Below are 144,179 nucleotides of genomic sequence, written 5' to 3'. Positions count from 1 at the left end.
CATCTATTGAAATGATCATATAGTGCTTCTCTTTCATTCTATTAATATGATGAATTAAGGCGATTGATATTTTTGAATTTTGAATCACCTTTCTAATCCTGGTATAAACCTCACTTCATGATATATATTGTCATTTTTATATATTGTTAGACTAGATGGGTTAAAAGTTTGTCAGGGATTTTTGCACCCAAGTTCATGGAGCATATTGATCTGTAATTTTTTTTGCACTAGTAAGTTTGTCAGGTTTTGATATCAGGCTTATGATGGTCTCATGAAATGAATTAGGATGTGCTTCTTCAATTTTCTGAAAGAGCTTTGTAATATTGGTATTATTTTGTTTTTCTTCTTTATTAACTAATAGATTTCATCAACTAAGGCACAGGGCCTGAAATTTTCTTTGTGGGAAGGTTTGTGGTTATGAATTCAACTTATTTAATAACTAGAGAACTAAAGTTCCTATTTCTTCTTGAGTGAGCTTTGGTAGTTTGTGCTTTTCAAGGAATTGGTTCATGATAAGTATTAAATTTACTGGCATAAAATTTTTCTTAATATGTCCTTATTATTTAATCCAAATATCTATAGGATCTGTAGTGATTTCCCCTCTTTCATTCTTAATATTGTCAGTTTGTGTTCCTTCTCTCTTTTCTGTATAAGTCTTGATTAGAGTTTATTAAGTTTATTAATATTTTCAAATAACTGATTTTGACTTGTCAATTTTCTCTATTTCTGTTTTGTTTTGGCTTCTGGAAACATTTGGTTTTAGATCTTTCTTCTTTCTTATACAGGCCTCTAAAGCTACAAATTTCACTCCAATTGCTGCTTTAAATGCATCACATGAATTTTGCTATGTGTGTTTTCATTATCATTTAACTGAAAATATTTTTCTAATTTCCATTGTGACTTCTCTTTTACCCATGAATTATTTAAAAATGTGTTGTTTATTTTCCAAACAATTTTCAAAGTTGGGTGATTTTCTAGGTATCTTATTGCTATTGCCTTTTAATTTAATCTGTTGTAGTCAGAAAATGTTCTCTACAATATTTCAATATTTTAAGACATTTTATACTCTGCATATGCATATTCTTGGTGAATATACTATGTTCACTTGAAAAAATTTGTGCATTTTGCGATTATTGCTTATAGTATTCTGTAAATGAAAATTGGGTCAAGTCAATTGATATTGCTTTCAGAACTTTTAATTTCCCACTGATTTTTTCTTTCTTTTTTTTTACTTTCAGAAAGTGGTGTTAAACTCTCCAGTTATGATTATGGATATATCTATATCTTCCTTTATTTATGTCAATTTTCTTCATATATTTTGAAACTTTGTTATTAGGTACCTACACATTTAGGATTTTTGTGATTTCCTATTGAATTTACCCTTTAATTGTTTAAAATAGCTCTCTTTTTCTTTGGTAACACTCCTTGTCTTAAGTTCTTCCTTGTCTGATAGCCACATCAGTTTTCTTAAGTCTGTTTGCACAGTATATTTTTTCTTATTCTTTTAGTTAATCTGTCTTTACATTTAAAATATCTATGGACAGCATATAATTGGGTCTTTGTCATAGGTTAGGTTCTCCAAAAACAGATGCTCAGCTGGAGTTTTCTGTGCAGAGTATTTATTGGAATCAGCAACTGTGGAACGGAGCAGGAGTGAGCAGAATGGGGAAGAAGGAAAAGTCAAACTGCCCTGAAGTCTTGATAGAGCCTCACCTCACCCGATAGGGAGCTCTGCGGCATATATGGCTTCTCAGAGTTCCCACACTGGGCTGAAGGCCAGGTCTTTATGTCTTTGCTTCAGTCTGTAATTGGATGTAGGTCACATTGGGAACGGCATGCTCTGAGTGAAGCAGTTCTCTGAGTAAGTGACAAATATGAAGGCTCACTTCTGACAGCCTGGGCAAGTCCTTTGAAGAAGGTCTGGTAGAGCATCTCCATGTTCACCATAGTTTTGACTTTCATCCAGTCTCATTAAGTGGAATGTTTGGTCTATTTAATCTATCGCCTTTTATTTGTTTTCTATTAGTTCATATGATTTTGTTGTTTCTGTTCCTCTTTTCCTGCTTTCGTTTGGGTTAATCAATAATTTTTAATATTCCATTTTATTTCCTATACTGGCTTTTTAGCTATGCTTTTTATTTTCTTAGTAGGTGCACCTTTAATTCATTACAGACCACTGTCAGGCTTCCACTTCTAACCATACTGGGGTAACGTGGACTGGATTTATCATCCCACATGGAACAACTGAAAACCAAACAAAATACATGAAACAAGTTTTCAGACATTGGACACCAGGCAGTGCTGCCTATTGTCCTATGCCTGAGATGACTTGCCTTAGAGATTTACTTAGAGATTTACTTGTCTTAGAAATGACTTGTCTTAGAGATTTAGCCTGGGAGATTTACAATTTTAGAGATTTTATAGTGGGAGAGTCAGTCTCTTTATTATTAAATTTTGTCATTGATAATAAGTAATATTGACATAGTACTTTCATAACAGTTTCTGTTACTCAATACTTATTTATTGAGCCGAGCAATTGGATTTGAGTCATCTGATCTGAGCCTTGGATGAAGAATAGTTTCTTCAGGCTTACGAGGAGAGTGTGAACACACTTTACAGCCTAGAAGTACCTACTGTGTTCCAACCATCTTACTTGCAGTATCTTCATCTAATTCCTCATAACAATCCTGTAAGGACTATATTGTTATCCATATCCATTAAATGAGGAACTAGGACTCAGAAAAGTTTGGCAGTTTGTCCCATGTTATCCGGTCATTAAGTGAGGCTTGGTGATCAGACTCCAAGTCCAGCGTTCTCCTCCTGTCACACATTTCCTCTCCAGCTTTATTGTCCCAAAAACCACTTAAGGCAGGTTTTCCAAGGTTTTAGGAGGGTTAACAACCTGACCAAGTACCCAGGCAGTTAAGTGTTGGATCCAGGTCTTTTTGTCTTCAGATTTGGATGATAGCAAAGAGAATGATTATTAAATGGAGCCTATTTCTACTATATACCCTTTGGTCAAGAGAATTATTTTGTTATCATTCAATTCATAAAAACATATCCACATCTGTGACTTTGATTTCAGAAATTCTTTGCAGTTATTGCCACTGATACATTAAGGCAAAATGCATTCCAGGTATATTTTGCTAAACCACATTGTTAATACTGTAGATGGATAAAATAATGCATCTGATGTCATTTCAATTTTTTTCTTTGATTGTTTGTGATCATCCTGATGGTTTAGTAATAGAGATGGCAACTGCAACACACACACACACACTCACACACACACACACACATACTCACACACAGACATACAAACCCCTGCATGCAGGGCTTGATTGAGGAAGTAGTCAATGTTCATCAGCGTTCATCATCCACTTATCACTGTGACATATTCTAGGAAGGGAGGAATTATATATCCTGTTCTCTCCATATCCATTTTTCCAGAGTCTTTTCACTAAGCACACCAACTGAAGAAATATTACAGTAGTGTGGAAGGTCATGCCCTATTTACTAATAGCATCAGGCTAGAGGATTCCCTGATGGGGGGTTAGAGAAAAATAAATAAAGATGAGAGGTTTATGAATTGTCTCTCTTCTGGAATGTGAGTACAACTGTCACTTGGTGATGAATTTGACTTCTCAGCTGCTGGGATGCTCCAAACAAAAAATGATTACTGGATGTCACTTGGCACTAAGTTTAAGGCAGACAGTAAACCTTGATTAAGCAGAAACCTAAACCCATCCAAATTTTTTATAGCTTATGACTTTGGGGAGGAAAGCATGGGTCGTAAGGACACGAGATTATTTTAAGATTTATTCAAAAAATTACTCTGCCAGTCATGCCTTGGGGTTAGTGAAGACTTGGCTGTATTTCCTGTGCATTTTCCAGAAGAAACCAGGGCAGGGGTCTTGATGCTATGATGACTGCAAGGCATTACAATAGTTTCAACCTTTAAAGAAAGATTCCAGTTTGCTCAGAATATTGCACTTACTAAGCTACTAAGACAGAGAGGCCAAAACACACATTTCGGAGAGACTTTACAGCAACAACAAGAGTGTGCAGGCTAACCCATTAAATAATGTTATGCTTTCATCAAAACATCTCAGTTTCTCCACCTTCTTCCTATTATTTTCTAAAGCAGAGAGAAAGAAAATGTCTAGATGGATGAAAGATTAGCAGTCCTAAGTGGCAATGGGCCTTACTTCACGTGGACAGGGCTTCTGTTGAGGAAGGCACTTCTCTCCTCCTCCAGTTATGATGTTGTGTTGGGTTCCGCTGCCATTTCTGATATCGCTTTGGAGGCGCTCTATTTACTCTATATCATGCATGTATTTATTCATTTCCAGCAACCATCTTTGGAGCAGGCACTCTGAGATAACCAAATGAGCAAAATACAGACAAGCTTACAGCCCAAATAAGATTCTAGGTTTACAGTCAGATACACCTCAATTCACTGAGATGGGCAAGGACCAAGATCTGTGCGTGCACAGAGACAAACGGTGCCCTTGGGGCTGGGAATAAGGTGTGATCAAGTAGAATTTCATTGGGACTGGGTCTTGAACAACAGTGGGAATTCTTCAGGCATCTGGAAGTGTAGCACTAGCTTGACCAAGGGCCACTCCCCCAGGCAAAGTGATCCCGTCTCTGTGTCCTTCCTTTTCTTAGCCCAGGCAGGGGGCAACAGGCTGTCCACCTGCACTGTCCCACAGGTACTCATGTTACCTCTTCTTAACGGAAATATCCTCTTGGAGTAGGAAGGATGAAGGATGTGATGAGTGCAGGTGGCAGCCACTATGACCCACAGCCACAGGGGTCCCTTGTAAGCCACAGGCTAAGATCATGGCCATTAGTGCTACGTCTGCTTTTTATCCAGATCCCTGCACCTCAAAAGAATTTGAGAGGTTAGCAACATTTCAGAGATGAAACAAACAAAATAGCAACTCTTCATCTTTGTACAGAACTTACTGTTATTTAAGTAGACCTCACAGAATGTTAGAACAGGCATGTCTTAGAAGTCTGTAAGTTTCACAGAGTTTACTGTTAAAACACAAACCCTGCTCCCATGAAACTGTCTTCTAGAAAAGCTTCATACTTTCAGTTTTCATGGATCCAAATATGCAATTTGTTAAGACCCCTGCCTTCTAGTATTAAGTATGGCTGGCTCTTTGGAACACCCAGACCCTTTTGGCCCAGCCGGGGGTCTACCAGATGGAATCTCTGGTCAGTTTACGTATATGAAAGATGAATGGGAAACAAAGGACCGGGCACTGGAGAAAGGCAGGATGGAGGGGAGGGACATTTGCATTTTTTGGTCCTTAGGGTCCCTGCACCTACCGTTCCTTCTGCCTGTGGGCTCTTCCCCTGGGTCCCTTCAAGGTTCACTCCTTCTCATCCTTGGCTTCATCTGATACCTGCTCCGAACAGCCTCCCCTGACTACCAGCACTGCCCCTATAGCCAGAAATTATTCTTTTCCCATCACCCTGTTGCAATCCTATCATCACTGAATAATGATCTTGATATTTATGGGTTAAGTTACTTTCGTTCTGTGTCTCCCGTTAGATTGTCTGTCTTCTTCACCGCTAACCATGCAGAAAGCATCTGGCACAAAGAGGGCTCCAGTTGATCCTCCATACACGGCACCAGTTCAAGGACACAGGGAGGAGCCTGGGGAAGAGGAGCTTCAGTCTCTTGGCAAGCCATGTGGAGAAGTTGGCATTGCAAGCTCAGGACAGAGCCCATAAGTGAATTTCTATCTCAAAGGTAACTCAGTCACTCACTGCTCCTTATGCTCTCACATAAAGTTTCCATAAATATTAACCAAGAAGAGCAATGTGAGACATTGTTTCAACTGATGCTTTGAAGAGGAAGAGAAACGGTTTCTTTCTTTTTTTTTTTTAAGATTTTATTTATTTATTTGACAGAGAGAGAGATAGCAAGAGCAGGAACACAAGCAGGGGGAGTGGGAGAGGGAGAAGCAGGCTTCCCGCTGAGCAGGGAGCCCGATGTGGGACTCGATCCCAGGACCCTGGGATCATGACCTGAGCCAAAGGCAGACGCTTAATGACTGAGCCACCCAGGTGCCCCGAGAAACCGTTTCTTTTGCATTTCATCTCCACAGGGTGGTTACTTCTCTGTGGCCTGATACTTTTATTTTTGTAGAACATTCGAAGATAACCAAGTCGGCCATGTATAATACAAATATGAAATTGCTTCTTACTGACTCTAAGGGTTGGGAGGATTGCTGTAATTTGAGAACCACGATAAAATAAAATGAACATGGTGTTAAAGTAATTGTGACAAGGTATTTTAGAGTGAACACCCCTGGGATTAATGAAGGTTGAACTTTAATTCTGTTAGAAGCACAACTTTTGAAACCACGAGGCATATACTTATCTCCGGATGCACACATTGCCAAAGGGAATGAAATGGGAGTTAAAGGGGCCTTCCTTTAAGAAAATACAAGTTTCACCCTCGCCGTGAAAATAAGAGCTTCTACAGAGCATATTTTTATCAGCCTCCTTTTTGGTATGAGCACAGGACCCCTAGTTAGATCAATGAGAGTAAGATATGTTCATCCAGAGGGTGTATGCGTCTCTGTGCATCGCCATTCTAGACAGCCTGCTTTCAAGTGGCCTTTTGTGAATGTTCACTTGTGGATGTAATCTGGCATGTCGAGGGGAGGGGAAGGCGCTATAATATATTCAGCTGATTCTTCAGCTTGGAAGTGATGAAGTGAACTGAAACTAATTCAGGGCTCTACTTTACATTTTTGGCAAATGAGCAAATATGCAGATTCGTACCAAACAGATGTGTCTGCCAGTTACCCCAGTAGCAGTTCCAGAAGCTGAGGTTCACTGAGCTAGTGCTCCAATTAGTGAGAACATCATAACAAGTATATAATTATTCTGGAACCTGTTGAGCTTTCATCTGCTATCAATTTCCTTTCATTTAAGCCCAATTCAGGCTGAACTTGCAGTGAACTCTATCATTTAAATTGGAGCTCATAGATTGGCACAACTTTTGTGTCTGCCATGGGCTTGGAGGTGGTGGTCAGGAAATTGCCTTTGAAACGGTCACAATTTGTATTCACACGGTCTCTCTGACTGATTATAAAGCTTTATTGGCACCGCAATCATGACTATTTACAGTACTCTCCAATATTACCATAGTAAATTGCTTCCAATGAAAAAATGTGAATTCCGAAGAAGAGAGGGTAAGTAGCTTGATAGATACCTTGTGGTATCAGTCAGTCTACTCATGCGGTGAACTAGCCAGTCACACAGTGCACTCGGGGCTGTGCTGGGGATACAAGGTTGCGAAGATGTGGTTTCTGCGGTTGTGGGACTCAGAACCAGAAAGGAAGTCCAGTAATGCAAACAAATTTCAGTACAGTGCTGGGGGCGGGGCATAAAGTAGAAGAATAAACTAGACATCCTGGGAACACTGAAAATTCGGTACGTGAGCACACCTGGAGAGGTCCAAGAAGGCTTCCCAGAGAAGGGGATATTTGAGAGAGTTTCGAAGGGTTAAAAAAAGTTTTTGCAGGGAGGAGAAGAATGGAGATAAGGGGTGAATTCCAAGTCAAAGAGACATATGCAAGGACAAGAACCCATGAAGGAACAGAATATGCTTTAGAAATACTGAGAGTTCAATGAAGCAAACATGAGAAACTAAGGGAAAAGAGACTGGAACAAAGGGTCCCAAACATCTGGGTTTATTGCAACCTACAGATCTCAGTCATTTTTCATGGCACCCTGAGACAAAAAGAAATATCTAAAAGTTTCATTTATTAAGTAGTCAGATTCAAATAACATTTAAGTGGCAACAAAGAAAAAACAAAACAAAACGTAGGGGAGCCTGGGTGGCTCAGTTGGTTAAGCTGTTAAGCGTCTGCCTCCATCAGCTCAGGTCATGATCACAATTTGTATTCACAAATACAAGTCCCAGGACAGAGCCCATGCTGGGCTCCTTGCTCAGCGGGGAGTCTGCTTCTCCCTCCACCCTTCCCCTTGCTCCTTCTCTCTCTCTCACTCACTGTCTCTCTCTCTCTCAAATAAATAAATAAAATCTTTAAAAAAAAAAAAAACTTAAAAAAAGAAAAAACATTTTTATTTCATTCTTAAATAACAATGACTTATTTGAGGAATGTGTGTCAGGTGGTCACTCTATAGCCTCTCAGATCTTTGAATGAGATTGGACACAGCCACCCTGCTTCCTGTTCCACATTGATTTTCATTGCAGAACTTGGTATTTTATCAGAGCTCCTGCCAAAATCCCAGCTTCACAAAGATATTTCTTCAATGGACTGTGTCACTATCTAATGTTGAAACTGTAGCCTGTCCTTTAACTAGTAGTACCTAATTGGGAGTACCTTGAATCAAAAATTTAAAATATTCCTGCACCACCCCTGTAATTTTTTTGCAGTCCCCAAAGGCACCTCAGTCCTCAGTTTGAGAACCACTGGGCTAGTGAAGTTGAAATCAAACCACAGAAGACTTTATAAATCTGTATCAAGAGACATTTCTGACATACAAATGTGACATGGCCATGACAATGAAGATATAGTCAAGCAGCAACACTTTCGAACGAAATTTGTAAACATGATTTGAAAATATGTAGCTGAGACAGGCAAATAAACATTTTCACATCCTTGATGCATAATAAAGCACAAAGAAGTTGTTATATCTTACTCCCAATCCACCATGGCTTTTGGACTAGCCAGACCTATGTAAGGTCTGGCATCAATGAATCTTGACTAGCCTGTCAGCATTGTTCAACTAAAATAAGCTCTCAATTACATGCACTTTAAAAAAATATCAACTTTTCCACCAATGTTCATAGCAACATTATTTGAGGTAGCCAAAACATGGAAACAACCCAAATGTCCATCAGCTGATGAACAGATGAGCAAATTGTAGTACAGACAGACCATGGAATATTAGTTAGCCATTAAAAAGAACCAAGTAGTGATACGTGCCACAGCATGGAATAACCTTGGGAACGTTACATTGAGTGAAAAATGCCAGTCACAAAAAGTCACATTCAAATAAAAGTCATTTATTTGAAGTGTCCATATTAGACAAAGTAGACAGATCCATAGAGACAGAAATGGTTGCCAGGGGCTGGAGGGAAGAATGGGGAATGACTACTAACGGGCATGAGGTTTCTTTCTGAGGTGATGAAAATGTTCTGGAATTAGACTGTGGTGATGGTCCCACACCAGAAGGTCCCACTCAGAATATACTAAAAACCACTGAACTGCATACTTTAAAAGAGTGAATTTTATGGTATGTGAATTAACATCTCAAAGGGAAAAACCAGAGATGGCATCCATTGCCCAGCCCTTCATTCTCCACTCTAGCCCTCTCGAAGTCAAGGACTCCCTCCTTTCTCAAAGGGGGGGCACTGGATGTGATGCTAACTCTCCCTCTTGGATAGGACAGCTGCTGGCCCCCAAATTTACAGGTGCTCGTGTCCTGGGGTTATCATGAGGGACGTAGATAAGGTCCAGGGCATTGTCTGCGTCCGCAAAACGTGTCCCCACAGCAGTGCCTTCCCTGACGAGGGGCTGCCATTGCTCTCCTCACCTCTCCTGCTCCTGCAGCTCTTCTGTGGCTTCCTCTGTGGCTCTGACATGCTCACCCCACATGAGTTCCAGGAAGTGAAGAAAGGAGCCAACATAATCCATGAAAATATTCCTCTATTTTTGACATATTTGACAGGCCTGGGGGCACTGGGTGAAGGGTACAGGAGATCCGGCAAGGACAAATTTCACCAGGTCTGTTTCAAGAGGCAACTCAAGAAAATGTCAAAAGAAAGAGCTTGTTATTCAGCAGTCTACTTTAACAAGTCACAATAAGCCACCATAATGCTATAATCTTCAAGTTATGTCCCTCACCTCACACCTGCCGCCACAAATTGCAGTCTACTAATCCTCGAATGAGGACTCGAGGTCCCTAACTCCTCTTTCTTCCACTTACTTATAGTATTTCAGAAAACTTCCTTGATATTTTTAGGTCTTTATTTCACCATCTGGGAAGAAGAGATAAGATTGGTTTTATTGGTGAGTATTCGGAAAGCAATTTTTTCAGTGAAGAGTAACTACACTGAAAAAAAAAAAGTAAGTAATAACTCTAAGGTCAGTGTACTCGGAACACCCAATCCCTAGCAATGACTGGTGCAGGAGGATAATCATAAATCATCCTCACCCTGCCTCCCATCCTCTTGCACACGGAAGAAGCGCCCTGCCCACTGAATGATAGCGGGACCCTCCAAAGTGATTTGGGCACATCTGCACTAGAGTCTGTGCAAGATAATCTACTGAGGAACAGCAAGAAAATACTGAAATTTACTTATTTCTTTTTACACTTCGGTTTAACTTATCCTTTGTTGTTGTTTACGTTTTATCCTTCAGCTTGGATTTTCACTCCCCTTCTGCAGTGGGATTTATTCAAATTTTATGTTTGAAAGCCTTATTATGGATGACCATAAAGAAATGAAAGTTAATATCTGAAGTTAGTTGCTTATTTCCTATGAATCTAAAGTTCTAAATTTTAAAAATGTATGAGTTGACTTATGATTAAAGTCAGTAGTAATACAACTCTGAGGAAAATGATCAAATACAGACCCACCTTGGAGACATTGCAGGTTTGGCTAAACCACTGCAGTAAAACACGTATCACAATAAAGTGAGTCTAGTGAAATTGGTGGGGTCCCCGTGCATATAACAGTTGTGTTTACACCAAACTGTAGTCTATTAATACAATAGCACATTAGATAAAATGTGCAATAGCATTGTGTCTTTAAAAGAAATGTACGTACCTTAATTTAAAAATACTTTATTGCTAAATAAAAAGGCGAACTATCATCTGAGCTTTCAGTGAGTCATAGTCACTAATCACAAATGACCATCAAAAATCTAATAATAATGAAAAGTTTAAAACATTGCAAAAATTACCAGAAGGTGACATAGACACATGAAGTGAGCAGATGTTGTTGGAGAAATGGTGACTGTAGACTTGCTTAATGCAGGCTTACCACAAAACTTCAACTTGTAAAAAAAAACACAGTATCTGCAAAAAGCAATAAAGCAAAACAGAATAAAACAGGGTATGCCTGTATGTTACATGAAAAGTAAAAGAAAAATTGGAAATGTTTATTTTAACAGATCTGGCACCGTTCTTTTTCTGAGTTCTTATATCCTTAGATGACTACACTTATTGCCCAAATGACCCAGGACACAGCATTAATCCCACCCTGACTTATCTTTTTTATAGATGAAAATGCTGAAAAAGCCTTACTCACCTAAATAAGTAGATGGTAATGAAGGCATTTTAGTATAACGACATCACTCAACTGCAGGATTCTCCCTGAGTTATATTCCCCAAATTAGCATAGTTATGTATCCTCAAAATGTATTTTTAAATGATCTATCAGCTGACAACTCAATCAAGTTCTCCTTCAATTTGTTGTAAGCCATGAACTGGAAACCACCCGACCTAAAAAGGAATAGCTACCCACTCACTAGAATCTATCACTTTCTTAAACACACATCAATATTTCAAAGGATTCCTTTGTGCAAAGGTTTTAACACTCCAAAGCAATGTACTATAATAAATTTTGGGATGGGGGAGAGGTATGTTATTCCTCTGTAAAGCAAGGAAGGAGGGGGTCATTACGAAAGGGGAAGTGGGAAAGAAGAAACAGGGAAACATCTAGACCACGGTGGCATTTTCAGGCAGATCAACTGGTCTGAGAGTTGATGGTCTTGAAGTGGGCCACCTTAAAGCTCTCCATGCTCACACACCATGGAACGCCTTCCGCACACCCATACCTCCAATTCCAACTGTCTACGCTGGGTAGCCACTGGGTGGGGAGAAGAGAAAGGTGCTGAGCCCCAAGCCTGGCACATGTTGGAGAAGTTGGCCAATGAGCAATCTCCTATGGTAAGGTAGCCAAAGAAAATTAAAGGAGAGGAGTGTCCAATGTTCAATATTAAATGCTTTGGAATTCTGTCTGTAAAAAGTGTTTATCTTGCCAAACCTTCCTAACATCTGCCACACACAAATGTATCACAATAGGGGGCTTGTGGAAACCAGCCAAAGAAACCAAATTCTACTTTGTGTCAGCACAGAGCAGAGAGAAGAGAATAGCTGAAGGGGAAAGACAGGGAGAAGTTCGAGTACCCCATCAAAGCAGGAACTTTAAGCCAGAATTAACTGTGGGAATAAAAGCCTCCAGGAAGCTGTAAAGATTTGGGAGAAGATGTCGGATTTTGTCCAAAAGGTGAAGCAAGAGTTTATATTAATCTTGTCTTGATCTGCGAGAACAGGACAACCTCTTCTAAAATCTAAGTTACTTAGGACAAATGAACACCTGGAACAAAGGGGGCAGAAGCCAACCAAAGCCCACAGCCACTGGGTTCAACCGAAGTCCTGTAGCCACTAAACCAAAGCTTGGCCAGAAGACATACTCAAAACTTCCTGCTCTGCCACTTAGCCTCTGGTGACCTGGGAAGTCATCACCCTGTCTATGGCTCACTGTCCTAATATGTATTAGTTATACCTATTTCATTTATTTCTTGTGACGATTAAGTAAGATGATGTCTATAGCACATAGCTCGCAACTGCTATTGGCTGTTATTACTATTACTAACTATTGGTTTTATTCTAGTATCCTCTGCTAAAATAGCATATGTCCAGATTTTCTTTACATGCCCTCTAGAATTCACCACTCATTCATTTAGCAGATTTATATTAAATGCCTTGTAGGTGCAGAACACAAAACAAAAATTTAAGGGGCGTCTGGGGGCTCAGTTTAGTTAAGCATCCGACTCTTGATTTTGGCTCAAGTCATGATCTCAGAGTCCTGAGATCGAACCCCTCACTCAGCAGGGAGTCTACTAGATATTATTTCCCTCTCCTTCTCCCTCTGCCCCTCCCCCCTTCATGTGTGTGCTTGTGTGCACTCTCTCTCTCTAAATAAATAAATAGGTAAAATCTTTTTTAAAAAAATTAATGTTTTACATATTACAGCAGTCCCCCCCTTATCAGTTACTTGTGGTCAACCGTTGTCTAGAAGCAGATGATCCTCCTTCTAACATATCAGAAGGTCAAGAGTAGCTTAACACTCTGTCCCAATCCCTACGTACAGTTCGTTATTAAAAGCAGCCCACGTGTTTAATGCTGAATTGCCCAGTTACCAAAGCAAAAGCCAAAATCATGAGCGGTTGCAACATTTACTTTGTCCATAAGATAAAACAAATATTATTTACCTAAGAGGTTATAGTTTATGGTAGCAGCAAAACCTAAGGGAAATTATTCCAGGTGACACTGAATGAGGTACTAGGCATTGAGTGACACAGTGGACAGCATGCTGAAGAATATTCCTACAATAACTATGGTAATACGGCATTTCTTTTTTTTTAAGATTTTATTTATTTATTTGACAGAGAGAGCACAAGCAGGGGGAGTGGCAGGCAGACAGAGAGGGAGAAGCAGGCTCCATGCTGAGTGGGGAGCCCGATGTGGGGATCGATCCCAGGACCCTGGGATCATGACCTGAGCTGAAGGCAGACGCCTAACCGACTGAGCCACCCAGGCACCCCTAACATTGCATTTCTATTTTATGATTAAAATAAAAGAGATACTGGAGATTTCTGGGACCAATGGAGAATGCCAAAAAGGGGAGTTAAGATTTCCCAGTGCTCCCACTCCAGGCAGGGGCCCATCACACTGAGGGTGGAGGGCAGAGGGCTTGTACAAGAGCCATGGCTCCTCCAAAAACTGGATGCTTTCTCCACATGACTGCCTCTTCCAGGGTCTCTGAGGGCTTCATGCCGGAACACAATTTAGTAAAAATGCTTCTGTGGTCTGGCTTGGTTCCAGGTAGATTTGGCTGTGGAGCATGTGGGGTCTCAATGCAGAGTGTGATGCTGCTGGTTTACTGCAGGTTTCTTGTCCCATTCCAGAGATTCAGATTTCAGGACCAAGGCCTTGCCAGTTTTAGGAGCTCCTCCGTTATTCCGTTTCACACTTTGTGAAACACAAATCTAACCAGGATGGATGAACTGTGTATCCTTGAGAATCCCTCCTCTGCCTAAAATGGAGCTATAGAGGGAAGTAGGTTATGTTCAAGGTTATATTTGCTAACAAGAGCCCAGAGTACATATTCTTGCTGCAAGCTTTAAGAAGAGCTCTATATTTTTAAAAGATTTGAATCATATAAAAATGAAGAACATAATTAGACTTATGTCAGACTAGCAGATGGACAAGGAGGAACATTCCCCAAGTTAAGGCAAACATTTCTTCAAAACATAGTTCTGTGCCTGCTTCAAGGCTGGGTCCCCAAATTCCACACTGGAGGACGTCACTGATATCATTTTGTCCTAGACAAATATAAGCTTCTCGTCTTCGCTATTAAAAATTTCTCAATGATTCACCCATGAAACAATTAATTTTAAGCAGTGTTTCGATAAATCCTCAGGGCAAAATTAGTTGAAAAATGTACTTCTGGGTATCTAAGCGAGTTATCCAACTACACATAATTGTTGACGATAAGCCAATTAAATTTTGAAAGGCATTTCCTGTAAGTATTGATAGTTGGTTTTAAACCATTCTTTCTGACAGTATTTAGAGAGCAGAACCACTCTTGAGACTATTTCTACTTGTGACTATAAACCCGTATCTTTGGCAAATAGGACTTTAGGGGTAGGATCCTAATGCATCTAAAAGTGGTTCAAATCATGAATGTACATTTTTCATAAGGGATGTAAAAGGAAAGAAAGCATACTCCTCTTTTAAACTACTTATACTGATCTAACTCCTCAGTAGACTCTCCTTCCTGCTAGTTTTGAATTTCACAATAGTGTTAATTTTCAAGTTATGTGTACACATCAGTAACTAAAATATATAGTCAGTTTGTGTGACTTAATACTCATGAGTTCCTGTCCAAACTCAAAGGCAAAGATTATAAATCCAGTCTTTTACCTATTTCTCTACAACAACAATCACAAACGGAGTAAGTTCTCAAAGCTTATTTGTTAGCCTGAGAAATGAAACTAGCAATTTGTTAAGGAAAAATTTAGATGGAATGTGCTGAATGGGTCAGTAGTTTAAGGAAGTAAAGAATTTTCCTGATTAAATATGGATGAGACCAGTGTGTTCCTAAGTGGAATCATAGGAAAGAGGAAGGCCAGAAAGTTGGGGTCCAGCCACAATAGCACTTGTTCAATCTGCTCTCTTTGGCTTTCTGCCATGTGAGATTTATCCAGGAAAAAAGTTGTCTGGTAAAAGGTTTAAATATAACCTCGAAAAATTACCCTGAGTCCAACCAGAGAAGGCACTCCAACAGAGTTATTATGAACAAACAAAATAGTCATCAATTATAATAGACCATAAGGAACTTGGGTTACAGGAAGTATTCATCAGGTGTTTTAATTAACTTTAGGGTCTAATTAATTATATTAATGAGGATGCATTATCAGACCAAATAAAGGAGGTGTGTGTAAAGTTCAGGGCATTTTGTTCCCTGGGTTATAAAACTAGGACAAGGAAGACTTTGGAGTGTCAATAAAAAATTCTATGCTTCTCCAATCTCACCCACAAAATTTATAAACAGGTAACTTTGTCCACCATTTTGCCATCAATGCATTTCAGATGCCCAAACTTAGAGCCTCTCAGATGGAATTTATTATGCTTGGTTTGGGAGAAATGATAGATTTAAATAAAATCAGTGATGACCCTTCCAAATTCTATTTCACATGTAACTCATAACCTGGTCAGTTTAGGGCTTTGTTGTGTCTGTCTCTTGTTTTTTTATTTTCAAGCTAACAGAGTCCATGTCAAACCAAAAATATGGAGGGAAAAATTTACAGTTTTCTCCAGCCACGGAATTGATAAAGCCAGTTTAATTTGTCCATAATATGTTGAATAGAGGAAGAAAAACTTATCAAAGAAATTGAGGCTCAGTTTCAAGATCTTCAAACAGCAAAAGTCAACAATAAAATTGGAAAGCCTCATCGACCTCCTGCATGACCCCTAATCTCACTGGTCACATTTACAGAACAGAGAGCTAGCTGATGGGACAATGTTGACCATTCAGGCCAAGTTATCTATCCAACGATGGGAGTAAGTAGGAAGAGGATAACCATTTTATCTTTAACATGGGTGGAAACCAGATTTATCCTGTGCACTCACACAGATTTATGCTTTTTTCCCGAAGAAAAATTATCAATGTGATTCAAGAAAAATAATCTAGTCATTTATATTTTTGTAATAGAAAGAATAATGATATACTAATAAAACCCTATGACGCATATATTATCTTATATATGAGAAAACTTAAGACCAAAACAATTGCAAATTTTGTTTTTAATTTTAAATGAGAAAGTAGCTTTTAAGTGAGTGAGTCTAACTGTCCACTTAATGGAGAAATTTAATTGACAACCCCTCCAACTAGTGATTAGTCTCCGAATACTTTCTGTGATTCAAGAAAATTCATATTCTACTTTTGAACAATACTAATTAATAGAAAACTCTTCCTCATATAGAGGTAAAATCCACTTCTCCATTAATCTCTCAATGGGTCTTAGCTCTATGCTTTGTATCTACACAGAATAACTCCAACCTTTTTATGTATATAACCCTTGACATTTTGGAGGGGTTTATTTCAGTTGGTGGCCTCTACCCATTATCGTTCTGGTCAGCCTTTTATGGACACATTCCAATTCATGAGATGCTCTCTCAAAAAGTAACGATCACACTGGATATAAACTTTTGATGTGATACATAGTGTATGGTATAGACCTATCAGATCCTTGGACTTGGACACTAACACTGGCTGTCCTGAACCCCATATTTGTATTGTATTTCTTACAGCCACCATGTTACATCCTATGACTTCTGAGTCCTTTTCATATGAACCATATTTAAGGTACGATTAAGCAACTGATTTCTTCATAGAGTTCATCACATTTATTCTGTTCAACTTTCCCTTATTTGCATTAGTGATAAATTTAAAGTGTCAAGATATTTTTAAAACCTGATATTGCCATTGAACATACAGCTATTCCAATCTTTTTCATCCAAAATTTTGATATGCTTTCTACATTTTTTACCCCTTCAATAGTAAAAATATTGACCAGATCAGGGTGAATTATCGCTTCTCGGTCTTTTGGCTAAGATCAAGTGTAGAATCTTCCTAATATGATTATCATTAACAAATAGTTTGGGGGGCAAGTTATGACTCCATTTAAGGGAAAATGAGCTCTCCACATTTCTTTTTTTTTTTAAGATTTTATTTATTTATTTGAGAGAGAGAGAGAGAGAAAGCATGAGAGGGGAGAGGGTCAGAGTGAGAAGCAGACTCCCCGCTGAGCCGGGGGCCCGATGTGGGACTCGATCCTGGGACTCCGGGATCATGACCTGAGCTGAAGGCAGTCACTTAACCAACTGAGCCACCCAGGCACCCTCCCACATTTCTGTTTGAAGTAATCTCTATACAACGTGGAGCTTGAACTCACAACCCTGAGATCAAGAGCTACATGCTCTACTGACTGAGCCAGCCAGGTGCCCTCAGTTTTAAAATGTAGGTTTAATTATTATTCAGGCCAACAGGTCAGAAGGTGAAAAATTTTTTGTTATACACAGTTCCAAAGAGAAGGGAGCAACCAGGGTCAGTCAGGGGGCACAAGTGTTGGGGGAAAATGTGGTCAAAGGCATTTATTATGGGTTTTGCTTGAAGGATTGAATAAGGCAAGGTAAGCCGCTCAGCAGGGTTAGGAGTGCATAGTTTGAATAATTTCAGCAGGCTCTGGGATAGAAATAGGGGTGGTCCCCCTAGTTGTCCAAAACCTGGGCCTCAAGTGATTTAGGGCAGGAGGATAGTGTCCAGTATGAGAGGGGTTTCATAAAAGGAAGTGGGTAGGTGTATAGATCTGGGGTTGGTTGGTATGTATATCACGTAGTTTGCTAGCTCTAGGAATTAGCTAGCCCTGGGAGGGGCAGTCTCTCCATGTGGTCAGCGACACCCAGATGCCAGAACACCAAGAAAACAGAAAATAAGATATGCAGTTAATACAATGTCCCCAGCTGTCTGTAAGGACAGTGCCCTGCTCTGACCTAACTACATCCTACCTATGGCATTCACTTAGCCATCCATCTGACTGTTTTCTGCTTGTTGAAAATGCAGATTTCTAAGACCCTCTCTAGGCCTTCTGAGGCTAAGAACTCAGAGGGAAGCAGGGAGGGGACAGGGTGTGTGCAGGGGCAAGCCAATCTCCTGGAGGAACCCTTAGCATGAAGAACAGCCAGGGAGTAACCTCTTCAACATCAGCCACAGCAACTTCTTTCATGACACGTCTCCAAAGGCAAGGGAAACAAAAGCAAAAAAGAACTTTTGGGACTTCATCAAGATAAAAAGCTTCTGCACAGCAAAGGAAACAGTCAACAAAACAAAGAGGCAACCCACAGAATGGGAGAAGATATTTGCAAATGACACTACAGATAAAGGGCTGGTATCCAAGATCTATAAAGAACTTCTCAAACTCAACACCCAAAAAACAAATAATCCAGTCAAGAAATGGGCAGAAGACATGAACAGACACTTCTCCAAAGAAGACATACAAATGGCTAACAGACACATGAAAAAAATATTCAATATCAGTAGCCATCAGGGAAATTCAAATCAAAACACATTGAGATACCACCTTACACCAGTTAGAATGGCAAAAATTAACAAGGCAGGAAACAACAAATGTTAGAGAGGATGTGGAGAAAGGGAAACCCTCTTACATTGTTCATGGGAATGCAAGCTGGTACAGCCACTCTGGCAAACAGTATGGAGTTTCCTCAAGAAGTTAAAAATAGAGCTACCCTATGACCCAGCAATTGCACTACTGGGTATTTACCCCAAAGATACAGATGTAGTGAAAAGAAGGGGCAACTGCACCCCAGTGTTCATAGCAGCAATGTCTACAATAGCCAAACTGTGGAAGGAGCTGAGATGCCCTTCAACAGATGGAATGGATAAAGAAGATGTGGTCCATATATACAGTGGAATATTACTCAGCTATCAGAAAGGATGAATACCCAAATTTTACATCAACATCATGGGACTGGAGGAGATTATGCTAAGTGAAATAAGTCAAGCAGAGAAAGACAATTTTCATATGGTTTCACTCATATGTGGAACATAAGCAATAGCACGGAGGACCATAGGGGAAGGGAGGGAAATCTGAAGGGGGAGAAATCAGAGGGAAAGGTAGGGCTGGACCATATGCTAGTTGGCACCATAAGGCTCCGTTCCGGGGCAGCCCGCTTGGTGTTCCCTGCCTGACTCTATCACCTCCCACCTAAAATCCTGGTGGTGTTGAGGCTCTAGGGAAATGATGTCAATATTTCTTTTCCTTCCTAAGTTCATAAACAGAGATCTGGGGTGACGAATGCTCACTGGAAAACCTTCATAAGATTTCCCTTCCTTCTCCACTACCCCAAGCCCATAAGCCAAACGGACAGCAGGATGCTTCCAATTGTAAAAGATACCAAAATGCTGTCCAGTGGTTTCCCAGAGGGGCAGGGTGGAGAAGAGAAAAGGTGTAAAGGCATTTAGTAAGTCAATGTCTTTGCCTTTTCAGAGCCCAGGTACCCAGCTGAGCCCAGGTCACACCCAGAAACGACACTACATCTTTGCATAGCAGCCCAGCATAGAGCTTTGCCCTCACACAAGCTGGATTCAAATTCCACTCAACCCACTAATTGTATGACCTCTGGCAAGTTATTCATCTCTTGGTGTCCACATTTCCACATCTGAACAAATAGAGAAACAAATAGAGAAACCACCTCTGAAGCCGACGTGAGGGCCCCATGAAAGCAGGTATATTAAAGCGCTCAGCAATGTGCCTGGCACTCACACGGTCCCCTGGCGTCAGATGGGGCAAAGACCCACATGGCCTGCCCTGCAGGGGAGCCAAGGGGACAGAGCGTCCTCTGCACAGGTACACGTGGGCCTGGAAGCCACAAGGAAGTGATCCCTCCTCTCTTTCAGGCACTGATCCCCAAAAAACTCTTGGGAAAATAGTAGAGATTTTGAGATCTGTAGGAAAAGAAACGCAAGGGATTGGGGTGCTCTGTCAGCCCCATTTGACAAGAGCACGCACGGATCTTGCCGTTTGTGCTCAGCACTGTGGCCCAGTCTTTCAGTGCAGGAGATGCCCACAATGTCATTAGTCAGCAAGCATAACCTTGTGCTGGTGTATCAACCAGGTCCTTTATTTTCTGTTTCTGATGCTTTGGGTCTTGCTGACCCTGGAGGGACTGTCCCTCCCAAGTCTACCCAGTTCTTTGACATTGCTTGCCTTCCGGTGTACTTTTCAAATGCAAACCAACCAATTCAGAGCCCATACTTCAACTGCTTCCTTTATGGGGCTCTCACACTCTGAATATTTCCATGTACCCTAATCTCCCAGAGCCAGTACCCGAGAACTAGGGGCAGCCCCTGTGCCCCAGAGCCCACTGAAATGATTCAAATTAACCAACCCAAAACCCGCTTGCCCTGTCTGCCCTGTTCCTTCCCATAGAAACCACAATAAAGGCTCTTGCCCACAGTCTCCCCCCCCCCCCGCCCCGCTCCTCTGCCTCCTGACCAACTATGGTGCTTCCTCAGGTGGCCCTGCTCAGAACTGTGTGCTCCCCTTTCTTGGGACTTGTGAGTCACAAACTGTCTTTTCAATGTCATCCGATCTGTTGGCCTTACCCTACCTAAATACAAAGACCTATATTAAGGCAGCTGGGCACTGAAGATTTAAATGAGAAAAAGACAGCTCCTTGGGACATTTTTAATCACAGCCACATTAAGCAACTAACCAGTCAGCAACCCCGAGCTCATTTCTAGAGGGCACAGCAGCATCACTAGACTAACTCACAAGTATAGTCTGGGCCGTCCTGGGATCCCTAGATGGCAGAATAGAAACCTGCCCCACTTCCTGCAAGGTGGACAGAACCCTGGAGTAGAGCTGAGAGCGGGTCCATCCTCTCTGAGGCTCAGTGCCATGTGCACATGCTCAGCACTCAGGGCCACCAAGGTCGTGGGGAGGCCCTGAGGCCGACCGACCAGCTAGGAGAGACCAAAAGTCAGCAAAGACCTCGGGAATGCCGTAATCAATCATGTGTGGTCTGGAGCTTCCAACTACAACCAGGGATTTCTTTTTCTTTTCTTTTTTTTTTTTCAAATTTATTTATTTGAGAAAGAGAGAGACCACGAGCGGGGAGAGCGGCAGGCAGAGGGAGAAGCAGACTCCCTGCTGAGCAGGTAGCCCGACACGGGGCTCAACCCCAGGACCCTGAGCTCATGACCTGAGCCGAAGGCAGACACTTAGCTGACTGAGCCACCCAGGCGCCCCTTTTTTTTTATATAAATTTAAATCCTTTCACATTATGATTAAGAAGCCTTCTCATTCAGAAAGACCGAAAAAAGAGGGACAGGAAGGGGAGAAGAAGGAGGAGGAAAAAGAGAAATAGGAGAAGAAGAAGAAAAGGGAGAAGAAGAGAGAGAGGAAGGAAGGCGGTAGGGAGGGAAAATGAAGAAAGGAAGAATAAATGATAAATTAAATCAGGAGGATAGAACATTAAAATTACTTTGAGCAAGATGAATGGGTTAGCTTGGCAGTACTTGCCATAACAAAATACGGTAGATTCGGTGGTTTAAACAACAGAATGTATTTTCCCACATTCTAGAAGCTCCAGGTCCAAGATTACGGTGCCGGCAGAGCTGGTGTCTCTCGAGAACTCCCTCTTGGGCTTATGGATGGCCTCCTTCCCACTGTGTCCTCAGGCCGTCTCTCTGTGTGGGCACAGCCCTGGTGTTTCCCGTACCAGGACCCCAGTCACATTGGGTAAGACCCACTTTAATGGCATCTTAACTCAGTCACGTCTTCCAAGGCCCTGTCTCCAAATATAGTCATTTTCTGAGGTCCCGGGGGTTAGAGGGCAACACACGAATTTTGAGGAGACACAACTTAGCCCATAACAGTTCGTAATTTTAACCAACAGGCAATTCAGCGTATTGGCAGAGGGCCTGGGTTTGATTCTGTCAGCCATTTACGAGGTGAGCTGAGACCAATCTCTTACCCTTGCAGCGCCTCACTTCCTTATCCATAAAAATGAAGAGAACAGTCAATACCTGATTTATGAGAATAAAAAAGGCACATAGAGAGTGACAGGCATTTGTTGAGCTCAGAAAATGTTACCATCACCATAAGTATCATTATTTGAGTGGAACGTACTTCTACTCCCAGTGAGTTGGGTCACTTAGACTGTCCAGCTATGAGCGAAACAGCACAGTGGAAGGAAAGAGAACTCCAAATGAGCTAAAATGTCGGCTTATATCAGAAATTCATTATCTTACTTTGAACATAAAAAAGACACAATTTTGGGCACCTGAGTGGCTCAGTCGGTTAAGTGTCTGCTTTCGACTCAGGTCATGATCCCAGGGTCCTGGAACCGAGCCCCACATTGGGCTCTTCCCTCTGCTTCTCCCTCTACCCCTCCCCGCTGCTAGTGATCTCTCTCTCACACACACACACTCTCTCTCTCTCAAATAAATAAATAAAACCTCTAAATTAAAAAAAAAGACACAATTTTAAGTGATAGAAAACCAGTTTCTCCTGCACCTGGTTAATAAATGTTGGATAAGATGTGAAGAATATCAGCTTGAGGGGAGCAACATTATTATCCTTCACAGGCAAGGCTCATGGTCTCAGCCCAGGGAATGTATGTGCCCATTTTACCCAAGAGTCTTAGGGACACACACTAATCCAACCAAGCAAGGTTTGGGCATAATATGGAGGAGGTTGGACCAGGATGTAAGTGTAAGAGATTAATTATACTAATCATAATCAGGAAAGCAACAGGATATAAAAGAGGGACAGTGAGCATGGAGCCTAGGTAATAAGGGAATTTTAGAATGAGAATTTGCAGGTCTTTATCCAAATGTCCAGACATTGAATCTGTGGAAAGAAATAGCCTTCACTGGAGAGCTGTGCTTTTTCTTCTAGGGCCAAGATGGTTCATCTGATCTCACCCCAGCTGGAAAAGTGGCTTCCATGCTTCCAGGATTTGACCTTAAGAACATTTAAATTCTCTGAGTTTTAGTGTTTTCAAAACTGAAAAATAGAAATTATATTATCTTATTTGTAAGGTTGTGAAAATAATAAAAAAGAATATAAAGCACTCAGCAATGGCAGGTGTTTTCATTGTTACTGTAGTTATTACTCATGTCTCTTTGCCCCATTTCTGTATCAAGAAACAACCTGTGGGTTATTAATTTAGCTTACAGAATCACCCACACTGTGCTGCAGAGCGCCCCGCACATCAGATACGAGTACTCTGGTCTCTGCTGCAGATTAGCAAATTAGCTTCCTGTGTGCATGCTAGACTTCTGTGAGTTTGGTCAGATAAATCAGTCTGATCTGTTCTGGAACACTAGTAAGACTAAACGTAAATGTATGTGAGGTTGAGGGTCGGACTCTGGCACACCATCATACGATCCTGCCATCTGGTGAGGCCTTGCCTAAATGGCTGACCACCAGACCTCCCTGATAATACCGCCCTATCCCAGTCTGCTAATTGCAGCATAAGAAGGATGGGAGGTGAAGGGTTTGAGCTAAAGCCATAATGTCCTCATTCCCCATCTTAAGCAATCATTATAATTGCTTTCATTCTAAAATACTTTTTTTTTTAAAGATTTTTATTTATTTATTTGAGAGAGAGAGAATGAGAGAGAGCACATGAGAGGGGTTAGAGTCAGAGAGAGAAGCAGACTCCCCGCCGAGCAGGGAGCCCGATGCGGGACTCGATCCAGGGACTCCAGGATCATGACCTGAGCCAAAGGCAGTCGCTTAACCAACTGAGCCACCCAGGCGCCCCTAAAATACTTTTAAGTGTAGCATATCACTTAACTATATCAGCTTCGCGGATAGAGAAGACAGTGAATCACAATCTTTCTTTGATAAAAAGAAAAACAAACCTAGAGATGTTAAAAGTCTTGCTCCAACCATGCAGTTGCTATCAGGTGGAATCAGAATCCGCATAGATCAGTCCATCATAAACTCCAGCAAAATAATATAGGATTACATGTATACAAGACTTAGCCAACCTTTTTAGTACTCCTTGTTTAGAGGAAACCTTTCCCTTGCAATCATTTCTGTGATGCACTAAAATGTTCAATGGCCGATGACACTTCATACTGTAAAAAAAATAGAATAAGGAGAGCAACATATATTATGGTAGAAAATTTAGGCTGAACCCTTGACCTTAAAAAGATGTTCTGGCAATGGATGGGTAGTTCCTTCCCACAAATAACAATTATAAACTCTGGATGAAATATTAAAGCAACCACCTAAAGATACTAAAGAACAAACAAAAACAGGAAGATACTAGAAGGAGATGGACACAAGGAAGAAGAGAAGACACTGGGTGAGTTGTCTTTTTTTTTTTTTTTTTTTTAAATGTGATGAGAGGTGGTCCCAGTCTGTACCATGTGGCTAAACCTGGGATTTTTTTTTTTTAAGTCGTATTGGCTTGAAGATTAGGAGAACTGAGATTGGGCAGAACTAGCAGTTGGAAAATGAGGAGGATAGTCTCAGAAATGAGAGGGCCAGAGAACCAAGTTTTATGTATAAACACAGCCCAGACCCATCACCAACCGCTGAATCACATGCACAGCCAAGCTCCAAGCCAGAGTGAAAGAGGGAAGACAGAGTTTGCAGTTTTAGTTCAGCAAGTTATCATCCTGCCCAAACAAAACATCAATGCTTTTTGTGATAACATAGCAGAGTCTAGAGTCTATGTAGTATATCACTCACAATATCCAGGAGACATTCCAAAATTATGTGACATACAAAGAAACAGGGAAACATGACCTGTCTTTACTTTTTTTTAATTCAATTAGCCAAGTTATAGTACATTATTAGTTTTTGATATAATGTTCAATGATTCATTAGTTGAGTATATCACCCAGTGCTCACCATATCACGTGCCCTCTTTAATGCCCATTGCCCAGTTACCACATCACCCCAGCCACCTCCCTTTCTGAAACCTTCAGTTTGTTTCCCAGAGTCAAGAGTCTCATATGGTTTGTCTCCCTCTCTGATTTCTTCCCATTCAGTCCCCCCACCCCCAGTGGCCTCTGCACTATTCCTTATGTTCCACATATGAGTGAAACCATATGAAAATTGTCTTTCTGTGCCTGACTTACTTCACTCAGAATAATCCCCTCCAGTTCCACCCATGTCGATGCAAATGGTAGATACTCATCCTTTCTGATGGCTGAGTAATATTCCATATATCACATCTTCTTTATCCATTCATCCGTGGAAGAACATCTCGGCTCCCTCCACAATTTGGCTATTGTGGACATTGCTGCTATGAACATTGGGGTGCATGTTCTTCTTTTCACTACATTTGTATCTTTGGGGTAAATACCTAGTAGTCCAATTGCTGGGTCATAGGGTAGCTCTATTTTTAACTTTCTGAGGAACCTCCATACTGTTTTCCAGAGTGGCTGTACCAGCTTGCATTCCCACCAACCATGTAAGAGGGTTTCCCTTTCTCTGCATCCTCACCAACATCTGTTGTTTCCTGAGTTGTTAGTTTTAGCCATTCTGACTGGTGTGAGGTGGAATCTCACTGTGGTTTTGATTTGTATTTCCCTGATGGCAAGTGATGTGGAGCATTTTTCCATGCGTCTATGTGTCTGTTAGCCATTTGTATGTCTTCTTTGGAGAAGTGTCTGTTCATGTCTTTTGCCCATTTCTTGACTGGATTATTTGTTTTTTGGGTGCTGAGTTTGAGAAGTTCTTTATAGATCTTGAATACCAGCCCTTTATCTGTAATGTCATTTACAAATATCTTCTCCCATTCTGTAGGTTGCCTTTTAGTTTTGTTGACTATTTCCTTTGCTGTGCAGAAGCTTTTTATCTTGATGAAGTCCCAATAGTTCATTTTTGCTTTTGTTTCCCTTACCTTTAGAGACGTATCTTACAAGACGTTTGCTTTATGCAGGTCGAAGAGGTTGCTGTCTGTGTTCTCCTCTAGGACTTTAATGGATTCCTGTCTCACATTTAGCTCTTTCATCCATTTTGAGTTTATCTTTGTGTATAGTGTAAGAGAATGGTCCAGTTTTATTCTTTTGCATGTGGCTGTCCAATTTTCCCAGCACCATTTATTCAAGAGACTGTCTTTTTCCATTGGATATTCTTTCCTGCTTTGTCAGAGATTAGTTGACCATAGAGTTGAGTGTCCATTTCTGGGCTCTCTGTTCTGTTCCATTGATCTATGTGTCTGTGTTTGTGCCAGTACCATGCTGTCTTGATGATCACAGCTTTGTAATAGAGCTTGAAGTCAGGCATTGTTATGCCCCAGCTTTGGTTTTCTTTTTCAACATTCCCCTGGTGTTTTGGGGTCTTTCTTGTTCCATACAAACTTTAGGACTGTTTGTTCCAGCTCTGTGAAAAATGTTTATGGTATTTTGATGGGGATTGCATTGAATGTGTAGATTGCTCTGGGCAGCATAGACATTTTCACAATGTTTTTTCTTCCAATCCATGAATATAGAAGTCTTTCCATCTCTTTGTGTCTTCCTCAATTTCTTTCTTAAGTGTTCTGTAGTTTCTAGAGTACAGATTCTTCACCTCTTTGGTTAGGTTTATTCCTAGGTATCTTATGGTTTTGGTGCAATTGTAAATGAGATCGATTCCTTAATTTCTCTTTCTTCAGTCACATTGTTAGTATATAGAAATGCAACTGATTTCTGTGCATTGATTTTGTATCCTGCTACATTGCTGAATTGCTATCTTGAGTTCTAGTAATTTGGGGGTAGAGTCTTTTGGTTTTCAACGTAAGGGATCATGTCATCTGCGAAGAGAGAGAGTTTGACTTCTTCTTTGACAATTTGCATGCATTTTATTTCTTTTTGTTGTCTGATTGCTGAGGCTAGGACTTCTAGTACTATGTTGAACAATTGTGGTGAGAGTGGACATCCCTGTCGTGTGCCTGACTTTAACAGAAAAGCTCTCAGTTTTTCCCCATTGAGAATCATGACCTATCTTTAGAAGACAACCAGCAGATACTAACTCTGAGATCATCTAGAGGTTGGAATTAGTAGACAAAGATTTTTAAGCAGCTACTATGACTATGCGTCTAGACATAAAAGAAAATATGCTCATAATTAATACAAAGAGAAAAAAATCTCAGCAGAGAAACAGACACCATAAAAAAAGAACCAAATGGAAATTCTATGACTGAAAAGTATAATACCTGAAAATAAGAATTCATTGGCTGAGCTTAAGAGCAAATTGAGGATGTCAGATTTTTTTAAAAGATAAAAATAGAAATTATCCAATATGAGAAACAAAGAGGAAAAAAAGATATTTTAATAAGTGAACAGAGCCTCGGGGAACTGTGAGATCTATCAGGTCATCAATACTAGTGGTTATATGTAATTGTTCCCAGATAATCAGTGAGCCAAATGTCCCAAAGATGGAATGATCCCTCATTCACTTGTAGACAAAAACTCTGAAGGACCTTATTAAATATAATGCATTAAACCCATCAATTTCAAGTAATACTAAGAAATCAGGCCTTAATGGCAAGATAAGCTTGGTAATGCAGACCATGTGAAAGTTAAAGAATGTATCATTTCTTGGAAATACACGAAGCTTCAAGAACTAAAAACCTCCTGAAAGACATGGATTTAAAAGTCTCACTGATGTAAAGGAGAAAGCGAAATATAAAAAGGGACTCAGTCTTTTTACAGTGGCTCACATTTAAAAGTCTTAAACAGCACAATGGATGCTGGGTCTTGACAAGGAATCAGTTGCTTGACAACCAGATCCTGAAACCTCAGCTAATCTGGGAAGGCATCCTTTTTCCTCTCAGTGCTGGTAAAACTCTCTGCAGTTCTAGAAAGGCAACCCCAGAAAAAAATATAAGAAATCAATCAATTAATCAATTCATGGCATTAGCATATTTGTAACTTGTACTAGTAAGTGTAATTCATTTGGTAATTATCACTATGTTTCTATGCACTCTTTCCTGCTAGTTATCTGAAGCATTTGATAGAGGAGATTCATGATTTTATTTAGTGTTTAGAAGAGTTTGATTAAATAAGTTTGCAATCAATGCTTAAGCATTTGGGTAATTTAATTTGTTAAATGTGTAAATTTTGATATATTCATCTTAGGTAGCATGTAAATACTTAGAGGAAAATCAATCATTTATGTTTAATGTTTGAAGAAATGTTTAAATAAATTATAATACTAATAAAATGGACATTAAATAAAATATGAATAGCTGCTAGTGTTATCTACTGTTTGAGGTGTTTTGGTCCATGGAGAAGAATCTGGTTAACAAAATTTTTTTTTTTTTTAGAAAAAAAGAGAGAGCGAAAAAGAGAGAGAGCACATGCCTTTGTGCATATGTGCAAGCAGAGGGGAGGGGCAGAGGGAGAGAGAGAATCTTTTTTTTTTTTTAATTTTTTTATCGTTATGTTAATCCCCATACATTACATCATTAGTTTTAGATATAGTGTTCCATGATTCATTTTTTGTGCATAACACCCAGTGCTCCATGCAGAACGTGCCCTCCTCAATACCCATCACCAGGCTAACCCATCCTCCCACCCCCCTCCCCTCTAGAACCCTCAGTTTGTTTTCCAGAGTCCATCGTCTCTCATGGTTCTTCTCCCCCTCTGATTTCCCCCCCTTCATTCTTCCCCTCCTGTTACATTCTTCTTCTTTTTTTCTTTCTTAACATATATTGCATTATTTGTTTCAGAGGTACAGATCTGAGATTCAACAGTCTTGCACAATTCACAGCGCTTACCAGAACACATACCCTCCCCAGTGTCCATCACCCAGTCACCCCATCCCTCCCACCCCACCCCCCACTCCAGCAACCCTCAGTTTGTTTCCTGAGATTGAGAATTCCTCATATCAGTGAGGTCATATGATACATGTCTTTCTCTGTTTGACTTATTTCGCTCAGCATAATACCCTCCAGTTCCATCCACGTCGTTGCAAATGGCAAGATCTCATTCCTTTTGATGGCTGCATAATATTCCGTTGTATATATATACCACATCTTCTTTGTCCATTCATCTGTTGATGGACATCTTGGCTCTTTCCACAGTTTGGCTATTGTGGACATTGCTGCTATAAACATCGGGGTGCACATACCCTTTCGGGTCCCTACTTTTGTATCTTTGGGGTAAATACCCAGGAGTGCAATTGCTGGATCATATGGTAGCTCTATTTTCAACTTTTTGAGGAACCTCCATACTGTTTTCCAGAGTGGCTGCACCAGCTTGCATTCCCACCAACAGGGTAGGAGGGTTCCCCTTGGGAGAGAGAGAATCTTAAGCAGGCTCTAGCCCAATGCCCTGAGATCATGACCTGAGCCAAAATCAAGAGTCGGTTGTTTAACCAACTGAGCCACCTAGACGCTCCCTGGTTAACAATTTTTATAAAGTTCTATAGCAAATGCAGACAAAATCTAGAAGGAAAAGGGTATTTTATGCGTATTTCCATAATATCATATTGCATACCACTCAAATTCCAACTTAAGAGATTTCTAACTTTAGTGTCCTAACTTACATTTTCAACAGATCAGATTTAATCCAGTTCTGATGAGAGAATAATATAATATTGCCTCCACAACTAGAGGTACAGATAAAGGAAAAAAGGGAAATTTTGCATTCCTGGCTGAGATTCATGCCCCACAAGAAACACGTTTGATATTTGATAATTTTTCTTTTGAATGTCCATACCCAAGCTTATCTGTCAGGCTGGCAAGTAGCCCACACACAAGGCAATAACCAGCTTTCAGTGAACATAGATACCAAAATAAGAGGGCCAAAAAGAAAGATCCTTCAAACTGGCTGCAAATGTTATTTCTCTCTACACATATCTTTTTTGTATTCAGAATTTTTTTACCTTTATTTAGCAGTTTCAGAATAACGAGTTAATTGGTGCCCTAGCAGTATCCAAAAGTGGCTAAAAATTTTTTTAGTATCAGAAACTTACAAATTTTAAGATCACACACATACACACACACATTCATTTCCTACAATCGTTATTCTTTTTTATTTTTTAAAAAAGTTTTATTTATTTATTTGACAGAGAGAGACAGCGAGAGAGGGAACACAAGCAGGGGGAGTGGGAGAGGGAGAAGCAGGCTTCCCGCTGAGCAGGAACCCGATGTGGGACTCAGTCCCAGAACTCTGGGATCATGACCTAAGCCAAAGGCAGATGTTTAATTGACTGAGCCACCCAGGCACCCCTTGTTATTCTTTTTTTAAAAATTATTTATTTATCTAGAGAGAGATGCGAGCATGTGCACACAAGGAGGGGAGAGACAGAGAGAAAATCTCAAGGAGATGCCACGCTGAGTGTGGAGCCCAACACAGGGCTTGATCTCACAACCCTGAGATCATGACCTGAGCCAAAATCAAGAATCGGACACAACCGAATGAGACACCCAGGTGCCCCTCATTATTCTTTTTGATGGTCAAACTGCCTTCAGTTGATGCCTCCTGTGTCCTTTGAAAATGACCCCAGTAATTTTTTTTAATTGTAGTAAAGTACACATAACATAAAGTTTACCATTTTCACCATATTAAGTGTTCAGCATTATTTAGAATGTTCACACTGTTGTGCAACCACCAGCACCCATCTCCAGAGCTCTTTTCATTTCACCAAACTGAAATCCTCTACCCATTAAACAATAACTGCCCACACTCATCTCCCCACCTGACAACCACCATTCTTTTTGTCTCTGCATTTGATTACTCACTCTAGGCACGTCCTATAAGTCAAATTACATGGTATTTGTCTTTCTGTGACTGACTTATTTTACTTAGCATGTCTTTAAGGTGCATTCATGTTGCAGCATGTGTCAGAATTTCATTGATTTTTAGGGCTGAATAATATCCCATGGTAGGTATGTATCCCATTTTGTTTGTCCACCCATGGATGGTCCCTGGGGTTGCTTCCACCTTTTGGCAATTGCAAACGATGCTGCAATGAACATGCACGTACAAGTATCTGTTTTAGTCCCTACCTCCAATTCTCTGAAGCTTACACCCAAATGTGGAGTTGCTGGCTCACATGGTGATTCTGTGTTTAGATTGTTAAGGAACTGCCCCACTGTTTCCCGGGGCAGCTGCACCACTTTACATTCCCACCGGCAGTGCCCAAGCGTTCCGATTTCTCCACAGCTTCACCAGCACTTCTTTTCTGGTTTGTCTTTTTTTTTTTTTTTTTTTTTTTAATGATATCCATCCTAAAAGGTGATTTTTGCATTCCTGGCTGAGATTCACGCCCCACAAGAAAAGTGTTCGATGTTCGATCATTTCTTTTGACTGTCCATACCTAAGCTCATTTGTCAGGCTGGCAAAGGAGCCACACGTAAAGGAATGGGGAGTGACGAGATATGGGGCTCCCTTTTGGGGTGATGGAAGGGTCTTGGAACTAGCTAGATGGGATGGGTGTACACCACCATGAATGTACTGAAGGCCACTTAATTGTAGACTTTAAAATAGCTAATGGTTAAATTTGTGGTGTGTGAATATTACCTCAATTAAACAAAAAACAGAATGGGTGCGAAAAAAGGAATAAAACCACTGTTGGATAAGCAAGAGAACGTTTTTGAGAGGCGCCTCAGTGGCTCAGTTGCTTAAGCATCTGCTTTGGGTCAGGTCATGATCCCAGGGTCCTGGGATCGAGTTCCTCATCAGGCTCCCTACTCAGCGGGGAACCTGCTTCTCCCTCTCCCTCTGCCCGTCCCACCCCTGCTCATGCTCTTGCTCACTCTCTATCTCAAATAAATAAAACCTTAAAAAAAAAAAAAACGTTTTTGAGAAAAAAAATTTGAAGCCGGAAGTGTAAGGACCAAAGTTAAGTGACACAGTGATGTAGTAAACTGAAGAGCCAGACACTGTTTCACGCTACTTCACCCTGAGGTGAGGGGGATGAAAGGGCAGTGAGTAAGTTCTTCAAGATTTTTCCAGATTCTTCTCAAGTTAATTTACATATTTGGGACAAAAAGGGGAACTGAAAATCAAAACAGCCAGGAATTTCACTGTAGAGACCTCAAAAGCAGACACCTAAAAAATAATAATAATAAGTAGGATGTCATCTTAGCCTTTGTCAGACTCTGTCACTTGTTATTTCCCCAATATGGGACTGAGCCCTAGTGGCTTCCATGGCTCAAGGGAAATTTTCTGAGAATTTGATCAGGGCTTCCCCTATCAGGTAATCAAAGTAATTAAATAACAAATAGTATAACTTTTGCCTACCAGTTTGGCATAATTTTAAGATTGCTAATGCTAGTATTGGTAATGCACGGAACAGCACACTCTCAGGCTATGATGACAGCCGTGGAAGATCAGTTGCAAAAGGGGGTAATTTGGTAATATGTAATCAGTTTTTTAATATGCATACTCTCTACCCAACAATCCTACTTCTGTCAATTTATCCTAAGGAAATAACTGGAAAGGCATACAAAGTTTAATGTACAAATATGTTCATGATGGCATTATTCACAACAGGGAAAAAATGGAAAGTATCTTTTTTCAATTCTCAGTAGAAAATTCATTAAATACATTATGGTAAAGCCATGCAGTGGAATGCTGCTATATGGATTTAAAAATAATCATGAAGATCAATATTCATTATAAAGAAAAGTGCCCACGATATGTTACGTTTAATAAAAAAAGATTACAATATAGTATGTGTACAATCATATTTTTTATATATGCATAGAAAAAATGTGGAAGGGCACTCATCAAAATGTTAATAAGATTTCTCTCTGGATGGAGGTAATTTTCATTTTTGCTTTACACCTTTTGCATTGTCTAGATTTATTCCTACTAATGCGTTATTTTTATTACAAGAAAAAAATAAAGTGATGTTTATTTTGAGAAACTGTCTAGTAAAGGAAAAATAAAAATGAAAAAAAAATTAAGAACAAAAAATACTTCCAAGGCAAAGATACTGATGAACTTGGCTTGGGTTGGCATCTCAGCTGGGTCAGTGGCCTCCGGCCACTGGATTCCTACACTGTGGAGAGGAGGAATTCGCCGTGAGCCAGGCAGTCACTCCAGTTTTTGTATATTATGCCATTTCAGCAAGTTTATTGACAAACATCCTGAAGGCAATTCTTAGGCCTCTAGGTTTAGATCGGAAATTCTAACTGTGGCTACACATTGGAAACACTTAGAGAAGCTAAAAAAAGAAGAAAAAAATCCTACCTCCACTATCCCACCTCCACCAAGATTCTGTTGTTGGTGGGTAAGGCCCAGACATCTTATATTTTAAACACTCCAGGTGATTCTAATATACAACCAGGGTTGAGAAATAACGGTCTAGGCCCAGATTGAGAATTTTTTGCTCTGGAATTAGCGTCTATGTGATTTAGAACCAAGGTTCTCAAACACGGGGCACAAGTTAAAAATGCAGATTCCTTGGCTTCAACTCAGACATTCCAATTTAGTAGGTTTGGGGTGGGGCCCAGGATTCTGAATTTTTTACAGGTATATCCCAGGTGATTCCAGCAAAAGTGATAGAAGAGCTTCTGGGCTTAAAATAAACAAACAAACAAACAAACAAACAAATAAAAAGCCTTCTAACAAAAGATTGCACATTTTACAAGATACTTAGAATAAAAGGTTTGGCATGCTTCTAGTTAGGCCTTAAAAAACACAAGGCCATCAGAAGTATTTCTGCCAAGAAACCTAATACTGGAAAGTATTTAGATTTCAAGAATTTACTTCTACAGAGATTAAACAACACTGATATAGAGTGACACAGGATGGAAGATTTTTATTATTTTGTTTTGTTTTGTTTTATTTTATTTTATTTTATTTTATTTACTATTCAAGTGCATAATTTAAGGCTACTAGAGCAAGCTGCCCCCAGAACAGCAGTGTGACATTGGGAAAGAGTCGCTACTCACCACAGTACTGCCCTCTGGCATGAAGAAAATCACTTCCTTCTTGCTGCTACTCAGAGAACACTGGCTTTCCCTTTTTCAGAATTTTCTTCCCTCAACTTCAGAAATCTGAGAAGCTAAGAAAGAAAGCAACACTCCTATGATCTAATGGGAAAATCAAAAAAATGCTTTGAAATGGATAAGGAGTAAGTTAGAAACTCAATTCTTGGAAAAGTCTTCTTTCGGAATCTCTCAATTTTGGGGGAAAAATAATTAAAAGAAAAAATTATGGAATAATGGCTCCCCAGTACAGTCCATTCTACCAAGTTCCTATTAGGTTCAAAAGATTTAAGATTGGTAACCGTGATAAACCACACATATTCACCCTGTAGGTGGTAAATAAATGGAACAGTAGTCCATGATGACAGAGCCACATTTCTCCTTTCTTCCCCTATTCTTAGGTATAAATAAATCCCAAAGCCAAAGAGTCGAGATGGCAGAAGAGAAAGTGAAGACCTAACAAAAGTAGAATAGGAAGCCATGTAGCTCTGACACGTAAAAGAATTCTGGACCTCTGGGGCTCTCCGAGGCTTGGAGAAGGACTATCCTCTTCAGCCAGTTGCCTTTTGCTCACAAAGCACCTCTGATGGGGGCAGACCAGAAGGTAGATGAGGGCAATAGGAGAGGAAGCCAGGGGCAAGCTGCTCAGAACTGGCTCTAGAACTCTCAGATCTTTCTGACGTATCCAGCCCATTTCCCCAGAATAGCAAAAGATAGAAACTTAGCAGATGTTCTGTGGAAGAATCTAAATTATGCATTTGCTGGACTCCCCTTGTGCTATCTCTGAAAGCGATGCTTAGATTCAGGAGGAAATCATTGGATTTCAAGGGCAAGTATTGAGAAAGGATTTATTTGAATCACAGTTACTAGATATGTGTTCATTATCCAAGCACTGGCCAAAGCTAAAGAGGTCAAGGCAAGAATGAGGATTATGTTTATCTCCGCTTACATTCTTCCCGGCCTAATTACCCCCAACATCTTGAAAAGAAAATCAAGAAAAAATGTTTCTGTTTCACTCTTTCTCAACAGCACATCCCCACCCATCATTCGATCTACCTGAGAACAGACAGCATTTTGTAGAGGCTCCAAAAGAGACTTTGGAATATCAACCATTTTCTAGGTGAGAGAATCTGAGATGATAGAAAATATGTATATTGGCATCTGCCCCTGGTTCCTGGTACAGAGCTCCTAAAACCCTTGTAATTTCCTAAGAGTACTAGAAGCAACTTTTATTCTAATGAAGTGACTCTGGTTGGGCCCCTGGATGGCTCCTGGCTGGGGGCTGGTCACTAGAAAGACCAAGCCATGATTAGAAGCTTGCTATTTTCAGCCCTGTCCCCTGTCCTTCAGAGAGGGAGAGGGGCTGGAAATGGAGTTGATAATTGGTTATGCCTCCATGAGGAAGCCTCCATCAAATCTCAACAGTATGGGCTTCAGAGAGCTTCCAGATTGCTGAACACATCCACACCTGGAGGATGACACTCCCCAACTCCACAAGGACAGAGACTCCTGCACTCAGGACCCTCCCAGACTTCCCCCTACGTATCTCTTCATGTGGCTACTCATCTGTATCCTTTATCACATGTTTAATAAACTGCTAAATGTAAGTAAGTGTTTCCCTGAGTTTTGGGAGCCACTGTAGCAAATCCATTAAACTCAAGGAGGGGATCTTGGGAACCTCGGGTTTGCAGCCAAGTCGGGCAGAAGTTTGTGGGTGACCTGGGCGCCTGCTGCTTGTGATTGGCATCGGGAGTGGGGTGGGAGCAGTTCTGTGGGCCTGAGACCTTAACCTGTGGGATCCACACTATCTCTGGGTGGATAGTGTCAGAATTGGGCTAAGTTGTAGGACACCCAGCTGGTGTGGCAGAGAATTGCTTGGTGGGGGGAAACAGCCACACATTTGGTGACCAGAGTAAAGAGTGGCTGCAGTGTGAGAAGAAAGGAGCCACCCAGGGGGCACCACTAGAGTTGTTTTCTTACACAGGGCACAATAGTTGTTCTCTTGGAGAACTTTCCTAATGTTTTCTGGTATCACTCAGTCCCTCGTGAAGAAAGCACTTCACTGAAGGGCCATGAATGTTTTCCATGGCAGGGCAGAGCAGAGCTTAACCTAAAAGTCAGTCCCCGTGGCGTACAAATGCTCCTTTCCCTGATGGAATGAGGAGCAAGAAGGTTGTGTTTAGACTTACTGTCCCTGTGCAGTCCCCCCCCCGCTCATCCTTGCTCACTGCCACAAACGTTTTGTCCCCACTGCACTCCAGCTCTGCAGCACGACGCTGATGGAATAAGCTGCAACTCCAGAGCTGGCTGCTTTGCATTCCTCATAAACCAAAGGACTCAAACACCAAATTTAAACCCCCAAAATAGTAACATCAGTTTGACACTGCAAACCGTGTTGGACTTTTTCCTGGTCTCTTCTTTGCTTTTAGAAAGTCATGACAACCCATCTGGACTGATAATGAGGACATGTGTCCTTGTGGTTAGATGTCTAACAGGTGAGTCCCTCACAGTCCTGGGCTCAAATTCCAACTCTGCTACTTCTAGTGTGTGATCTTGGGGAAATTGCCTATCCTCGGTCAATCTCAAGTCCCGCATCTGTAAAAGGGGGCTGTGAACAAATGGCAGCAGTTTCAGTATTTAAATAAGATCACACATGCTAAACTATTGTCATGGCACCTAGAATGTCAAAACTGCTTAATAAATCATAGTTAATGGTATATTATTATTAGTTTATCATCAGCATGACCACCAGCCAGAGAACGGCATCTTCTAGAAAGAACTGCCATAAGGAAGTATAGAGGGTGGATCTGTATCCCAGGGTCCCAACAGGAAACAGATGACACGCTCAAAACAGGTGTTCAAAGAGAGCTCAATGAAGGACCTGTTTACCAGGGTGTGGACAGGGGTAGTAACCAAAGGGGAAGAGCAGAGCATTCCTGGCCTAGTAGCAGAAGCCACTGCCACCTGTGGCCTAAAGGGACCAGAGGAGAAAGTGTCCCAGCTCTAAGAGAGGACCGCCCAGCAGGAACTTTGGCTTGACAGAGACAGGCAGCCACTGTCAACCCAGGGCTGGTCACAGAGGGGGCGGGGGGCTCAATCAACAGACCTTCTTCTCCTTCCACTCCCCAGTCTCCTGACAGAGTCCATTGGCCAAACCCCACCAGAAGCCAGAGGGCAAGGGCTTGGCTTGCCAGAGCAGACAGCAGGTAGAGAAGGTGGAGTGTGCATCCTCAGGGACAAATGGGGCATGTGAACAGAGGTGGTGGGACTCTCCTTGACAGATGCAAGGGACCCTCCTTTACTGAACCGTGAGGAGAGGAAGATGTCTGAGTAGAGATGGAGATGTTTATGGGTGGCGGGTGGAGAGAGCTAAGGGAGTTCTAGCATGAGGGCAATGATTTTTGTTTCCTCAGTAAAGTTCATGGAGACCACTAATTATGAGGCTGAAGGCATTATAGCGGGGATTTTGAGAAATGAGGGGAAAGTTGGGGATCATCTTGGGATAGCCGTGAAGAACTTATATAAAAGATCTTCAGGCAATGTTTAGGGTCTTAATGATGTTAGAGATTACTAACCCCAATTGCCATGGAGCTTTTAATGTTCAGTGGGCTGGGGACATAAGTAGAGATGTTGAATGATGGGCTAGATGGGGAAATGCTTAAGCAGAAAGAAGCTGATGGATTGGCGGGAAGGGGAAAAGTGAAGAACTTTGAGATTTTCATGAAGTAAAAGTAGCAATCAGGAGAAAGAATGTGAGATAGACAACAGGATAATGTGATCAAGGTATGAAAGAGTAGAATATAGGAGTAAAAGGTAAATATCTTCTAGATCAGGCAAGAACTAGGGTGGTCATCAGAGCAGCTGGCTAAGGGAGAGGTGGAGGTGAAGGTCATCAAAGTTAAAGAAGTTGTATCAGCTAAGATAGCATCCCCAAACTGCACCAAATGCTGAGATGCCACAGCAAATTCATAGGGTGCCATGCTCAAGGCAAGCACAGAGATGCCGGACGTCTTTCAGACACCATGTGAACTATTAGCTTAAAATAGTTCACAGTTCCAACATCAGACCACACTACTTACATTCAGTGACATCGTATCTCTGCAAGGGTGAGTTCTCCACAATTGTAGAGACAGAAAGCAAAATCACTCAAAGACCAATGTGAACAGGAAATGAGGGCATCATCTGATTCCAGTATCCAATCTGATTCCAAGGTCTGAGATGTTACGCATCACCCAACACACACTGCATTAGGAAGTATTTGTGTTATTTAAGAATAAAATTAAAATAGTATTTTTTCTTTCAATTTATGTGTTGTATTTTTTTCAAGTGGCTAAGTTGTTCAAGAATGAATACATATTAGTTTGTTTAGACCTAACTATTCAATGAGTGGGATTGTTGGGTATTTCTTTTGGACTCAATGCACCATAAAAAAAGGTATTAAGATGCTAAGGGTGTCCTGACCTGGGCAAGTTTGAGAACCTCAGAGGTAATATGTTTTCTGCTACATTCAAAAGAAAATCTTGTCCTTTTCAACAAATGGTGCTGGGAAAACTGGATATCCACATGCAAAAGAATGAATTTGGACCTGTACCTTACACAATATGCAAAAATTAACTCCAAATGGATTAAAGACCTAAAGGTAAAAACTAAAACCATAAAACCTTTAGAAGAAAACAGAGGAAAACTTCATTTGGACATTGGATTTGGCGATGATTTCTTGGATATGACTCCAAAAGCAAATACAACAAAAGAAAAATAAGATAAATTGAATTTGTTCAAAATTTAAAACTTTTGCACCTTAAAGGACACTAACATGAGAGTGAAAAGGAGACCCATAGAAAGGGAGAAAATATTTGCAAATACATCTGATAAAGGATTAATATCTAGAATACATAGAACTCCTAAAACTCAAAACAACAAAAACAAACACCCCAATTCAAAAATGAACAAAAGACTTGTTAGACATTTCTCCAAAGAAGATATGCAAATGGCCAATAAGCACATGAAAAGATGCTCAACATCACTAATCATTCAGACAGTATAAATCAAAACCATAAGACACTACTTCATGCCCAATAGGATGGCAACTATCAAAAAAAACATAAATAGGGATGCTTAGGCGGCTCAGTCGGTTAAGCGTCTGCCTTTGGCTCAGGTCATGATCCCAGGGTCCTGGGATTGAGCCCCACATTGGGCTCCCTGCCAAGCAGGGAGTCTGCTTCTCCCTCTCCCTCTGCCTGCCACTCCCCCTGCTTATGCATTCTCTGTCTCTGTTAAATAAATAAATAAAATCTTAAAAAAAAAAAACATAAATAGGGAGGCCTGGGTGGTTCAGTCGGTTAAGCGTCTGCCTTCAGCTCAGGTCATGATCTCAGGGTCCTGGGATTGAGTCCCACATTGGGCTCCTTGCTCAGCAGGAAGCCTGCTTCTCCCTCTGCCTGCCACTCCCCCTGCTTGTGCTCTCTCTCTCTCTGACAAATAAATAAAATCTTTTTAAAAACATAAATAATTAGGCCTCCTGCTCCTCACACCGCCGTCCTGAGTCACTGCCTGCACAGCTCCGACCGCCTGGCTCCCCGTGCTAGCCACCGATATTTGGAGTTCTTACAACATGGCAGACGTTGACAACAAAGAACAGTCTGAACTTGATCAAGATTTGGAAGATGTTGAAGAAGTAGAAGAAGAAGAAACTGGTGAAGAAACAAAAATCAAAGCACGTCAGCTGACTGTTCAGATGATGCAAAATCCTCAGATTTTTGCAGCCCTTCAAGAAAGACTTGATGGTCTGGTAGAAACACCAACAGGATACACTGAAAGCTTGCCTAGGGTAGTTAAAAGATGAGTGAATGCTCTCAAAAATCTTCAAGTTAAATGTGCACAGATAGAAGCCAAATTCTATGAGGAAGTTCATGATCTTGAAAGAAAATATGCTGTTCTCTATCAGCCTCTATTTGATAAGCGATTTGAGATCATTAATGCAATTTATGAACCTACGGAAGAAGAATGTGAATGGAAACCAGATGAGGAGGATGAAATTTTGGAGGAGCTGAAAGAAAAAGCCAAGATTGAAGATGAGAAAAAGGATGAAGAAAAAGAAGACCCCAAGGGAATTCCTGAATTCCGGTTGACTGTTTTAAGAACGTTGACTTGCTCATTGATATGGTTCAGGAACATGATGAACCTATTTTGAAGCACTTGAAAGATATTAAAGTGAAGTTCTCAGATGTTGGCCAGCCCATGAGTTTTGTCTTAGAATTTCACTTTGAACCCAATGAATATTTCACAAATGATGGGTTGACAAAGACATATAGGATGAGGTCAGAACCAGATGATTCTGATCCCTTTTCTTTCAATGGACCAGAAATTATGGGTTGTACAGGGTGCCAGATAGATTGGAAAAAAGGAAAGAATGTCACTTTGAAAACCATTAAGAAGAAGCAGAAACACAAGGGATGTGGGACAGTTTGTACTGTGACCAAAACAGTTTCCAGTGACTCTTTCTTTAATTTTTTTGCCCCTCCTGAAGTTCCTGAGAGTGGAGATCTGGATGATGCTGCTGAAGCTATCCTTGCTGCAGACTTTGAAATTGGTCACTTTTTACGTGAGCGTATAATCCCAAGATCAGTGTTATACTTTAGTGGAGAAACTATCGAAGATGATGATGATGATTATGATGAAGAAGGTGAAGAAGCAGATGAGGAAGGGGAAGAAGAAAGAGATGAGGAAAATGATCCAGACTATGACTCAAAGAAGGATCAAAACCCAGCAGAGTGCAAGCAGCAGTGAAGCAGGATGGTTTACCTTCTGCTCCCCTGGAAAGGATGATTTTACATCATTTGACAAGCCTATTTCAAGTTTCTTTGTTGTTATTGTTTGTTTGCTTTTTTTTGTTTTTGCAGCCTAAAATAAAAATGTCAAATATAATTTTAAAAAAATAATTATTGGCAAGGATATAGAGAAATTGGAACCTTTGGGCGTTGCTGGGAGGAAAGTAAAATGGTACAGGCACCTAGAAAAAATTATCGTAGCTCCTCAAAAAAGTAAACATAATATCATGTATATAATCCACGAATTACACTTCTAGTTATACCCAAAAGTAGTGAAAGCAGAACTTGAATAGGTATTTGTACATCAGTGTTCATAGCAGCATCTCGTAACAGCCAAAAGAATGAAACAACCCAAATGTCCATGGCTGGGTGAATGGATAAACAAAATGCAGTGTATATACACACAGAGGAATGTTACACAGTCTGTAAAAGGAATGAAGTTCTAATACATGCTACAACATGAATAAAACTTGAAGACATTATGTGAAATGAAATAAACCAGACACAAAAGAATATTGAATGATTTCACTTATATGCAGTACCTATGCAGTGAAATTCATAGAGACAGAAAGTAAAGCAGTGGTCACCAGGGGCTGGGGGGGCGCGGAGTTTAATGGGTACAGAGTTTCAGTTTGAGATGTCTAAGAAGTTATAGAAATGGGTAGGGGTGATGGTTGCCCAACAATGTGAATTATACACTCAAGAAAGGTTCAAATGGCATGTTTTATATATGTTTCCCACAATTTTAGTTTAAAAACTTAAAAAAAAATCATAGGATATGCTATTTGGCAACCATAACAGTAATAAATGATTTAGGCATCAATGGATGCTAATACTGGTGGGTGAAAATATGATGGAGAACAGGAAACTTAGAGTATCAAGGTACCTCCCTTCTATTAATTGTAGAAGGAAAACAGTGACTTTTAGAGTGGAGAAACCAGGCACCTTAACCAAGTGATCAAGTTCACTTCACCAGTATTAGAGGTAGTGGACCCTCTGGGCCTCCTGACAGCTTCACCAGGAAGAACACAACAGCACTTCATTTCAGCAGTGCTCCTGCCAAAAATGCGTAGCCTAAATCTAATGATGAGGAAATATCAGGGTAAAAGATACCACAATGAAGAAGGAAATTTCCAGTTCAACTGGTTTACAACAAGGAAGATTTTTTTCTTTCACCAGGAGGCAGAATGGCCCCAGGCTTAGCTAATCTAGCATTTCAGATTTGTTTTTGTCTCTTGACATTTTTTACTCTGCCATCCTTAGCCTAGTTTAGCTGCCCTGTGGTTGCAAGAATGGCCGTGGCTCCCGTGTTATGTTCCAGACGTAGCAATGGGCAACAGAGACAAGAAGCTATCTCTTCTCGTGCTTCTCACTTTTAATCAGTGAGGAAAAGATTTCTTAGAAGACCCCACTATAGTTACCCTCCTGGGTCTTTGACCCAAGCTGGGTCACATGCGAACCCCAAACACATCTCTGGCAAGGGGAAAGGATTGGACTATTCAGCAACTCTGTGGGTGTCTTGTGGGGAAGTGTGGCCACTCAAACCAAAGTGGGGCTCTTCGGCAAGGAAGAAACAGGAATGGCTGTTTCAGGGTGAATGGTGGACCTCCAGGGTCAAGGCCAGCTGCAACTTAGAATGTTAGATGATTCATTAATCAGGTAGGGGACCAAGGGTCACCATGGGGGAAGGTTAGGGGAGAGGAAATTGTAAATTACATCTGGAGGTCGGTAGACAGCAGTAGCAAAGACACATGAATGATGTTGTAAGCAGAAGATATAGATCTGAAAAGAGGCTCTTTTTGTTGGTTAAAATGGGCAACTAAGGGTATTGAAGTGGTAGCAGGCATGCAATGTGAAGTGCATGAAAAATCCTGTAACCCACCTTTTTTGTAAAAACTAACGTCTTCAGTGTTAGTGAGTAGGAATGGGAAATGAGAGAATACATGCTCAAATAATGGGACTTGGGTAAATGAGGAAAAATAAAGTTTTTCCAGGAGAAAATGGATGGACTATGTCCTTTATGTAATTATCTTTTTAGTGCTTTAAAAACAAAAACATTCTCTGGATTCACAATGTCCCTGTCTAGCCTAGTATAGTGCTTTATCGCCCTGAGTCTCAAGAAACCTAATCAATACCATGCTTGCCTAAATGTAAGGCCAATTAGTCTTTTTCAGTCTTAAACACACATGAAATACAACTGTTCATTTCCCAAAGTTGCTCCACACAGATTTCACAAAATCCATTTAATTATATCACGGAACACTTAAAAGATACCTCATTGTAGCATCTCAGGCTGGCAGTGCCAATCAATAAAAATGAACAATTCCTAGATTCGATTTGCAGAAAACTCAATACAATACATTTTACAGGGGGATTTCTTTGTTATGTCTACATTCTAGGCTTGGTGTTGTCCCGAAAGCTGATCTTTAGGGGATCAAATTCTTTCCATTTGTCAATAGAGAAAAACATTTTTGAACAGGTTCTAATTTCCTAGCTAGTATAACTTGTTGCTTGGGATTTAAATACGTTGGTGCATTTTTATAAATAAATTAAACCACCTTTTTATATGAAGTCAAACGATGTTATCACAAGAAAATGTTTTAATCTTTTCATACACTTTGCTCATGTATTCAGTGATTATGTATAACACGGCAAGTATTCTGGAAGGAAACAAGGACACAACAGTTAATGAGGCAAACCATTGCTGACAATAATATATGACATGTATCCAGTGTCCAAGGGAGGTACATCTTGTTTTTTTGTTTAGTTTTGTTTTCTGTTTGTTTGTTCTTCTCAAAGAAGTCATGTGAGTTGCCCAAACTATTGTAGCTAAGAAGTGGAAGAAGTAACATTCAAACCCAGTTTGGATGTCTCTAGAACCCAAGTCTTAACCACAATGCTATAATGCTTCTGGCAGATAATATGTGCTAAGAAACTACAAATGTGACAAATGAAATAGAAAGGAAATCTATGGCAGCCAACGTTGCGGGGTCAGAGAAGACCAAAGTGGGTATGACGTTCTAGCTGAACAAGAGTTAGCCAAGGAAAGCAAGAGGAGTTGAGGGAAATGTGCAGCTAAGCAGAGGAAAAGTGGGGGCAAGGTGCAAAGAAACTATAAAAGAAGAAACCCTGTATGGCTACAATCAATAGATGAAAGGAGGGAGAAAGGGCAAGGAGCAAGACTCTACTTGCGAACCTGGTCAACAAAGCAGGACTTTAAATTCAAAGGCACCTCATCCTACCACCTCAATGTGGCTTTCCTATATTCTTCTATTTTCATGAATTTTGTCCTTTAGTTTTAATAGAATATTTCAATTTTTTAAGTTACCAATTGAATACGAATAAATTTAGTTTTCTTTCACTTTTCATATGTTAGACATATGACTTGGGTTACTGTACAATTTTTTGAAGAAAATCATTTTTGATGACGACAAATTCCACATCTTGGTTAGAGTCCTTCACTGTGAAGATATGTTTGACTGGTTTTGAAGGGGATCCTAGCATTTTCAGCTATTTGAAAGGCACAGACCTTACAACAAGTGGGTACATTCTGCTTTATAAACATACTTTGGCAACTGGTTGGCAAGTGGGGACCCAGCTCCGGGCAGTGGCATCTGGAACCACAGGCCAACCAAGAATCAGGTTTTGCAGCCCACAGCCAAGGCTTGCACTTTCAAGAGGTAAGTCTCTGAAGGCACTTGCTTCTAATAGACACCTGTTACATCAAAATTAAAATAATACGGATATGGGAGCAACCTTCAGCATCAATGGGAAAAAAAAAAAAAAACAACCTCCTACAGAACACTCACAGCTTCTTCCTCAGCACCTGCTGCCCCCCGCCCCCAGATCTCTTAACTTTGTGGAAAGAATGGTGCTTCTTGAATCCACTAGAGCAGTCACGTGCACTTCTGCAGAATTTTGGCCCTTTTAAGTTTTTTTGTACATTGCTCAGGTTTTTTTGTTAACTCATGAAAAAGCTTGCCTTTGATCAACTTAAAATATTAGCAAAGGGGGGTACCACATATGAACCATGATGCTTTCATGTTATACCGACACTGTCCCCCTATTTGCCTACTTTACAAGGTTGTAAAGGATTTTTAGAAGACACCTAAAGTGCTTTGAACAGCCCCTGGCTCGTGATGAGTGTTCAGCAGCTGTTGGCTGCTATTATTAAATTGGGATCCTCTCTTATTTACAATGTTTAAAATGAAGCCTTCCGAGCCTTGTCAGGTTACGAGAGATTTCCCAGGCCTAGGAAGGGGGACTGGCACGACAAGGAAGGGCTAGCTGCTGGGTGATGCTGGGTAATGCTGAAGGGAGACTGAACTGAAGGGAGACAGTTACAGATGAGTCTCATTAGGGGAGCCTGACGCAGACTGAGCTGTGGGGGAGCTGGGACAAAGAGCCTGGCGCCATGACAGCCCTTGTCATGTCTGCTTAGTTAGTTACAGATTATAGGATTGGCAATTTTTCATGCAACTGCTTAATCTCTATCCTGGAGGTATCACTTTTAGATGATTTTTCTCCTCTTGACTGACACAAAGGGTTCCATGCAGACCCAAAACACACCACTGTCATCTTAATTAACTTAATACTTTGTTCCCTGGGAAGGTGGATGCTTACTCCAGCAATTCTTTTGTCCTCTTTGGCATTTTGGTGAAGTTCTTACAGTTCAAAATTTGTAAATAGTCATGCACTGTCATATAATATACTTACCCTTTGAAGGCTTGATGGGAATTTCTCTTCTCAGGTCCTCCATGGAATACTGGATCCCATTATGACCCCCAAAGAAGGGAGACGTGAAGAATATTGATGTTTCTCAGGTCCAGCCACACTAATTTAGTACTTGGAGTTTATCTGCAAGTCTTTCACAGAAATGAGATATTCTAACATAGATAGATGACTATCAAATGAGTTCCTGAATATCCACCAGGAAAAAGATGGTTTACCAAAGTAAAGGTGTATTTGTTGTGGAGTATTATGCATCTATTAGAAAGGATGAGTTAGGTCTTTATCTATTCATTTGGAGGGGTGTTCAAGATATGTTTTTTTTCTTTTAAAGCAGGTTGCAAGACAGTGTTTATAATCAGATCTTATGTTTGCAAAAACAGCACGCACACACACCACACACACACACACACCCCAGAGTACATTTCCATCTAGTGCGTATCCATTTGAATATGTCTTGCATGCATGAGGAAGAAGAGGAAGGTGTTCACTGCACACCAGAAGGCTGACAACACACACCTCAGAGGCTCACAGAGGGGGAGGCATGAGGGGGATCTTTTTATTTTCTTTTATGCCTTTGGACAAATTCACTCATTACAAAGAACATGCTTTACTTTTGTATTTTAGAAATCTATTAAAGAGGATTTAAACAGGAAAAATTGGGGCACCTGGGTGGCTCAGTCGTTAAGCGTCTGCCTTCGGCTCAGGTCATGTTCCCAGGGTCCTGGGATCGAGCCCCGCATCAGGCTCCCTGCTTAGCGGGAAGCCTGCTTCTCCCTCTCCCTCTCTCACTCCCCCTGCTTGTGTTCCCTCTCTCTCTGTGCCTCTCTGTCAAATAAATAAATAAAATCTTTAAAAAATAAATAATAAACAGGAAAAGTTGTTCCAACCAAAAACAAAGTTTCCCTAGAAACCTCTATTTTGCCATGATACCTCCACTGTAAGATTAAAAACCATCCTAGAAAGGTGGGGCTGGACTCTAAATCATCTATTACTGTGTGTGTATTTCCTGATTCTTGAAAATGGCCTAACTTGGCTTGGCCTCCTGCTGAATGCCCCCAGCTCCCAAGGCAGTGCCTCCTTTCCAGGGCCTGCTTTTTACCTCTTTTTCCCCTAGCTCCCCTGATGGCAGCCTCTTCACTCACTCCATATCTCTCAATGGCTTCTTAATAACTTGCATTGACTACCTCCAAACCTCTGGGTCCTGAATTGAGAACCGGACTTGATTCCCGCCCCATTTGTTCAGTTGAAACCAGGTCAGAGTTGCACGAGATTGTGTGCCTCAGTTTATATCCTTCCCCAAAGCGATAAATCCTCTCATTTCTGGGGATTCCCTTCCTCATAGTTTCCAAATTGTGGCCCCCTCCTCCTTGAGTCTGAGGATCTGCCAGGAGAAGTAGACCAAGGCTGCAAGTCCACAGTCAAATGAGATGCTTTCCCACCTCATGATTTCATCAAGGTGACTGTAGCAAAGGGTGCTAATTTTCTTTCCTGGTGTCCTTTCTTCTTTTTCAGGAATAGGAACCTCAGTTCGTAGCTGGGCACTTTGCCATCAGCCTCCCTTGTGGTTAGATGTAGTTGTCTGGAGGTTCCTCAAAAAGTTGAAAGCAGAGCTACCTTACGACCCAGCAATTGCACTACTAGGTATTTACCCCAAAGATACAAATGTAGTGCTCCGAAGGGGCACTTGCACCCCAATATTTATAGCAGCAATGTCCACAATAGCCAAACTGTGGAAAGAGCCCAGATGTCCATTGACAGATAAATGGATAAAGAAGATATGGTATATATAAACAATGGAATACTATTCAGCCATCAAAAAGATGAAATATTGCCATTTGCAACAATGTGGATGGAACTAGAGGGTATTATGCTAAGCGAAATAAGTCAATCAGAGAAAGACAATTATCATATGATCTCACTCATATGTGAAATTTGAGAAACAAAAAAGAGGATCATAGGGGAAGAGAGAAAAAATAAAACAAGATGAAATCAGAGAGGGAGACAACCCATAAGAGATTCTTAATCATAGGAAATAAACTGAGGGTTGCTGGAGGGGAGGGGGGTGGAGGGTGGGGGGATGGGGTACCTGAGTGATGGACATTAAGGAGTGATGTAATGAGCACTGGGTGTTATATAAGACTGATGAATCACTGACCTGTACCTCTGAAACTAATAATACTTTATATGTTAATTAATTGAATTTAAAAAAATAAATGAATAATTGCCACTTCCCCAAAATATTTAAAAATAAAATAAAAAACAAAAAAACAAAAAGAAGAAGAAGAAGAAAGGAAGGCAGGGACAAGGGGCCCCCACCCTAAGGGGAAACCACCCTTAAAAGGATTTTACACCACTCTGGAAGGAGCCCTCCACCCTTTCCCATGTGATAGACAGATGACAAAAACTTGATTGGATGACAGGCACATGGAGGGTTAATCAGATTAAAACAGCCCACCAACAAGCCCATAAAATCCCCTAGACTTAGAAACTCCGGTGGCAACCCTCTCGGGTCCCCTCCCTCTTGGGGAGCTTCGTACTATCACTCAAGAAACTTCACAGTCGCTCAATAAACTTTGTTTTGCTCTCCACCCCCCCACCCCCAAAAAAGATGTAGTTGTCTGAGTAAGTGTTGGGTGTTGAGATGTAAACTAAAGTACTATGTGAAGAATTCCAGGAACTCCCTTAGAGGGAGGGGGGCAGAGCTGTTTTCTGCCCACCCTCCTTTCTGTGGTCTGGACCACAATAGGAGCCTAGACCTTGAGCCACGTCATGGACCATGACCCAACTCAGGGGCAGCAGGAGATAATGATGGAAAGGTCCAGGGCACAGATTTCCTTTAAGTGAAAGAAAGATAACCTTCCAATGTTTTGAAGCCACTGTTACTTGGGGTTTTCTGTCACATGCAGACAAACCCATCCTAACTCATACATTGAGGTTCCAAATTCTATAGTGATTGATTGCTGCTTTACTCACTGTATAAGTTTTTAATCAACAGGTAGTTGTTAAGCATCTATTATGTGCCCAAGCATTGCTCTATGCTCTGAAGGACACAAAGAAAGTAGAAAAAGAGAGTCACAGTCCTGAAGAGGTTTATATCCTACTTAGGCAGCTAAGATGGAAATAAGAAAACAATGAAAGGGCAGGAAAAGCTAGCACTATATTTAATTAACTTATGTGAAAGTGGTTGAAAGTCCGAGAGGAGTTGTTTTTTTTTTTTTTAAAGATTTTATTTATTTATGAGAGAGAGAGCGTGCACATGCATGAGCAGGGGGGCACACAAGCAGGGGGAATGGCAGGCAGAGGGAGAAGCAGGCTCCCCTCTGAGCAATGAGCCCGATGCAGGACTGGATCCTAGGACCTGGGATCATGACCTGGGCCAAAGGCAGACGCTTAACCAACTGAGCCCCCAGGAGCCCCCCAAGAGGAGTTTAGAGGAATGGAAATTGGGAAGAATGACAGTAGTCTTCATTCTGTCAGAATGGATTATTTTCTTTCTTTTTTTTATTATTTATTTAAATTCAATTCAGTTAACATATACTGTATTATTAGTTTCAGAGGTAGAATTTAGTGATTCATCAGTTGCATATAGCACCCAGTGCTCATTCCATCAAGTGCCCTCCTTAATGCCCATCACCCACTTACCTCATCCCCCCACGCACTTCCCCTCCAACAACCCTCAGTTTGTTTCCTAGAGTTCAGCATTGCTTATGGTTTGGCTCCCTCTCTATTTTTGTCTTACTTTATTTTTCCTTCCCTTCCCCTATGTTCATCTGTTTTGTTTCTTAAATTCCACATATGAGTAAAATCATATGGTATTTGTCTTTCTCTGACTGACTTATTTTGCTTAGCATAATACCCTCTAGTTCCATCCACATCGTTGCAAATGGCAATATTTCAATTTTTGTGATGGCTGAGTAATATTCCATTGTGTGTGTGTATATATACACCACATCTTCTTTATCCTTCATCTGTCAATGGACATCTGGGTTCGTTCCATAGTTTGGCTACTGTGGACATTGCTGCTATAAAAATTGGGGTGCATGTGTCCCTTTGAATCACTATGTTTATTTTCAATGAGGAATGCCTATAAATTCTGTTGTTAAAGGTTGTTGTTAAATGAGTTAAGTGATTTCTCTAAAGGCTTGTTATGCCTCATTCAATACTTCAGGTTAGACTTTTAAAATAAATCAAGAAGTGCTAGAATAATAAAATCACTAACAGAATGCAGAATTATTGCTCAAATGATGAGAGATGACTCGAGATGATCATTGGACAGAAGACAATTTTTGGTTAGTTCTTCTAAGTCTGCTAATGTGTTTCAGTTTCCCAATGGCAATGTGATGAGGACTGGGAAAGCACAAGTCTTCTTGGACTTCCTACTGCTGGTGCCCACACTGGACTGCCTATCCCTATTCCAGCCAGTTCATAATATCATGATCTGCATGATATTACTAAAACCCCAACTTTCTCCATGCCTCTGACTTTTGTACCAGAAGCATAGATTTATAAATCATTGCTGCTCAGATTTATAAATGTATAACTTCAAAACTATCTGCTCTGGAAGATTGGATTTGTTTAGAATCTCTGTTAGGAGTAAGAGACAAACTCCCTACTTCTTCCCCAGATTTTCAGAATGGGTCAGTTATGGAAATGAGCCTTCCACCCATCACATTCAGTAGTTGTGGACAGAGTAAGTCCACTAAGAGTTGTTTTCTTAAAATCCATGTCTTGCTTTTAGCCCAGATCCTCTAGAAAGCAGAGCTGGGGGCAAGGATTAAGATGCTAATATTTTATTTAGGAAATGCAAGCCGAGGGCATCAATGGTAAAGTAAAAAGAGAGGTAAGGCAGGCAGAACTGTGACACAGCATGATGGGATGTGTTAGCATGACTGCTCGAGCTGTTTTTCATTCAGTGACAACAAAAAACAGCAGGTTGCTCTGCAGTATGTTTATTCACCACATACCATCTTCCAGAAGGGTTGTAAAGAGGGACTGCATCTCAGAGTAGTCCACCGCAGAGAGAAAGGAAGGGAATGCACAGGCCTAACTTCCACTCATCGCTTGGCTCCCCCTCACTGGTACTCACCACAAGGGGAGCTAATTCCCTCACGTGCCCAGGTAGTATCATCCAGCCCATTGGCAGCCACTCGGAAAGGCAAATATCATATTCTTCTGTGTAAAGTGTTAACAAAGTCCAAAAGTGGAAGGCCAACATGGTGCAAGGAGTGGGCCAACCAAGGAATCAAGAAAGAGGAGGAAGTCAAGAGGGTCTGAGAAGGAGGGCAAGGTTTCAAATCTATTATATAGCCACATGCCAACTGGGTATGCTTCCAAAATTTCTTTACTATTGGCCAGCTTTTTTTGTTTGTTTTTAAAAATTATAAAGTAATTTTGGTTATGACATTTTTGATACAGTAAACAAGGGAACAAAGGCTCACCAAATGATAGGCATTAGCTAACATATCTGGGCAGTGTGAGAAGTTCTGGTCAAGATAATGCTGTAAGGTCAAGCTTTATGTTTCCACCTCAGTTCCAAACAAAGCAGTAATAGAGGTTAAAAGTAAGACAAATTCATCCTCTATGGGACTAGAAGTAGAAGAAATACAGTCATCCCTACTGAACCTTAGGAAAAAAAAATTACTAAAGGAAATCTGTAGTTTGTTTTGTTGTTGTTGTTGTTTTTTAGAGAGAGAGAGTGCACAAGTGGGGGTAGAGGGAGGGGGAGAGAGAGAATCCCAAGCAGACTCCACGCCCTGCATGGAGACTGACATGGCGCTCAATCCCACAACCCATGAGATCATGAGCTGAAATCAAGAGTTGGACGCTTAATCCACTGAGCCACCCAGGTGCCCCAGGAACTCTGTAGTATTTGTAGCAAACATTTGTGATTTTTGTTTTGTTTGGGCTACCTAGAAGCTAAACACATTTCCTACTTTGGAGAAAACCAGATTTGTAGGAATAGGATGCTCCCAGTAGGGTAGCTAATGTGAAGGGACAGTTATAATTTCTTCTCAACTCGCTCACAACTAAGGCATGGTTGCATGTCCTGACTTAGCCAATTAGATGCTTCTGCCTAGAGAGTTGAATCTTGAGAGATAATGTAAAAGTGATGAGGCACAGATTATTCCTGACATGGGTGGTAGAGACAAGGAACCTGGGACACAGAGCAGGAGCTCAAGAGCAAGGGTGTCATAAGTTTGTTCCATTGGTGACTGTGCATCTTTGAAGCCCAAAAATGTAGACTTTCCATTGATCACGCAAGCTAACAAACATCCTTACAAAAAGGGTTCTTCTGCTTGAGTTAACCAGAATTAGTTTCTGTTGTTTGCAACCAAGAACCCTGACAGAGCCAAAAGAGAGAGAGAGCTGGGAGCCTGGGTGGCTCAGTCGTTAAGTGTCTGCCTTCAGCTCAGGTCATGGTCCCAGGGTCCTGGGATAGAGCCCCGCATCGGGCTCCCTGCTCAGCGGGAAGCCTGCTTCTCCCTCTCCCACTCCCCCTGCTTGTGTTCTTACTCTCGCTGTGTCTCTCTGTCAAATAAATAAGTAAAATATTTTTTAAAAAGAGAGAGAGAGAACCTGGAAGGAAGTAGCATGACTCAAGAAACTCTCATAAATATAAATATGCCTGGAGTGACACCTGGCTTCCCCATACATTCTCAATTCCATCAGTAAGCCTCAGAGGGGAGCTGTGTGCACTCAGACTAAATGTGTTTCTTTGTCACCTGCAGTCAAAGGCCAACACGTTGGAATATGAGCATGCAAAGAAGACAGAGGCAAGGGCAATATGAAGACAGAGATGAAGATCAGAGCCACGTGGCCACAAGCCAAGGAAGCTGGCAACCATAAAAAACTAAAAGAGGCAAGGAAAGGATTCTTCCCTTGTGTGGCCTTGCCGACACCTTGATTTTGGACTTCTGGCCTTTAGAATTGTGAGAGAATCAATTTCCCTTGTTTTAAGCCACCGAGTTTGTGGTAATTTGTTACAGAAACCCTATGAAACTAATACACACAGCAATTTCACTCCTAAGTATTTATCTAAGTGAAATGAGAACCTATGTTCACCTAAGACTTGTACAAAAATATTTATATGCAGCTTTATTTGCAATAGCCAGAAACCGAAAAAAACCCAATGTCCCTCTGCTGGGGAATGATTAAACACACTATGGTATGTCCATATCATGGAATAATGCTCAGCAAGAAAAGGGAACCAACTAGCAATACATGTAATGACATGGATGAATCCCAAATGTATTATGGTAAGTGAAAGAGGCCAAACTCCAAATGCTATCTAGTGTATGATTCCATTGATTTGACATTCTGGAAAAGGCAAATCTTTAGCGATGGAAAGCAGAATAGTATCTGCAACATCTATCACGGGATGGAGTTGGAGAAGGGTTGACTAAAAAATTGGCACATGGAGAAATTTTGGGGGTGGATGACACAACAGTTCTGTATCTTGATTGTGATGGTGGGTACATAGTGATGCCTTCAAAGCCCACAGAACTATACATCAGAAAGAGTGAACTGTAGATCAATTGTAAAATAAAAAAAGTAAAAATACTCTGACAAATCATCATTCTAGATTCTAGGATACCAGGGGACCTGGTAAATCGGGAATGTCACTCAAACACTCATCAAGGTGGATCTTGTTTTGCCTCAAAAATACCACCGAGGAAGAGGGTACATTTCATTTTCATTTAATGCCACCAACCAAAAATATTTATTCGAAGGATAAAGTTGGTATGAGATATGCTAATAGCGGATAAGTTTCTTAAAAGAAATAGTACTTGCTCTTAGCACTAAAGACCTGGAGAAAACTAATATGAAGTAGAATACAAATATGTCATTTTGACAACTTGAAGGAAATGTGGTATCAAAATTTGCTCCTGGTTTATTTTTCACTTCCCTGTGCATTTAGGGCTATTTTTTTTTTAAACAAAAAGGTACACTTTGCAGTATTAAAAAAAAAAAAAAGAGCTCAAAAGTAATAGAGAATGAAAGAGGAGATTTTAGAAAGCAGGAAGATTCAAGTAAAGGAGGAAAACAACAACAAAGAAACACAACTCCCTTCCAAAATGGTAAGAGTCAGCGAAATATGAAAACTGCTGCTGAGGATCTCACTGAACCAAGAAGAAACAAACAAAATGCAGTTTGTAAATCTTGACTTGCCTTGAAGTTAATTACATCCCACATTCAGTAGAGAGAAAAATACGAAAAATTGTTATTCTATCTCAATTGTGAACAATAGAACTGGTTGGAAAGGTAAAAAGCCATGATACCTTAAAAGCTAGCAAAGGATTTCTGAACACAGACACTTCTGAGTTCAGATAAAAATAGCCACATTTCTGTATCTGGAGATTCTACAAAAGGAAGATGACTCAAGAGGAAGGAGAGGCCAAAAACGGATGACCAAAGGATGAAGAAATGGAAGGTACACATCCCTTGTAGCTAGGCAAATTGCCCTCTCTGGTAATCTCAAGTTTTAATAGGTCATTATGAAAGATGGAAGAAATGGCAAATGTCCGAGAACAAGTTCCAAAACGGCATGACATGAAACTCTAGATTGGCATTCCAGGCTGAAACAAGCAAATGAGAACAATATATTAGGGTTCTCCAGAGAAACAGAACCAATAAGAGATACAGATGTATATAAGGAGGTTTATTATTAGAAATCAGTTCCTATGATTAGGGAGGGTGAGAAGTCACGTGATCGGCCAGCGGCAGAACCAGGAAAGCCACCAGTGTAAGTGCCGGCCCTGTTGCAGACCTTTGTCGTGGCACAAAACCAGGCAGAGAGAGCAAATTCTGCCTTTCCCTGCCTACCCCAATAGTGTTGGGCTCCCTGCTCCATAGAAATGTGACCATTTCTTTTTTTTTTGATTATGTTATGTTAATCACCATACATTACATCGTTAGTTTTTTATTCTTTTTTTTTTAAGGTTTTATTTACTTATCTGGCAGAGAGAGAGAGAGAGAGCACAAGCAGGGGGAGGGGCAGGCAGAGGGAGAGGGAGAAGCAGCCTCCCCGCTCAGCAGGGAGCCTGGTGCGGGGCTCAATCCTAGGACCCCGGGATCATGACCTGAGCCGAAGGCAGACACTTAACTGACTGAGCCACCCAGGTCCCCAAAATGTGACCATTTCATATATTTTGTAATAGAGATCATAATTTCTACCTCCAAGGATTGGCAGAATTATGTCATATCTGTAAAGGATTTAGCACATGACAGGTACCTATGATGTGAATACTGAACAGTTTCCTAACAGAATGGTAAGTAACAAATTAAAAACATTTAATAACAAAGCTAAACATTTAATGGCACAGCAAAAGCACTCACTTTTAACTTAGATTTGGTCTTCTTCATTAGGAAATATCTTAAAGGTAATGGGTATTAAGGAAGGCATGTACTGCATGGAGCACTGAGTGTTACACGAAAACAATGAATCGTGGATCACTACATCAAAAACTAATGATGTATTATATGGTGACTAACATAACATAATAAAATAAAATTTAAAAAAATATATCCTAAAACTGGAAAAGTGTAAATAAGCTTTCTTCAAAAGACTTGATGCTTAAAATATGTTGGTCAAATCATGGCAATTCCTCATTGTTTTTTATTTTTCAAATCTCCAGGTCCAGATGAATTAAAATTTATAATTACTAATATCCAAGGAATTTTGGACAGCAATATAGAGACCAAGGGAGAACTTGAATGAATGTCTTAATTTTCAAGAAGGGGCAGAGGTGGATTCTGAGAACACCAGACCCATAAAGAAAGAAAATGCAGATATTGAAAGCCAAGTGAATTTAACTCATAGACATGCTGCTTAAGACAATTCTAGCTCTGTTGATCAAGCAGATGTTCTGTAATCACTTAGAAAAGGAAGAGATAAACAGCTAAAACCAGTGTTGATTTGCTAAGAACAAGTCATACCACACTAATCTCGATTCTTTTTTGGAGAAAGTGAATTTAACAAGAGATCTGGAGAGAACCATATATTAAATCCAGGAGCCTAGGAGCAGGCAATATTCATGGCTCCAGCAGGTGGGTGGAAAGAAGATTCACAGTTGAAGATGAGAAATGACAAAAAATTCAGAATTGAGAACTCCATGATCAGAACTAGGGTCTGAGGATCCTGGTCAGAGCTAGAAATAGAGCACACACACAGAGCTGGCCAAGCAGTGCAGTTGGTTTCTGAGATGGATATTAGCACGCAAAGTGCTATGGTCTCTGGACCACGAGGTCCATTATGGGCAGGAGAAGAAGATGAACCACGGTGAAGTCGCAAGAGAGTGCTGCCAACTCCATGGGGAGGGCTGGAGCTGGGGTGGCCCTTTAGAGACGTCCTGAATTGAGACAGGGACCAGGCCTATCTTCTTCCTGCCATGGACCAGTCACTGGAGGTGAGCTAGTGCCTGGGGAGGAGTGTGCCTTTGGGTAATGTTGCAGCCCTTTCAGCAGAGGGCAATGCCAGGAGAGACGCCCAGCTCTGAGTCTTCAGCAGCTGGGGGAAAAGCACCTCTGTCCTGAAGGAGGATGGTACTCACTACACCTGGCCTGATGCTGGATCTCCACAACCCCAAGGAAGATCGCCTACAGCCCTCCTGGGCCCTGAGCAGGGCTGAGACTGGAAGCAGTGGTGGTGGTTGTAGAAAAGTCAGGGACTTTTGCTGACAGATCAGCAATTTGCTAGCCAGTTGTAAGTTATTTCACTTCTTTGAGCTCTTGGTTTCATCTGTATTTATAGGACACTTAGGGGCAGAATTAAAAGGCATAACATATAAAAGAAAGAAATATCAGTATGTTGATGATAGAGTCAGAGAGATCATTACAACTTGGAATGATAGGGTAAAATAGAGAACATAAAATTTAAAAGGGATACATAAGAAGTTATTTACAAAAGGTCCACAATTAAATTGCACATACACACACATACACACCAGGAAAGTAAATAATAATAGGAGATATTTACTAAGTACCAAGTACCTATCATGAGCCAGGCCTTACCCTTTGTAATTTCCATACCATGCAACTAGATGCCTCCAAGTATCCTTACAAGGATGATTTCCATTAATCCTCTCAGCAACCTGCAAGATAGGAGCTTTTATTACCCTTCCTTTTCATAGAGGTGAACTTGTTTTGGGAGGGTAAGTAATTCTACCCAAGGTCACTTAACTGGGAGGAGGTTAGACCCAGGACACTGAGAACCTTGAAACACAAAGCTCTTACATGTGACCACCACACCATGTTACTCTCCAGTGTTAGAAAGAAAAGAAACTAGCATATAACAAATCACATGTTATATCATTTGATCCCCACATCAGTCAGGATATGTAAATTGCAAGTAATAAAAAATTCTATTTTAACATATTTAAGCACAAGAGAAAGTAATTGGTTCATGTAACTGGAAGTCCAGAGGTAGACTGGCTTCGAGGGTTGACATCCTCTAATGGCTCCATCTCTATTTTCCTGCAAATCTTTCTACTTGGCCTCCAGTGAGGTTGGCTTCTTCCCAGCTGAAAGTGATAATCTCTCAGCAGATCCAGGGCTCACTGGATCCAGAAAATAAATACAAACAAAGATAGAAAGGGTCGTTTCCAGGAGCTCACCCAGAAAAACGAGAAAGAATTTTCCCAAAGCCCCTGGCTCACTTCTACTTCCATCTCCCAGGTCAAAATTATGAACAGATCAAGGACATGAGATCATCCTTAGACAAATTGGGCCATCCCTGGGATTGCAAGAGGGGTCAGCATCCCCTAAGATTCACAAACTTCCTGGAGAAGGGGTAGGTACCTGAATAAAGTTAGGGATCTTTTTGGAAGAAGAAAGGAAGGAAAGAATGGGTCCTAGGTAGATAATCAACAATGTCTGGTTCAGAGAAATAAATTCTTGTCTCACCCTCCTTTTGCAGGTGATCTGTGGCTTTAAAACAGTTCTTGTAAAAAAGAGCTGTGATTTTTGTATTAATAATAAATTTAATATGAGCCAAATGGATCAGATGGTTAATGTAAATGTATCAGATGGTTAATCTTGAGCTCATTGATAAGAGTGGCCAGGTTAAAAGAAGGAATAGTCTTATTGTACTCAATTCTGGTCACATAGGGACATGGTAGCAACTCCAGAAGTTGCATTTAAAGAGGAATATTAAACAAAGATCATAGAGAATGTGGAAGTATAGCAATTGGCATAAGAGTAGGGACCCGGGAGGTTCAAATCCCAATTCTGCCATTTTCCTCCTGTGTGAACTTCAGCAAGTTGTATAAACTCTAAACCTTAGTTTCCTCATCTTTAAAATAGAATACTGATAATACTTACCTTGCAGAGTTGCTGGAAAAATCAAGAAAGACCAAATTCTGCAAGTTCCCAGGAGCATAACATTTAGTTGGATATCATGGTCTCCAGACCCCAGCTTCTGTTGGATTTGTCCAGTTCAAGAATTGCATTGAAGGTCCCAGTGAGCTCGCTTGGCACTGCCCCTAACCCACCTAGACATAAATCTTGGTCCCTTTCTTTGATTTCCACAGAAAAACAAACAACTCCCTCAGTCTCTTGACAGACACATGCAAAAGAATGAAACTGGACCACTATTTTATACCATGCACAGAAATTATCTCAAAATTAATGAAAGACTTGAATGTAAGATCTGAAGTCACTAAACTCCTGGAAGAAAACAGTAAGCTCCCTGACAGCGGTCTTGGTGATGATCAGATTTGACTTCAAAAGCAATGACAACACAAGCAAAAATAAACAAGTAGAGCTCATCAAATCAGACAGCTTCTGCACAGCAAAGGAAACCAGCAACAAAATGAAAAGGCAACCTACTGAATGGGAGAAAATATTGGCAAGTCACATATCTGTTAAGGGGTTAATATCCAAAACATATAAAGAACTCATACAATTCAATAGCAAAAAAATTAAAAAATAGTCTGATTGAAAACGGGGCAGAGGATTTTAATAGCCATTTTTTTCAAAGATGACCACAGATGGCCAACAGGTACATAAAAAGATGCTCAACAAAAACCACAATGAGATATAATCTCACACCTGTTAGAATGGCTATGATCAAAAAGACAAGAGGTAACAAATCCTGGAGAGGATGTGGAGAAAAAGGAACCGTTGTGCACCGTTGGTAAGGATGTAAATTGATGCAGCCCTGTGGAAGACACTACGGGTGTGCCTTCAAAAATTCAAAATTAAACTACCATATGATCCAGCTATTCCACTTCTGGATATCTATCTGAATAAAACAAAAATACTAACTCAAAAAGATATCTGCACCCTGGTGTACACTGCAGCATTATTTATAGTAGCCAAAATATGTAAACAACATAACTGCCCTTTGATGGATGAATGGATAAAGATATGGTGTGTGTGTGTGTGTGTGTGTGTGTGTGTGTGTGTGTAATATTACTCAGTCATAAAAAATAATAAAATCTTGCCATTTGGGACAACATGGATGGACCCTGAGGGCATTATGCTAAGTGAAATTAGAGAAAGAGAAATACCCTAAGATCTCATTTTTATGTGTAATTTAAAAAACAAAAAACAAACAAAACCAAGTACATAGTTACAGAGAACAGATTGGTGGTTTCCAGAGGCAGGGGTAAGGGGTGGGCAAAATGGGTAAAGGGAGTCAGAGGGTACAAACTTCTGATTATAAAATAAATAAACCCTGGGGATGTAATGTACAACATGTTGACTAGAATTAACAATACTGTACTGCATATTTAAAAGTTTCTAAGAGGGCAAATCTTTCAAGTTCTCATAAAAGAAAGGAGGGAGGGAGAGAGGAAGGGAGGGAGGGAGGAAGGAAGGGAGGAAGGGAGGGAGGGAGGGAGGGAGGAAGGAAGGAAGGAAGGAAGGAAGGAAGGAAGGAAGGAAGGAAGGAAGGAAGGAAGAGAAAGAAAAAAAGAAAGAAAGAAAAAAGAAAGAGAGAAAGGGAGAGAGAAAGGGAGAAAGAGATTTGAAAAAAAAAAAAAGAATTCATCAAATATCCAGCTCAAAGGATAAAGAGTTAAACAAGTATCAACAAATTGCAGGAGACTTGGGATAAAATGAAACTACCAGAGAGAAAAACGGGTCCCACAGAAAACATTTACAACCAAAGTGCCATGAACTATTTTATAGGAGCAACAATAGATACTAGAAGATAATAGGAAATGATTCAAAAATCCTGAGAATGGAGGCGCCTGGGTGGCCCAGTCAGTTAAGTGTCTGACTCTTGATCTCAGCTCAGGTCTTTATCTCAGAGTTGTGAACTCAAGTCTCACATTAAAAAAAAAAAAAAAATCTGAGAATGATTTCCATCATAGAATTCTACCCCCGAAGCTGCTCAAAAGCTTAAACATGTGTGTCTCACGCAACCTTTCTCAGGAAACTACTGGAGGATGTGTCCCACCAAAAGTGGGCTTAAGCCAAGAAAAAGGAAGAATGGGATCCAGAAAGCAGGAATCCAAAAGAGAGAAGTCAGAAGACTTGCTAGGATGCCACAGACGGGTCAGAGAGAAACTATGCGAGACCTCAGCAGACAGAGTGCAGCAAATAGCCTGGCTGGTGTGCCTCACCATAAAACTGTTTTGACTGGTTTTAACAGCTTTGTAGAACAGTTCAGGGAGGAAAGGGGCGCCTGGGTGGCTCAGTCGTTAAGCGTCTGCCTTTGGCTCAGGTCCTGATCCCAGGGTCCTGGGATCGAGTCCCACATCGGGCTCCCTGCTCGGCAGGAAGCCTGCTTCTCCCTCTCCCACTCCCCCTGTTGTGTTCCCTCTCTCGCTGTGTCTCTCTCTGTCAAATAAATAAAATCTTTAAAAAAAAAAAAAAAAAAAAAGAACAGTTCAGGGAGGAACTGTTAGGGCCCATGGAAAACTAACCGAACAGAAAGTGAGATAATTACTAATTCAGCAGGGGAAGTGAGAAGACTGTTCAAAAAAGGAAATTTAATCATAATACACTGTATGGCTAAGCTGTAAACATATTTGCATAGTTGCAAATCACACCAGATACTAATTTCATCCAGTTGTTTTAACTCTATTAGAAGAATGGGAATAGGAGAGGTACGGGAAGCAGTGGATGTAAATGAATTAAATCACTAGTTTCTTAGTAGGAAATCCATAGGAAAATCAGCAGATAAATCTAGAAGTCGTGGTATATGAGCATGTTATTTGGAAGTAATTACCAAAAGAAGCTAGAAGAACTGAAAGTGTTTGTGTCTAGAGTAGGAGATGGGGGTGGGGGAAAAGAGAGGATAGAGGACTGCTACTTTTCCTTGTAAGTTTTATTCAGCACATGTACTACTTTGATTAAATGAAAATTAGATTTTAAAAAATATGAGTGTATTTTGACTTCCACAATTTAATAGATACCTAGACCAAGCCCAATTTCAATGGCAGAAAATTACAGAGCATTTATTATATATATTTTGTTGAGAATCCTTTTTTTCCTTTATTGATCAGAATAAGCCAAAGACAGTTTTGTGTTACAGAATTTTTGAGGAGAGGCAAACAATAATACATAGCTTTTTGAGAAAAATAGTGTCTTCTGATTTAGATTTATAGAGTTTAGGGTCATTTTTTATTTGTATAAGATAATATTTAGACAGCCAAATTTTAAAAGTGAAAGTTTCTGCTTGGAATTTGATTTTGTCCACCAGTTGATGAATGTGTTCTTTTACCTATAAAACAATAGTCTTGAATGGGGAAATAATGTTAAATGTGGAATTTAAATAAAGGTTTTGAATAAATAATGAGTACTTGGTTTTCAGTACTGCTGGATGATGGCACATATTAGAGAAGAGGTAAGAATGGGACAAATAAATAGCTTCTGTAGGGTAAATTAAATGGGATGAACAAGACAGAACAAATGTTTCACAGATGTTGAATTATGATCATAAAGCCACCCAGAATTCAAATTAATCCTAATACCACAAACCAGCCTGATGTTTAGAAATCAACAGACAGGGCGCCTGGGTGGCTCAGTCGTTAAGCGTCTGCCTTCGGCTCAGGTCATGATCCCAGGGCCCTGGGATCGAGCCCCGCATCGGGCTCCCTGCTCGGCGGGAGGCCTGCTTCTCCCTCTCCCACTCCCCCTGCTTGTGTTCCCACTCTTACTGTGTCTCTCTCTGTCAAATAAATAAAATCTTTAAAAAACAAAAAATCAACAAACAACATGGAAGAGATATGAGTCACATCTATTCTTTCATCTTTGAACATGAAAAATAATCATAGAAAGACAAAAATGCACACTTTCACCACATGTATTCAGCATACTGTCAGAAGTTTTAATCAGAGTAATTAGGCAAGAAATAACAGATATCCAGACTGGAAAGGAGGATGCAAAATTATCAGTTTGCAGATGACATGAATTTATATACAGATAACTGTTAAGATTCCACCAAAAAAGGGGCACCTGGATGGCTCAGTCGGTTAAGCGTCTGCCTTTGGCTCAGGTCAGGATCCCAGGTCCTGGGATTGAGTCCCATGTCTGGCCCCTTGCTCAGTGGTGAGTCTGCTTCTCCCTCTGCCTGCCACTCCCCCCTGCTTGTGCATGCTCTCTCTCTCTGACAAATAAATAAAATCTTAAAAAAAAAAAAAAAGATTCCTCCAAAAAAACCTGTTAAATAGATGAATTCAGCAAAGTTGATGAAACAAAATTAACACACAGAAAGTACTTGCATTTCTATACATTAACAGTGAACACTGAAAAGTAAATTAAGAAAGCAATTGTTTAATAGAATGAAAGAGAATAAAATGCAAAGACTCGAACACTCAAAACTATAAAACATTGCTCAAAGAAATCTAAGATGATATAAATAAATGGAAAGTATCCTGTTCGTTGGATACTTAATGCTGTGAAGATGACAATACTACCCAAAACAATGTATGGATTAAATACAATCTTTATCAAAATCCCAATAGTTTTTTTTTCACAAATAGGAAAACCCATCCTAAAATTCATATGGAATCTCAAGGGACTCCAAATAGCCAAAACAATCTTTAAAAAGAACAAAGAGGACTCATACTTCTAGATTTCAAAACTTACTACAAAGTTAATCAAAACAGTGGTACTGGCATATGGACATATAGGCCAATGGAACAGAATAAATAGTCCAGAAATAAAGACTTGCATTTACAATCATTTGATTTTTGAGAAGGGTGCCAAGACCACACATGAAAAGGACAGTCTTTTCAACAAATGGTTCTGGAAAACTGCACACCCACATGCAAATGTATAAATTTTATACCAGACACAAAAATTAACTTAAGATGGATCAAAGACCGAAACTTAAGAACTAAAATCATAAAACTGTTAGAAGAAAAAATAGGGGGAAAGATTCATATTGGATTTGGCAATGATTTCTTGGATATGACACTGAAAGCAAATACAACAAAAGAAAAAGTAGATAAATTAGATCTCAACAAAAAATTTTTTTAAAGATTTATTAGCCATTCTAGAGAGTGGGGGAGGGGCAGAGGGACAGGGTGAAAGAGAAGCCCAAGCAGACTCCCTGCTGAGTGGGGAGCCCAATGTGGGGCCCGATCCCATGACCCCAAGATCATGACCTGAGCCAAAATCAAGAGCCAGAGGCTCAAATGACTGAACCCAGGAGCCCCTAGATCTCAACAAAATTAAAAACTTTTGTTCAACAAAGGACACTATCAAGAGAGTAAAAACACAACCCACAGAATGGGATCAACGCAAATCATATAACCGATAAGGGATTAATATCCAGAATATATAAAGAACTCTTGAAACAAAAACAGGACTTGAACAGACATTTCTCCAAAGACAATATGCAAAAGGCAAACAAGCACGTGAAAAGATATTAAATCATGTCATTAGGGAAATGCAAATCAAAACCACAATAAGATACCACTTCATACCCATTAGGATCAAAAAAATTGAAAATAACAAGTGTTGATGAGGATATGGACAAAATGGAATCCGGGTACACTGCTGTCAGGAATGTAAAATGGTAGTCTGTGGAAATTAGTTTGGTGGTTCCTCAAAAAGTTAAACATGGAATTACCATGATCCAGCAATTCCATTCCTAGGTATATATCAAAAAGAATTGAAAGCAGGAACTCAAACAGATACTTGTACAACAATGTTCATAGCAACATTATTCACAACTGCCAAAGGGTAGAAACAACACTTTGGATAAACAAAATGTGCTATATACATACAATGGAATATTTTGCAGCCATAAAAAGGAACGAAATTCTGATACATGCTTTATGAATGAAACTTGAAAACATTATTGTGGTGTAATAAAATATATATGTATTTGGTCTTTGTTCCTAGCTCCTGGTGCTGAGCTCCTAAAATCCTGGTAAATTCCTGAGTGATAGGAATACCTGTTTTATGCTAATGATTCCTACTTGGGTATGGTGGGGAAAGGCTAGATAGCTTCAGGATGGGGCTAGTTATCAGGAAAACTATGTGATTAGAGGGTTAGAACTTTCAGCCCCATCCCCAATCTCTAGGGAGGAGAGAGGTCAACCAATGATGCCAAGATAAGCTTTGGGGGAGCCTTCTGGATTGGTGAACACATCATATGCTGGGAAGGTGGTACACCCAGAGAGAACATGGAAGCTATGACACACCCCCTACTCCCATACCTTGCCCTCTTCCATTTGGTTGTTCCTGAGTTGTATCCTTTATAATAAAATTGTTAAGTATGGCTTTTTCCTGAGTTCTGTGAGTTGTGCTACTAATTATCCAACCTGAGACGGGAAGGATGGGAGGAAGTCATGGAAACCTCCAAATCTGTAGTAGGCCAGAGGCAGAAGTGGGGGTAGCCTGGAGGCCCTATTTGCAACTGGCACCTGAGTGCGGACAACCTTATGGGACTGAGGCCTTACCTTGTAGGGTCTGTGTTAACTCCCTCCAATAGTTAGTGTCAGAATTGAATGGAATTGTAGGAAACCCAGTTGATGTCAGAGATTGGAGAATTGGCAACAGAACTATGTTATCTGGTGTCAAAGAAGACACCAAATAATTTTGCTAAGTGAAATAAGCCAGACACGAAAGAATAAATATTTTGATTCCACTTATATAAAATACAGAGATTGGGCAAATTCATAGAGACAGAAAGTAGAAAAGATGTTACCAAGGGCTGGGGAAAGCAGGGAATGGAGAGTTATTATTTAAAGGCTACAGAATTGCTGTTTGGGATGATGAAATAGTTCTGGAAATGAGTAGTAGTGATGGCTCTACAATACTGTAAATGTATTTAATGCCAATGAATTATATACTTAAAAAGGGCTAAAATGATAAATTTTGTTATGTACATTTTACAATAAAAAGGTAACAAAAATATATTTTAAAAATAGTAATCAGATACAAATACAAAAACATATCCCACCTACCCTTGTAAATATTATTTCAAAGGTTCATAAATGCTATAAACTTCAGAGGGTCTCATATTTAAATTACTTAAAAGTGTAAGGATACTCCTTTGAACAAAATATGAATCTCAGAGTCCACAATGATAACATCAAGTAGGTGGGGAGAGCAGAAATTGGAAAATTCTTTCTTATAGCAGAATGCTGACTAATAAATGTAGAATAGAGTTAGAAAATCACACTTTTGAAAACCTCATAGTAGTAATTATTTCAGGAAATAGTCAACTCAAGGATGCTAAAACTGGAAAGTGAAAGTTTGATGAGAAACAGATATTTACATAGTCTCAAAGTATCTCTCCATAAACTTAATACAAAGGAAAAATTTACAAGGAAGAAACCTGGTGGGCACCATTTTAACCACATGATCAAAGTTACTACCATTGCTAATGACAAAAACCAACATTATGTGCTTCCTGACGTGAAACACTTGAAAGAGCACAGCATCATTTATGTAGTATTTCTGGAATAATGCATAACCTGAATCAAATCATGCAAAAACAGAGTGAAGGGTATCTACAAAACAGTCTGTCTTTTCCAAAAATGTCAGTATCGTTAAAGACAAAGGGCTAGGGAATCATTCCAGATTAAAGGTGACTAAAGAGATACGAAAACTAAATGCAACATGTGATCCTGCTGGGAACCATGCATCAAGAAGAGAAACTGATATAAAGGATATTGAGACAACATGAAATTTAAATCTGGACTTAAGATTGGATAATACTAGATATCAATGATAAATGTCCTAATTTGGATCATTGCTCTGTGGTGCTATGAATGGATGGCCTTATAATCAAGGGTAAAGGTAAGGGGCATGGTATCTGCAATTTACTATCAGTTGATTCAGAAGAAAACATTTTAAAAGAGAAGAAAAAATTATTTATAAATTTATATATACATATATAGAGAGAGAGAAAGGGGAGGGGTGAGTGAAGAGAACAAATGTGACATAACAATTAGTCAATCTGGGTGAAGAGTATATGGGAGTACTGTACACTACTATTGCAATTTTTCTGTAAATTTGATATTGTTTCAAAGTTAAAGTTTGCTTTTTTTTAAAGGATATGAAAGACTTCCCACAGAGGTATGCCATGTTCATGCTTCTGGAGAGTCCCTAGCTTTCATCAGACTTGTGAACACTCCCTTCAAAAAGGGTTAAGAACATCCCCTTTTCATTATTACCTGCATTTCTATATTTGACCATATTCCCTCATTCTACTAAATGGCACTTAAATTCAAATAGCAAAGATAAAGATCTTGCATTGAGCGAGACAGGATGGCTTCTAGTTAGTCTGAGTATCAGAAAACAAAACAAGATTTTAAGTAAAGCAGTAAAACTTAAATACTGTAAAAAATAATAGCTTTTGCTACATTAGCAATGAATATTATTCTTTCTTCCATTTTTAAAAACCAATTGTTGCCCCAAAACATTATTCTCATTTGTTTTATAATCATTTAGTCATTCATTCTGGAAATATTTATTGATTTCAAACAAACACTGTTCACTGCTAGAGGGGGGAAAAAAGCTGCAAATAATCACTAATTGACTCTTTTCATTGAAATTGCAATTAAAATATATTTATTACATTAGAAAGTGAAGTTTACTCTTTGTGGCTGAGATAGAGGAATATGATTGTGGGTGAAAAATGAATAAACAGTAAAACAAAAAAATAGTTTAAAATAAGAAAATCACATATGCAATTTCACAAGAAAATGAATTGCAATTCACCTTTACTTTTATTTTATGTTGCTTAATTCTACATACATTACACATATACATATATACTTGTTATACAAAAATGTATACAAAAATCCAAGTAATTTAATATCTAAAAAAGGAAGAGGGAGATACTGCATTTGATTTCTGGTACTCTTCCATTTAAATACTTTTAAAATTCAGATTTCAAGGAGACAAATCGAAAGCCATTAATTTTTCAGAAAGCTTTGTGTTCACATAAATTTATCATTCAAGTATATTTTTATTGAAACAATAAACCATTTGGTTGCAAAGTCAAACTGAATAAGCCATGGTACTGAGCAAAAGCAGAACTTTCTTTAGCTCTGCTTTTATCAGCCTAGAATCAACTTCTAACATACGAAATGCAGAGCACAACAGTGATTTTTAACCTTATACTATTAAATGCCATATTACATAGCTGACAATGCATAGCACACCCTATATGGTGTGTCTACAGATTCTTGTTAAAAAATATAATACTAAAAATAATAATAATTATTAGAAATTTTACTGTTCCTAATCTCTTTTTTATTCAATTTGAAAAACAGTGTATCTTTTCCATTGTGCTTGGCAACTTGACATCATACCTAAATAAATAATTTAAACATCGTGTGGACCAAATATATACGTAAACTTTTAAAAATTCTTGGTATTGTTTAATTCAGTTATAATTTCAGTTCTATAGTTATCAATCAGAGCAAATATAAAGAATTTAAAATTTAAAAAAAGAATTTAAAATAATATTCCTCAACAATGTGTTAGCATGTTTTTACAGAGTGAATTGCTGAGGCATAAAAACATTACATGATTCGCCCAAGGTCATGAAAGGAATAAGAGGTGGATGAATGGTATTTCTTCTCTAACTTCAGTGTCTGTACTGAATTATGCCATCCTGCAAAATTAGCTCAGTGCAACAGATGCAGAAATTAGATGCAATATTTTAGGAATGTTTATTTAACCTAAACTGCGATTATTAATGAACTTAATTTTTAAAATCTCTATGTTTATTATACATTATCAGGAATTTATAAAAAGAAACATGATCATTTTCTGAATTATTAGGCATGTAATGAGTTACTGTTTAAATGTGACACAACTGATTGCAAAAACAAAATCAACAATACAATTTTAAACAAACAAGTTCAGTCTAGAATGCTTATTAACATTTTTTTTTAAATAGTAATTATAGAACCTACAAAATTTAGAGGACAGTACCACAGACACAAACATACTAATATAAATGGATTAAATCGTCTTCTAGTTGGTCTTTTGTTTTTTATGAAAACGTTCTAACAAAGCGCTCATAATGTTTCCCGGTATTCTTTGGTGCTTATCAATCAAAGCTTGAACAGCATTCTTTGTCTATTAAGAAAACAAAAGAAAAGCCATTATTCTTTTAGTTCTCAAAATAGATCATTTATGTTGTAAAGATTTTAATATACTACTTTCAAAAAAGTCCTTCTTAATTTAGCACCCATCTCTCCTCAAAATTAGTGACTTCCTTCTCAGCACACCCACAGTGTAGTGTAGTCCTCATACTGATTTTATTATGCTGGAAGTACAGTAATGTTACATGGCTATTTTCTACACCAGACTGTAAGTTCCTTAAGACATAGCTTTGTATTTCTCCAGCACCGAGCACAGCAATGCTTTGCATACAATAAACACTACAAGGAATTGAAGGAGAAAAATCAGAAGAAAAAAAGTAGTAGGAAATTTTCTAGTGGAAGTTTTACTCCTTTCTATTCATGAATAAACTTTTGTGTATTTTTCTTTCATCACTACACACCCAAACAACTACAGCAGGCAGTGCAAGAGGACAAAGTGAGGAAAACTATGAATGAGCTGATATACTTTTTAGTTCATTAGGTCAATTTCTAGAGAGTTTAACAGGAATTTAAATTAGGTCACAGCAATGGAAAAGTCTATTAAGATATAATAAGAAATCTCCCAAAACTATTTGTTTCCCATTCAATTCACGACAAATTTCAATAATTTTTACTTCTAGATCAGTTTGTGGCTATCTAAAAAAATTTCTGTGCATGCACATAATGCATGTGTGTACCCGCATACACACTTCCTTTCAGATGCTAGCCTTTCAATAGCCTTCTTTTTGTAAATCTTGGACCTTCATCTTTTTTTTAAGTTTTTAGTTAAATTCCAGTTAGTTAACATACAGTGTAATATTCATTTCAGGTGTACAATTTAGTGAATCACCACTTCCATACGTTACCCGGTGCTCATCAGAAGTGCCCTCCTTAATCTCCATCAACTATCTCACCCATCCCTCCACCCACCTCCCTTCCAGTAATGATCCATTAGTTCTCTATAGTGAAGAGTCTGAGCTGCATCTCTTTTAAAATATAATTAATAAATCCTAGCCCAAAGATGTATTTTAAAAATATGCCTCTCTAGGGGCGCCTGGGTGGCTCAGTCGTTAAGTGTCTGCCTTCGGCTCAGGTCATGATCCCAGAATCCTGGGATCGAGCCCTGCATCAGGCTCCCTGCTCGGCGGGAAGCCTGCTTCTCCCTCTCCCACTCCCCCTGCTTGTGTTCCCTCTCTCACTGCCTCTGTCAAATAAATAAATAAAATCTTTATTTAAAAAAGTATACCTCTCTAAAGCACAAGTTTTCACATCTATTAAAGGAGAACTATTTCATACACTTATTGTAAATATTAAATGAAATTGCAACCATGTCCTCAGGTACTTGGCACAGTGACTAAAAGTGGCTAATACAGGTTGTTTTCTGTGAAGTATATTCTTTAAATTGTATTCATGTATTTAGAAAACAGATGCTTTGGAAGCTATAACATTAGTGCAACAAGTCTCTAATCTCAAGCTCAAAACTTAATAAACGGATCAAGTACAAAGTAATAAAAACGTAAGATCATTTGTAAGATGTACCTGTCATCTGAGATGTGAAAAGAAAGCATTTGGAAGTTCAGACTTGAGAGCTCATTTGGTGGGAAATGACAGGGAAGGACACATGAATGAGCTGCTCTTTGGTCTGGGTCTCCAAGGACCAGTAAGATTTCACTGACAATGAAGGCAAAAGCAGGAGGAAAAAGACCACAGGAAAACAATTGCCTAAGGAATGGTGAGTTCATGAGTTTGGCTGGAGTTTCAGGTATGTGTTCAGAAGCTGGGTGTACAAGGCTCTAAAATTAGAATTCAATTAAATCATGAAAGGCGTTAAACACCAAGTGAAAAACTATAGACTTAATTTAATATGAACTGAGGTGTCAAGGAAGTGTTGTGGGTGACGAAATATCAGGGCAATGCATTAAGAAAATACAACTCTTACAAAATCACCAATGACACCTTTCTGTCACCAAACCCAGTACCATTCTTTTAATCTTACTTGACCTCTCAATCACCATTGATCTTGCTTCTGAAATTCTCATACTGGAGGAAAAGCTAGCTTTTCTTCTAGCTTTCAGGCTGCTCCTTTCCAATCTTCTTTGCAGATTTATAATCCCAAAATCAGGCACTGACTTATTCTTCAAAGGTTCAGACAACTTTAATTAACTTTCATTTGCTGATGACTCCTAAATTTGTATCTCCAGCCCGCTCAGCTTCATATAGGAATATTCAATATGACTTCCCATGAATGTTTTAAAGGCACCTCAAATTCAATATCCTTAAGACTAACCTAACATTCTTTCCCTCATACTTTGTCTTTTTCTTAGTTCCTTCCCTATTTCAGCAAATGACACTACCATGAACCTAGCCAAGTAAGCCAAAACCTAGGAGACACCCTTAACAACTCCTGCTTCCCACTCACAATGGCTAATCCATCGGCAACATCCATTTGTTTCACCTCCCAAATACCACTCACATCTATCCACTTCTCTCCAACTTCTTTCCACCCTAACAATACATATATATGATATATGCATGTATATATGAACAAACCTATATTTACATATATGTGTGGATGTGTGGATGAGACTGTAGAGAGAGAGTTAAAGAGACAGACAGAAACAGACACTGTAAATGCAGAGATGGAAAAATAGATTAAGCTGAGAGAACTTTCAGGAAATGTCCCAAGTGCCCTGTTCAGCATTAGCACACTATATTTTAATTTAGATTTAGATAATGCTTACAAAATGGTTTTCCACAGTCAAATGACTGAACAATCTATCACCCATTTTTAAATGAGATTTCATTTCTACATTAATTTGGATGCTAATAATTTTGAATTTGTGATAATCCAGGGATCATTATCTTACAGTTTATGCTTATATTATTAACAATGAAGATTGGAAAATCATGACAATATATTCACAAAAGGAAAATTTCAAGTATTCCTTATTTCAAGTATACTTTAGTTCAATAATGACAATGTACAATCAAAAATACGAATACGGCAACTATGTATGGATGTATTTAAATAAATTCCCCCAAGAAATTCTACTATGCTTTGGTAGACTACTTGTTACTTTTGGTACTGATAATAAAGTACATAAAGTAACTGGAGAGGGTCATTGAGGTATTTCAAGGATTCAGAAAGGCCTTCTATCTTAAATAGGTAAGGTTGTACTATGTTTATATATTTTAATATATAAAATATCTAATTCTACCAGTGACATGAATGTGAGTAAATTTTGCTCTCATATGAAAAAACCTCATATGAAAAATCAAGGCACTGGAATTTAACTGGAATTTTCCTTAACTGAGGAAAATAAGGGAACAGGGTTCATTTAAGAGACCTGAAAGAAATGTCTGAGATCATCTAGTTCAATTTATCTGCTCTACAAATAAGGAAACTGGGACCTAGAGAAGAATATATTTATCCAAAGTGACACTGCTGCCTAGTGGTAGTGCGAGGATTATAACCCAGATCCCTGAACCTCCACACCAGGCTTTTCCCCCTCCTTCTCTATTACCTTCTATTTTGCCCATAAAAATATATGGTATTTGTAAAAAGTGTTCCTAAGTAGCTCTGACCCACTTAAATCCTAATAGACAGGAAAAAAATTTTAAAAGAACAAAACAGAATTTGGTTATATTCTACAGGAGAATGCACTGTTTGGGGGCAGCAAAGAAATGTGTTATATTAATAGTAAAGTGCATGCGGGTAGAAGCAACGTCACTGGGTAAGGTCTCACCCTGGTGTAAAAGCTCATGGAGCCCTATCAGTAAGGCATCACTTCAGGATCAAGATGAGAGAAGCATCATGCACTCAGAGAGCATGTCCTGACCCTGAAAACCAGTGTCAAAGAGTTTTGTTTTCAGGATGCAGGAGGACAATAAACTGTGAGTATTTAATGGACCAGCAGCATAACTGGCGGTAAGTTTTCTAAGAATGAAGTTCATAGACAAGGCACATAATGTTTCTTTACTCTTCCCTTCATGAAACTTCCTATCTATTTGAATTTCCTACCTGATTTGAATAGTCTTATCTAATATAACATTATAGCTGTTTCAGCTGTACATCCTTTTCTAAGTGTCTGGTCTTGCTGAGTCCCAGTATGGTATAATAGATTACAGTGATTCATCCCCTCTGCCTACCAGCCCCTGTCTTTTGGGCCATCCTTTGGGAAGAATACAGATACTGTCCCAGTCAAGTCTAGTGTGGCCGTGTGACTGCTTTGGCCAGTAAAATGTCAGTGGGAGTAAGTGAGCCACTTCCAAACAGAAGCTTTAAAAGGTTCCACTCCTGACATTTTCTTTTTACCATGGCAACATCCCACATGTATCAGCCTGAACCCAGGAGAAAGAAGAGATGGACCTCAGGGGAAATACAACATGAACAAGAAGTAAGCTTTACTGCGTCTGAGATTGGTTGTTTGTTACTGCAGCACACCCCAGCAAAACTGACTAAATCATCCAGTTTTCTTACGTGTAGAACAGCAATAATAAGGTTTACCCTACAGGATTAAAGCAGACTTATGCATAGGAAATGTCATCACAGATGACATGATCTTGTACATAGAAAACCCTAAACACTCCATAAAAGAACAGTTAGAACTAATAAACAAATTCAGCAAAGTTGCAGGATATAAAATCCACATACAAAACTCAGTTGTGTTTGTATACACTAACAATGAACACTCTGAAAACAAAACAAAAAACAAAAAACAATCCCATTTACAATAGCATCAAAAAGAATAAAATACTCAGGAAAAAACGTAACCAAGGAGGAGAAAGTCTCACACACTGAAAATTATAAAACACTGCTGAAAGAAATTAAAGACACAAATAAACAGAAAGACATCTGTGTTCATGGATTAAAAGATTTAATATTAAGCTGTCCATTCTATCCAAGGTGGTCTACAGATTCAAGGCAATCCCTATCAAAATCCCAACAGCATTTTTTGCAGAAGTAGAAAAAAAAAATCTTAAAATTCATTTGCAATTTCAAAGGACTCTTAATAGACAAAAGAAGAAAGTTGTAGGCCTCATACTTCCCAATTTCAAAACATATGACAAAGCTACAAAAATCAAAACAGTGTGATACTGGCATAGAGACAAACATATAGACCAATGGAACAGAACAGACAACCCAGAAATAAACATTTGCACATATGGCAAATGATCTTAGATAAGGGTGCCAAGACCATACAATGGGGAAAAGGCAGTCTCTTCAACAAATGATGGTAGGGAACTAGATATCCACATTAAAAAAGAATGAAGTTGAACTTTATCTTACATCATATATAAAAATTATCTCAAATTGGATTAAAGAACTAAACATAAGACCTAAAACTATAAAACTCCTAGAAGAAAATGTAGGAGAAAAGCTTCATGACAGTGGATTTGGCAATAATTTCTTGAATATGACACCAAAAGCACAGGAAACAAAGCAAAAATAGACAACTAGGACTACATCAAACTCAAAAACTTCTATACATCAAAAGAAACAATCAATAGGGTGAAAAGGAACCTATGGAATGAGAGAAAATATTTGCAAATCATCTATCTAATAAGGAGTTAATATCCAGAATATATAAAGAGCTTCTATAATTCAACAACAAAAAACCCAAATAATATGATTAAAAACATGAGCCAATACCTTGAACACACATTTCTCCAAGGAAGATACACAAATGGCCAACAAGCATACGAAATGATGCTCAACATCAGTTGAGATAATCATTAGAGAAATGCAAATCAAAACTACAATGAGATACCATCTCACACCCATTAGGATGGCTACCATCAACAAAACAAAACAAAACAGAAAATAACAAGTGTTGGGCACCTGGGTGGCTCAGTTGGTTAAGCGACTGCCTTCGGCTCAGGTCATGATCCTGGAGTCCCGGGATCGAGTCCCGCATCGGGCTCCCTGCTCGGCAGGGAGTCTGCTTCTCCCTCTGACCCTCCCCCCTCTCATGTGTTTGCTCTCTCATTCTCTCTCTCTCAAATAAATAAATAAAAAAAAATCTTTAAAAAAAAAAAAAAAAAAAAATAACAAGTGTTGATGAGGATGCAGAGAAATTGGAACCCTCATGTACTGCTGGTAGGGATGTAAAATGGCATGGCCAACTATAGAAAACTGTATGGATGAGGCTCCTTGAAAAGTTAAAAATAGAATTATCATAGTGTGAAATAATAGAAAATACATATTGGTCTCTGCTCCTGGCTCCTGGCACAGAGCTCCTGAAACTCTTATAATTTCCTAAGTGATAAGGGTACTAGAAGCACCTTTTGTTCTAATATTTGGTTTCTGACTCCAGTTCCTGATGCAGTGCTCCTGAAATCCTTATAATTTCCTGGGTGATAAAAGTGTCTTTTGTTCTATTGGACTTATGGATGGCTTCTGGATAAGAGCTGGTCACCAGAAAGACCAAACCATGATTAGAAGCTTAGAATTTTCAGCTCGACTCCATCACCCCCCATAAAATCCCAATAGTACAGAGTTCAGGGAGCTTCCAGGTGGGTGAACACATCCACACCAGGAAGGTGATGCACCCTAACTCCACAGGGGCCCTGCATTTGGAGCCCTCCCATTCTTTGCCCTACATTATCTCTTTATCTGGCGGTTCATCTGTATCTTCTATCATATCATTTAATAAACTGATAAAAGTAAGTGTATTCCTGAGTTCTGTGAGACATTCCAGCAAATTAATTGAACCTGGGGAGGGGTCATGGAACCTCCAATTTGTAGCCAACTCAGACAGAAGTTGTGGGTTACCTGAGGACCCAGTACTCGTGATTAGCATCTAGAGTGGGGTGGGAATAGCCTTGTGGGACTGAGCCCTTACCCTGCGGCATCTATGCTATCTCCAGGTAGACAGTGTCCGAACTGAGTTAAATTACAGGACCTCCAGCTGGTGTCAGAGAATTGCTTGGTGGGGGAGAAACCTCCACACATTTGGTGACCAGAAGTGTTAGAAGTCACGTTGTGTGTAAAAGTAAAGGAGACTCACAAGTGAAAGAAAGGCATAGTACAAAAGAACTGGGCTTTTCCCTATAGGAGGGAAAAGCTGGAGTTTTTTCTTTCCACATATCCAGCAATCTCACTTCTGGTATATATCCAAAAGAATTCAAAACAGGATCTTGAAGACATATTTGCACATGGATTTTACCTGTAGCATTATTCACAACAGCCAAGAAAATGGAAGCAACCCAAATGTCCAACAATGAATGAATGGATAAACAAAATGTGCCACATACATATAATGGAATATTATTCAGCTTTAAAAAAAGAAGGAAATCCTGTCACATGCTACAATATGGATGGACCTGAAAGACATGCTAAGTGAAATAAGCCAGTCACTATGATTCCACTTTTCTATGATAGTCCAACTCATAGTACTAGAAAGTAGAATGGGGGTTGCCAGGGGCTGCAAGGAAGAAGTGGTGAACTGGTGTATGATTCTCCTCATATGCGGAATCTAAAAAAGATGAATTCGTGGAAACAGAGTAGAATGCGGGTTGCCAGGGTGTCGGGGAATAGGGAGACGTTGGCCAAGGGTGCAAACTTACAGTTCTAAGATGAGTAAGTTCTGAGGATCTAATGTGCAGCATAGTTACTTACAGTTAATAATACTGTATTATATGTTAGAAAGTTGCTAAGAGAAAAGGTCGTAAATATTCCCACCACACACGCAAAATGGTAATTATGAGGTGCTGCAAGTGTCATCTAACCTTATTGTGATAATCATTTCACAATATACACATGTATCAAATTTTCACCTTGCACATTAAACTTTTACAGTGTTATATGTCAATTATATCTCGATTATAAAGCTGGGGGAGAAAAAGAATCTTGCATAGACCATAAAGGAACCAGAATAAAATGTTGATGGATATATATGGAAAAAAAAAGAGAGAGAGAGAAAGAATGGGTAGTTGGTGTTCAGTGGGTATAGAGATTCAATTTAGCAAGATGAGAAGGTTCTAGAGATTGGTTTCACAACAATGTAAATATATATTTAGCACTAATAAAACATACACTTAAAAATGGTTAAGTAATAAATTTTATATTTTTTACCACAACTTTAAAACTTAAAAAAAAATCACAGTATACATACAAAAGGCTGGTATAAAGTTATAATCAAAACACATTCATCCCATTCTCCAGGTGATTCAATAATATGACATTCATGGCTTTTATCTAGTTTTATACTCTCCGAAGGTGTAACTGCAAGCTGAGTGGTCTTTTCTTCCTTGATGTCTTTGCAGGGATGAATATTACTGATCACTCCTGTTTTTTAAACATCCTCACCTGCTGACTTCTCTCACACAAATTTACTTATTCCCCACCTCTCTGCCATCTCCCTTTCTGTCAGCTTTGGGTGTTTCCCTTGGCACACCCCTTACATGTTACTTGCCCTACGGTCTGTCCTAAGTCCTCTTCCTTCTCTCTCTAAGCTGCTTTGTAAAGCTCATGACTTCAGTAACTGTCTCATGCAGACAACTTCTAAAACTTCATCATCAATTCTGACCTTTCTCCCAAACTCCAGTGCAATATTTTTTAAAACCTATGCAGGGGCGCCTGGGTGACTCAGTTGGTTAAGCATCTGCCTTAGGCTCAGGTCATGATCTCAGGGTCCTGGGATCGAGCCCTGAGCCCTGTGCTGGGCTCCCTGCTCAGTGGGGAGTCTGCTTCTCCCTCTCCCTCACCTGTGCTCTCTCTCTCCCTCAAATAAATAAACAAAAATTTTTTAAAAAGTATGCATATAAATATATACATACATATCCTGCAGGTAGCTATAGAATTAGGTTTCAAGTCTGGTTATTTTCTATCTCTGTAAAATCTCTCAAATCTGCACCTTGCTCTCCCTTTCAAGTAGATAAAAATATCATTATGTAATTCATTCATTCATCAAACATTTATTGAGACCTAATTAAATACCAAACGCTGTGCTGGGAACTGGAGACACAAGAATTCATAGCATAACCTCTGCTCTTAAAGAGCACACTTATGTGTATCTAAGTAATCACAATTGCTAGAGTCATCCTCACAAACCATTGTAGAGAAACAGATTATACATCTGCTTGCTTCCGCCAAACAAATTTGAATGAAACTGATATGAGCCACTCCCAAACAGAGGCCTATCCTAATTGAAATGTATTTGGTAGACAAATTCCCTAGTCTGATAGTTAAGGGCCTAAAAATATAGCTCCTACTTACTTTTCCGGTTTCATCTCAACCAAACCCTACCCATTAAGCTAGTGATTCCCCAATTGTTATTAAGTGCTATTGAAGGAAAAACAAAACAAGTTTTGGTCAGGTGAGAATGGAAAATGTGCTTTGAAACAAAGTTAAATAGACCTCTTTGTTGCAGGGCTTCTTAGAACCTTTAATATGTTAATGTGTTTTGCAAAATTCCTGGAGGAGAATTTATCAGGCAGTTTTTCCCAACCCTGCTGTTCTAACGCCCTCAGACTGCTCACCATTGTTGGTACATGGTCAACTTCCCTACCACCATTTCTTTGTTCATACTCTTCCTCCAACCCCAAGTCCGCATGTCCAAGTCACATCCTTCTTTCAAGACCCACCACAAATGCCCTCATTCCAGAAAGCTTTTCCTATTTTTTCCTTCACAAAGCAGTCTTTTTCCCCTTTGAGCTTCTACTGTCTCACTCAAATTCAGCCTCCATATTGTTCCCAGTGATCTTTGCAAATGCAAACCTATTACACCATTCACCTATTTTCAAGAGCACCACATGCCACCCCTGCCCCAGCTTTCAGGAAACAAAATCAATTATAGGCCACCATAGTCCAGACCTGTCCTGTGTTTCTAGCCTCATCTCCCATAACATATATTCCTTTTAGCTATAAAAGACTACTCTCAACTCCCCGAAGATTTTATGCTATATCATATTGCCATCCATTTATACATTCAGTTTCCTCTCCCTCATTACTCTCTGTCCAGCTAATTCCTTGTCTTTCCAAACTGAATTCAACCATCACCTCTCTCAAGGAGGCATCCCCGATCTAATTTAGATATCTTTCCTTTGTGCTTCCATAATACCCTAAGACAGCAGTTCTCAATCAGATGGGATTTTGCCCCGCTGGGCGTTACATGAAGAGGTCTAGAGGCATTTTTTATTATCACAATCAGTGAGGGTCAAGTGAGGATGGGGAGTGCTACTGGCATCTCGTGAGTAGAGGTGAGAGACAGTGGTAAGCATCCTCCGGTGCACAGCACAGGCCTCCACAACAAAATGTCAGTAGCACCCAGGTTAAGAAACCTTGCTGTAAGCACACCATTGTGGTTAATGCATCACCACATAAACGCTGATTTAGTTCTTCAGCTCCCACACTGGACTGCAAGTTCCTAGGACGACAGTATTCACTATTGTTAATAATGTTAATACCCAGCATTCACGGAGCACTTACTGTGTCACTCACTGTTCTTTTTTTTTTTTTTTTTTAAGATTTTATTTATTTGACAGAGAGAGACACAGTGAGAGAGGGAACACAAGCAGGGGCAGAGGGAGAGGGAGAACAGGCTTCCCGCGGAGCAGGGAGCCCGATGCAGGGCTCGATCCCAGGACCCTGGGGCCATGACCTGAGCCAAAGGCAGACGCTTAACGACTGAGCCACCCAGGCGCCCCTCACTCACTGTTCTAAACAATGATCATGTACGATCTCACGTAATCCTCAGGGACAACTGTGAGTGGGTACTATTCTCTTCCCTGTTCTGCAGACTCCCTGAGGTCACACTGCACACGAACAGTGGAGCTAGGAATGACCTGATTTCATAACCCACACTCTTGAAAACTATTCCATTTTCCTGCCAGGATATTTCTATCAAACAAGAACAACACTTTCGTTTTATGGAAGTCAACTCTTTCTTCTGGACATCACTTATGACACTTTTTAATTACCAGTGCCAAGAGCCCCAACCTCTCAGCACTTGTGACACTTTAAAATGAGTGGTTCTTTGCTGCGGGGGGCCGTCCTGTGCATGGTAGGAAGTTCCCCGGCACCCCCGGCCTCCACTCACTACATGTCTGTAGCCCCACCACCTCCCAGGACCTGCCTGTCATGACAATAACTGAATGTCTCCAGACACTGCCAAACGGCCCCTGGGGGAGAAAGCGCCACTGATCTCAGGAACGTGTCTGTGGAATTAATTAATGAATTCAATTTTAATATAATAATTGAAAGTAAAAATCTGCTCAAAGATTAAGAAAGAAAGAATAATTTACCTTTTCAGCTAATTCTTCTGCTGTTATCTTTGGATCATAGGGGATAGGATCACCTAAATAGGTGCGTAATTTCACTGGAAAACCGCCATACATTGGAGCAAATGGATAGCGGAATTTTTCATAAAGCCACCTAAATAACCCTGTTTTAAAGTAAACAAAATTATTTTAATTGGTTAAATATTCTGAGCAACTGTAAACTTTCAAATTAATAATTAATAATGTAAGACTTAGAAGAAGATAGCAAACAGTATCATCTCCTGGCAATTAATACGTTTTTTTTTAAAGATGAGCTTTTCATCAATTCTAACGAATGTAGCACATTAATGTAAAATGTTAATATGAGAAGCTGGAGGGTGGTGAGAAGCTTTATGAGTACTCTTTGTACTTCCACTCAATTTTTCTGTAAAGCTAAAAATGACCCCCAAAATAAGGTTTATTAATTTTTTTAAAAATGAGCTTTCAAACATATGAGAATTTTAAAAGGCAAACCAATTACTATTATTACAAAGCCATGGGTAAAGACTGCAACCAAAAGCTAGAAGCTAAAAAGTCTAGAGACTCACAAATAAAGACTTATATGAATAAAAGAAAAAAAATAAAAGCATAAGATAAATTCACATAAACATGAAACTAAAATGCACCAATAAATAGGTAAAGAAAAAAACATTATTGTAAATTAAGAAAAATGCAGAGTAGCAAAGAATCACTAATGCTAATGACCAAGTATGAAATTTAGCAAGATTAAGAGCAGTAATAATGTAAAATAAACTGGAGGATTAAGTAAAAAAAGAAAGTCAAAAAGCAGTCAACAGTAATTTTTAAACCACTTTATAATTAAAGAAACAAAATTAGGAATAATTTCTGTTATGCAACTTAAATTCTGAAGAAATAACCTGAGAGAAAATTAGAAGAAATAATTCTACAGCAACAGCTAAACCTCACATCAATCTGCCTTTCCACCTTAAATTTGAAAAAGAAAAAGGGAAAAAATGTTAACACCTAAAAAAAGTAATAGAATATCAACAACATACCAACATTACACATAAAAGAAACAACAGAAGTTTAAAGTTTTTTAGGAGGGGATCTGTATGTGGATAGGAACAATATAGTGCTAGGGATATAAAATATAGTCAGTCAAATATATAAACCATAGGGTATAAAAACAAACTTAAAATTTCAAAATAAAAAGAAAACAACAGAGGAATTGCAAAGAAAAAGCACTTCTAATCGTTATCACTCCTATAACTACACTCAAAGCTTATTTTGTTACCCATAAATTAAAGTTAGGCAAAAAGAACTTTACAATATAAATGTATCATGGTTCAAAATATTTAAAAAGCAAAAAACAAGAAGTAACAGAAATGAACCAAAGGAGACGATACAACCTTAGGTTGTTAATCTTAATTCAGTATCATATTGTCATCCATTTTTAAAGCTGTAACTTCTTCAGCAGTGAGTTAGGAAGATAGTCTGGGCAATGGGTACATTTGTTCTAAACCTCAACAGCGTGGTTCAACCAAGGAAATTAGATAACTCACTCTGTAATTTTAAGAAGCCCGTGAAACAAATAAGCTTCAGTATGTATACGAGACTCTTAATAAAAATCTAACATCTCAGAACTGCCATTACTTAGAATCAGTTATCATTTAGACTTTAAATAGAAAAACATCTAAATAATATATCCATTATCTAAAGTAGTAATTCAAAAGAATTTCTTAGAGTGTTCAAAAGCCCAAGTATTTCAAAGATTATATTCTAAATATTACATTATAATTAGAAAACCGTACGAATCAGAACTTACTTGTTCCTCCAAGTGATCTAAATCCTTCTCGAATATTTTGTGTAAACATAGGAATAATGGGCTAGAGAGAGAATTTGAATTAAAAAGTGAATATATTGATCCATTCAATATCTCCACTGAGTCAATAATGCAAAATTTTGAGGGCCTGTTCAAGATTATGAAAATGAGGTATTTTTAAAATAAAGGTATACTTTTATTACCAGTGTGATTTATCAGACTAAATTTAACTTGATCATCTGTAAAAACAAAAATTGGAAACACTACCCTCTAGTGGTAATACATAATATTTCATTTACCAACTTTCCTACCTTCCACATAAACTCTTGACACTCAAAAGATTGCAGTAATCATTAATTTCATTAAATAAAATTAATGTGGTAAATTAAATTGATTTTGGTGGCCCACTGAATAGTTTGCTCACTGGAGAAAAAGTTACAAGGTAGATATTCCCTCTATGGGGAAATTTATATAAATTTAAATGACAGGTTTTGGCAAGATGCTGTCACGGAACTACGGAAACACTATTTTTTTGTGTGTGAGATTATTAAATCTAAAAATTTTGAACATCAATGAAAAGTATAAGACTGCAAAAAAAAGGAAAATATATAAAACAATTCCTTTTATCATTAATTTTAGAGGATTTCTGCTCACAAGTTCATGGTTTTTATTATTCCATGAATATCTGTGATTAAGTATGATTTTTTAAATGGAGACCTTAATTAAATGTCCTAAAACAATGATGAAGTAGCAAAGGATCATGTAAGGAGGTTCCACCATGGTGAAACTGAAGTAGATAAAAAATTGAATAAAAACACTTTAAAGTGCACATAAAATACATTGAATTAAACGATGTTTTAGAATTTAGAAAACTGAGTATCACTTTACTTACATTCTACCATCAGTATTTGTCTAATACAGAGTTATCTGCCTTAGTGAACAGGGTTTGAAATATTTAAATAAGCTGACATTTAAAAAGCCATTCTTACTCAGCTGTGGAAAACAGTAAGATATGGTGGACTGAAGGAAAGGGACTACAGGTATAGCTTTCTTCATAAAACTTATTACCTCCCACAGAACTACTGATCATTTATTTAGTGTATTTCTCCCCTCTCCAGAAGGAAGACCTCTAACAGCAGAGACATTGTTTTGTTTACTGCTGTATCCCCAGCACCTGAATAGTGCCTGGAACAGACTAGGTGCTGAAACAAAGTGTGATGGATGAATTAAAGAAGGAATGAAGACACAGGACAGAGAGACAATGCACATAATGAAGTAGTTTGTATTCTCTGAATATAAAGTGTCGGAAACAGGCAGCAGCAATCTTAAAACCAGTTTGGAAAAAAGAAGTCAGGTAAAGAAAGGCACTCTGATGGAAGAATTTAAAGTTTCATGGTGTTAATTCACAAAGCTAAAACAGAAAACACTGACTCTTTCATACAAAATTCAGATTATGATCTAAGAAACCACCACTAGTTTTGCAAAATAGTGACTGCTGACATCCTAATGTTTTAAAGAGTTATAAAACGTCTTTAGAGTTGAGAACATAAAATGCCCAAAAAGGACCAGAAACCTTTCAGCTCGTATATATACCCTTTGTCTTCTCTGACCAGTACTGCTGGATTTATGTCTGACTGGCATGAACCCCTAGGTTCATACTGAAGCATGCACTTTATAAAGACTCTTCAGGGTACATACCACCCTTTAAATAGCTTACTCTCCAGAAGCTCGATATATCTAGAACCTACTAAATAGGAAAATGCTTACCCTAGCAGGCTCAGTATTCCAGGCTAGAGTCTGGGCATACGGTTTCTAAATTTGCATTCAAGCTAACAGCCTTAAAGCTATAAGCATTACTTTATTACAACTTGATACTGTAGTACAATTATCCATTCCTTTCCTTGTACACCTTTTGCATATAAGGTATTAGCATAAGTAACCTAGAATTAAATTGTTTGCATGTATACATGTGTCTCCTTATGTACTGTGTGCACATATGTGTGCAAGAGAAAGAGAATGTGTATTTTGTTAAAACTATTCTTGGGGAATTAGTTTAATATGGTCTTAGAGTCTAAACTTTGCCCCTAAAAATAAGTGAGCACCAATGGACAAGTTACTTACCATGTCTATGCTTCAGGTTCTTCACGTATAAAGTGGGAATAATAATAATTATACTATCTCAAAGGTTATTTTATGGATTGATATAATACATATAAACAATTTTATTAAAACAAATGTTGGGGCGCCTGGGTGGCTCAGTCGTTAAGCGTCTGCCTTCGGCTCAGGTCATGATCCCAGGGTCCTGGGATCGAGCCCCACATCGGGCTCCCTGCTCAGCAGGAAGCCTGCTTCTCCCTCTCCCACTCCCCCTGCTTGTGTTCCCTCTCTCGCTGTGTCTCTCTCTGTCAAATAAATAAAATATTAAAAAAAAAAAATGTTATCTTCTTTTACATCAGTTGTTTTCCAACTTGAGTAAATGGGCTAATATTTTTCCAACTTATTTAGATATGAAGTTCCCTAAAAATTCTCAGCAATTTCACAGAATAAGAGTGACTTAAATTATATTAAAAAGCCTGTAACTTTCAGATAAACCTTAAACATTTTTTACCAATATTGTGTGAACTTGCATTGACAATCTAAGTTTTTTCACTTTAATTTGTTACTATGTCACAATTTAAATGTAGTTATTCCTCCAACAGTCTTAAATTTTTACCCAAAGTTTATGATGATTTTGTGAGGACTATGAAGGGGTTTTCCAGATGGGATACTTGTACCATTTACGACTATCTCTATATATGGTTGAAAGAGCCCCCTCATGTATCTGGAAGGTCCCTCTAATCTCAAGGTCAGCAGACTCACTGTGAAATGTAGTCAGGGATGGCAACAGCCCCGGTTGCCTGTGGTCCTGAACTGTATGCTCTGCTCTGCTTCTGCCTTGCTGTATGACCCGATCCCTCCATCCCTTCATCTCTCTGTGCCTGAGTTTCCTCATCTGTAACATTGGAATAATTATATATGTCACCTACTTACTGTACAAGTACTGACATAAAGCCTTTAAAAGCACTACAAGAGGTTGGGGTGGTACAATAGTTATCAAATGTACAATGCTATCCTGTAAATCAACAATGTTAAGGATTTCTGGCTTTAAACTTACAAAAGGATGTTTATAAAATGTTCTCAAGTTTCATACAAAAACCTTAAATTATCAGATTATCTTAATTAATTATCTAGAAACTCTAGCAAAGATTGAAAAAAATAGTTCCTTTCTCTCTATAATTTCTTTCTTTCCGGCCTTCTTCCAGGCAATGTTCCTTAAATCTGTGGAGTTAAGGATGAGAAATTAGAATCTCATGATCAATTTATATAATTCCAAATCTATTTTTGTCATTTTTACCTTTAAACTTCATAAGAAATAATCCATTCAAAATATAAACCTGAAAATTAAACTATCTTGATTAGGGTTTTCGCTTTTATCATTGCTTTAATAGACATTACTTTCATTACCCTTAATTTTTGTACAATGGTGCATATATCCTTTTGTACTTTATATTATTCATATATTCTAGAATTTTGTTTTATACATCAGCGCTTAAGACTTTTTGGGAAATAAAATGTGCTATGAAATTAATTTTCTGTATCACTAATACTATTAACAAAAAGTTAAATTCCAAACGTCCCTTTCTAGTAGTGCTTAATATTGTGTTAAAAAAATCAATTCAATTCAATTCAAATAGCCTACTAAGTGCTAGTCATTGTACTAAGGACTCAGAATATAAAAAGATGATCTTGTCCTTAGGGAGCTTATAATCTACTGTAGGACAAGAATGTTTAAATTTTTATGTTGTCTATTATTAAACACTTGGGCAAGTACATTAACTCTTATTCTGGGATCACATTACTAAAGCACTACAGCAATAACTTCTAGTAGTTACGTGTACATGTGTACAGGAGAGAATAAAGCTCAATGCATTTTAACTCTGCAGTTAAAAAAAGAAAATTTCCGTTTTTCTCCAAATACTGGTCTTGGGTTAGAATGAGTCATCCATAAACTCTTTCTTTTTAATCCTTTTTGCAAGATGAACAGGCAAGCTAAGGGTGCATACTGGTCTCTATGTAGCAGCAATGGGTACACAAAAAAACTGAGACATGAAAGTATTGGCAACAGTCTCTAACTAATTGGCCTGGAAAAAGAACACCATCCTGTCAAAGGTCCTACCATTTCTTTTTCTGACAGACAATCTACAACGAAAACAGAAAACAAAGAAGAAACATTCCATAAGTAATAAGTAAGTGTTTCATAGGATAAAGTACAATATGGAGACCAAAAAGTTGAGAATTACTTTCCAAAGCAAAAGAAAAGGACAAAATGGCTTTCACATTCTCCAGTCTGCTAAGTAGAATAATTACTGTGGATCCCTGAGGAACATTAATTTTATTGACTAATTCTTTTATAAAATCTTTTTAAAAGATCTAAATTACACTAATATCTATTTCTCATCTTTATTCATACTATCAGATAGCTGATCACATTTGCTGATAAAAAATAATAGGCGTTATGTATTATTCAAGTCCTATTATTATACAAATTGGTCACAGATAAAAGAATTGCAATGAAACCAACCAACAACCATCACTGAAATATGCCAACTCAATCATACCAAAGGCTTAAAATACATAGAACTGAAATGATTATACTTTTGAAAAAGGTGTAACTGAAGGAAAACAAAAAATTTTACAAATCTAGTTAAAAGAAGCTGGATTTTGAAATGTAAAATAAAACTTGGATGGATATTTGCCAAATTTCCAGATTGAGTTTTTTAAGATGGCATTCCAAGCTCAAGGAATATTTCTCTATCGTTAACCTTACAAAGAGTTATGTACGCTAATTTTTAAGTAGCACAATGAAAGTATCTAAATTCTTATATATTCTGGCCCACTACGTAAGCATTTATTTTAAATTCAACCTAGCTTTACTTTAATAATTAGTTTTATACAACTCACCACTTTTGCATCAATTGCAACCTGAGCGAAGCCTTTACGATTACCCCAAATGATGTTGTAGGTTTCATCACTAATTAGGGCTTCTCGAACTCCACCTGGTGAAATAGCTAACAAGTGACCACTCCTCAGAATTTCAACACATTTTTCTCTTGGTCCATGTAGAGCACAAAATACATCAAGTAATAAACTAAACCCTGTAAGAAACATTAGCATGAAGATATATCTTAAGTACTTCTTGTCCAGTTCTTCAAGACAAAAATCTTTACAACCTACATAAATATCTATACTTAAATCAGTAAATTCCTTTTCTTATTTTTTTTTTTTGAAATCAACAAGAACTCTTAAGACTTACATAAGATTAACATTGCTGGTAAAGTAATAACTATGTCTTATTGATCACCTCCTACTGATCATCTCCTCAGCAATCACCTACTACTCGGTTTACAGTACATATTCAAACTCTGAATTAAAACTCACAAAATCCTTGGAAAACAGGGATTCTGATCCCCATTTTTCAGACAAAGAAAGTTGGCTCAGAGGGTAAGTATCTTGCTCAAAGTCACACACCTAGCCGATGGCAGGGCAGAGATTCCAGTCCAGGTATGTTTAGTCCAAAGCTCCTTCCACTGCATCTCAGGGCCAAACACTGTCTACAGTATTTATTAGAGCAATCAGAAATGATATCCCATCAGCAATCACAAATCTAATCTTCCTTCAACCCTATAAGAAAAAGAATCACTCAAGAGAATGTAAATCTGACTATACTTAGCCCTACCAAAACTGGCAAGCCATAACCAAATCTGCTGAAATTAAAAGTTAGATGATGTTAATCCCACAATTAAATTTTTTAAGTCAATAATAATAGCAAAATCATTAAGAGTTTTTAATAAAGTGATGGTTTAATTCAGTAACAGCCAACTCCAAGTCTTAATATTATACAGTTTTTCAAAACACAACTATTTATGGATCAAAGAAATAATCCTATCAGTAATTAACTATTTTAACCAAATCCTAAACCGGAACTTTGGAGGACTGATGTTATTGTAATACATTATTTTTGAGAATGGGAAATATGAGTAGTGAAAACTTCTCACAGGTTTAAGGATCTGAAGCAAGATTATAAACATTATTAAGATTGAAATAATATTCACCCCATATTATATTAAAAGCTCATTAACTTAACGGGATGCATTTTCATAATAGGTTTCATAAATTACAAGATCAGAAAGGGGAAATCTTTTTAAAAGCCAAGTGCTAAATAAAAATATTCACATTATATTATGTATAAAAAGAAAAAAAATGGAAGCAACCCAATATTCTATAAGAGAAAACTAGTTAAGTAAATATTTTAGTCATACATTAAAACTATTCTTTATAAAGCATGTAAAATGTTAATGCTAACATTACATTTTTTTTTAAAAAGAACACAAAAGAGTTTGCATAACATGCAAAAATATGCAAATTAAAAATGAAGTATGATAAATAAAAACGATAACTGGTTATGTTAGGGTGGTAAGATTATAATGATGTTTTTCCTTTTCTCTAGTTTTCAAATTTATTATAAAGTGATCATATTGCTTTCTAAAGAAAAACCTTTTCTAACCAATTTAGCTTATACAGACACAAGGATACCCAAAACATTAACCTTGTCTATGAAAGCCACTGAGTAGACTGTTATTTAATTCATTGCTTGGTGTTTGTCTCTCTGGTTGATGGGTGGCTTTGGCTTTTATTATTCTAGGGGACATACTATAAGCTTTGTTGGCTTATTTCTGGTCATTCAATGACAAAAGAAAATAGGATTTATTACCAATGAGTTTATTTTAGAATGGCTTTTTAAAAACTCTGTTTAAAACTATTTGGTTAATTAATCTTTTTAAAAAGGTATAAAGCCTTTACGAACAGATTAAGAATATAGCCCTTAATTTTAAGAGTTATAAGTCTAGACGGCAAGTCAAGTATGATGAAGACATATAGACTCTTTAGGATAGGATTTCTGAAGCAATATTATTATATGAAGACAAAATATATCCTGGTTGATTTTTTTAAATAATTCTGATTTGCTATAATACTGATAGTAATCAAACTTTAATTACTATGAAGTTAAACTCCAAAAATCATATCTCATTGAAAAATTCATCATATGAAAAATCTACTACCTTCTATACCAAAATATAAATTAATTACGTGGCAAAAGTTACAATTTATTTTTTTAAAGTGGAAGTTCAGCATTTAACTTAGAAAAATAATGACTAAATACCTGTTTATAAAGAAAAAAATTAGATAACATTTTTGACCATAATGTTTTGATATTTAGATATACTACCTAAATAGCATAATTAGATATTCCCAAATTAGAGCTAAGTGCATTACCCTAAGAAGGCAAAAAGATTTTCCAAATGATACTAGAGACCTCAAGGATACAGACTTTAACATAATTTGATCATGTTAATTAAACATTTTTATATCACTATCTACAGTCAAAGTTTACCTGGGATTTTAAAGACAAAGTGATCAGCTACTACACGGCAAGTTCTGCCTTTATGGATAAAAATTTTAGCCATGAAGTAGTAAAAATCTATAGGAATAGCTCCATGATAAAAAATTATAAGTGCTGGTCCTTCTTCTGGTATTTTTTCCATCCCATGAACTTCATAACCTGTTAGAAAGACAAAATACAGATGCTTAAAATATATTTATTAGTTTATTTACACTAAAGGATGTTTACTAAGTCAGAAACTCAGTCTTTTCTTATAGAAGTGCATGAGCCTTCCTTTTTCTCCTTCCCTTCTTGCACAAATCAGTCCTACAGCCATTAGGTGGGCCAGAGCGAAGTCTGGGGTGGAGGGGTGGCCTGGAGTGCATGCTGGAGCCAAGGCAGGGTGAGGAGGGCATCCACATGAGGTAGCCCAGAGTCAAAGTCCAAGCAGAGTTGTGAGTGCACCCCCACAGGAGGAGAGCCTAGAACACAGTGCTGGGGCCTGAGTTGGAAAGGGAGGGGACCCACGGGTGGGATCAAGCATGAGGGTTAAGAGGATAGTATGCAGACACTTCAGTGGCCTAGTATGGGGTATCAGCCCGAGTGGGGTAAGATGGTGTCTGTGAGTGGCAAAGGACGGCGGCAGTGATAAGAGGTTGGTTACATACAGGGGGGTTGGTCAAATGAGTCTACACATTAAGGATAACGTGAGCCTGGTTTTTCACTGTTGGAGAAGGTAGCTACAAAAACAGAAAAGGAGAAAACTAGAATAAACTCAAGCCATAAGAGAACCTCGCCCCTACCCTAAAAGTAAAAAAAAACAGTATGTCAGAAAGCTGAGGTTGCTCTCTCAAATAGATGAATCGACAGCTCCAATGGGAGACAAGCTCCTCTAATGAGAGACAAACCAAGGATGGGAGGAAGACGTAGGTGCCCTAAAAGTAGACAAATAGAAAATAACTGAAATGTTAACAAATTTAAAGGCCAAGTGCAGGTGACCATTGAGTGTAGAATCACCGGGAATCCCAGATACAAACAAGACTTCACACTCACCAACATTCCTCCACAGGACTCAGTGGTTGCTTACAAGAAAAAGCGGGGGCACGGCAGGGAAGAGACCCAAGAGAGCCCCTGCAAATGGTATAGAGAACAAAACCCCACTTGCTTCTCAGAAGCTTCCCTTGGAAAAGCAAAACCTGACACTGGGAGAGGTGCAGGAAACTCTCCCATCCCTTCTAAGAAAAGGGCATATACAAAAAGCATCTGATGCTGGAAAGGATAGAACTCACTCCCCCTCTCCCCTCACCCTTGCCTCACCCTACCACTCCACTCTCAGGCAGAAGTCCACCATTGCTGGGAAAGGGTAGAAGCCAAAGGATGAGGTAGAGAGTAGGCCCAGGTTCTAAAATGACATCAAGCAGAGATCTGCTACCACTTGGAGGAAGAGCAAGAGACTTGCTGCCAACCCCAAACTCCCATGTACACAAGGCAGAGTTTGCCTTCCACGGGGAAGAGGCAAAGGGACATTGAGAAAGCCTCACACCTGAGCCTCAGGCAGACAGGACCTCTGTACAATTCTGGCTAAACCAAGAAAATTAAAGAGTGGCCCCTGTCATCCCCAACCCACCACAAGCTTCACATGGAGTTTTAAGCAAAGGCAAAGAGAGACCCCCTCTGTGGCACGTATACTGGATTGAGGATGGAGAAGGAAGATGGAGAAAAACCCTCTGGCACTCCAGGCCCTATACTAATGCACAAGGTAGCAGCAGGATTTTGTAGTCTGTGCTGAACTGAAGGTACATAGAGCTAGGATAAAACCCAAACCTAGTTTAATTACAGATTAGGCTGAATTAAAGTCCACCCGACGCTAATGGCCTGACAGCAAAAGGTCAATTTTCAGTTATAAGTATTTACCTCATTCTCTACTGTTCTTTTACAAGTAAGACCCAGAATTCAATAAAAAGAAATTGTGAGACATACAAAACATCAAGAAATAAATCCATTGTCAAGAGATTGTCTAATCAAAAGAACCAGACCCAAATGTTTAAATTATCAGATAATAACTTTAAAATAACCATGGTTAATATGTTAAAGGACTTAGCAGAAAAGTGAACACATACATAATCAGATTAGAAATTTCAGCAGATGGGGCGCCTGGGTGGTGAGGTAGGTTGAGCATCCTACTCTTGGTTTTGGCTCAGGTTGTGATCTCAGGGTCGTGAAATCAAGCCCCATGTCGGGCTCTGCACTCAGAGTGGAGTCTCCTTAAGACTCTCTCGCTCTCCCTCTGCCCCTCCCCACTGCACACACACTCTCTCTAAAATAAATAGATCTTTAAAAAAAGAAAAGAAAGAAATTTCAGCAGATAGAAGGAAATTATAAAAACAATGAGTCTAATGGAAAGCCAAATACTTGAATGAGATCTAAAGATTAGTAACATATCCATGTTAATTTCCTGATTTTAATGGTTTTGTTGATGTTAAATATGAGAACATCCTTATTTGTAGGAAATATACACTAAAAGTGTATATTTAAAGAGAGGATAATGTAGGTACTTATAGTCAAATGATTTAGGAAAATAAGTTCTTTGTATAATACTTGCAATATTAATTTTTAAAAAGTCTATGAATAATGGGCGCCTGGGTGGCTCAGTTGGTTAAGCGACTGCCTTCGGCTCAGGTCATGATCCTGGAGTCCCTGGATCGAGTCCCGCATCGGGCTCCCTGCTCGGCAGGGAGTCTGCTTCTCCCTCTGACCTTCCCCCTTCTCATGTGCTCTCTCTCATTCTCTCTCAAATAAATAAATAAAATCTTTAAAAAAAAAAAGTCTATGAATAAAAGCAATAGTCATTATTGCCTTCTATGAAAAAACCATGTAAGATCTTAGAATCATAGAATCTATAAAATATAAAGAACCTTTGGGTTCCAACCTAATAGACAATATTAAAACTTAAGACTATCTCTGGTTGTTAATCAAGGCTATTCAAGGAGTCACACATCTGTGAAACATCAAGCATGTTTCACATTTGTGTGAATTTATTCACACATTGTGTGAATTTATTGAATCCACTAGTTTCTATAACATAATCTGGACCTTTCTGTGTAAGCTTGATACAGAGTAGTTTCACAGGAGTATGAGATTCTACTTGTTACCAGCAGGTTATAAAAGGGGGAAATGAACAGATAAAGGGGACTAGTGAAGAGGGTCAGGGCAGGAGACATCAATTAAGTTATGGCTTCCCTGAGGGGCGCCTGGGTGGCTCAGTCGTTAAGCGTCTGCCTTCGGCTCAGGTCATGATCCCAGGGTCCTGGGATCGAGCCCCGCATCGGGCTCCCTGCTCCACAGGAAGCCTGCTTCTCCCTCTCCCACTCCCCCTGCTTGTGTTCCCTCTCTCGCTGTCTCTCTCTGTCAAATAAATAAATAAAATCTTTAAAAAAAAAAAAAAAAAAAGTTATGGCTTCCCTGAGATAACACAATCTAGAGTAAAATTTAACAGTTAGTCATAAAATAATTCATTGAGGGCCTGCTTTGGCATACTAAATAATTCATTGATAAAAATAAAACTCTTAAGAAACTCTTGACCCAATGCAAAATAAAACATCATTTAAACTGTTATATACAAATGGGTAACTTACTAATGTTGCAAACTTTTGTTTCATTCACAAACATATAAATTATATTTTAGAAATTCCCCCCATTTTATTCATCAAAAACAAAAATGATTTATAAAATCTAACTACTACATGCAGGGGAAAAAACTGTGATGAGAAATTTGAACTAGATGTCAAGAAAACATCTCTCCTGTACTACAAGTGAAATTAAAGACTCATGCCACCCCTTATCTCTCCTTCCTGCCACATTGTTAACCCTATTCCAAGTCACTATAAGGGGAACAAGAGTTTCAGTAAGACAAGCAAATGACAAGATGAAAGGTTGGTGGAGATGGGGAGGGGGATGACCTCTGGAGGCTTCCTTCTAACATGACCTAGTTTACGTTGGCTTCCTGTCCATACTTTTTTTCTCCTCTGCCAGCTAAAGAGATTAACCTGCCTACTGCCCTTTACACTGCTATACCAACACATTTTTTAAGGCAATCCTGTGCTATTGGTGTTTGTGGGGAATATAAAAGATTTAAGTAAACTCCACCAATGCTTCAGAGGAAAATGCCCTGCATATTTTATCACAAGAGTTGGAACTTATACTCTGGGTAGCAGATGAAATGTGAGCATGGCTCTAGTCATAAGATCTGTTTTTCCTTCCCATCTCACTGCTGTCAGGTGCCACGTGGACCTCAGGCTCAGCCGGTCCCAGCAAAAAGAAAAAAGCCTACTGAACAGCCCATGAGTCAATGAAGAAATCAAAAGAGAATAAACAATACCTTGAGACAAATGAAAATGGAAATATACCATAACAAAACTTGTGGGATATAGCAAAAGTGGTTCTAAGAGGGAAGTTCACAGTGATAAACGCCTATCTCAAGAAAATAAGAAAAATCTCAAATAAACAACCTGACTACACCTCAAGAAACTATAAAAAGAACAAAGTATAGAAGGAAGGAAACAGAGTGAGAAGGGAAATAAGTGAAATAAACACTAAAAAGACAATACAAAAGATCAATGAAACCAAGACATGGGGCGCCTCGGTAGCTCAGTTGGTTAATAAACCTTTGCCTTCAACTCAGATCATATCCCAGAGTTCTGGGATTGAGCCCCACATCTGGCTCCCTGCTCAGCAGGGAGTCTGCTTCTCCCTCCGCCCCTCCCCCTGCTCATGCTCTCTCTCTCTCTCTCTCTCTCTCTCTCACTCTCTAGCTCCCTTTCAAATAAATAAATAAAAATCTAAAAAAAAAAAAAAAATCGAGATGGCTCTTTGAAAAGATAAATGAAACTGACAAACCTTTAGCTAGACTCATAAGAAAAAGAGAGTACTCAAAAAATTAAATCAGAACTCAAAGAGGGGACCTTACAACGATACCACAGAAATACAAAGGATAAGAGACTAGTATGAATAATATACGCCAAGAAACTGGACAACCTATAAGAAATGGATAAATTCAACCTTCCAAGACTGAATCTTGAAGAAACAGAAAATCTGAACACACCAATTACTAGTAAGGAGATTGAATTAGTAATCAAAAACCTCCCAACAAACAAAAGTCCAAGACTAGATAGGCTTCACCAGTGAATTCTACCAAACACTCTAAGAGGAATTAATACCAAATCTTCTCAAACTCTTCCAAAAAAGAGGAGAGAACTCTTCCAAACTCATCTTACAAGGCCAGCATTACCCTGACACCAAAACCAGACAAGGACATCACAAGAAAAGAAAATTACAGGCTAATATCCTTGATGAACATAGATGTAAAAGTCCTTAACAAAATATTAGCAAACCAAATTCAGCAATGCATTAAAAAAACCATATACCATGATCAAGTGGAATTTATTATAAGGATGTAAAAATGGTTCAACATTTGCAAATCAATCAATGTGATAGACCACATTAACAAAACGAAGAATAAAAATTATATGATCATCTCAATAGATGCAGAAAAAGCACTTGACAGAGTTCAATATCCACTTATGATAAAAACTCTCAACAAAGTGAGTATAGAGGCAACATACCTCAACATAATAAAGGCCATATATAACAAGCCCACAGTAACATCATACTGAATGGTGAAAAACTGAAAGCTTTTCCTCTAAGATCAGAAATAAGACAAGGATGCCCACTCTTACCACTTTTATTCAACATAGTACTGGAAGTCCTAGCCAGAGCAATTAGGCAAGAAAAAGAAATAAAAGGCATCCAAATTGGAAAGGAAGGAGTAAAACTGTCAGTATTTACAGATGACATGATATTCTATACAGAAAACCCTAGACACTCCATCAAAAGACTGTTATAATAAACAAATTCAGTAAAGTTGCAGAACACAAAATCAATATACAGAAATCTGTTGTGTTTCTGTACACTAATAACAAACTATCAAAAAGAGAGATTAAGAAAACAATCTCATTTATGAAAAAGAATAAAATATCTAGAATAAATTTAACCAAAAAGGTAAAAGACCTATACACTGAAAACTATTAAGATATTAATGAAAGAAACTGAAAAAGATACAAATAAATGGAATGATATTCCATGCTCATGGATTGGAAGAATTAATATTGTTAAAATGTCCATACCAGCCAAAGCAATCTACAGATTCAATGCAATCCCTATCAAAATCTCAATGGCATTTTTCACAGAAATGGAACAAGCAATTCCAAACATTTATATGAAACCATAAAAGATCCCAAAGAGCCAAAGCAATCATGAGAAAGAACAAAGCTGCAGGCACCATCTCAAACTATATTATAAAGCTACAGTAATCAAAACAGTATGGTATTGAAATAAAACCAGACACACAGATCAACAGAACAGAATAGAGAGCCCAGAAATAAACCCATACATATATGGTCAATTAATTTTTGACAAAAGAACCAAGAATAGGCAACGGGGAAAGAATAGTCTCTTCAATAAACAGTGTTGGGAAAACTGGATGGTCACATTTAAAAGAATAAAACTAGATTACTATCTTCCTCATACACAAAAATTAACTCAAAATGGATTAAAGATTTGAACGTTAAGACCTGAAACCACAGAACTCCTAGAAGACATAGGCAGTAAGCTCCCTGACATCAGATTTGGCAATGATTTTTTAAATCTGATTCCAAAATCAAAGGCAACAAAAACAAAAATATACAAATGGGACTGTATCAAACTAAAAGCTTCTGCACAGCAAAGGAAACCACCAATAAAATGAAAAGGCAACCTACTGAAAGGGAGAAGTTATTTGCAAATGATATATCTGATAAACAGTTAATGTGCAAAACACAAAGAACTCCTATAACTTCTCCCCCAACTCAAAAATAGCAAAAAAACAAACAATCCATTTAAAAAATGGACAGAGAATCTAAATAGACATTTTTCCAAAGATATACAGATGCCCAACCAGTACGTAAAAGATGTTCAACATCACTAATCATCAGGGAAATGCAAATCAAAACCACAATGAGCTATCACCTCATATCTGCTATAATAGTTATTATCAAAAAGTCAAGAAATAACTGTTGGCAAGGATATGGAGAAAAGGGAACCCCCATGCACTGCTGGTGCGAATGTAAATTAGTGCAATCACTATGGAAAACAGCATGGAGGATCCTCAGAAAGTTAAAAATAGAACTATCACACCATCCAGCAATTCCACTTCTGGGTATTTATCCAAAGCAAACAAAAACACTAACTCAAAAAGAGATCTGCATCCCCATATTCACTTTAAAGCATTATTTCCAATAGCCAAGATATAAAAACAACCTAAGTGTCCATGAATGGATGAATGGATAAAGATACAGCATATATACATACAATGGAATAATATCCACCTATAAAAAAAAAAAAGAACAGTATCTTACATCATCTGTGACATGGATGGACCTTGAGGGCATTATGCTAAGTAAAATAAGTCAGAAAGAGAAAGATAAATACTGTATGATCTCACTTATATGTGGACTTTAAAAAACAAACAAACAAACAAACAAAAAAATGAGCTCACAGATACAGAGAACAGATTGGAGGTCACCAGAGGCAGGAGATAGGGGGTGGGCAAAATGGGGTCAAAAAATATAAACTTTAGTTATAAAATAAATAAGTCATGGTGATATAATGTACAGCATGGTGACTATAGTTATACTGTATTATACATTTGAAAGTTGTTCAGAGAATAAAACTTAAAAGTCCTCATCACAAGAAAACAAAATTTTTGTCACTATGTATGATGATGTATTTTAACTACTCATTGTGGTGATCATTTCACATATATACAAATGTGAAATCACTATGTTGTACACCTGAAATATGTTAATTATATCTCAATTTTTAAAAAGGAATAAAATTATAAAGTGATACAGAAATTGTTCTTGCTATTACTATTTTTTCATGTCATAAAAGAAACACCAACTTTGGTTTATACTCCAATTCATTCAATTAAATAAAAATGTAGACATCTTTCTCCAAAAAGAACCCAAAACAAGGGGAAAAAAACACGCATTTAGAGGCCAATGGCAGAATTAGGCTCAAAGTAAAAGGAAGCCAAGAAGGAAGAAAATCTCAAGTGACTAGAGCAGAAAAGGAAAGGAAGCTCCTAAAGCCATACTGCCCCACACAGAGCAGCTGTCCCAAGAAGCCCGCCGTTCATGTGTAAGAGACAAAAGGAAAGTCCAGAATATGAAAATCTGAAACTATCTGTTTCTTTCCTTAAGTTTAACCCCATTTGATTTGCTAAGAAACAAACTTGAATAATGAAGACTTCAGTGTAAATTTTAGAGCAGGAAATTCATTTCTGAAGTAGTCTATAATGTCTTCACCCAACAGATGAAAGTTAAGTGTGGTAACTGTGATTCTAATATTAAAAGAATGAAGTACTTGGTAATATCTCAAATGGACTTAAAATATTAAAAATTGAATTTAATGATTTTTTTGAGATTATGTATACTTTTAACTTTTCTTTCTAATTACCTAGTTCTAATTCAAGTAATTGGATTTACTTTTGACTCTACAGAACAATCACTGAGGTGGTCTCGAGTTACCAAAAGAATCAATTGTCTCATCAGATAAATTTTTTGAGAAATAAGAAATACTTCTTTGAGGGATACTACACAGAATATTTCTGAGGTTCCTTCTTGCCTTCCAGAATATTAAAAAAAAATTAAATAATTGTACTTACATAATACCAAATCATCAGCTGAAAGCAGAAACATTCAGTTAATTCAATTATTGACAAAAACTATGGTTTACCACAGTGGCAATAAACATGAAGTCCAAATATTAAATGGTGTCACTCTTAAAGCAAAGATGTGATATACCACTTACTGCTCAGAAAGCATCAGATTACACTCCAGTCCAACATTTTCAAGGTCTTTTAGAGCCCAACTGCCTATCAAGTGTTATTAGTCAAATTCTTTCATGAATTATATGGACAAAAGGTGGCTCCCTAAAAATACTTTCTCATCTTTGTGCTTCCATTCACATGACTGCCTCTAAATGGAATGCTTCCTGTCCAATGTTTCCCTGTCTAGCAGAAGTAGAAACATTAGGAGCACCTGGGTGGCCCAGTTGATTGAGCGTCAGACTCTTGGTTTCGGCTTGGGTCATGATTTTAGGGTCACAGGATAGAGCCCGGTGCTGGGCTCCACACTCGGCATGGAGTCTGCTTGGGTTTCTCTCCCTCTACTCCTCCCCCCTGCTCTCTCTCTCTCTCTCTCAAATAAGTAAATCTTAAAAAAAAAAAAAAAGTAGAAACTTAAGGGCACTTTAGCTCTTCTTCCCTCAAGACTCCATATTTACCTGGTCACCAAGTCTTTACGTTTTACCTCCAAAACCTCTTAAATCTATCACTCCCTCTTCCCAATGTTAGTTTCAAAGTGCAGTCCTATCATCTCCTGCCTATAGTATACCAAATACTTAGGGGATTTCATGAACAATACAAGCTCAGGTAAAGTAATCACAATGGCAATTAATTGTCACTGTCCATCCAACCACTGTCCGGGTTGGGGGGGGGGAGCAGATTTTGAGTAGTATGGACCCTGGGCCCAGGTCACACAGTGGTGGGGCCAAGGTGTAAACCCACATTTGTCTAACTCCAAAGTCTGTGCTCTCGCCCTATACTGTAACTTGTACTACAGATATGCCCATACTAAGCTACATCTGTGATTTGCAAATGCTGGTTGCAATCTATTAGTGAGTTATGAAATCACTTTAGTGAGTTATGAGCATTTTTCTTTTTAAATAAGAAAGTAGAATAGAAAATAAAACATCACTGTAGAAAGTACATATACTTTTCATGAAATAGTGTGTATATATATATATATATATATGTGTGTGTGTGTGTGTATACTTGATAGCAAAATGCATTTCTTACTAAAAATAATAGTAAAAAATGTGATGGCGTAAAAATATCTTGAAAATGCTAGGGACTCTGGGCGCCTGGGTAGCTCAGTCGGTTAAGCGTCTGCCTTCGGCTCAGGTCATGATCCCAGGGTGCTGGGATCGAGTCCCACATCAGGCTCCCTGCTCTGCGGGGAACCTGCTTCTCCCTCTCCCACTCCCCCTGCTTGTGTTCCCTCTCTTGCTGTATCTCTCTCTGTCAAATAAATAAATAAAATCTTAAAAAAAAAAAAAAGGAAAATGCTAGGGACTCTGAACATAGGTATGTTAAGTTGAACTTAATAATGATCAAGATACAGACAATGTATTTTGGTGCCATCCAAATTATTGGAGAGAGATGCTCTTTGGGGTGCCCGGGTAGCTCAGTTCGTTAAGCGTTCAACTCTTGATTTCGGCTCAGCTCATGATCTCAGGGTCATGAGATGGAGCCCTGGATCGGGCTCCGTGCTCAGCAGGGAGTCTGCTTGAGATTCTCTCCCTTTCTCTCTCCTACTGCCCCCCCCCGCTTGCATGTGCTCTTGCTCTCTCTCTAAAATAAACAAATCTTAAAAAAAAAGATGCTCTACAATTATGATAGCTAACATTTATTAAACATTTAGTATGTAATAGAAATTATGCTAAATACTACTTTATATGAAATTTCACTGAATCCTTAGGAAAATGAGGTTCAAAAACATTAAGTATCTTGTTTGAGGACAAAGGTTACTTACATAGTTTTAAGTGGTCCCCCCAAGATATTTATCAATTACAAAATAAAAGATAGCAACTTTATGGTGGAGAAACCCAGAGACACCTCCTTAGCCACATAATCAAAGTTAGTATCACCAGTAATAAGACATATCAACATCATGAACCTCTGATATAATGCACTGAGAAGGACACATCATCATTTTTGTGGTATTCTTGTCAAATATGCATAAATATGCATAACTTCAGTCTCATTATGAAAAACATCAGATCTAAATTGAGAGTCTACAAAATAATTGAGCAGTCCTCTTCAAAACTGTGAAGGATATGAAAGACACACACAACAAAGCAAAACAAAACAAAACACCTAACTAAATAACCATCATAGATTGGAGGAGACATGACAACTAAATGTAGCATGGGACTCTGGTATAAGGACACTGGTGAGAAAAGTTGGTAAGAGTTGAGTAAGACCTGTAGCTTAGTTAATGGTATTGTACCATTATTAAGTCAATAACTGTAGAAATGGTTATGTAAGATGTTAACATTAGGGGAAGCTGGGTGAAAAATATGCAGGAAAAAATATATTTTTGCAACTTCTCTGTAATTCTAAATTTTTTAGAAAAAATCATAATGGTTGCAAAAGGCAGGGAGGAGAAAGGAGAGGGGGAAGTGGGAAAAGGAGTTAGGTAACTTGTCAAGGCCAGCAGCCAGTAGTTGGGGAGAACCCGGTTTTAAGCTCAGGCAGTCCCTCACTCAATAAAAGACAAGAGAAGAGGTTAAAGGAAATGCTTTTCCAACTGAAGTAGAGAGGGGATGTCTCTTAATACCTCAATTTAATTAATAGACTTCGCTACATACTGTTTAATTTATAGGACTCTTCTAGTGAATAAAATGTATCCATTTCTTTATGAAATAATAATAAAATATAAAGTAAAAGAAAGTTAAGTTTGTGCTATTATGGCCCATTTTAAAAAACTCTAACTCGGGGCACCTAGGTGGCTCAGTCGTTAAGCGTCTGCCTTCAGCTCAGGTCATGATCCCGGGGTCCTGGGATTGAGTCCCACATTGGGCTCCCTGCTCAGCGGGAAGCCTGCTTCACCCTCTCCCACTCCCTCTGCTTGTGTTCCCTCTCTTGCTGTCTCTCTCTCTGTCAAATAAATAAAATCTTTAAAAATAAATAAATAAAAGTCTAACTCATATAACATAAATAATAAACCATAAACCAGCCTACTTAATCAAACCATCGTATTTTTCAAAAATTTTGTATTGCCAATGAATTTAACCAGTTATGACGGCATTAGGTAAGCATACATATTTTCAGACAATGAAGTAAATTTCCCTTGTAAAACAAAATAAAACAAGATAAAACAAACAACTAAGGGGCATCTGGGTGGCTCAGTCAGTTAGGTTCAGGTCATGATCTCAGTGTCCTGGGATCGAGCCCTACATCAGGCTCTCTGCTCAGTGTGGAGTCTGCTTCTCCTTCTCCCTCTGCCTCTCGCCCCTGTTCATGCTCTCTCTCTCTCTCACTCAAATAAATAAATAAAATCTTTAAAACAAAAAACAACTAAAAGCCCCAAAATGAAATATTCCTTACTTCCCTAAGGTGAAAGTTACAGTCCTCACCTTTACAGTTGTGCTAAAATATATAGCTTTTACTTTTCTCAAAAACATCCAGATATCTTACTGAGGACTCTTCCTGATCCTATTAATTTTCAGGGGAAATATTAAATATTAAAAGTCCAGCTTTTAAAAATATTCACATTTTCTAGGAAAAATTTTTTTTTGAAAAATAAGTCAAAATTTTAATAGTTTAAAAGCTAACTTGGGGGTAGGGATTTCATCGACCTACCACCAAGCAAACTGCCTAGAAATGTAGGTATTTAAGAAACATCAAATTAATATTTTTTGATTTACTACAGGCATTATATTATGCAGCAAATAAGAATCAGGAATTTTTTGAAAAATGACAACATTAAATTATGTACAGTATGACATAAAATACAACTTCAAAACAGAAAACACTGGATAGATTCTTATACAAAGATACTTATAGTGAACAAATTATAAGTGATGGTTCAACAGATAACTGACTAAATTCATTAAGATTTACAGAGTTTCATGTAGTCATTAGAAGTCACTAAGGCTTAGTGACATGAAAAATACTAGTTGGCAGCACATATAAAAAATTATAAACACACCACAATATTAACAAAATGCAATTGCAATAGTAAATTTTAGGTGACCATCGTTTTCCTTATGTTTTTTTGCCACTTTTTTTTTTTACAATGAACATTTTTATTAGTTAAAAAATTCCTTTGAAGATTCTTTTAAAAAGCATGAATTAAAACTGATTTGATACCAATACAAAATCCAAATATGCACACAAATGCCTTTTATATATGTCACTAAACAACAGGGCAAAGAAAATCATTTTTTCCAGTTTTATTGAGAAACAATTGGTATGTATCACTGTGTAAGTTGAAGGCAAACAGTATCATGGTTTGAATTACATATATTGTGAAATGATTATTACCACAGTAGGTTCAGCTAACATTCATCATCTCATATAGATAAGAATAAAGAAAAAAATTTTTTCTCCTTGTGATCAGAACTCTTAGGATTTACTCTTAAAAACTTTACTATATATTGTACAGCACTGTTAGCTATAGTCACGTTGTACATTATATCCCTAGAACTTATTTATCTAATAACTGGAAATTTGTACCTTTGACCACCCTCCTCCAATCCCCCTTCTCCAACGTCTGCCTCTGATAACCGTAAGTCTGACCTCTTTTCCAATGAGTTTGGGTTTTTTCTTTTTTAGATGCCACATATAAGTGAAATGATACAGTATTTGTCTTTTTCTGACTTATCTCACTTAGCATAATGCCTTCAAGGTCCATCCATGTTGTTATAAATGGCAGGATTTCCTCATTTTTTTAATGGCTGAATAAGGAAAAATCACTTTTAAAAGAGTATCACTTATCCTAATAAAATATAATGTCAAGTTACCATAAAAAAATTAAAACAGACTAAGAACTATATATTTTACTTCCTCTCAGCCATAAATGCATATTTAAAAATACCTCGGAAAGCTCAATACTACACTCTCCACAGAAAATCAACAAAGAAACAAGAGCTTTGAATGACACACTGGACCAGATGGACCTCATAGATATTTACAGAACATTCCACCCTAAAACAACAGAATACTCATTCTTCTCGAGCGCACATGGAACTTTCTCCAGAATAGACCATATACTGGGTCACAAATCAGGTCTCAACCGATACCAAAAGACTGAGGTTATTCCCTGCATATTCTCAGACCATAATGCTTTAAAACTGGAACTCAATCACAAGAAAAAACTTGGCAGAAATTCAAACACTTGGAAGCTAAAGACCACTCTGCTCAAGAATGTTTGGGTCAACCAGGAAATCAAAGAACTTAAACAATTCATGGCAACCAATGAGAATGAAAACACATTGGTCCAAAACCTATGGGATACTGCAAAGGCAATCCTAAGGGGGAAATACATAGCCATCCAAGCCTCACTCAAAAAAATAGAAAAATCCTGAATTTACCAACTAACTCTACACCTTAAAGAACTAGAGAAAAAGCAACAAACGATGCCTAAGCCACGCATTAAAAGAAAAATAGTTAAGATTAGAGCAGAGATCAATGAATTGGAAACCAGAAACACAGTAGATCAGATCAACGAAACTAGAAGTTGGTTCTTTGAAAGAATTAATAAGATCGATAAACCACTGGCCAGACTTATCCAAAAGAAAAGAGAAAGGACCCAAATTAATAAAATTATGAATGAAAGGGGAGAGATCATGACTAACAGCAAGGAAATAGAAACAATTATTAGAAATTATTATCAACAACTATATGCCAATAAACTGAGCAATCTGGATGAAATGGAGGCCTTCCTGGAAACCTATAAGCTGCCAAGACTGAAACAGGAAGAAATTGACAACCTGAATAGGCCAATAACCAGTAACGAGATTGAAGCAGTGATCAAAAACCTCCAAAAAACAAGAGTCCAGGGCCTGATGGATTCCCTGGGGAATTCTACCAAACTTTCAAAGAAGAAATAATACCTATTCTACTGAAGCTGTTTCAAAAAATAGAAACAGAAGGAAAGCTTCCAGACTCATTCTATGAGGCCAGCATTACCTTAATACCCAAACCAGGCAAAGACCCCATCAAAAAGAATTTCAGACCGATATCCCTGATGAATATGGATTCCAAAATCCTCAACAAAATCCTAGCTAATAGGATCCAACAATACATTAAAAGGATCATCCACCACAACCAAGTGGGATTTATCCCCAGGATGCAAGGGTGGTTCAACATTCGCAAATCAATCAATGTGATAGAACACATTAATAAGAGGAGAGAGAAGAACCCATGGTCCTCTCAATTGATGCAGAAAAAGCATTTGACAAAATACAGCATCCTTTCCTGATTAAAACTCTTCAGAGTGTAGGGATAGAGGGAATATTCCTCAAGTTCATAAAATCCATCTATGAAAAACCCACAGCGAATATCATCCTCAATGGGGAAAAGCTGAGAGCCTTTCCCTTAAGATCAGGAACACGTCAAGGATGCCCACTCTCGCCACTATTGTTCAACATAGTACTAGAAGTCCTAGCAACAGCAATCAGACAACAAAAAGAAATAAAAGGTATTCAGATTGGCAAAGAAGAAGTAAAACTCTCTCTTTTCGCAGATGACATGATACTTTATGTGGAAAACCCAAAAGACTCCACCCCCAAATTACTAGAACTCATACAGCAATTCAGTAATGTGGCAGGATATAAAATCAATGCACAGAAATCAGTTGCTTTCTTATACACTAACAATGCAACCGTAGAAAGAGAAATTAGAGAAACAATTCCATTTACTATAGCACCAAAAACCATAAGATACCTCAGAATAAACCTAACCAAAGAGGTAAAGGATCTATACTCTAGGAACTATAGAACACTCATGAAAGAAATTGAAGAAGACACAAAAAGATGGAAAAAACATTCCATGCTCATGGATTGGAAGAATAAACACTGTTAAAATGTCTATGCTACCCAAAGCAATCTACACCTTCAATGCCATCCCGATCAAAAGTCCAATGACATTTTTCAAAGTGCTGGAACAAACAATCCTAAAATTTGTATGGAATCAGAAAAGACCCCGAATCGCCAAGGAAATGTTGAAAAAGAAAAACAAAGCTGGGGGCATCACGTTGCCCAATTTCAAGCTATATTACAAAGCAGTGATCACCAAGACAGCATGGTACTGGCACAAAAACAGACATATAGACCAATGGAACAGAATAGAGAGCCCAGATATGGACCCTCAACTCTATGGTCAAATAATCTTCGACAAAGCAGGAAAAAATATGCAACGGAAAAAAGACAGTCTCTTCAATAAATGGTGCTGGGAAAATTGGACAGCCACATGCAGAAGAATAAAACTCGACCATTCTCTAACACCATACACAAAGATAAACTCAAAATGGATGAAAGACCTCAATGTGAGACAGGAATCCATCAAAATCCTAGAGGAGAACATAGGCAGTAACCTCTTTGACATCGGCCACAGCAACTTCTTTCAAGATACATCTCCAAAGGCTAGTGAAACAAAAGCAAAAATGAACTTTTGGGACTTCATCAAGATAAAAAGCTTTTGCACAGCAAAGGAAACAGTCAACAAAACAAAGAGGCAACCCACAGAACGGAAGAAGATATTTGCAAATGACACTACAGATAAAGGGCTGGTATCCAAAATCTATAAAGAACTTCTCAACTCAACACCCAAAAAACAAATAATCCAGTCAAAAAATGGGCAGAAGATATGAACAGACACTTCTCCGAAGAAGACATACAAATAGCTAACAGACACATGAAAAAATGTTCATCATCATTAGCCATCAGGGAAATTCAAATCAAACCACATTGAGATACCACCTTACACCAGTTAGAATGGCAAAAATTGACAAGGCAAGAAACAACAAATGTTGGAGAGGTTGTGGAGAAAGGAGAACCCTCTTACACTGTTGATGGGAATGCAAGTTGGTACAGCCACTCTGGAAAACAAAAAATTAAAAATAGAGCTACCCTATGACCCAGCAATTGCACTACTGGGTATTTACCCCAAAGACACAGATGTAGTGAAAAGAAGGGCCATATGCACCCCAATGTGCATAGCAGCAATGTCCGCAATAGCCAAACTGTGGAAAGAGCCGAGATGCCCTTCAACAGATGAATGGATAAAGAAGATGTGGTCCATATATACAATGGAATATTACTCAGCTGTCAGAAAGGATGAATACCCAACTTTTACATCAAGATAGATGGGACTGGAGGAGATCATGCTAAGTGAAATAAATCAAGCAGAGAAAGTCCATTATCATATGGTTTCACTTATTTGTGGAACGTAAGGAATAGCATGGAGGACATTAGGAGAATGAAGGGAAAAATGAAGGAGGGAAAATCGGAGGGAAAGATGAACTATGAGAGACTATGGACTCTGAGAAACAAACTGAGGGTTTTGGGGGGGGGATGGGTTAGTCCAGTGATGGGTATTAAGGAGGGCACGTATTGCATGGAGCACTGGGTGTTATATGAAAACAATGAATCATGGATCATTACATCAAAAACTAATGATGTATTGTATGGTGACTAACATAACATAATAAAATAAAATTTAAAAAATAAAAAGGTATAAAAAAAATACCTCGGAAAGATAAAAACACCTCAAAATTATATTCTACTACAAAATAAGCTTAGTGCTTGAAGTTATTTAAGTTAAATCATGTTTCCTGAAATCGAAATAAACTCAAATTCCTTATGATATACATTATCCTGAAATATAGGGGATATATATTTGGGAGGGGGATATATATTCCCAACAAGTATTGGAAACAATGCCACTTAAGTTGTGTGTGACCGTATTAAAGACAATAAACCAACAGCAGCCTACAAAGATGCAGTCTCTGCACATGTACACGTGTGATATGCTGAAGTATCATCTTGTCTCATGTAAAACAACCATAAAAGGGTATGAGAGTTGTAATGACTGGCGAGAGCATTAGTATTAATGAGTAATATTCAGAATTCAATACATCAAAGGCATATGGCTCCTGTTTGCAAACCTGCTGAATACCACTACTTTTGACCCTGAATTCCCAACCTGGGACAAACTGACCACACAGCACAGATCACGAGGACAGGCTCTGGAGCTGAGATTGTATCCTGTCTACTTCCTAGCTTCTAGTGTGTCTTGGGCAAATAACAATCTCTCTGTTCCTCAACTTCCTCACAGGAAATCTGTAAAATGAGATAAGATGTAGAATCTATTCTAAGTTTTAGAAGAATGTATGTTAAACATCCGACAGTGTGTGGCATAAGAAGTGCTAAAAAAAGACTTTATAAGACTGCATGTAGTATTAAAATGATGACACACTGGCCTAATAAGCATGTCACTGGGTGATCTTTGCTAATAGCAGCCTTGTACTCCCGTGGTATATATCTATTTCAAAATCTGTACTTCTGCATCTTTCTGTGAAATGACTTTGATGCCCAAAATGAAACAGAAAGTACAACTTTGTTACACACCTACTGAATTCTATTTTTTTATAGTTCTAATGCAAAAATGACCAACAGATAAGATAAATATTGGTAGAGAAAGACACCAAGTCCTTGATAATAGGCCACAAGGGGGTAATTTTCATGTTATCCAAAGAACCACACCAATCATTAAATGTAGAACAACACAATCTCTCAAATGATAAAGAAAAGGATAAATACCCTAGAGAGAAACTTGTTGCTATCTCATTTATTCAAGAGACATGACCTCTGAAATGAATCAAACAGGAAATGGGTAAATTATGGTATACAAATTATATTTAATATTACTAGTTAATATTCATTTTTTTAAAAATACACTACACAAAAATAAGTCAAACTTATTTTGAACAAAATGCAATTAAATAGTAAATAATTAAAGTGGATTTCTACAGATTTCTATACAGTTTTAATTAGTTTCTTAGTCTTTCAGATGTCTTACATATAAACTTTAATATTTTAGGTTATAGTAAGAGCTTACACTGTTGTATGGTTCTTTGTTTAATGGAAATTAATGTGTTTGGAAAAACTCATTTTAAGAAAGACATATACATGCAAAGAGATAAAAAGAAATAGTAAATATCCCTTATATTTTTCAGTATTGATCAATAAAATGGGATGATGATACAGTTTCAGTGCCACACACATGAACAGCCACACACAGACAGCAAAATCATCTTGCTTACCATGCCAAACTGCTGCATGTCCATCCCAGAGAGTTGCCACCGTCTTCCTTGCACCATCCCATAAATTATGAGAGTAGGCTTCTTTTAATACATTCTTCCTCTTATAAATGTGTAAGAAAATAATAGTAAGATAGAGAAGAAAGATAGTAAAGTAAGGAAGTATTAAAAGTATTAGTGGTGTAAAAACCCACAAGAGATAGTTTGCAAAATTCAAATAGTCCTCCAACTGCTCCACACCAAACCATTCTTCAAGTATGTGAATCAGACAAGTCATATAGGGCATAGAATCCTGTCCTGTACCACAGGTTTGATTTTTGTCTATCATTTTTCTTTAGGTGAAAATGACAAATTCAGTCTCTTTCTTCATTGTCATGGTAGGTCTTTAATTTGGCCACTACAAGGGAAAAATAATCCAGTGTTATTCTCTTCACAGCCGAAAAGTTAAATGTTTTAGTCTACATAAATACTACATAGAATCATTTCTTAATACCAAAAATGAGTAGATTGTTAATGGTTAACTTTGTTGCAGACTTCAATGTGAAAATTATAAGGTTTCATTTGCATGCTCACAAAGCATGTCAGGGTTAGCTTTTGAAGTAACTCACAAGCTATAATTGAGAGAGAAAAATAAACCTGATGAAGAATGAAATTTCAGATTGATCTTAATAATTTGACTTACATCTTAAGTGGATCATACTAAGTTTCTATCTTAAACTAGGTTATGTTGAGATAACTGTTCTTCACAAAGGAAAGCATCAATATGTGATTCAATAAAAGTAATCCAATTCTTTAGGAAATGATGACCTACATTTTTGGCTACTGTCTTTTACAAGCAGGTTCACAAAAAATTCTCTGTTCTTTTAACATTATGCAATAATAAAAATTTATCCCTGCCATTTTTACCTTATAGTCACTAAAATTTCTCTTAAATGTTCAATGACTAAAACTATAGCCGTATAATTATTTCATGTCACTTAGCTCTAAACCAGTCACTTAACTTACCAGAAATTAGGTAAATATCTTGTCCCAAGCTTCAGTGTATGTGTTCTGGAAAACTGAGGATACAAATGGAAGAAAAATATTAATACCTAGAGTTAAAGTGTCCATAAAATAAATAGCAAGAGACATTCACAAATGTGTGACAAATATTATAGCCCCACACTAGTGTATCACAGTTAAAAATTATACTCATGTTACCAGTGCTTTAATGAGGACAGCTCTACACACCATTTATTTCCATTACATAAAAACCCACCTGAGACTTTTTTTAAAATTCAGAGCTATAAAAACCTTTGCTTCTTTGGAGAAAAAGTATGAAGGTAAAATGTGTAACTGACCATGTCTCTTCTTAGTAACTTTGCCAGATAATAAGCTGATGTCAAATATGGATATTCAATGAGATAATTACATTAGGTCTTAACGATCATGTTGTCCTACACAAGATTTCCTTCTTTCATTCCTATCTTCCCTGGTTCTGATTCTATTCTTAGAGATATTTTGTCATTACTCCATGCTACATAATCTTTATGAAAATCATCTCAAACCCTTTATAGCTAAGACAGGAAATGAGTAAATAAAGAAAGGGATGGAGAGGGAGGGAGAGACAGATATACAAGAGCAGTTATATGTTGTCTTTATGCCAAGATTGTCTTGCTGACTGACTTATTAACAGGGCATACACTTTGACTTAGTCCTCCAGGGATGGAAGACTTAGTCTAATTTAATTTCCTTGTAACCAACAGCATTTACTTGTGAGAAATGTAGGCCTGCTATGGTAACAGAAGGTAAACACAACACACATTAAGCCCACAATTTGGGCTTTATTTTTTTTTTTCCTGAAGTATAGTTGACACACAATTTTTGTTTCAGGTACATAACATAGTGATTTGACAACTTTATATGTTATGCTGTGCTCACCACAACTGTAGCTACCATCTGTCACCACACAATGATGTGCGCTTTAATTACATCATATTCTCATCAATCCATCTAAAGACTTGAACCCTTAATGTATCAGGGTTTGAAAATTTAGAAGGCAACATAAACATAGTGAAACTTACTACTTTTAAAATGAGAGCTTCCCCCACTGGGAGGGCTGGAATCACAAAAATGGAAAGTAAGTGATGTGGAGAAATTAGAACCTCATGCATTGCTGGTGGGAATGTAAAATGTGCAACACTGTGGAAATCCATTTGGCGGTTTCTCAAAAAGCTAAACATAGAGTTACCTTATGACCCAACAATTCTACTCCTAGATACGTATCCCAGAAAACTGAAAACATGCATTCACACAGAAATTCGTATATGAATGTTGATAGCAAAACTACACCTAAGGGCCCAAAAGTGAAAACAACACAAATGTCCATCAACTGATGAACGGATCAATAAAATATGCTCCACCCCTACAAAAGAATATTATTCAGCCATAAAAAGGAAAGAGGTAATGGTTCATGCTACAATAGGCATGAACCTTGAAAACATACTAGATTTAAAAAGCCAAACATTAAAGGCCACGTTCTGTATGATTCCATTTATATGAAATACCCAGAACAGGCTAATCAATAAAGACAGAAAGGTAAGTGGCTGCCAGGGGCTGGGGGAGGGGGCAATAAGAAGTGACCGCTAATGGAAACAGAGGTGTCTTTTGGGAATAATGAAAAGGTTCCAGAATTAGATAGTAATGATGGTTGTGCAACCTTGGGAATACCCTAAAAACCATGAAGTTGTACATTTTAAAACGGTCAATGTTACGGTGAATTTTTCAACAGAAAAAGAGATTTTAAATATTGCTAATAAATTAAAATTTATGACAGTCTCTCAAATATGTTAAAAGTAGCTGTTCCTAGGCCTAAAAACCAATCATTTTGATGATCTGACCCTTACTGCTTAATACAATTGCCCTAATAATCTGGTCTCATTTCTGATTTTAACAGGACCATAACATGTTGTGATTTTAAAACCTTCTTTAGTACTTCCCCCCAACTCAAATTGGTAATAGAACCATACTTCTTATCCTCAATTACACTCTGACTTACCAAACACAGTACAGACACCGATCAGCAAAGAGGGACATCTTCATAAGTAGTCCCTGAACAGTGGCCCAGTGCTGCATGCAAGGACCTCCTCCAGAATGGTCAACCTCGATTTTGATTTAAACCCTTCCACAACAGAAAACTGAAAAGGTGTCCGATTCCATCTTTAAAACCATCCATCAAACTACTAAAAAGATCTTCCACATATTTATCTCACTGTAACTTTTCCCTACTGCACCTAGTTCTATACCATAGAACCTTTTCCATTAGACAAACTCTTAAGTTTTAACAAAGCTATGATGAGCTGCAAAATCCCATTTTCTGGTCAGAATCCTTAATTCTTTCAACCACTCCTCAGACCCTAGTTTCATAACCTTTCAGCACTCAGGTCACTCCCCATGACTGACTCTAGTGGTCTGATATTGAGAGGAGCATGTACAGTAACCCACCTGTACCTCGACTTGCTAAGATCTGTAAAATTGGGATATAATAGTACATATACTACATTAGATGATGATAGGTGCTATGGAGAAAAATATACAGCAGGGTAAGAGGAAAATGGAGGTCTCTAGCAGGCCAGAGGGTAGGAGGGGGGTTGCTATGTTATATATAGTAGCCTGGGAAGGACTCTCTGAAAGGTACATTTGAGCAGAGAACTGAGGAAGTGAGGAAGCAAACTATGTGGGTATTTGGAAGAGAACTCTGGCCAAAATAAAAGTAAATACAAACGATGTGTACTTGGTGTGGTCTGAGGAGCAGCAAGGAAGCAGGCTGAGGAAGAATGATAGGGAGAGCAGTCAAAAATGGGCAGAGGGGTAGCACTGTAGAACTTTGTAGGCTTGCTTTTATCTTAAGTGAGATGAAGAAGGCACCAGAAGACTGAGACTGCCTAACTTGGGTTTTAAATGACAGCTATGTTGAGAATACACTGCACAGGAAACAAATAGGAAGTTCAGGCAATAATTGAAATAAGTGATGAAAGTGGCTTGGACAACGGTGACAGAGTGAAGGTCTGTAAGAGATGATCAATTTCTAGATATACTGTGAAGATAAGGCCAACAGGAATTGCTGATGAATGTATACAGAACGTAAGTGAGAGAGAGAAGTCTGGGATGACTACACGGTTTTTTGGCAAGGTGGGTTTGTATTCCAGGAGACTCTGCCACTTACCGTGTGACCTAGGAAAGTTACTTACCAAGTCAGCCACAGTCTCTCCATCTGTAAAGTGGGGATATTAACAGTACCTGTCTAGTAAGACTGTTGTGAAGAATATATGTTTAAAAAAAAAAAAAGCTTAGAGGAATACCTTCCACTATATAAGCACCAGGTGAGTATTGCTGGCATCATCATTATTAGCTTGCTTGTGCAAAGATGGAGTTACAGGAAGAACAGGTTTGAGAGTGTGATAGAGATCAGGAATTCAGTTTTGAATGTATTAATATTCTAGTAGACATCCAAGTGAAGACCTTAAATAGGCAGCTGGTCATAGAGATTAGCAGGAAGATCAGGTTTAGAGAAATATATCTGGGAATTGGCAACATATAGATTGTATGAAAACCATGAAAGTAAAAAAGATCCTTCTAAGGAGGAAGTATAGAATAAAAAAGAGTCCCCAGGACTGAGCCTTGGGGCACTCAACATTTTAGAAGTTGGGAAAACAATGAGGAACCAGCATTCCCCTTCCAGGAGTGGCACCTTGAATGTCAAAGTAACAAAGTGTTCAAGAAGAAAGGAGTATTCAGCGGTTTCAAATGATGTGGAGAGGTCTAAGAAATGATTATGGATCATTGGGTTTTACAACACAGAGACATTGACAAACCCTGATAATTAAGAACTATTTTGATACAGTGGGGATGAAAGTCAGGTAGAGTAAATTCATGAAAAAGTAAGAGAAAATGAATTGGAAACAGAAAATATGGACAGCTCTTCAGAAGAATGCTGATGCAAAAACGAACAGTGAAAGAGGTGAGTATCTAGGGAGGAATGTGGGCCAAGTTTGTTGTTGTTTTAAGATGAAAGAAAACATAGCAGTCTTTAATACCAATGGTAATGCGTCAGTGGGAGAGTAAGAAACAGATGATGCAGGAGAGGAATAATTGTTGGGACCAGTCCTTAACTAGGCCAGAGGGGACAGAATACAGGGTATTGGGCATGGCTCAGACAAGTCTTAAATCATTGGGTTATTAATTCATTTACTCAACATGTTTACTAAGCAAATAATTTGCGCTTGACACTATTCTAAACACTGGGGGACACACTGGTAAACAAAATCAGATGAGAAAACATATGTAAAGCACTTACAATAATATGACTGGCACATAGTAGGCACCTAACAAGTACCACCTAAATAAAGATAGACCTTAACTATGTTCATTCAAATCTTTGACAAAAGATGTGGACCAAGACAGTGCCCTAAAACCTGCCACTCAAGAACTATGGGAAGAGTCTGAATAACAAGCTTTTGAGTTGATAAAATACTTTTGATAATATGAGAGCATGGCTTTAGAATTCAATGAATGCAACCTCTTAATTTTGCAGAAACCAGCTAAAAAGAGAGAGCCAAGTTGACTTGCCCAAAGTTACTAAATTAATTCAGTGAAGAACCAAGGGCCAAAATTAAAACCCGATTCTCCTACTTCCTACCCTGGTTTTCATTACACTTTTCTTTAACATCTCCCTCCCTCCCTCTCTCTCTCTTACAGAAAGGCTGAAAATGTTAAGATTCCAATCTCTGTCTTCCCTCTACTTCTGCCTAGCCCTTCTCCCCCTCCAATTTAACACAGACTATATTTGACTCCATACCCATTTATTTTAATCCAATTAAAAAATATAATTGTTAAAAGATGTTTTGGGGGAGATACAATATTTTAATTACCAAAATTCCAGGTCATTTCCTAACAAAAAAAAAAAAAAAATCTACAATTAAACATAGTCCTGTGCATCACATATAAAGAAAATATCACCATGTTGATATTGATGGTGAGGAACATTTACTGTAATTGACTTTATACATTTTTAAAATAAAAGTATTTCAAAAACTAATAAATCAGAATAGAGGATCTTTTGTTTTCTAGAAAACCTTAAGGAAATAAATCTATTTTTAAACACCTATTATCATGACTTTTAGCACCATGGATGGCAGCAGATCCATTTCTTACTTTTAGTATATAAGGCACATTGAAGATACATTGAAAATGCCAATTAAATTAAGTACTCACTGAAATAAAATTAATTTTCCCTTTTCCTTTCTGCATTTTTAATAATTGTTTAACAGGGGTTTAGGACTCAGTTCTAGTGAATGAGCATTCCACTTCAAACTAAAAGTAGTTTATCTAATATAAATTAATCTATTTGGCAAACCTAATCATTTTATCTTTAAAACAATACCTTTTAGATTCAAGCTTCAAACTCTAGGTTCTATTATGAACTACCTTTCAAGGTTTTGTGTTTTGCTTTTTTTTTAAACCCCAGAATGTCCTTCGACTTCTAGCTAAAATCTTCCACTCTGGTAATTACTATTCTACCTTTTTTTCTTAACCTATCCTCATCCCCCAAATGTGGCACATCTATACCGGTGTATCTGTAACTGTGCAGCACTCTTACCTCCTTGAGTCACTAAAGTGAGCCTATCTCCGACATCAAAGTAAGACAGAAGTAAGGTTGTGGAAATAAACATTTCATTTGAAAATTAACCTTCTATTTCCATCCAATAGTAAATGCGACCAAAATATTAGGGACTGTCTTAAATATCCGGATTTTACCCTCAGTTGTTATACATTCTAAAGAAATAATGCCATTTTGGCATTAATAGCACAACCAAGTCCTGATATGCTCCAACCACCTTCAAGTTGGAACTTGCTTCTCTGAGGAAGCTGCCTGGACAGTCTCAACGACTACCACACACCAAATACGAACTGCCTTTTTCAAATTTAGCAGTGGTGTTCCAGTTTTCGGCATCCTGGTTAAGCGCACATGCATTTTTCTCACGCAGCAGCAGCTTGAGGACAGACAGAGACCTGTTCTACAGGCTTCAAACCCAGGGACCAATGCAGTGTCTGCCGCGCACAAAGCAGGTACCCACTAAAACTATTAATAGCATATGAGAGGTCTGATATACACAGTTTCATTTAGTCCTTCCAGCAGCCCTAGGAAGCAGGGACTATGCATCATTCCTATTTTACAGATGACCACAAGGAGGCTCAGAAGGGTTAAGTCGCTTGCCCAGATCACACAGGTAGCAAAGGAGCATCGAACCCGGATTCCAAGCCCGACTTGTCGGGAAGCCTTCTTAACCACTTATTCCTGCGGCCTCCCGAGTACAGGAGGCTCGATTCGGATCCTGGAAAGAAAGGTCACCGGGCAAGCCCAGAGGCCTCTGCCGAGGTTCTGACACCTCGCCCCGCCGCCCAAGTTGAGACGAAACGAGGTTTTTGAGCGCGAAGGGGGATGCGCGGCGGAGTGAATGGGCTCGTTGTGACCCAGGCAGGATCACCCCTCCCCGCCACTCCGATGCCCGAGCTTACACCGAGTGCGGCGGGAAGCCCAGTCCGCCCGCCCCCGCCGGGGACTCCGGGGCTGCCCCACTGAGACTAGACGTGCGGCCTTGGCCGCTCTGAGCCGCGCGCGACTGATGCGGAGCCGCGCGCCCGGCGGGGAGGAGCGCGAGGTGGCCAAGATGAGGACAGACACACCTCGGGCGGGAGGGGCAGAAGCGACTCGCCCTCACCCTCGAGCAGCGGCGGGAGCTCTTCGGTGGCTCAGCGACCGAGGGAAGAAGAGAAAATTTCAGCAGCCGGTTTCCACCCCCGAGCAACCTGGGAAGAAAAAGACAAACAGCGGCTGTAGCCCGGACGGCGTTGAATGTGACACCTCCCATCGCCCTGCCCCTTCCCGTGGGCTCCGGGAGCCACTTCCGGTGGCGGCTCCGTAGCTTGCTCCAGGCTCGTGCGGCCCCGGGCCCGTTTCTAACCCCTGACGTCCCCCTGGTCGCGCCGGCGAGACCTCTTTTCGGTCTCCAGGAACCGAGCAGAGGCCGGGAAGGCCTGTCCCGTGCCGTCTCCCGCAGAGCGTCCTGCACGGAGGTGGTAAAATGTGCTGCGAGAAGTGGAACCGCGTGGCTGAAATGTTTCTCTTCATTGAAGACCTAGAAGAGGATTATAAGATTCTTTGCCTCTGCTCCAGGGCATTTGTGGAGTAAGTAAAAACGTGTTCCTCTTCATCTCTACCACAGTTACTTCCCAGAAATGTAGGCCTTGCAAACTACTTGGAATTGGGATCCACCACCGGAGTGTGTAAGACCCTTGGGCAGGGTGATGTTTCAGAAAAAAAAGGTCCTCGGGCTTCACGGAGAGGTCGCCGATTGCCATTAAGTGAAAAAGTAAAATCTACTTTGTAGGCTGCCGTGAAAAAATGTGGTAGCTGATTCATTTCATTTTAATGAGGGGACATTTAAAAATCGGGGGAAGCGAAATGTCAAATGAAATCTCCTTAGTGGCTGTGACATCACAAGTTGAAGGCTTTAAATAAGTAAATTTCGTGGGTTAACATTTTTTAAAACCTTACGCAAATGCGCTTAAATAGAACTAATTCCTGAGATAAAAGACTTAACTCTAATTACATCAGTTTTTGAGCTATATTTTTGGAAAATATGTGTTTGCGGTAAACATTGCACTGCACGGAAGATAACCGTGGGCAGGAAAAAACTGACTAAAGAATTGGACTCCAGGTATGGCTTTCTTTATATTAGGTGTGTGAGTTTAGCCACTTGAATCTTTTTTTCATTCCTAAAACAGGTGTATCTACCCCAGTTATCTCACAGGCTGATTGTTAGATTCAACTTGTGGAGGCAAATTTTATGTGCTAGACTTTTAATATAGTTTATTGTAGTAGAGTTTAAGTTTGAAGCAATTCTTACTGTTTGTCATTGTGTTTCTGTGGGGTAATCGGAAAATTAATCCGAAAGGAAATGAAACACTTTTAAAAAGTATTGTCTTTGTATACATACATGCACATATTCATTCAGCAGATGCTTTTTGTGCTTCCTTGTATTAGCTCCACTGGTAGGCACTGGGGTACAAGACACAGCCCGTAGGAGCCCTGGGTGTTACACGCAAACAATGAATCATGGAACACTACATCAGAAACTAATGATGTAATGTATGGTGATTAACATAACAATAAAAATGTTTGGTAGGGAAAAAAAAAAGACACAGCCCATCCCTACAACCTTTGAGTTTACTTTCTAGCAAAGGAGATCACTTAGCTAATTACGTAGATACTTAGCTAATTACAGTTGTAAGTACTATAAGAGAGAAGAAGTACAGCTATATATGATACAGAAACCTAACCTTTCTCCAAAGAGATCAAAGAGATTTCTTGGAGGAAGTAACATTTGAAAAGAGGTCTAAAGAGTGGTGATAAACAGGGGTATATTTGAGTAGTAGGGAGCGATAATCAGAACTCTGTGTAAAAAGCAAAAGAAAGCCAAGACTACATACTTACTTCTTCGCCTGAAGCTGGGTTGAGTCATGGGGCTGTCTTCATGAAGCCTCCTTTCCAAAAAGAAGAGAAAGAGAATGTAAGACCCCTACAAAACAGTATGCTACTGGATTCCAATTAAAGCAACTTTATTTAAAACGCAATTTAATTGCCATATAAATCACCAATTACTTTGAATTTAGTCTTTTTTGAGCCAAAACATTCATCCTTTAAATTTCAGGTAATTTCATACATATTCTTAAAACTTAGAAGCACTATTTACTTTTAGAAACTACATTCTGAGTTCAAAATAGGTAAAGAGAAAAGAATGGCTTTTTCCTTTAGATCATTTAATGCTCAAATTATAACACTTTAGAACAAAAAGAATGTGATCTTGGAATTATTTCCAGTAGCCATATGAGAAGTCTTTGAGACTTGGAGACATGCTAGAAGTTCAGAGGCTTATTAGTATAACCCTACTTTGCAGGTAGGGAAAAGGTCTGTTTCACGGTCTTGTTTGTTTGTTTCAGTCTTAAAACAACAGATTGATTGATAGCAAAATTCTAGAATAAATTATTAAACTGAGAAAATAGTCCATGTAGCAGAAAACAGAAAATGAGCATTAGCATAGGTGCCTAATACCTTCTCAGTATTGAGTTGATTCTCATAGTGAGTAAGGTTATTGTACACCTCTCAAAGGCAGGAAATAGAACCTAATATCGTAACTAAGTTTTATTATCTGAGGACATTATATTAACATACTGCAGTCTTATGAGCTCTAGAATAATAATTCTATTTCATCTGCACATTCAGGTTTCCATATATTATGTATATGAAAAAAACATAATTATTGATGTAATGGAGCTCTTAAAAATAATCTTTATAATGGCTCAGTAGTAACATGAAAAAATACCTTGTGTTAATTAACGTATCTGAATATAAAATACCTACACTATGATTACAGTTATGTAAAATTTTGTGTTGTTGTGTACAAAGCCTAGAATAGAACATAGGAAAATGCTGAAATGATGGAGTAGTAGATTTTTGTTATAAAGTTTGTGCTATAAATAACAGGCTTTACTTAATTTTTTTTTTAGTAAATCATTTTAAAATAATTTCAGACTTGGAAAAATAGGTCAGTAGAGGAGTAAAGAATGGGTTCAAACTTAAAAACAAACAAAAAACCAAAAATAGGTCAAAGAACTCTCATATTCCCCTCTCCCAGATTCACCTAGTGTTAACAGTTAACTGCATTTGCTCCATCTCTCCCTCTGCATACACACAGACACACGCGCGTGCCCCCCTCCTCCCCTGGATCCAATCTTTAGTCTTTTTCTGGACCCAGCTGCACCTATGATTCCCTATCACTCCTAAATACTCCATTGTGTATTTCCATAAAACAAGTGTTTTCTCTTCCATAACCACTGTGGTGGGTGCACATTTCCTCAACTTTCCCAGTAGTGTCTCTTTTCTTTCTGATCCAGAGTTCCACATAGTTCCTCTTACGTTTACTTATGACTTGTCAATCTCCTCCTTTGGAAAAATTCCTCACCCTTTCCCTCCCTATCATGGCCTCAGCATTTTAAAAAATGCCGACCTTACCTTCTGTGCTGATCTTCCTTAACCTGGGTCTATCTGACATTTCAACATGAACAGAGCTGGGCCGTGCCTTCTTGGCAGGAATGCCACAGAAATGATCCTGTGCTTGGCTCTGCATCATTTCAGTCACTTGCTGTGGACCCATTTCACCCCCGGTGACATTGACCTCCGTTACCTAATCATGTTGCAGTCTCATAGCTATCTCTGCTGTGAAGTCACAGCGGTTCCCTTTGTATGTATTAGTATTTGGGGGGAAGGTACTCCAGTGTTACTAGTACCCTGTTCCTGCCTGAATCAGCTGCCTCTGAAGGTTGCCAAAGAGCAATTCTCTGTCTCTGTCATTCTACTTTTATTAGTTGACATTCTGTATGGAGCACTTTTCCCTTCTCTCCCCATGTATTTGTTTACTTCTTTATTTACACTAACATGGACTCTGGATTATTCATTTTATTAATAAGTTCTATTTTATTATTCTTATTTATTTTGATGTTCGTATTGTCTCAGTTTAAGTGGTATGGGCCCCTTGAGGTGGCTTGATTATCATTTTAATGTGTCCCTGGCATTCTTTGACCTCCTCCTAACCTGGCACAGAAGGTGACCCAGTCTTATCTTTACAGTTCATGCTTTAACCTGGAGCTGCCATTTCTCCAAGGGTACCTTGGCTCCTTTTAGCGGAGTATAGTGTTCAGAAACCAAGACTTGGATGCTCATTGTGTTCATTGCTCCTGAGTTTCCATTGCCTCTACACTCTCTCAGGAGACACAGTCAGGATGTATCCGAATTTTACATACATACATAAATACATGTATGTGGGTGGAAAATCTTGGCTATCATTATCTTCAGTGTATTTACTTATTTGCTCAATGTAACAAATCTTGCAACCATATTAGTCTTTTCCTCCACCTGACATCTAGTGCCCCATATCCGTGGGTACTGGTGGGCATACCATTGATATCCTCTGTACAGCTGCTGATCTCCCCCACCACCCTAACTGCTTTTCCATTGTCCAATGTTCTTGGGGGCCAGTGGGCATGCTGCCAAAGCACATTTGCACTTCATCCACTGGCTTGTTTGCTGTCCTGCTATGAGTCATCACCTACTTTATATTTTATAAAGTATCAAAAATAAACAGGAGGATAGTGAAATATAAAGTATACAAGAATTATTTTGTTGAATTTATTGTGGCCCCATTAGAAAAACAGTATTAGCTAATACTTAAAGATTGCCTTATTATGGCACTTCTGATGGAGTTTATTATAGCTGAATTTAACAGTAGAAAGATAATAGCAAAATTTTATTTTTTTAAGTGTTCTGTTAAGTTTATTTGGGTTAGATAATTTCCCATCTTAGCAGATAGAGAAAAAATTTAGAAGTAGATATGTAAAGAAAAGTTTAATCATTCACTGTTTTTTTAAAAATTGTTGAGACTGGGATGGCTGTCTGGCTCCGTTGGTGGAGCATACAACTCTCCATCTCGGGGTCTTAAGTTCAAGGCCCATGTTGGGCTTAGAGCTTACCTAGGTAGGTAGGTTGGTAGGTAGATAAAATTTAAAATTGTTGAGGCTGGATTGTTTTATGTTTGAGTTTGATAAAATATTTAAATAAGAACTTTGGGGTTAGTCCCCAAAACAACCTTTGCTTGGACCATGAATAGCTTGTCTACTAGGCAATGATAACTTGGCCTATTTGCAAATGGAGTAGGGTCTGCATGTGGATTTATATATATGTAAGATAAATCTTTCCATTTTTATGCTTACTTTGTACAGCAAATTTAGAGAACATTTCATTGTTCATGTATTATAAGATTGCTTCTTCCCCCAAACCAGAACTACCATTTAATTTTAATAATTAGTAGTTACAGTTATAAATGCTTCCCATGTGATATATATTAAATACTTTACATATACTATTCTTAAAACAATTTCACGAGATATGTATTATTACCTGTATATTACAGATGAGGAAAATATATTAGCAAATTGCTTTTCTGTTCCTTAACCTTTTTAATTAATCTGTGCTGCCTCAAACTTGTTTTTTTCTCAAGTTTATAATTTATTTCAATATTGACTGTTTAATTTGCTTTGTAGAGATCGAAAATTGTGCAATTTGGGATTAAAAGGCTACTATGTCAAAGGCAATGGCGACAATGCAGGTAATACAGTAGAAAACAATATGGCCCTTTTTTTGCTCAAAGTAATAGTGTATTGATTTTAAATATAATTTGTTATAATACTATATTAATTTGTTGGCATAAAATATAAATGACAACCAGTAATCATCGACAGTCCTTATTTTTTATTATAACGTGGTTCTAGAACCCCTGTCAAAGCAGATCTTTTCTTTTTCTGTAGCTAGCTCCTGTATGGACTTGAGGTAGCCTCTTTTGCTCTATGTAGCATTCCTTCCTGAGCTGTTGCCGTTAGATAAGAGCAAGCTGAAATTTGAAGCTTTGAAAAGTAGAGAACGTAAGGTTTTTTCAGCAAAATTTTATTGTGTTGGAAGATAAACAGAGGCACATTAAAATTTTCAAGAGTTTATTTGAGCTTATAACTGTGCAACTCGGGCAGTACCAGCTCCCTAGATGGGAGCACCACTCCAGGACAGGAGTTGCGGGGGGGGGGGGTTTATAGAGAAGATGTAGAAGCAAAGCAAGGAAATTATTGATTGGCTCTGCCTTAAGCAATGACCTCATTTGGGGAAGCCTAGTTAGCTGTTTGTGAATAGTTGTTCTTAACTGTTATTTTCTTAGATTTGAGTGCTTTGATTCTGGCTTAGGTGTTTTGTTTGCTTACATAGACAACGAAGGCCTTCAAGCCACCTCAGTCTAATAACCTCCTTGTTTAGATACTTTAACGGTTGTATAGATAAATTATTCAGGATAACTGCCAAGTGAACATCCATAGTCTTCTGCTTGAAGTAAAGAGGCCACAATCTGGGTTAACTTTCCCAAGTAACAAATAGAATTTGTTATGTATTTTGAGTCTCACCTAGTTAGCTGAAAACCGTCTTGCTCTCTCTTAGACTTCCCTCAATGACCCCATTTGTTCTTTCCACACAGATCTTTTTTGTTTCTCTAAATACAGGGAAAACTAGCGTGAGTTCTAGGCTAAAGTCAGCACAAGTAAAGCACATCATGTTACCCTTAAAAATCCTTTAACTCTCACAATGATGGAACAAATCACTGTTTCTTCAGTTGATCACTGAATGAAGTGTTTGGTTTGTATTTCAATGTAATGTACAAATAAGGTTTCTTTAGACGCCAGGCTCCTACTGAACATAAAATATGCATACCATGAAAGGAACATAAAAGCACATTTGTTTTTCCTATTTGCTCCCTCCTGAACTTTCATAAGTTCATTGAATGGAATGGTGAGTGGAGTCCCCTTTATTATTTAGGTAGATATCTTTTTCCCAATTTCTTTTAGTAGAACTTATACACAGAAGATTCCTCTTCTTTACAGTCTCCATTTTTGCTTTGTAAGATTAACTCTTCTATTGTCTACGATCATTTAGCTGGAGTGTAGCTCAGCCCTAATTGAGTATGCTAATGTATAAAGTGATATTTATCTCACATTTTAAATGGTTAATAGAGCATTTGAATGGCATTTGTCCAATTAATGGTGTGATATACTTTTATATAACCATATTAATATAAAGCTAAACTTGTTTTGTTATAATAAAACAGGTTTTCTGGGAGAATCAGAGTTTGAAAGGATCTTCCAGTTCAGAGGATTTCAGACTTTTAATAGCTTTCATTAAATCATTTCTCGCTCAGAGTCACAGACTATAAATCCCAGTTGTGATTGAAATATCCATGAAGGGCCTAAAGACATACCTTTCACCTCTCTTATTACTAGCTCCTAAAATAAACTCCACAAATCATCATTTTAAATTCACTGATCTAGTTTACTAATACTGCATATAAGGAATGTCAATGTAAGTGTTTTCCCTGTGGTTATTCTGCCATGTTCCCTCTTATATCCTCAGTGCTTTGCACAGTGCACAGCACAGAGGAGATGCTCAGTAAGTGTAAGTTGAATGGGCAGCTGGTGGCAGGCAGAGCCAGACTAGAAGTTGTCTCCTGACTCTTAATTGGCTATTTTTTACTAGTGTATATTACCCTTTAATAATCATAACATTTGCATAACTCTGGGTCTCAGGTTCCTCTTTAAAATGAGGATGAGGGGCGCCTGGGTGGCTCAGTTGGTTGAGCGTCCAGCTCTTGATTTTGGCTCAGGTCATGATCTCAGGATCCTGGGATTGAGTCCTATGTTGGGCTCTCTGCTCAGAGGGGAGTCTGCCTCTCTCCCTCTTCCTCTGCCCTTCATGTGGGCTTGCGTGTATACGTGCACGCTCTCTCTCTCTCTGTCAAGTAAATAAACCTTTGAAAAAAACCTGCATCTACATTTTCTCTAAAATGAAGCTAACAAATGCTGTCTGTAGGGGACCAAGCTACAGAAGAGGAGGAAGGTGGCACTGCAGAGTCACATGACAGTAAAGGCTTAGGCCTAGATGAAAGTGAACTTGATTCTGAAGCTGAACTCATGAGAAGTATGGGACTACCACTTCAGTTTGGTGGGATATCTGCACATAAGAATTTTGAGGTAAGTTACTTATATTTCTTTTTCTTAGTTTTCTTCATAAGATACAACAAAGAATATTTTTTTAATATTCATAAACTAGAGCATTCCATCTCTTTTTAAACGTATTTATAAATTAGTTAAAACTGCAAGTTTTAATATACATTCATGCATGATTTTTCCTCCTCCTGGAAACATAAATAGTAAGATTAACTTGTTTGTATAACTAAAAACCCAGGATGGGGGTTTGACGGTATATTATTTAATTTAATGTTTAAAATAGACTTGGATTCTCTTTCTATTACAGTTTATGAGATGCATTTTATATTCAAGTTATTTATCTTATGTAGGTGTCTATGAATACTAGAAATAAAGTTAAAATAAAAAAGAAAAAGAAAAAACATCAAAAGAAGTACTTAGATGAAATTATGAGAGAATCTTGGAGACAAGAATATGAAGAAGATGACATTTTGGCTTCAGATGATCCATCTTCAGTTGAACAGTATGAGAGCACCAAAACATGTAAACTTCAAACCAAAAAAGACATTGAAACTGAAAATCTTCCTGTTGAAAATACATTATCTCCAAAGCTAGAAATCACAGAAAAATGGGAAAAGTATTGGAATGAATATGGTGGAGGACTATTATGGCAAAGCTGGCAAGAAAAACATTCAGATCAGATACTATGTTCTGAACCTTGGAACATTCCTGATACAAAGGAGGAATGGGAACAACATTATAGTCAACTTTATTGGTATTATTTGGAACAATTTCAGTATTGGGAAGCTCAGGGTTGGACTTTTGAGCCCTCACAAACCTGTGAACCAGATACTTGTGGGTCTAAAATAGAAGTTGACAATGAGAAAGATGAGAATTGCATGAAAGCAGACTTAATGTCTTCTCCATCTCCATCTGTTACAATTGATAGTGAAAGCTCTAGTTCAAGTGATAAAGAGCATAATGAAATCCTTGGTGGAATTAGTAATATAAGTTTGAATTCAGAGGAAGTGGAACAGAGCCAGTTAGATTCTTCAGTAAGTTGTGATGGACGTCAGTGGCTAAGTGAAATCAGCAGCAGCAGAGAATGCCCTGCTTCTGGCCAGAGTGAACCATGTAATGGAGGAACCAAGGACAGCAGCTTGTCTGGGAACAGAAGCACAAACCAACCAGCTCAGGGTAAGATTGGCCAAGATTTATCCTATTAAATAACAGTTGGGAAGATTAACCTACTGATCAAAATAATTAACACCTATCCTTTATGGTAGGGTTACACAATGCTAACTACATTTTATAGTATCATATGATTTAATCCATATATCACAAGTTGTTTATTACCTTTTCATGTAAATAAAAAGAATATTTGTTAAGGGTTCTCAAAAGTATCATTCCTTCCACTTGTACCTAGGTGGCCAGTGAATTAAAACTTGGAACTCCCTTGAGAAATTTAATAGAGTGTGGAATTTCCAAGTTTCTGTGGAGCAAATGAATTTATAGGAGGCATATTAGAGAATGGTTCAGAGTACACAGTGGACATCAGACAAATCTGATTGTAAGTTATACTGGAATTTATTTCAGAACAAATGAAGTCTTGCTCTGTAGGGAATCTCAACAGGGCATGATATTAATTTATAACTGGAAGGGTTGACTTCAGGATAGGGAACTTGGTTGACTCTAGCCTAAGTGATTTAAAACAAAACAAAACCTATCATGCAAACTGGTGTCTAAAGAACTAAAGAAAGGACTAAAGAAAGCCAGTGAGAGGTGTTTTAAGAAAAGTCAGAGGTTGGTAAGAATGCTCTTCCTGGGAAGGAGAATTCTAACTGATGGCACCAGGAAAATGAGAGAGGAGAAAATTTTTATAACTTCTGAATTTCCAGAAGGCCACTAAGATGTCTTCTTGGCATCCTTGATGTTTGGTGCTAGAAAAGTCTGGTTTATAATATAGGACTTTCTTCTCAGCCTCAGTCCTATATGAAGTAAAAGGTTTTGGCATTTTATTTAACAATTGGATTTGCTTTGCTCCTCAGATTGCTGATCTTCATCTAGCTGAGAGTTTCCTTTAGAGAGTTACTGAAGGGCTCTACCTATTTTTTAATTTATCTCTGTGCTCTTCTGATGGAGCTTGCTTAGGTATTCTCATTCCTTTCTATTTTGGTGTTATTTTCCTATTTTTGTAAATAATGTGATTATTTTACATTGGTCTTTTGATACTCTTCTATACTTTCCTGATTACTTTCTATGCTGATTTTGACCATAAAACCTGAAATATGTATACTGCCCAATGTGTTTTCCCTTGTCTTACTCCTTCATGTTATTCCTTTGATCATCCTCCCTTATCTTCCTATTTTTCCCTTTGTCAAACATAGTAAAAACCTCATAGTCTGTGCCATCTGTTGCCTATTTCCTAACCTATATGTATAGATTGTCCATTTCTTTAATTAGTCCCAGGGTGAGTGCCATCAGGATAAATCTGAGAATTCTGGGTTTTAATTTGTTTCAGATCCTGCCTTGAGATCAAAACACAAGGTATAGAGGTGCCTGGGTGGCTCAGTAGGTTAAGTGTCTGCCTTCGGCTGAGGTCATGATCCCAAGGTGCTAGGATCAAGTCCCGAATTGGGCTCCCTCCTTAGCGGGAAGTCTGCTTCTCCCTCTCCCTCTGCCCCTCCCCCCGCTCATGCTCTCTCGGTCTCTCTTGCTCTCAAATAAATAAATAAAATCTTTTAAAAACGCACACACAGGTATATATTGCATTTCTTTGTAAGTATGTTTTCTTCTGTTTGTGGTTGGGTGTTCTCCTGAAGTAGTCTGTGTCCACACAATCAAAGCCTCTCACTGTCTACACTGCAGACAGTTCTCCCATTTCCAGTCCCACCCACTCACCTTGTGCCAGTCTGAAGAAAGACAGACAGGTGCCTCAGTTGGAGCTACCACAAGTTAAAAATATTCTTTCTAAATGGTGGAGCTTACCTTGCTATTACTTTTAATTTAAGAGCTATATTAGAGATAACTAAATGTATTTACTTCTTAATAAGGAGAAATCATTTTTAATCAATGTATTATGCTGTCTTCAGAGTGATTTAAGTTAAAATTCCATCAAAATGTGGGGTGCATGAGTGGCTCACTCAGTTAAGCATGAGACTCTTAATTTCGGCTCAGATCATGATCTCAGGGTCATGAGATAGAGCCCCATGACAGACTGTATGCTCAGCGGAGTCTGCTTGAGATTCTTTCTCTCCCTCAAATTAATTAATTAAATTTCCATCAAAATGTGATAACTGTTCAGCTATCACAAAGGTAACTGTGGATTACTTTGTGTAGATTTGGACAGCTATGAGGAAAAAGTAGTTTTAGTTTGCTTTTCAAGTAGTTAAACTTAAAACTTTTAAGTAGTTAAACTTTAAACTTTTAAACTTTAATAGATAGACATAGCTATAGGTTTTTTATGCTCAGACACAAAATAGGTAGATGTGGTCTGTTACTGTGCCTGATGTGCATGTACAGTTCACTGCAGGAAAGTAACAAAAATATTTTGATGGCCTTTACAAAAGGCAGAAGAGTTGTTAAGCTAAAGGGGAAATCCACTGCAATATCTCTGCCTCTTTAGATTCACAGGACTCTTCAGAAGCAAACACAATCAAAGAAAGACCACGTCCCAACAGTATTGATGGAGATGAGAGTGAAGAAGATCCACCTGAACGTAAGCCAAGCAAACTCAAGAGGAGGCAAGTTGCATATTACCTCTCTCCACGGTGTGGTAGCATAAACATTTGTGTCCATGAGGGAGTGGCTTTAAATGCTTGTTATATTGCAGTACTGTTAATCCTGTGAGGAGAAAAGACAAGACATGCTAGCAAGACGCTGCATCTTTGAACACCCAGCAAATCCCAACTCTTACTCTGCCACAGTTTCTTGTTTCTAAAATGGAACTGCTGCTTTTTTTATGAGCTCATTGGGAAGACAAAAACTAGCATGTAATATATCTGACAGTAGCTATCAATGGATGACAGCTTTTAACTAATAGATAAGTTGATATGGTTTCTCTCAAGGAAGTTCTATTAAGTGCTATGCCCAGAGTTACATAGCAAAGCAATGGCAGCTCCAAGTCTAACACCCAGACCAACTCTTCTGGAAGCAGTGCTAGTATACTGTTGATACGTAAAATTAAACAAGTAGCAAGTAATATAGGTAGGATATGGTTAAATGCTAATTCCGTAAAATACAAGAAAAGGATGGACATTGCAGAACTCAGATGTTAGCTAGTAACATTTTATTTCTTTGACAGGATATGAAGTGTTCCACATAAGACTTTTATGTTCCATACAGCTTCTAAAAAAACAATATATAAGCTTTGGAGGCTCAGTAACTTAGTATATACATAAAAGCATGCCTCCATTGTGTTCCTTCTACCTGGTATACAGTGCTGGTTAATTCCTCCTTTAGTTCCTGGAGACAGAGACTAGGTTACATTTCTGGAACCTAGTAAGTCCACCGTAAATGTTCAGGGACCTTAACTTAATTTGTAAGAATTATTTCTCACCATTTTCTCTTACTTGATGATCATGGGTTACTTATTATCACTTGTATCACAACCTTATTTTTCTTGATATATACATATTTTTGTAATTTTTTTGGTTGCTTTGATACTTCTCAAATGCTTCTGTCTTCATTTTTAAGGAAAACTAAAAATATCACTCTAGGAGATTAGTTTAAGGCTGCAGTTTTTACAGGTGTTTTTCCAAAGGGAAATGGAGGGGTCTGTATTAGTGCCATGTTCAAGAACAGAGATAATTGGGATTTGAGTACTTATTGCTGTGTTCCAAACACTGCTGGGTACTTTATCATATTTGGAAAATCTGATTAAACTACTCTTTCCTGTCTTCCTGGATTTGGGAGCTGTGATTGACTGTTGCAATAGGAAAGTGTGTGTAGGTTGACTATATGTATCTTTTGATATTTGCCTGCACTGGTGGGCTCTGGATGGAATGGCTTATTGCTGTTTACCTCTTGTTTATTTGTTTAGCCACGAACTGGACATTGATGAAAACCCAGATTCAGACTTTGATGACAATGGTTCCCTTCTAGGATTCAAGCATGGCTCAGGACAAAAGTAATTATATATAAATATAACAGATATACTGTTGTCTTCCTGAAATCGTTAACACTTCAGATATCTTCAAGTTCTCTGATATTCAAATAGCTAATGATGGTTATGGATTTGATAGAATTTGAGATATTACAGTTAAAACACTAACCTCTCATAGAAAGATTACTGCACATTTGATATATTGATGTGTTGTTAACTCAGTTGTACTTCATAGCAATCTAATATCATTATTACAATTTCATGGATAAAGCAGCTGCAGCCCACAGAGGTGTGACTTGGTCAGGATCACATCGAGGATTCAGGCCAAGCTCTTTTCTAAGCATGGTTCCCTTTTTCACCTTGCATCTCACATGTCTACCTTTGTATACATCTGATATGTAAAGGAAGCATGTCATGAAAAGTTCAAATCTGCAGGAGCCTTTTTTCTTTTTTATTATGAAAACATTAAAACTCAAAACAGAAGTAATAAAGAGTTACTTAGCCTCAGGCTAAGTAGGATCCTGAAAGTCAATTTCTGGTCCAGCATTTATCGTAAGCTTTAATTTTGAGGTCATCTAGAGGTGATCAAACGTTGCACTAACCAGTTCATCCTAATAGTCTCATGCTAATTTAGTGGTTTACACTGCTAACTGGAATATTCATGTCCCCTCTCTTGGACTCTGCTATACCTGCTGTCCAAGCACCTGAAAAACAAAGGTAATTAGAAGTATTTTTGTTTGGTTTGATGAGTGATGCTTATCCATTATAGGAGAAAAAAACCAGACACCTTCTAGTCTTTCAAATCATTCCTCAGAGGTAGACAGTGTTTGGCATATGTCCTTCCTAATTTACTCATGTGTTTTTATGCTTATGTACATATAAACAGGTTACTCCCTTTTTATAAAACACAAAAATAGAATCATATTATACATGTTCTGCAGCTTGCTTTTTTTTCCCTCAACAATGTACCATGAACATCCTGACTTACCAGTACATGCATATTTATCTAGTCCTTGTGTGTTTAATTGACCACCCTGTATGTACTTCTAGGTTGTTCCTAAGATCTAGGCATATGCCCTTGACGTTCCCCACAAGGTTTTGCATTTACCAATAGTTCATTCCTACTTACTGCTGAATAGTGTTCACTGTATGGATATATCACAGTTTTAACCATTCATCTATGCAATAGGACATTTGGATTGTGTGTGGTATTTTGCTATTACAAATAAAACTGCTATGAACATTTGTATACAGAAAGTATAAGTTTTCTCTGGGATTAAATGCCCAAGCATTTAAATCTGAGATTTATAGGAAATCTGAAACTGAAGAAAATGTAAGAAAACTAAATTATATATAAGAAAACTGAAGGGTCTATTGCATATAGCATGAAGACTGAACTGAGTAGTTAAGGCACACTAAAGTCTTACCATTTATGTTAGCTTGCACCAGTGATTTAAACCAAGATTAAGGTCTTTGATGTTTCTAAGGGGTGAAACTTATTTTGTTAGTTGTGAAATTTTAACTGATACCTGGGTATTATGAAGTCAGCAAGAAAAGGGCATAGATCTCAAAATTGACTTATAAATTGAATCCAAATTAGTTCAGAAATACATGCTCATAATTATAATACTATGAATATATTTTTAACTATCAGTTATCTCTTCCTTATGGTACTTGAAGGCAGTTGCAGCTCATATAAGTATTTAAAACTAAAGATCCTAAAGATAAGTAATATAAAATATTTTCCCAATATTGCCATGTTTAAATTTCTGGCAGAATTTATTTCTACCCACATATAATTTTACTGAGAAATTACTTGGGTGGCTCTTGCTAGTATACATTTGTGGAGATTTATTCTGTTACCTGGGATTTAATTTTTCTTCTATTTAGGATTCCCAATTCTACTTAAAAAGGATAAAATTGGGGCGCTTGGGTGGCAAAGTCGATTGAAGGTCCAACTCTTGGTTTCAGCTCAAGTCATGATTTCAGGGTCGTGGGGCAGGGCTCCATGTTCAGCACGGAGCCTGCTAAAGTCTCTCCCTCTCCCTCTGCCCCTTCCCACTGTGTGAGCGTGCTCTGTCTATAAAATAAATAAATCTTTAAAAAAAAAAAAAGAAAAGCATAAAATTGACTTTTTATAAAGGTTTATAATATGGCTAGAAGATAACACCTGACATTTAACACTCAACTGTTCAGTAGTTTATAAGTGCTAAATTGTATATTACACTTTAAGTTTCTAATAGTCTGTGGGACTGTGGAAGAGGTACTTAAATGAGGCTCGATATGGTCAAAGAAGTCTTTGTAGCACATCTATATGATTTAGGACTAGAAAAATTCAGATGGTTAGATCAGCAGATATTCTCTAATTATTTTGATAATAGGGGTTTGCTTCTTTGGTAAGCTCAGATTAATTTAGGTTAAAAAAATAGTGACCACTTTTAAAATAATTCATATCAACAATAGCCAAACTATGGAGAGAGCCCAAATGTCCATCGACTGATGAATGGATAAAGATGTGGTACATACATACAATGGGATATTACTCAGCCATCCAAAAGAATGAAATCTTGCCATTTGCCATGACGTGAATGGAGCTAAGAGTGTATTATGCTAAGCAAAATAAGTCAGTCAGGGAAAGACAAATACCATATGACTTCACTCATATGTGGAATTTAAGAAACAAAAGAGATGGACATATGGGAAGATGAAGAATAAAAAAGAGAGAAACAAACCGTTAGAGACTCTTAATGATAGAGAACAAACTGAGGGTTGATGGAGAGAGGTGGGTGGGGAATGGACTAGATGGGTGACAGGTATTAAGGAGGGCATCTGTGATGAGCACTGGGGGTTGTATGTAAGCGATGAATCACTGAATTCTACTCCTGAAACCAATATTGCACTGTATGTTAACTAACTAGAATTTAAATAAAAATTTAAAAGATAAAATAAATAAAATAATTCAAATGTACCCAAATATGTATTAAAGCACTTTGGTATCATCTCACCATGAGAAAAGATTGTATTTCCCTAACGTGCAGTGGGGTTATATTTTTCTGCTATTTCTTTATTACATTTTAACATCTGCTTTCTGTTACATATAAGGTATGTTGATATCCCCAACTGGTGTTTCACATTTACTTGGAAATTAGCATATAACCAAGACCTTAAACTCCTCTACATTCGAACTTTATTTCATAATTGTTATAATTTAGAAAAATAAAATTAAAATGGTGGCTGCTAGTAGAAAAATAGTGAAAATTGTCAGTTTTATTCTCTTTTCATATAAGAAAACAAACTCATAGAACTTAAGGTTTGAGTCAACTTCCTTTGGTTTGGTCACAGATACGGAGGAATTTCAAATTTCAGTCATCGGCAGGTCAGGTACCTACAGAAGAATGTGAAGTATAAGTCAAAGTTCCTGGACATGAGAAGACAAATAAGTATGAAAAACAAACACATTTTCTTTACTGAAGAGTCAGAAAAAACGTTCAAAAAAAGCAAAACTTTGACTAAGGTATGTGTAAATTTTGTTCTTTATTTATAGATAAAATTTCATTTTGTAAGCTTGACTCCCTAAAATTTTTTTCAAGTGGAAATCCTGTTTCTACCAGATATAAGGGTACCTAAAATTGTCTTCCCCTTGCTTCCTAAAGGCATATATCATGTGAACCAAATTTGAAATAGAATAAGTTGGTAGTAATACGAAAAGAGGATGTTTTTGAAAGCTAGTATCAGTGTCTGGGAAGATAAATGGATAAAATTGCTTCATATACATAGTAACAGAATTTCTCATCTGCCTCAGGCTAAGTAGGATCCTGGAAGTCAGTTTCTGGTCCAGCATTTATTGTAAGCTTTAATTTTGAGGTCATCTAGAGGTGATCAATCAAACGTTGCACTAACCAGTTCATCCTAGTAGTCTCATGCTAATTTAGTGGTTTACACTGCTAACTGGAATATTCATGTCCCCTCTCTTGGACTCTGCTATACCTGCTGTCCAAGCACCTGAAAAACAAAGGTAATTAGAAGTATTTTTGCTTGATTTGATGAGTGATGCTTATCCATTATAGGAGAAAAAAACAAAAACACCTTCTAGTGAGCAAAACCTTTGTATCAATTACCTCTCCAGCAGCTCCTTCAGTCAACAAAACAAAATCTCAGACCCTGTGATGACTTTGTTTTACCCTTAAGATACATTATCCTTCCCAACTTCAGCATTCTTCCAAAACATGCTACAGATTTATAGCTGGCTTTATTTTTGTTATATTTCAGGTGGGTTGGCTGCTGGTGATATTTCAATATTTTAGTGGCCCTGGTTATATCTGGAACACATTTCCCAATATCAGACCAATCAGTCTTATAGAACTTTCTACGTGTTGGATGTGATAGTCCCCATACATCCATCTGTAGACAAATAGCAGAAACATAACTGCTAAGTATTGCCAGGGAGAAAAGAAATAGGCTGTTGTATCATTTGATATCCGACTGATGTATAGGTACAGTCCCTTTGAAGATTCTGGGTTGTTGTCTATGCTCATCTTCGAATTTCCTAACTCATAGAAAGGTCACGAAGATCTGTTATGAAGAATATTCTTGTTACAGAAGTTTGCAAGGAAGTACATATCATCTGTTAACACCTTGTTAACGTTTCTAAGAAATCCAATTTTTAGGAATCATTTTACTGGCCTACTGCCCCATTAAAGGGTAGCTTGCATTCTAAGATAGCGCTCTTTTTCTTACAGATAGATGGGCACTAGATCTTTTTAGAGTTTATCTTTGATGCTGAGTACAGTTAAACATAGCCTGGGCCATTGAAGAAAGGTCTGTATAATTTGAAAAGCTAATAATAATGACTCAACAATTAGTAGGTACATTTGTAATGGTAATACCACATTGTATGGTTATATTGTTAGAAGCCTTTTATGGAAAGCTACTGGGACAGTTCAGCTTTATCCTCTTAGTGTTAATTGATTATAGGAAGTTCATTGTCATGTGTTTAATCTGATACTTTCTTCCTTTTAAAGAAATTTTTAATAAGATCATGATATGTCCAGATACAAAAGTGTAGTTAGAATTACTTATGTATAATTAGCTTGTATGATACAGTGTACTTATTAGAGCTAATAATTACAACAGCTTCTCAGTGAAGTCCAAATGGTAAAACAGGTGGGAATATTCTATGTAATTTGGAATTCATTCATGCTTGTGACGACTTAAAATTTCAGGTAGAAAAATTCCTAAAATGGATTAATGAACCAATGGAGGAGGAAGCACAACAGGAGTCAGTTTCTTATGACAATGTGCAAGACACCTGCACAAGCAGTGATTCAGAGGAACAAGAAATGTCTGTTAAAAAAGGTGATGACCCACTGGAGACAAGTAATCCAGAGCCTGAAAAGTGTCATGCCATGTCTTCAGCTGATGAACTTGAAACAAAAAAAAATGAAGGAGACAGCACAGTAGTAGCTATTACAGATAAGGAAGATGGTGTTACTCAGATTACACCAGATTCTCTTCAGGTAGAAACTGAAGGTAAGACTAAGTATGCTTCAACTTGCTAATGAGTTTAGATAATGTGCTTCCCTAGTTTTCACTTATGAATCATCTATACCTAAGGATTCGCTGCTGTTTATTTTTCAGTAGAGAGAAGGCACAGCAAGTGTAAATATGCTAGTGGTTATGTTTTGGCGCCAGAACACTACATTCTTGGCTGAGCAAGCATGACAAAACAAAAGGCCAAACACATGGGAAAACAGTACTTCTGTCTATGCCATTAAGTATTGGTCTCTGCCACTACCCTCTTCCCTGGGCTAAAAGTGACTGGCGGTCCCTTTTATCCCTCTTGAAATTTGGTATTGCCCTGGTTTTCCTTTTGATAATTCTTTTTTTTTTTCCCTTTGGCTTTTGTGGTATGGTTGTTGGTAGTGGTAGTTATTGTTTGGATGGTACACTGACATAAGGTATTTATAGTAGTTACCTGTAATGAATGGAGAACAGAGTCACATTTCCACTTTATGCCCTTTTTGCACTGTTTGAATGTATTCTACAGTAAATGTTCTGTTATAATTGTACTCAGTGGAACATTGAGGCTTTTATGGGTTAGAAATTATCATTTGATATGTATTCATTTTTATTGATGAATGATTTCAGACTTGCCCTAATGAAACAATTATATTGTGATGGTCTCTTTTCTTAATTTAGTATTGAGGAAAATACCTCATTTGAATCTTAATTTTTTTTTCTGTGTGTGTGTGTGTAGAGCTGTGTTCTGTGTATCTATACTTCTTTGCCTTTCTAAAAAGCGTACTTAAGGTAGTTTTAAATTTTTTTATTGTCATGTACAACTGATGTTCATGGGGTACTTGCAGATTTCTAAAATGCCTTCATGTGCCTTATTTTCATTTAATCTATAAAATAACCCAGTGAGGTAGGCGGGATTATCCTCATTCTAAAAATACAGAAAGTAAAGCTCAGAGAAACTAAGAAATTTGCCTGAGATCACAGAGCCAGTAGGTGGCATAGCTAGGACTCAATACCAGGTTATCTGATTCCTCAGTCCCATTTTCCCGCCCTCTCCTACTTCCCTAATTACCTTGCCTCATAGTGCTGGTAGTTCTCAGCTGGGGTGATACCACCACTTCAGGGGCATTTGGAAGATGTTGGCTGTTAGAATGACCTGGGGGTGCTGGCATTTAGTACTTTGGGTTGCTTAACATTATGTCGTGTACATGATGGTCTTGGACAGTAAGGAACTGTTCACTCAAAATATTAGTGTCCCCTCTCCTAAAAAACTCTTAGTACATTTTGCTGTTGATGACACCTTGTGCTCTTTGCAATGATCAGATGACCATATTAAGACATAGTCCTATCCTTGAGGATCATTTAAATGTAGTAGTTTTATTTGCCAACACCAATTCTTGTCATTATACTTAGCTGTGACAGCACTCTTTCTAAGTTGTTTCTAATCTGCTCAGAACTTAAACCAAATAACCAAATTAATAAAAATTGTTTAAGAAAAAGTCAGTCTCTGAATGAATGAGATCCTTTTCTATTAACATTAAAGCAGTGACCTGTTTCAATTTCCCGGAGGCCATACGACCTTCAGGTCACGTCTGGATTTAGAGGATTGACCACGCTGGAAGTTAGGGGCTTAATCAGTTCTTGGGAGATTTTGTTTTAAAGAAGGAAAGAGAAATGTTTGGATTTCTATAGTTGACCAACTAAAACAGTGTCTTCTCTAATAGAAGTAATAACTTTTATACTTATATATATTAGGACATATATACATATGTCCTAATAATCATGTGAAGTAAGTAGGTGAAATATTCATTCATTCCTTTTGAAGAATTAAAAATTGGATCTCAGAGAGCCTGGGTTACTGTCCAAGCTCAGGGAACTTATAAATAGCAAAATAGAGGCTGTAATCTAAAGTCAGTGCTGTTTGCAGTATGCCCTCCCACTTCTCCTGGGGTGCCGTTGCCTGCATGGTCTGCAGTACATTCCCAAACTGTAAATGCTGAATGTGGCTGCACTCTTCGGATGAATTCATCTATGATTGCCTTTTTGCATAGTGAGCATCTGTATTTATATTCTTTTATTTTAGCAGAAAGTAAAAAGAAGAAGAAGAAGAAAAGAAACAAGAACAAAAAGGTAATTGGTCTGCCTCCTGAGATAGCTGCTGTTCCTGAGCTGGCAAAATACTGGGCCCAGAGATACAGGCTCTTCTCCCGTTTTGATGATGGGATTAAATTGGACAGAGGTAAAAATTATATATAATGTTTAACACTATTTTGAAATAATTTCAGACTTACAGAAAAGTGGCAGGAATAGTAAAAAATTTTTCATAATGCCCTTTACCCAGATTCGGCTATTTTTAACATTTTGCCACATTTGCTTTATCATTCTGTGTGTTTCTGATCGAGTTGCTCCTACCCCTTGATACTTGTGTGTGTATTTTCTAAGAACAAGGATACCTTACGTAACAATGGTAAAATTATAAATTTAACATTGCTACAGTATTATCATCTGTAGTCCAGACTCTAGTTTAATCTGTTATCCTAATCATGTCTTTAATGGCATTTGTTTTTACTTCCAGTATAGGATCATGTATTGCATTTAGTTTTCATGTTTCTTTAGTTTCCTTTCATCTGGAATAGTTCCTCAGCCTTTTTGTCTTTCATGACTTCGACATTTTCCAAAGAAAAGTGACCAGTTATTTTCAACAGTATCTCTCAATTTGGATATATATGTGTTTTTAAAACTTCACATTCAGGTTTAATCTATACCTAATCTATATTTTAGGATAGATAGCAAAAGGAATCAATAGATTATTAAGCAGAACATCTGATGATGAAATACCTAGTGCAGAAAGACACTAATGAATTAACACTGGAAACCAAGTTCTTCTGTGAGTGTTCCTGCTATGTCTTGAACACCTTCCTTAATTCAATTCTACAAATTGATGCTTAGTTTCATATTGGGGCTAAACAGTGGTCTTTATTAACTGTCAAAATTAGGAGGCTTGATCTGGGGTTAGAATTTTGGGTTCTGTGACCTCTTATAATTATTTACAAAATGTTGTGTATTGAAGAAAGTGCATAGGAGTTTGGAGAAATAAGACTGGATAAAAGCTGTTTAATTCTATAAAAGAAGTGTCTGTTTTTATTCTTCCAGCAATAAGGAGCCATTTAAAGTTTTGGTAAGGAAAGGGAACAGGAAAATTGGTGTATCATTTTGTTCAGAGAAATATCTTTCTGAAAAAAATGTTAATTCTATTGGGAAAGGAGGTCAATTTGCTTACCCGTTAGAAATGAAATAATCAGGAAACTCAGTGGAGTTCGGGGAGTTGGCCAGTTGGATAGCTAACTTTCTATTTTCCATAATAGTCAGTAGTTAATACTTCAAACAGAAAAACTAAAATTACATTCAATTATTGGAAGTATATTACAAAAGAATCAGGCAAGAACTGAGGCGGTTGCTTTGGTGGAAATTGGGAATGGAAATGGTACTGCTCCTTTGTATAATGAGCTTTGTGGAACTTTTTTAAAACTAAGTAATTTATAATTTTTGAAAAAGAGGGGCGCCTGGGTGGCTCAGTCATTAAGCGTCTGCCTTCAGCTCAGGTCATGATCCCAGGGTCCTGGGATCGAGCCCCACATTGGGCTCCCTGCTCAGCGGGAAGCCTGCTTCTCCCTCTCCCACTCCCCCTGCTTGTGTTTCCTCTCTTGCTGTGTCTGTCTCTGTCAAATAAATAAAATCTTTAAAAAAAAAGAAAAAAAGAGAAACTAAGTTTTGGTTAAGTATATATAATATATAGTAATGTTAGCTATGTTTATGCTTGGGTTGGCTTCTTGAAACTGAATATCTTAACAGAAATACTCTTCTTCCCTTCACAGAGGGCTGGTTTTCAGTTACTCCTGAGAAGATTGCTGAACACATTGCTGGCCGGGTGAGCCAGTCCTTCAAGTGTGACATTGTAGTAGATGCATTTTGTGGAGTTGGAGGAAATACTATTCAGTTTGCCTTAACAGGAAAGAGAGGTAATTAGCCATCAAAGGAAGAAAAGTAATTTCTTTTTAATTTATTCAGTAAATGTTTCATTTTGCTTTAGCCTATCTTTGCTGAGATTTAATATATAATTAGTAATTTAATGCCAAATTTTTAAAATAATAATAGCTAGCATATAGTAAGCATACACTTTGTATCACATACTGGTGTAAGTGCTTAATATGTATTAATTTATTAGTCAGTGATCTTGTGAGGTGTATCTTTTACTATCTGCGTTTCACAGATAAACTGGGAAATAAAGAGATGAAATAACTTGCCCAGGATTACACGGACACAGCTTGGTGAAGCCAAGATTATAACATTATATAAAACTAAAAATATTAAAATGGGAAACCATTCTTTAGAAGAAGAATGGACAAGGGAGTTCCAGCTTTGCCACCATTATGACTTTGGACATCATTTAACCTCAATTTAAGGGAGACTTTAAATTGGTAACCTCTACCTTTCAGCTGTGCATTGTAAAACTCTAAAAATCTTCTAAGTATTAGATCATTCTTGTGGTTGTTTGACTTTGGAATCATGAAAAAGAAACCCTCTATCACTATTTATGTGCCAGGAACTATGTCAAGCAGGTTGTATGTGTGCTATTTCCTAAGGAAAAGAAAACTATAAAATTGGATGGTCTGCCCAAATGGGCATAGCTGAGTCATGAAGCCAGGATTTTTACTCCATTTTTTCTGATATCCCTGTTCTTTTTAAATTCTTTTAAAAGTATAGTATATGTGACATTTCAAAGATATCAATTGTTAAGTCATACTCTGAAGATGCTTTTTTTCCCCAACATCTTTGTATTATACATATAGCTTCCATTTCAGTGAATTACAGTTAAGTCTCATTAATTTATATAAAGTTTTTAATATTAACTAGGAAAGTATGATTCTGGAAGCATAATATAGAAGCTAGAAAATGGTGAAGGAAAACTTAACATTGAAGACCCAGACCCATGCTGATGAACTGTAACCCTTATTAAATCATGCCCTAGGGCATGATACTTCTCACCTTATATGGTCTCCTAATAGCCTGAATGAAAGTTGTCTTCAGGGCGCCTGGGTGGCTCAGTTGGTTAAGCGACTGCCTTCGGCTCGGGTCATGATCCTGGAGTCCCTGGATCGAGTCCCGCATCGGGCTCCCTGCTCGGCAGGGAGTCTGCTTCTCCCTCTGACCCTCCCCCCTCTCATGTGTTCTCTCTCATTCTCTCTCTCTCAAATAAATAAATAAAATCTTTAAAAAAAAAAAAAAAAGAAAGTTGTCTTCACATAACTGGAATAGGACTTATTTTCCTGTTTTCCTTAAATTCATTATTTACTCTCAAAGTTCTCTGCGCTTGCCAGATTAGTCAGTCCTGTGAGCTCAAATCAGTGTTTATTGCATGAAAATGATTTTTTTCCTCAAAATTTTTCAAATTTGTCATCATTTTGACATTGTATCGTAACATGACAATTAAAATATCTGCCCTGTGATACAGTAGCAAATAGATCTGGAAATTTTTTCAAAATATTATGGAAACCATCCATATTGTAGATTTATATCTCTATGAATATAGGTCTCTTGCCAAGGCTTTCTGTAGCTTAGTACACATTTGGTAAAGAAAAATATCTAATGTGGGTCCAAAGCTAAAGGAAGGCTACTTCTGTCATGTTCTCCCAGACCCAATTGTTGTCTAGGCATATATTCAACTGAATGGTTAGAGAATCCACAAAGTTTTGCACTTCGATGTTAAAGATTTTTTTCCCTTTCTGTGTACTTCAGTGTTACTGCTATCCAATAGAATTTTCTGTGATGATGGAAATGTGTATCTGCACTGTCCAGTATGATAGCCACTAGCCACATGTGGCTTTTGGGCATTTGAAATTTGGCAGTGTGGGGGTGTCTGGGTAGCTCAGTGGGTTAAGCAGCCGACTCTTGATTTCAGCTCAGGCCATGATCTCAGGGTCCTGGGATGGAGCCCTGTGTCAGGCTCCACGCTCAGTGGAGAATCTGCTTGAGAATTCTCTTTCCCTCTCCCTCTCCCCCTCCCCCAGCTCATGCGTGCACACACGTACTCTCTCTCTCTCAAATTAATAAATAAGTCTTTAAAAAATGTGGCAGTGTGACTGAGGATCTAAATTCTTTATTTCATTTTAATCAGTTTAAAGATAATAACCACATATGGCTAGTGGCTACCATTACTGGACAGTGCAGTTCTGTATAATGCCATCCAGCATTTGCCAGCATTTTATTTACATGATAGACTGAGTGTTTACATTCTGTTAGGCCTAAAAACAAAGCAGCCTGTAGGAGAAATAAAGATGAAAACAGGAGGATTGACTGAATATATTTGATGTTGAAAATCATTTTCCTGTTGAGTTTCTAGTGTTGTCAGCATATCTTTCCATCTGTCTCTGTACTACAAATGGAGCAGATTGAATAGCTAAAAAGGACATTTTCATCTTTTCTCTTACGAATGTTAGTTTACTTAGAACAAAAAAAATAGCATTGTAAACGCATGATTTCAACATGTAATTGGAGCTTATATTCATTGTTCAAGTGATTTATTTAGTGCATTATTTCTCAAAAGTTAACAAATTTTAAAAAACATCATTTTCTAGAAAACAACTATGTTTCCATGACAACCATGGTGAATGCATCAGGGTTCCATTTAGTCCTTCCAAAGATAAAATATTGCCACCAGCACACTGGTGCACATACAGGTGCACTTGAGTTATTGACTGCCAGATAGGAGTGAGCTAAAATTAACTTATGTTTGCATTGCTAATTATGAAATTGCAATAAATTAAATGAAAACCCATTCGATGAAAACATAACGTTGTCGGTTCCCTCTTCCTAAGATGTCTCATTAAACATTATCGGCAGATGTTTTTACGTTTCTTCTTCATAAGCTGGCTATATGGGTTTGTCAAGATGTGTTTTAATTTGCTTTTCTGTAGAAGTTGTCAAATTTGTCTTTCTTTGGAGGCTGCATCTCATTTTAGGAAATTGATTGTTTCTGAAATCCTAGTGTTATAGGCTTGACATGCAGTCAGTGACCTTTCCAAGTGTTTGCTGCTCAGGCTGTTCAGAGCACAGTGCTGAGCATGTGTTTAACTCTCAGTAGATACTATGTGGCAACTGTCACTACTTACTTTGGAAAAGCTGAGTGACACAACTTTGAAAGCCAGGTCCTTCAGTCACATTTTCTTGGTACTACACAAATGAATCTTTCTAATTTAGATTAAAATTTTTAGTTAAGGTCTTTATCTCTGGTATATGTGGCAAACTTCCTTAGTCTTTAAGTTCTTATACCGGGGCGCCTGGGTGGCTCAGTTGTTAAGCGTCTGCCTTTGGCTCAGGTCATGATCCAGGGTCCTGGGATCGAGCCCCGCATCACTTCTCCCTCTCCCACTCCCCCTGCTTGTGTTCCCTCTCTTGCTGTGTCTCTCTCTGTCAAATAAATAAAATCTTTAAAAAAAAAAAAAGTTCTTAGACCGAGAAAAAAATCAGATTGCTCAGAAGATGAACTGTTCTATAGGTCAGTGTCATTGACTCTTCTTTTCCCATTTTTAGTGATTGCCATTGATATTGATCCTGTGAAGATTGATCTTGCTCGCAATAATGCAGAAGTTTATGGAGTAGCAGACAAGATAGAATTCATCTGTGGAGATTTCCTCCTGCTGGCTTCACATTTAAAGGCTGATGTTGTGTTTCTTAGCCCCCCTTGGGGAGGACCAGACTACGCTACTGCGGAGACCTTTGACATCAGGACTATGATGTCTCCTGATGGATATCCTTTGGAAGACTGAGTTTACTCAAACAGTGGTTATGGAGAGAAAGGTGTGCATGTGAGTGACTGTGTGTGTTGTGTGTGTGTGTTTCATAGAGGGATTAGTGAAGTGGGATTCCAGTTTATTTTACATAAAAAGCCAGTATGTAAAAATTAAGTGGTGGTTGATTTCCAAGAGGAATGGCAGATGTGAAGTCATATTTCCTTCGGGTACTGTCCAATTTTATCATTAGAAAACAAAAATTAGGAAATATTAATTGCTTGAAATTTTTGTCTTGGAAATTGGGAGTTTCCTCAAGACCTGTCCATAGACTCTAGGGGACCATCCCTTAACTTTTCTTCAGCTTACACTGGCTTGTGCTAATTCTCTTTGCATCTTCAAATGTTTCCTGTCACTCTTCCAAGATACTGAAGCAAACCCTTCTTTCATAAAGAATAGTTTTTATTATTTGTCCTTTTCTTTATCTCTCCTCCCCAGAGGAATCATCTGTTTGACTCTAACAGGAAGCATGTTTCTAAATTGCTGATTAAAATTTAGAATGTAATCCACAATGACCAGATTTACTTGTCTTTATTCTTTACTGGAAAGAGGTAGTATTATGCTTTCCTGTTCTATTTTCATAATTAGGAAATGGCAGAAAGAGAAAGTGTATTTCTGACTCTTGGCTGCTTTCCACAAGGATAATCGAATGAGTAGGCTTAACTTCCAATCTCTGACCCATCTGAATTACAAAATCTGCTACTTAATTCTCTTTTAGGTTCCATTAGAGGATCTAAATGTGTGTCTCTTAGTTACATATCAAAATACATTTGGGTTATGACATAAGAACATATCTCTGATCAGAAATTAACTGCTGTTTTTGTTACCGTTCCTTAACTATTGTCCACCTTTGAAATCTTCAGGCTTTCCCGGAAGATCACTAATAATATTGTTTATTTTCTTCCAAGAAATGCTGATATTGACCAGGTAAGCCACTACTAAAGAACTTCTATGAGCCTCCGGCATAACTTAAAAAAATGGGCAGAAAAAAGATACAAGGCCTTCCTTTGAGAACGTATTTATGAGAAGTCTCTGGCTTTTTGACTATTACTAGAAAGCTGGAGGTGTTTGGCAGTTAAATCCCTGCCTGTTTCATCCACTTCATCTCCACAACTCCCAGAGGACATATACATAAATTAGAACCCTTTGGGCTTTTAATTATATGTTCTGAAAGGATAACGTGGAAAGGATAGTGTGTTGTGTTTCAAATGCACATGCCTAAACTAGCCAAGATCTGTCTTTATTGAGACCTATCTTGAGAGTAGAGGTTTTAGGTATTCCTCAAAAGAGGAGCCTAAATAGAAATATACAGACAGATAAAACTTTAATTTGGCCAGAAGCAATTTTAACTATAGTCTTGGAATGTAGGACACTTGACTAATAGTTAAATGAGTTAAATGTCCTTATTCCATTCTTCCCATAAACACTTATTTAATAATGTTATTTTTTTCTCTTGTAGAATTGGATTTGGTATAACTGCCTCATAAAGATTCGATGATGTCTTCATGTTTTTGTTGATTTGCTTTCTATAAACACTTACTGCATATCTAATGTATGATAAGCATTCTGTTGAAAATCTTCTGTCTTTTTATATTTTAAATTTTACTGTAGTGTTACTAGCTCTGAGGTTTTTCTTTCTCTCCTATTTGATACCGAGAGCTGACCCTGTCGTTCTGACCTTTTTCATCTTGTTCTGAAGAAATTATCTCTCATCATCTATTGAACTAAATTTCTCACCACTTTTATTCCTTTTTCTGGGGCATCACTTATGTGGACATTAGTCTTTCATAACTGTATTTCCTGGTGGTTTTTCTCTTCCTTTTTCTTCTGGAAGATCTGGTCTTCCAACTAGCTGCTCCTTCAGGTATACGTGTTCTATTATCTATCTCATCTATTGTGTTTTTTAGTTCAACTATTATATTCTTTAGACTTAATATTTCTGTACTGTTTTTTGTTTTCTTCTTTTACACTCTAAATCTCTTACTGTTATTTTAAGAAGTTTAAATTCCTAATCTGGTCTATCCTTTCTAAATTTCATATAATTTAGAATCCATTTTGTTTTTCTTCCATGAAATACTTGTAGTCCTCAAATATCTTGTCTTACTGTGTATTGGCTATTCTCAAGTAATGCAGAAGGAGACAGGCTGTGTTTAGGGTCCCTGGGGACCCTTGTAAAAACTGTAACTGAGCCCCACCTCAGAAATTGATCTAACCAGTTTTTTAAAGCTGCCAGATCATTCTAATGTGCAGCCTGGGTTGAGAACCACTGCTGCAGTCTGTGTTAGCCCCAGTGATAACCTCAAGGGATGAAAGTAGGTAAGCTGTGGGGTTGCCAGCCCAGGTCCCACAAGACTACAGATGTCACCGTACACCATCTCAGGACACAACTCCTCACCTTTGAGGAGGAGCTGGACAAAA

At 38.2% G+C, this 144,179-nt stretch overlaps 2 protein-coding genes and 2 pseudogenes across 5 annotated transcripts; 3 read left to right on the top strand and 1 right to left on the bottom strand.

The window, feature by feature from the left end:
• Positions 1–17,163: 17,163 nt before the first annotated feature.
• LOC118540925 (U2 spliceosomal RNA) lies at positions 17,164–17,304 on the top strand (annotated as a pseudogene).
• Positions 17,305–39,569: 22,265 nt separating this feature from the next.
• LOC144381859 (nucleosome assembly protein 1-like 1 pseudogene) lies at positions 39,570–40,973 on the top strand (annotated as a pseudogene).
• Positions 40,974–66,722: 25,749 nt separating this feature from the next.
• On the bottom strand, positions 66,723–115,515 carry TMEM68 (transmembrane protein 68). Of its 3 annotated transcripts, none has more exons than XM_036100281.2 (8): positions 115,385–115,515; positions 108,630–108,682; positions 107,628–108,021; positions 88,651–88,818; positions 86,160–86,353; positions 81,162–81,222; positions 79,361–79,500; positions 66,723–68,108 (listed from the first exon to the last, which is right to left on the bottom strand). In XM_036100281.2, the coding sequence occupies exons 3-8, from the start codon at positions 107,950–107,952 to the stop codon at positions 68,004–68,006; spliced, it is 993 nt and encodes a 330-aa protein (XP_035956174.1). In that variant the 5' UTR covers positions 107,953–108,021; positions 108,630–108,682; positions 115,385–115,515; the 3' UTR covers positions 66,723–68,003. The 3 variants fall into 3 exon arrangements, with proteins under 3 accessions (XP_035956174.1, XP_035956173.1, XP_077928505.1); XM_036100280.2 differs by having other exon boundaries at positions 115,350–115,494; XM_078072379.1 differs by lacking the exon at positions 66,723–68,108 and adding an exon at positions 84,018–84,150 and having other exon boundaries at positions 115,350–115,502.
• Positions 115,516–115,548: 33 nt separating this feature from the next.
• TGS1 (trimethylguanosine synthase 1) lies at positions 115,549–142,718 on the top strand. Of its 2 annotated transcripts, none has more exons than XM_078072377.1 (12): positions 115,549–115,851; positions 120,822–120,886; positions 123,178–123,338; positions 123,665–124,490; positions 126,919–127,036; positions 128,335–128,421; positions 131,740–131,911; positions 133,620–133,926; positions 136,001–136,153; positions 137,790–137,933; positions 141,505–141,721; positions 142,610–142,718. In XM_078072377.1, the coding sequence occupies exons 1-12, from the start codon at positions 115,748–115,750 to the stop codon at positions 142,701–142,703; spliced, it is 2,448 nt and encodes an 815-aa protein (XP_077928503.1). In that variant the 5' UTR covers positions 115,549–115,747; the 3' UTR covers positions 142,704–142,718. The 2 variants fall into 2 exon arrangements, with proteins under 2 accessions (XP_077928503.1, XP_077928502.1); XM_078072376.1 differs by having other exon boundaries at positions 135,998–136,153.
• The last annotated feature ends 1,461 nt before the right edge of the window (positions 142,719–144,179 follow it).

This window comes from Halichoerus grypus, chromosome 5 (genome assembly GCF_964656455.1).
Source record: "Halichoerus grypus chromosome 5, mHalGry1.hap1.1, whole genome shotgun sequence".
NCBI lineage: Eukaryota > Metazoa > Chordata > Mammalia > Carnivora > Phocidae > Halichoerus > Halichoerus grypus.
This window is presented reverse-complemented; position numbering and strand designations above follow the sequence as displayed.

Excerpts from the sequence above, each read along its gene's own strand:
- TMEM68 (XM_036100281.2), bottom strand. The coding sequence starts at position 107,952 with ATGATAGACAAAAATCAAACCTGTGGTACAGGACAGGATTCTATGCCC. Across the intron at positions 86,354-88,650 it reads CTTTGTCTTTAAAATCCCAG|GGTTTAGTTTATTACTTGAT; the intron begins GTAAACTTTGAC and ends TGTTTCTTACAG. Across the intron at positions 68,109-79,360 it reads CAGAAGAATTAGCTGAAAAG|ACAAAGAATGCTGTTCAAGC; the intron begins GTAAATTATTCT and ends TTTTCTTAATAG.
- TGS1 (XM_078072376.1), top strand. The coding sequence starts at position 115,748 with ATGTGCTGCGAGAAGTGGAACCGCGTGGCTGAAATGTTTCTCTTCATT. Across the intron at positions 128,422-131,739 it reads AAGCATGGCTCAGGACAAAA|ATACGGAGGAATTTCAAATT; the intron begins GTAATTATATAT and ends GTTTGGTCACAG. Across the intron at positions 137,934-141,504 it reads TGCCTTAACAGGAAAGAGAG|TGATTGCCATTGATATTGAT; the intron begins GTAATTAGCCAT and ends TCCCATTTTTAG.